A 144,179-nucleotide genomic window follows, 5' to 3' on the forward strand; every position below is an offset into this window, starting at 1 on the left:
AGTAACATGTAAGAAAACAATAGTTGCAGTCCTATTAAATGTTTTAGGACATATTATAGCAATACTTTTGATGCTTTATCTGCGAAGCATGTTAATTAAATAGACGTGATGGAAATAATCAGCTTTTTTCCTCCGAGATCCTCGTATGTCCTACCCTGGAAGCCTGAGAAGCTACTTTAGCTTAGTTTATTGTATAACAAGCTGCACATCCCCTCTGTTTTTGCTCCCTCCCTTTCAGTCTTCCTTACAGGCTTTCCTTGCACTTGCACTGAGAGAGGCATTTATCTGGTTGTTATCTAAGCTTTGGCTTGTAAACAAATAGGCAGTGGCATTAGATCATTGGGAGTGGACAGATTCCACAGCTCATGGCCAGGTCCCATCCCCTTTTTTGAAAGAAATAAAGAAGCCCATAGCTTTCATCTCTGACTGAGTGGGAGATACTTCAGCACAGCAGAGTTGCAGAGAAAAGCATGGAATCACAAACAAAGTGTGGATGAGACTGGCAGAGACAGTGACAAAAGTGTAAGAGACCAGTTGTCTTATTACTATCATGTTCTGAAGCCACAAGGTAGTTCTCATCCAACTCAGAATCCATTTTTGTAACTAATTTCACAGAAAAAGTAAGTGGTTGTTGATCCTCTAATTTCTTTATTTCAGGTACCTGGAGGCATGGACTGTTATCATCACTAGTAATCTATGGCATCTTCCAAACATACCTGCTTCCCTAAATAGCTGTTTTCTTTTGTGCCTGCATTTTATTTACACACGTTTTGTCCCGTGCACTAATTCTATGGCTCTAAGCTGGATAACGGGCCTTGTGACAGGCTTGGCAGCTCTTCATTTTCTGCAGAAGCTTTTTTTTCCGTACTTCTGGTTTGATCTGAGATACCTGTTGAAAGTAATCCGTTATGGCCTTCAAATTGAGAAGTATAAGAGGACAGGACATGTAGTGAGCGTTGTAGATCGCTTTGTACAGCAAGCCCAGCGCATCCCCGATAAGGCTTTTCTAATATTCCATGGACAGATTCACACATATCGTGAAATGGATAGAAGAAGCAATCGAGTGGCCAACGTTTTCATGAAGTACACAACACTGAAGAAGGGTGACACTGTGGCTATGCTTATGAATAATGAACCAGACTTTATTAATGTTTGGTTTGGTTTGGCAAAACTTGGATGCCTGGTGGCGTTTCTTAACTACAACATCCGTTCCAGATCCTTGTTGCATTGCTTTCATAGCTGCGGAGCCAAGATCCTTATTGTGGGAGCAGGTAATACCGTTAACATGCGACTAAATGTCAGACTATATGGATTAACTGATTGGTGCTAAAATAAATCATAAAAATATTCAATGTATAGAGACTGATTGCAGAACGCAGTACACATACCATACCTTGGTGCACAATGAAGCGCACAAAGATTTTAAAAACATGAGCCCAGATTCATCAAGACTGGCATTTCGAATGCTAGTCTCGAAGAAGGGTTCATGGAGTACAAATGGGCCAGATTTATTAAGCTCCATTTTATTGAATTTGGCATATCTATCATCTACCATGCACCACCATAAGAAATTCACTCCAAGGACTGGGGTACATTTCCGTTGTAATTTATGCCAATTTTAAAGTATGATGAATTTCCCAGTTGCCCTCCCTCTTTTCTTCTCCATGCTAAGTTATGCCACCTTTTCAAAATGCTGTAGGAGCATGACAGAGGTGGCATAAAAAGGTCAAAAATTCTCTACATTTTTTTACAACAATTTTGCAACATTTCAAACAGTGTTTTTCCTGAAATCTGGTGAAAACTTTGATAAATTGTAGACTTAGTGGGGAATTCATCAAGATTGGCGATTCTCTCTCGGATCTTGATCAAGCAGCATGTTGGAGCGAATGCTCCTGATTCATTTAGAGATGTACACTTCTTAATGAATCAGATGAGGTGCGTAGTGACTTGCGCTGCTATGTGCGCCTCAACACAAATCTTACTCAAGCCTCTGCTGGAATAAAATTTGTGGCATAGCAAATGTTGCTGTCAGTCATGAATTTTATGTGCAAGGGTTGCCACATCCCCATTCCACCCCAGCTTCACCCACCTTCTCGGAGCAGGGGCAAGAAAGATGTGAAAACTTTAGAAGCCCAATTTTTTTGCGCAACCTCCTGTCTTTGAAGCAGAGGACTGTATCCGTTGTACTGTCCTTAAAGGGAATCTATAATAGGATAATAAGGGCGGTATCTGCTTTGCCAATTTAGGACTTAAGAGACCAAGGGCAATAGGGAAGTTTGACCTGCAGTTTGTTCTCTACGCATTTCGAAGTTAGATCAAATTTTTCATCAGGAGAACCACAATATTGTAGTTCTCCTGATGAAGAAGTTGAAAACACACGGTCCGTGTGAAAAACAATGAGACATGTCAGTGTTCGTGGGAGCGCACGGTCCGCAAAAATGCTGAACATGTGCACACAGCGAACAGTTCACACTGTCCTCCGTGCTCACGGATGGCCGCCGGGAAGAAGCTCTACTGTAAGCGCCGTTCCCGGTGGCTGGTGCTGACCGCGGCTGACATTCTGCTCTCCCGGCCATAGCGAGCAGGAAAGCAGAATGAATAAAAACCCAATGTGGGGTCTCCCTCTGTTTGTGAACCAACCAGATGAAACTTACAGCTGGGGGCTGCAGCCCTCAGCTTAATCAAGGTTGGTTCTCAAGAATATAGGGGTCCCCACACTGTTTTGTTAATTATTTAAATAAATAATTTTAAAAAACAGAGTGGGGTCCCTCCTATTTTTGACAACCAACCTGACTAAAGCTGACAGTTGAGGGCTGATATTCTCAGGCTGGTAAGGGGTCATTGATCTTGGCCCCTCACAGCCTAAAATCAGCAGCCCCCAGATGCCCAGAAAAGGTGCACCTATTTGATGCGCCTATTCTGGAGCTTTGCCCAGTTCTTCCCACTTGCCCTGTAGTGGTGGCAAGTGGGGTAATAAGGGGTTAATGCCACCTTTCTATTGTAAGGGACATTAAGCCCAGATTAGTAATGGAGAGGTGTCAATAAGACACCTATCCATTACTAATGCTAGAGTAAATAAAGGGTTAAATAAACACACATACAATAAGAATAAAGTATTTTAATGAAAGAAGACAACACACACATTGTTTAAATCTTTATTACACGGCTAATTCCTATTCAAAGCCTCATTCTCCTGTATAAAAAGGTGAAAATAATAAAGCAACAAGATACATTACCTGTCCTGCATTCAGTCACGTCCCACGGCATAAATCCATCTCGGGGGTTAATACATTTACAGGCGGAGTACTGCTAACACAGCTGCTCCCAACTGTAAACCACTGTAGAATGAATGGAAGCAGCCGGAGCATGCTCAGTAACTAGCGATGACGTCATCACAGAGTCTGTGCTCTGCTTCCATTCATTCCCCAGTCGTTTACAGTTGGGAGCAGCTGTGTTAGCAATGGCCCCTTACCAGCGTGAAAATATCAGCCCTCAGCTGTCAGTTTTAGTCAGGTTGGATGTCAAAAATAGGGGGGACCCCACGCCGTTTTTTTAAATTATTTATTTAAATAAAAAAAACAGTGTGGGGACCCCTCTATTCTTGAGAACCAACCTTGATGAAGCCAAGCAAAAGTAAACTTGGCACTCTGATTGATGAAAGATGAGGAAATTTCATTTATTTTGCATCCAGACAAAACAGAATAAATATATTTCTTCTGTTTTGTCTGGATGCAAAATAAATGAAATTTCCTCATCTTTCATCAATTTGAGTGCCAAGTTTATTTTTGCTTAGATTACGGGTTAGATACCCTACTTAAGCACCATCTACAAGTCTTTTTTTTTGTTCAGTGCCTTGTTGATTTCTATTTTTCGAACCTTGTTGAAGCTGACAGCTGAGGGCTGCAGCCCCCAGCTGTAAGTTTTCATCTGGTTGGTTCATAAACTGACCCCACGTTGGGTTTCATTCATTCTTATCTCCTGCCTGCTGTTGCCGGCAGAACAGGAGAGAATCACAGCAGCAATCAGCACCAGCCGCCGGGAACTGCGCTTTTACAGTAGTGCTTCTTCCCGGTGCCGTCCGTGTGGTTCTGGTGTGGCTCACGTGCGGCACACGGTTGACAAACGTATGCCACACGGAGGTACCACGTGTCCACACGGACACATGGACACGGATAGCTCCGGTACCGGTTTTTCTGGTACCGGAATTATATGGACGTGTGAGACTGGCCTTACCTTTGCTGGTTTCATAAAATTGTTGGTCCCCCACATCATTTTTTTAATTAATTTATTTATTAGGTTAGACGAGCATAAAAAGCTGTAGAATAAACTCCATATGAAAGGCACTGAAGGGTACAATTTTAAAATATTTAGGGGGTTTGTGAAATTATATATGTGTAGAATATCTCTCTATCTATTATATATCTAATATCTTTCTATCATCTATCTATATATTTACATAAGTTGTTTTTTTTCTTGGGTGCCAGGAGAGTTCTGGCTGTGAAATTCCACTGTTTGGTCAATGCAGTTTCCTAATTCCTTTGAGATGTGTGCTTAATAGTGATGAGCGAGTGTACTCACTGCTCGGGTTTTCCCGAGCATTCTCGGATGTCCTCCGAGTATTTTGGTGTGCTTGGAGATCTAGTTTGTGTCGATGCAGCTGCATGATTTGCGGCTGCTGGGCAGGCTGAATACTTGTAAGGAATGCCTGTTTGTTAAAAATTCCACATGTTTTCAGGCTGTCTAGCAGCCGCAAATCATGCAGCTGTGTCGACAAACACTAAATCTCCGAGCATGCTAAAATACTCGGAAGACACCCAAGCATGCTCGGGAAAACCCGAGCAACGACTATACTCGCTCATCACTAGTGCTTAAAAATCGGACGCCATGGTCCGTGTGCCGTTCATTTTTTTCTCGTACCCATAGACTTGCATTGGCTAGTATCATTCGATTAACACATTAATTCACAGCAAACTGCAATTTTTTTTCTCATGCCGAATACAGCTGAGAAAAATTTGCAGATCTGCACTGCCTCATTGAGTGACATTGGTCCGAGTGCAATCTGAATTTTTATCGGATTGCACTTGTCCATTTTATACGCAAGTGTGAATGAGCCCTTAACCTCATGACCTGTCTGCACTCATTCCCATTACAGTGTCAGAGCCTTTGCCACATGTGGAAACTCTGGTCCTCTGATAGACCTTTCCAGTACTGGACTTTAGTTTTACATAACTCAAATGGATACTGATGCAGAATATACTGCAAGGAAATTCACTATAAGTATTTGACTTCAAGAACAATACATGCAACCCGTGCAGAGATTAAACAGGTCTGCAAACAAATGACTGAATATAAGAGGACTCCTGCTGTAGAGTGCAGCCCACCGGTGCGAGGCAGAGACAACCCCTCAATGTGAGACTGGTACCGCTCGGTGAAGAAGACCGCCCACATGCTACAACTGTGGAGTACTCAGCCGAATGAAGAAGAGATGACATGGACCCGTGATTCACAGCTGAAAATAAGAAGTATTTGGGAAAAAAAAAAATCGAGTCTGGGGGAAGCCCTTACTGCTGTCTTGGGGACCAGCGACATACCCCTAGGTAACACATGGAAACAGAATGAGGAAGATAGAGGAGAGGTGCAGAGCATGAAGAAGGCTTCAGTGGCAGCTCCAGAGAGTAACCCTGTATCCTGGAGTGAAGAGCAACCGCAGAGGGGAGATACTTCCCGCCGAGGTCGATGACTCAGACCAAAGTGCCCACAAGACAGACACAGATGTGAATGCTGGGCATGCAGAAGAGCAGCCCTACCTGGGAAAAGCAATGGCAAAGGCCCGCTCACCCCTCTGAAGGTCCTGCTAATTGGAGGGAACATCGCCCCTAGAGGGAGTGGTACGGCGGGAGAACTCCACACAGAGCAAGACAATGTCACGGCGTCAGGTGCCAAGAAGAGATAGAGAGGGTGTCAACTGTCCACGGTCAAACGTCCATGCTGTCCCGACACGTGGAGGCGGGTTTAGCAGAACTCCAACCTGGGTCTAGAGGTCCCGACGGTGAGATTCGACCTGAAGAGAAGGAAGGGATGACTGCCCATCAAAGTAAGTTACCACCAGGCTCACCACGAGCTACCGACAAAGGAGAAGAGGTGACAAGAGCTCTCGTGATGCACGCTCCTACAGTTCTCATCAACGAGAGGGAAGAGCCGCTAGTGTTGTACCCTGAGGTGGAGAGTGTGTCGGTTGTCAGCTCACGAGATCCTGACCGGACGGAAGAGATGGAGCAGCTGTGTGAGACAGGGAGTGTAGCTGAGGAGCCATGGAAAGTGACGCTCGCAGAACCCGCCGTGGATGATGAAGGTTCCGGCTTGCATGGTGTTAATCCAACCGGTTCTAGTTTTGACAAGAGTACTCCTGTCAAAGAGGGGGGAGCTATGGAGAAGAGTTACCTTTACTAAGCTCCCAGACTGAGGAACCCGAGCAAGGAACCCCCGAAATTGTCGATGACGACAGAGGAAAGGACGAATTGTCTACTCAAGCGTCTGCTAACGGCAAAGCAAAAAGAAAGAAGAAAAATAAGAAGACAAAGCCAAGTTCATCCAAAGTATTTTCTTCTGCAGCTGATGAACATGAGAATGAAGATTGGAGTATCTTCGATCAGCCTTACTGAAAGAATTTGGAGCCAGAAAGACAAGAGTTGCAAACGTTGTTGGCAGCTGTCGGTCCTCAGGAGTACATAGCGGACAAACCCTTGCCCATGGAATGGCGAGCATTAAGAGAGGGGGAATGTAAGTAGGTGACGAGCCAAAAGGAGGCTACCTTCCCTACTCCTTACCCAGAACCACATAGCCAGACAGCAGGCTTGCCGGGGGGAAGACTTTCTGCCCTGGACCATTTGACTGCAAGGGGCAGAGAGGAAGGAGAAGGGACAGTAGACCGGAAGGTGTGCAGGAAGAGGGCGTGAAAGGAGAGCGCGCCAGGCACAGAGGAAAGCGAGCCAGAAACAGGGGGAGCTGTTGTGAGTTCATTTTCCCCTCCGTCACTGAGGCCTGGTGAACTCCCTATTCTAGTGAAGGAAGGTAGTGAGCCTGATTATCAGGCACCTGGGACTAATGAAGACGATTGGCTGAGTGGAGTCACTGACTGGATTTAAGGCAGCCTACGCCCTTTCTGCCCTGCGGGTGATTTCTCTGTGGACTCTTGGACACCAGTCTGATTCCTGCTCTCCTAAAGCTAAGTTTTCTGTTTTGCCTTTTTGCATCTAAGATTTGTTTTTGTTTTTCTTGCTTTTTGGATTCTGCCACTCCCTGCTGGAGTGTGCAGTGTTCCGTGAGCTCTGTCTTCTGAAAGTACCTGAGTGCTGATTTAGTTTTGAAGCTTAGTTGCTTCAGGGCCATTTTTATATCAGCTTGTTGGCTTTTGTCTCTGATAGGGTTTTGGCAGATTGCAGACAGCAGCCTTCCTATCCATTCCTATCTAGGTAGTTTTTGGGCCCCGTCTTTGCTCAGCCTGTCTTTCTGTCTGTGTAAGTGTTTTCATCTTGCTTCACCGTCATTATATGTGGGGGGCTGCTTGTTGCTTTGGGGTCTGCTCTGGGGCAGTTAGATTTCCCCTTTCCTTCTTTAGGCCTATGTATCTCTCCGGCTGTGATCGAGGGGTCTAGGTCATCGTAGGAACCCCCCACGGCTACTGCTAGTTGTGTTGATAGGTTCAGGGGTCTGCAATCTGATAGTTGCCAACTTCTCTGGTTTTCAGGACTTAGCTAGCATTTCTGTTTTTGCCTCCTACGGTGACTCAATCATAACAGGGAGCACGCCAGAGAGAAAGCAGGCGGCAGCACCGCACTCCCAGAGAGAGAGGACTCCCCGTCAGAGCACGAGATACGAGCCATAGTGAGAGCTGTATGTGAGTATTTGGACTCGGGAGCGTCCTAGACCAAAGGAGACTTCCCTCCTGACAGTGCAGAGACAGTGACCCGAGCACGCAGCTCGATGCACCGTTTGGCACAGGTCACCACACCATCAAAACAACACATGTGGAGGCATCCGCATACATCTGCATGGCCTGCGTACCTATTGCAAAAGATAGGGTACGCAGGCCGCATGCTGACGGAGGCGGAGCTGACCGGAGGAGGTGTAGCCGGGGGCGGAGCTTCACTGAGGAAGTCTGCATCCTTCCGCAGCTCCTCCATACGCTAGTGTGAAACTAGCCTTACATTTCCAGCAAAGTGGATGGGATTTATAGAAGTCTCCTGCTCACTGTGCTTTCCTTTTACTCAGCATAAACTGACCTGCGGTGTATGTTTGAAATTCACATGTCAGTTTCTATTGTAATTAGTGTTGAGCATTCCGATACCGCAAGTATCGGGTATCGGCCGATACTTGCTGTATCGGAATTCCGATACCGACATCCGATATTTTTTCAATATCGGATGTCGGTATCGGAATCGGAAGTTCAAAGTTGATTGACAGCCTGACGTCATCATGATGCGCGGTGTGTGCGCATCATGATGCGCCGTCATTTCGGTCCTTCCGGGGGTCTCTGCCGGCCTGCCGGGGGGCTGTGCAGGCTCCGGTGGTCTGTGCCGGCCTGCCGGGGGGCTGTGCCGGCCTGCCGGTGGTCTGTGCAGGCTCCGGGGGGCTGTGCCGGCCTGCCGGGGGGCTGTGCCGGCCTGCCGGTGGTCTGTGCAGGCTCCGGTGGTCTGTGCCGGCCTGCCGGGGGGCTGTGCCGGCCTGCCGGTGGTCTGTGCAGGCTTCGGGGGTCTGTGCAGGCATCGTCCGATGGGACTACAAGTCCCATCGGGCGATGCCTGCTACCATGACAGTGATTGACACATTAGCCAATGATGGGACAGTAGTAGTCCCATCATCCGGCTAATGTGTTGAATGTAAAAAAAAAAAAAAAAAATTACATGCTTCATACATGCTACATACATACAACATGCATACTACATATATACTACATGTAACATACATACTACATATATACTACATGCAACATGCATACTACATGCATGCTACATACATGCTACATACTACATACATGCTACATTCATACTACATATATACTACATGCATGCAACATACATACTACATATATACTACATGCATGCAACATACATACTACATATATACTACATGCATGCAACATGCATACTACATATATACTACATGTAACATACATACTACATATATACTACATGCATGCTACATACTACATGCATGCTACATGCATGCTACATACATACTACATGCATGCTACATACATACTACATACATACTACATGCATGCTACATACATACTACATGCTACATACATACTACATACATACTACATATATACTACATGCATGCTACATACATACTACATGCTACATACATACTACATATATACTACATATATACTACATACATACTACATGCTACATACATACTACATATATACTACATGTATGCTACATACAATACATTCATACAATACATACATAGACATACAGTACATATAACATAGAGTAACATACTTACCAATACTTGTCACATTGTTCCCCGAAGCCATTGTCGTGTACGGAATAAATATTAACATAACAAACCACAAAAATACTCACCCATGATCCGAAGCAGTCCACGAGTGTGTCCCACGACGATCTTGGGTAGAGAACTGCAGCATCAGCTGATGCTGCCGCTCTCTACGGGCTGCAGGAATCCAATGACGGAAGGTAGGTATCCTTCCGCACTGTATTCCTCCGCCACTTAAAAAAAAAAAAGTCCCTAGTCTCACTTTATGCCATTGCTGCGTGGGAAATTCCCACGCAGCAATGGCATAAAGTGAGACTAGGGAATTTTTTTTAAATGGCGGAGGAATACGGTGCGGAAGGATACCTACCTTCCGTCATTGGATTCCTGCAGCCCGTAGACAGCGGCAGCATCAGCTGATGCTGCAGTTCTCTACCCAAGATCGTCGTGGGACACACTCGTGGACTGCTTCGGATCATGGGTGAGTATTTTTGTGGTTTGTTATGTTAATATTTATTCCGTACACGACAATGGCTTCGGGGAACAATGTGACAAGTATTGGTAAGTATGTTACTCTATGTTATATGTACTGTATGTCTATGTATGTATTGTATGAATGTATTGTATGTAGCATGCATGTAGTATATATGTAGTATGTATGTAGCATGTAGTATGTATGTAGTATATATGTAGTATGTATGTAGCATGTAGTATGTATGTAGCATGCATGTAGTATATATGTAGTATGTATGTAGTATGTATGTAGCATGTAGTATGTATGTAGCATGTAGTATGTATGTAGCATGCATGTAGTATGTATGTACTATGTATGTAGCATGTAGTATGTATGTAGCATGCATGTAGTATGTATGTAGCATGCATGTAGTATGTATGTAGTATATATGTAGTATGTATGTTACATGTAGTATATATGTAGTATGTATGTAGCATGCATGTAGTATATATGTAGTATGTATGTTACATGTAGTATATATGTAGTATGTATGTAGCATGCATGTAGTATATATGTAGTATGTATGTTACATGTAGTATATATGTAGTATGCATGTTGCATGCATGTAGTATATATGTAGTATGTATGTTGCATGCATGTAGTATATATGTAGTATGAATGTAGCATGTATGTAGTATGTAGCATGTATGTAGCATGCATGTAGTATGCATGTTGCATGTAGTATATATGTAGTATGTATGTTACATGTAGTATATATGTAGTATGCATGTTGTATGTATGTAGCATGTATGTAGCATGTAATTTTTTTTTATTTTTTTTTTTACATTCAACACATTAGGCGGATGATGGGACTACTACTGTCCCATCATTGGCTAATGTGTCAATCACTGTCATGGTAGCAGGCATCGCCCGATGGGACTTGTAGTCCCATCGGACGATGCCTGCACAGACCCCCGAAGCCTGCACAGACCACCGGCAGGCCGGCACAGCCCCCCGGCAGGCCGGCACAGCCCCCCGGAGCCTGCACAGACCACCGGCAGGCCGGCACAGCCCCCCGGCAGGCCGGCACAGACCACCGGAGCCTGCACAGCCCCCCCGGCAGGCCGTCACAGCCCCCCGGGAGGCCGGCACAGACCACCGGAGCCTGCACAGACCCCCTGGCAGGCCGGCACAGCCCCCCGAAAGGCCCGTACAGACCCCAGAGAGGCTGTACAAGGCAAAAATAGGGTTTTTCTTATTCCGATACCGGAAGTCCCATAGACTTGAATGGGACTTCCGGTATCGGAATCGGCGATACCGATACTTTTTTTTAAGATCGGACGATCCATTCCGATCCGATACTTTGAAGTATCGGACGGTATCGCTCAACTCTAATTGTAATCAAACAAATTACAAATTATTTTCTCCATAGACTTGCATTATATGTGGAAAATCCACAGGTAAAAAAAAAAAAACCAAGTGTTTTTAGTGGGTTTACTCTGCTGAAATTCACTAAAAACTCAAGTGATCTCCACATGACTATCAATAAAGTTGTCAAAGCCAAATACCAGGAAGTGTCAAAAACACAGCAGCGTTATTTAAACCATAAAATGCTAAAAAGAGACAGAAAGTGAAGCATCAAATATGCAGTAAAAAAAAACATACTAAAAGAAAAAGTCACTTAATTTACCTAATAGGTGCACCAATACTCCAGAAAATTTGCAACATCAAAGATTCACCAAATATTAAATCATGCGAACGTAGCCTTAAACTAAAACCACGATTGATACTTCTTGGACAAGTTATTCTATGAAGAAATTTCCTTAATAGCAGTTTGTAATATATACTATAGACAGCATATTGGACAGGAATAAACTTTTTTGTGTAAAAAATGATACTCTTCAGATGTAGCTTTTTTAAGCATCATTTACAGCATGAAAAATGCAAGCTGTGGCAAGAAAAACACAGCAGAAATTATGCTAGTTTTTGGTGAATTTTTGCTGCAATTTTTTTTGTGCAAATTTTTGTATGTGTTTTTTTATTTTTTGGTGCCAAGACATTTTGATTTCAATTGGGAAAAATTGCAGTTACAACACTGAAAGAATTAGCATGCTGCGTTATTTAAAACATGCACCACAGGTGATAAATGTCAGGAAAAAAGATACACTATGTGAATGGTTTTAGAAACATGATTCATTTTGCTGTTATTGTGAAATCTGCATTTTTTTTCCTCACGTAAAGATCTATAGAAAAAAATTGCATCAAAAATGTTAAATGTGAACACAGTCTTAAGCTTAATACTTTTGCAAAGAAGCTTTTTTATATTTATTTCACTTGAAATAGCTTGCTCTGGGATGAAGTGGTTAATGCATAGTAGCTCAGGGCCTCAGTTAAGGGTAGCCATTCCTGTTCTCACTGGTGTGTGTTCTTCTCATGCATTTTATAATAGAATTGGGCCAAAACTACAAACACAAAGATGCACAGATGTAGTCATCTAGTCTGATAATGTATTATGGGACAAAGCTCATAGGTGACATCAATATCCACAATCATATTCATGGCCCCTTACCAGCCTGAGAATAGCAGCCCGCACCTGTATAGTTTTGCCGGGTGGGACAAAAAAAAAAGGGGGACCCCACGTCGGTTTGTTTTCATTCATCCTTCCCTGCTCAATCTGTTGCTGGCAGAGCAGGGAAGAATGACAGCCGAGTTCAGTACCACATGCAGGGGAACAGCGCTTACAGTAGCGCTTCTTCCCCGGCGGCCGACCGTGCTCACGGAGGACAGTGTACAGTGTGCAGCACGTGTTGCGGGCCATGTGTCTGTTAAAACGGATATGTCTATGTGTTTTGCACACGGACACAAGGTCCGTGAAAATAACGCTGACATCTGCAAAGACAATGTGTCTACGTGTGTCAGTACCTCCGATACGTGAGAAAAAGGCCTCAGACAGCATCAGCAAGCCTACCAAGTGGGAAGATTGTGTACCCTGAAAGAAAATGTATTGTTTCAAAGTGGCTTCGCCAGCTTGACTAGAGATTGCCAGAAATGACCACTGTGTGGCATAAATCGCAACCATTATGAATTGTGTCCCATCCAGTTTGTTTGAGCAGAAAGGATTATGTTGGAGTCACAGATGTTATGGACCACCAAGTGAGATTGATTCTCTTAAGCCGCAAGTTAGTGCGAATAGCAAGGAACGGAGACGATGACAAACCACTACACTCATCTCTAGAATTAGCGATGTCAGCACTGGCTATCCCGGGGCTCACGTGACATTGTTATGTTACGTGAGCCCTGCAGCTAATTATTGACCATTTCACTCTTCCCTTCTTCGGACAAATCAGATATCTGGAGGAATTGAGATAGAAGCCGCAGCTCTGACTTCCTTCGGATGTCAGTTACATCCAATGGAGGAGAGTGAAGCAATGATTGTCTGCAGCGCTTTGATATGTCACATGAGCCCTGGGAGACCCAGTGCCGACACCGTTGTAATGGCGTTTGCATCGCAGGTGAGTATAGCAGTTATCTTATATAAGGGGACCATAATGATTGAGAAGGGGTTGTCAGAGGAGTGGACAACTCATTTAAATAAAACAAAAGGTTTTACCTCTACCTACACAGAAAGTGCCATAGATTCGATTTTCTTCTGCTTGTTCTGCTAAACAATGTCCACTTTTGTGAAACTGGTAAGGCCAGAACAAAACTAACAAAGTTGCAAAGTTTTTAACCACTTAACTGGTTAATTTTTTGTTTAAAGAATTGCATTCAGTGTGGTCATGAATCATTCCCTAATGTCTGTCCTTTTCCCTCATCATGGAGTAATGGCTGCAATTTATATGCATGGCACATGGTAAAAAGAGTAAGGGAAAAAGGCATGGGAGTGCTCCCCTCATGAATACAGCAGATGCCGATGACTCTTCTGTATTCCTCCGTAGGTCATGGAAGTAATAATTGCGGTAGGACAGCAGACCTATAAACTTATTGCTCTTAATGAAAGCAGCATATTATGGTGACAAACAAAAAAAGCCTCATGCACAATAAAACAAGCATCAAAAACATAACAACAAATGTGCAAGAGGCTAATTTTTTTATCATTTTGAATTGCCGGTATTTATTTTTTTAATAGATTTTTATATCTCTCAATGTTTTATTTGTGCAGATATGCCAACTGCACATGATAGTTAAAACTGCCCAATACGGATACGTTTGGATTATGGAAAGATGGTAACTCAACCTTTCAGAATAAAAAAGGGAAAAAATAAACATTGGGCGATCACTATGATGTGTTGGGTGTGGAGGACAATGCATAAACCCTTATCCCCAGTAAACCTGATGGTTTGTTCTGTGAGTATCTGATAATGAAATAATTGCTCTTGCACTTATTATGGTCCTGGTTTATTTTACAAGATATGCTTGAGTCTTTGGAAGAAGTTTTGCCAAGTCTACAAGAAGACAATATTTCAGTTTGGGTAATGGATGCAGGAACTACACTTCCAGGTGTGAATACCATCCTAGATAAACTGGAAACTGTAAAAGATGAACCTGTGCCCCCAAATCTGCGATTTGTCAGCAGTGTAAAAGCCGCAACACTCTTCATTTTCACCTCAGGGACTACAGGTAAGAACATAATGTGGTCACGAATGGCTTGCCGATTAATTTCCATTCATCATATTCAGGAACTTTTATAAGTTGAGCAAAGTATTATGATACTTTGAATACAATGAATATTACAGATGAAATGTCTGCAGTTTCTCTTACAAATCCAGTTAACTAAATGTTAAATGTCAGCAGGTCTCTTACATTATTATGTTCTATGAACATTTAGGCTATGTGCACCTGTGCAGAAATGCTGCGGAAATTTCCGCACTCCCGTCGCGGGTAAAAAGCATGCGAATTCACATGCATTTTTCCAGTGAAAAACAAGCCTTTTACAAGCATTTTCCGCTTGCAGAATGCTTGTGCATTCCAAGCAATTAACATCGCTTAGAAAAGTGATAGATAGGATGTTAAAATAATAAAAAAATAAAAATATATTGTTATTCTCACCTTCTGACGGCCCCCGATCTGCTCTGCGGCGCTCCCGGCATCTTCCGGTCCCAGTAATGCTTTGCGCGAAGGACCTGAGATGACATCACGCTCGCAAGAGCGCAACGTCATCAGCGGTCATTTGCGCAAAGCATCACTGGGCCCGGAAGATGTCGGTAGCGTGGTGAGAGGCGGGAAGGACTCTGGGGGCCATCAGAGGGTGATTATCTCTATTTTTTATTTTTATTATATTTTTTAAAGGATTATGGTACCCAGGGCCTGGAGGAGAGTCTCCTCTCCTCCAGGCCCTGGGTACCATCCGCACATGATCCGCTTACTTTGCGCATGGTGGCCATAGCTACATGCGAAAAGTAAGCAGATCAATGTATTTCTATGTATGCGGAATCGCCGCAATTCCGCAAAAAGAATGGGCATGCTGCGAATTTTTCCACTATGCGATTCCGTAGCGGAAAAATCCGCAGCATTAGCACAGCATTGCGGAAACCCATAGGATTGCATGGGATGCGTTTTCTTTGCATTTTTGTGGCGATTTCGCAGCAGAAAAACGCCATGAAAACGCATAAAAAAAACGCAACGTGTGCACACAGCCTTAGGGTGAATTCACATTTTCCAGATTTCATTGTGGTAATTTCTAAGACGGAAAATCTGTTTTTATTTATCTGAATGGGATTGTCTCAGATATACAGGACAAATGCTGAATTTTGTGTAACAAAATGTGCAACATACAAATTCACTCTCATGGTAAATGCACTCGGCATAGTCTGTGTGGATTTGCTGCCTGGATTTTGAATTCCGGATTATATCAATTCTTTCTCCAGATTTTCATTGCAAATTTTATCCTTTTTAAAGTACAGCTTTACATCCATGACAAATCCACATGTGAGGCTGGTTTCACATTTGCGTTTTTTAGCGCTGGAAAAAAACGCACACCTGCGCATGCGTTTTTTCCCCTATATTTAACATGGGTGCGCATACCTGCACGCTGGTAAGCGCATGTATGCGATTTTCATGCGCTGCGTTTTTTTGGGGTGTGCGTTGGGATTTTCCAGACGCAGCATGTTGCATTTTTTGGCCCTGCAAAAAAGCGCATGCGCACATATGCGCACGTTTTGCGCTAAAAATGGCCATTATAGCCTATGGATGCGCATATGTGCGCACTGGCATGCTCATGTATGCGTTTTTTTGCATATGCGTTTTTTTTTTTAAACCATGGAATTTAGGGGTTTGGGTTAGAGTTAGGGTTAGTTAAGGGGGTTTAGGGTTAGGGTTATGGTCAGGGTCAGGGTTAGGGTTGGGGTTTGGGTCAGGGTTAGGGTTAAGTATGGTTTTGTTAAGGATTAGGGTCATGGTTAGGGTCAGGATTAGGGTTAAGTATGGTTTTGTTAAGGGTTAGGGTTAGGGTTAGGGTCAGGGTTAGGGTTAGGGTTAGGGTCAGGGTTAGGGTCAGGATTAGGGTTAAGTATGGTTTTGTTAAGGATTAGGGTCATGGTTAGGGTCAGGATTAGGGTTAAGTATGGTTTTGTTAAGGGTTAGGGTCAGGGTTAGGGTTAGGGTTAGGGTCAGGGTTAGGGTTAGGGTCAGGGTTAGGGTCAGGATTAGGGTTAAGTATGGTTTTGTTAAGGATTAGGGTCATGGTTAGGGTCAGGATTAGGGTTAAGTATGGTTTTGTTAAGGGTTAGGGTCAGGGTTAGGGTTAGGGTTAGGGTTAGGGTCAGGGTTAGGGTTAGGGTCAGGGTTAGGGTCAGGATTAGGGTTAAGTATGGTTTTGTTAAGGATTAGGGTCAGGGTTAGGGTCAGGATTAGGGTTAGTATGGTTTTGTTAAGGGTTAGGGTCAGGGTTAGGGTTAGGGTTAGGGTCAGGGTTAGGGTCAGGATTAGGGTTAAGTATGGTTTGGTTAAGGGTTAGGGTCAGGGTCAGGGTTAGGGTTAGGGTTAGGGTCAGGGTTAGGGTTAAGTATGGTTTTGTTAAGGGTTAGGGTCAGGGTTAGGGTTAGGGTTAGGGTCAGGGTTAGGGTTAGGGTTAGGGTTAGGGTCAGGGTTAGGGTTAGGGTTAGTTAGGGTTTAGGGTTTGGGTTAGGGTTAAGTATGATTTGGTTAAGGGTTAGGGTCAGGGTTAGGGTTAGGGTCAGGGTTAGGGTTAGGGTTAGGGTCAGGGTTAGTAAAGTCATGGTTTGGGTAGTGTGAGGGGCCACCTAAAAATGTTGGAAAAAAACGCAAACGCGGTAAAAACGCGCTAAAAACGCATACAAACGCATAAAAACGCTGCGTTTTTTTCATGCATGCTCATAAAAATGCTTGAAAAAAACGCAGCAGTTGTATGCTTATGTATGCGTTTTTTCAATGCGTTTTTTTGCGGGAAAAACGCGCTGCAAAAAAAAGCAAGTGTGAAACTAGCCTGACATATGCTTATTTTTGCAGTTGATGTTATTAGATTTTCTCTCAAAAATCCAAAGAAAACCTATTTGGCCTCATTCACACCTGAATATTTTTCCACTTATGAGAAAAACAAGACTGATTTTTTTATCACACTTTGGTCAGAGTGTGGTCCGAATGTCATAAGTTTTTCTCATATGTGGTGAAAAAAAGTGTTTTTCCATCTTTTCCTATGTGACAGTCAGTGATTCGAGTGTGGTCCAAGTTTTTCACGAACCCATAGACTTGCATTGCCAATTTTGACCCGATGCTGGGATCACAATCAGCCATGTCGCCTCGATTTTCCCCAGACTGCCCTGCACTGCCCTGATGACTGGAAGTGAGCGACTGCTCTTGAGAATTGGGTCACATTCACACCTTCTGTATTTGCTCAGTATTTTACCTCAGTTTTTGGAAGCCAAATTCAGGAGAGGAACAATCAGAGGAAAAGTATAATAGAAACACGTCACCACTTCTGTATTTTTCACCCACTCCTGGTTTTCTGGCTTACAAATACTGAGGTAAATTACTGACCAAATACTGAATATGTAAACATGGCCTAAAACTTAATTCTGTCTCTGTATCTGCTCTTCCAGTTACATGGCCTAACGTGATTACCTGCAGACTACCACTATATATGCAGGTAAATAGCATTTTGTAGGTATAGTACAGTATCAGTATACATGTTTCATGCCTGCATACATGTTAAGGTACTGTCACACTTAGCGATGCACCAGCGATCCCGACCAGCGATATGACGCGGTCAGGATCGCTGGTACATCGCTAAGTGGTCGCTAGTGAGCTGCCACACAGGCAGATCTCACCAGAAACATCGCTGGGGACGGGGGTCGCTACTTACCTGTCACACCAGGCGATCCTGACGTCCTCCCGCCCGGCTCCACGCTCGTCGCTCGTCTCTCCGCAGGAAGCTGACGACGAGAAACAGTCCTGGATGTTCTCGCGCGATCAGCGATAACCAGCGGGGGAGCGGGTCGTAGGGTTAGGGTTAGGGTTAGGGTTAGGGTTAGGGTCAGGGTTAGGGTTAGGGTTAGGGTCAGGGTTAGGGTCAGGATTAGGGTTAAGTATGGTTTTGTTAAGGATTAGGGTCAGGGTTAGGGTCAGGATTAGGGTTAGTATGGTTTTGTTAAGGGTTAGGGTCAGGGTTAGGGTTAGGGTTAGGGTCAGGGTTAGGGTCAGGATTAGGGTTAAGTATGGTTTGGTTAAGGGTTAGGGTCAGGGTCAGGGTTAGGGTTAGGGTTAGGGTTAGGGTCAGGGTTAGGGTTAAGTATGGTTTTGTTAAGGGTTAGGGTCAGGGTTAGGGTTAGGGTTAGGGTCAGGGTTAGGGTTAGGGTTAGGGTTAGGGTCAGGGTTAGGGTTAGGGTTAGGGTTAGTTAGGGTTTAGGGTTTGGGTTAGGGTTAAGTATGATTTGGTTAAGGGTTAGGGTCAGGGTTAGGGTTAGGGTCAGGGTTAGGGTTAGGGTTAGGGTCAGGGTTAGGGTTAGTAAAGTCATGGTTTGGGTAGTGTGAGGGGCCACCTAAAAATGTTGGAAAAAAACGCAAACGCGGTAAAAACGCGCTAAAAACGCATACAAACGCATAAAAACGCTGCGTTTTTTTCATGCATGCTCATAAAAATGCTTGAAAAAAACGCAGCAGTTGTATGCTTATGTATGCGTTTTTTCAATGCGTTTTTTTGTGGGAAAAACGCGCTGCAAAAAAAAGCAAGTGTGAAACTAGCCTGACATAGGCTTATTTTTGCAGTTGATGTTATTAGATTTTCTCTCAAAAATCCAAAGAAAACCTATTTGGCCTCATTCACACCTGAATATTTTTCCACTTATGAGAAAAACAAGACTGATTTTTTTATCACACTTTGGTCAGAGTGTGGTCCGAATGTCATAAGTTTTTCTCATATGTGGTGAAAAAAAGTGTTTTTCCATCTTTTCCTATGTGACAGTCAGTGATTCGAGTGTGGTCCAAGTTTTTCACGAACCCATAGACTTGCATTGCCAATTTTGACCCGATGCTGGGATCACAATCAGCCATGTCGCCTCGATTTTCCCCAGACTGCCCTGCACTGCCCTGATGACTGGAAGTGAGCGACTGCTCTTGAGAATTGGGTCACATTCACACCTTCTGTATTTGCTCAGTATTTTACCTCAGTTTTTGGAAGCCAAATTCAGGAGAGGAACAATCAGAGGAAAAGTATAATAGAAACACGTCACCACTTCTGTATTTTTCACCCACTCCTGGTTTTCTGGCTTACAAATACTGAGGTAAATTACTGACCAAATACTGAATATGTAAACATGGCCTAAAACTTAATTCTGTCTCTGTATCTGCTCTTCCAGTTACATGGCCTAACGTGATTACCTGCAGACTACCACTATATATGCAGGTAAATAGCATTTTGTAGGTATAGTACAGTATCAGTATACATGTTTCATGCCTGCATACATGTTAAGGTACTGTCACACTTAGCGATGCACCAGCGATCCCGACCAGCGATATGACGCGGTCAGGATCGCTGGTACATCGCTAAGTGGTCGCTAGTGAGCTGCCACACAGGCAGATCTCACCAGAAACATCGCTGGGGATGGGGGTCGCTACTTACCTGTCACACCAGGCGATCCTGACGTCCTCCCGCCCGGCTCCACGCTCGTCGCTCGTCTCTCCGCAGGAAGCTGACGACGAGAAACAGTCCTGGATGATCTCGCGCGATCAGTGATAACCAGCGGGGGAGCGGGTCGTAGGTAAGTATCAGACACAGCGATATCGCTAGCAATATCGCTATAACATCACAAGTTATAGCGATATTGCTCGCGATGTCGCTAAGTGTGACAGTACCTTTAGATTGCTAAATAAACCCTTTCTGCATTCTAAATAGCAGTACATAACAGAAATATCCTTTTCCTTCTCACAGGTCTCCCTAAGGCAGCTGTTATCAGTCAGCTACAAACATTGCGAGGGGCAGCTGGCATATGGGGATTTGGAGGCACCCCGGATGACATTGTATACATTACTCTACCTTTGTATCATAGTGCTGCTTCTCTTATTGGGATCGGTGGATGTGTTTATCTAGGTATGTCTGTAGTTTCAGATTAACAGCACAAATCTATTTTTGTAAAAAAAAATATAGAGGTGCGATTATGCTGTGTAGTTGCCAATTGACAGAGTTAAGGGTGATGTCAGGTACATTTTTTATATGTATAGCTTTCCTATGCTTTAAGATATATGGATATATGGATAAATCCATAGATATATCCATAGATATATCCATATCTATAGATATATCCATAGATATAGCCATAGATATATGGATATATCTATGGATTTATGTATAGATATATCTATAGATACATCTATGGATAGATATATCTATGGAAATATCCATATATCTATAGATATATCTATAGATACATCCATAGATATGTCTATCTTTTGATATATCTATGGATAGAGATAGATAGATAGATAGATAGATAGATAGATAGATAGATAGATAGATAGATAGATAGATAGAGATAGATAGATAATAGCAAGGCCGATTAACAATGTTTCATTTTGAAAAAATTAACAGGAAAAAAAATGGCGTGAGCTCCCGCACAATTTTCTGCACCAGAGAGGGAAAGCTGACGGCTAGGGGCCAATATTTGTAGCCTCGGAAGGGGGTAATATCCATGGATCTTCGCAGGCTATGAATATCAGCCCGCAGCTGTCTGCGTAGCCTTTTCTGGCTATTAAAATAGGGGGACCCCCCAAAAAATGAGCACAACCCCCATCTGTGGACATCGGGCAGTCAGACCATCCTCATGGAAGTCGGTTTCTAACCGTTTGTGCAGACACATGCACATTTGTGGCCTGCTGGACATCATTTTGCAGGGCTCTGGCAGTGTTCCTCCTGTTCCTCCTTGCACAAAGGCTGAGGTAGCGGTCCTGCTGCTGGGTTGTTGCCCTCCTACTACCCCCTCCACGTCTCCTAGCATACTGGCCTGTCTCCTGGTAGCACCTCCAACCTCTGGACACTACGCTGACAGACACAGCAAACCTTCTTGCCACAGCTCGCATTGATGTGCCATTCTGGATGAGCTGCACTACCTGAGCCACTTGTGTGGGTTGTAGAGTCTGTCTCATGCTACCACGAGTGTGAAAGCACAACCAACATTCAAAAGTGACCAAAACATCAGCCAGAAAGCATTGGTACTGAGATGTGGTCTGTGAGGATGTCTTGATAATTGCCAATAATTTCCATCTGTTGTCTATTCCATTTGCACAACAGCATGTGAAATTGATTGTCAATCAGTGTTGCTTCCTAAGTGGACAGTTTGATTTCACAGAAGTTTGATTTACTTGGAGTTATATTCTGTTGTTTGTGTTCCCTTTATTTTTTTGAGCAGTGTATATATATGCAGCAACTCCTTTAACATGGCCATGCACATTAGATAAATGGCCACTGAATCCACAAATATCAGGGTAATTGGGCAGCCCTCAAGGCCAGATGCAGAGGGGAGAGAATAAAGGCCCCGTCACACATAGCGACTTACCAGCGATCCCGACAACGATATCAACGTGTCAGGATCGCTGGTGAATCGCTATGTGATCGCTGGTGAGCTGTCAAACAGACAGCTTCACCAGCGATTAGCACAGCGACGCCGCGCATGCGGCATCGCTGTGTTCAGCGCTGATTCATGTCAAAAATAGAATTAAAATAAAAAATATTGTTATTCTCACCTTCCGATGTCCCGTTCAGCATTCCCGCCTCTCTCCACGCTCCGGTCCCAGTAATCCTTTGCGAGAATTACCGCGATGACGTCCGTTCTCGCGGGATCGAGAAGTCTCGCGGTCATTCTTGCAAAGGATTACTGGGACCGGAGCGTGGAGAGAGGCGGGAATGCTGCGCGGGACGTCGGAAGGTGAGAATAGTAATTTTTTTTTTTATTATTATTTTATCGCTGATCGCTGGTCTCCCGCTGTCACAGCGATGCATGCTGGCCAGCGGGAGATCAGCGATGAAAGAAATGTCCAGAGATTTCCCAGAGCGATCAGCGATACCGGCAGGGGGGCCAGTCGCTGATCGCTGTCACACACAGCGATCTCGCTGGTGAGATCGCTGTTGTGTCACAAAACTTGTGACTCAGCAGCGATCTCGCTAGCGAGATCGCTATGTGTGACGGGGCCTTTAGGCATGTTGGATTTCAATATGATTGCTCATCTGTACTTAACTGATTCTCTGCACCTAGGCTGCTGTCAAATGCAAAACTTAAAGCTCATGGGCCCCAATGAAAAAAATCTGCAACAGGACCCCCTATAACCATAGATCTTTAATTGTATTGTTTCTCATATATCGGCCAGAGGGACGTTGTACAAAATAAGAAGTGAAAAATGCATCAAAATCAGTATCCAATGTTCTTGCAAAACCAATCAAAAATCCCAATTTTTAGATTTTTTTTATGTGAAATTTTCAACTGGAAAAATCCACATAAAAACCCTCTGTGTGAACATATACCCTTGACAGGTATGTTTATGATGACTTGTTGATGTGGATTTTGCAGCAGAATCCTCCATAATACTCATGGAATAGGCCTTTTATTCATTTCAGTGGGAAAACATATCCAAATTTGACAACAGAATCAAATAGAGCATAAAAAAACACAATGTAGAAATACAGCGTGTAAAAATATGCTCCCAAAAATGAATTTTTCAGACAGAAGATCAGTAAAATAACTCAGTGTGAACAGTAGAATATGTTGACAAGATGTTCTTTGATATGTATGTTTCTGGCTGAAAAAGTGTGTTAAAAGTCTTTAAAAAACACGCCAACATTTAGGCTATGTGCACACGTATGCAGAAAATTTCTGCATAAAATCCTGAATCCTTCCCAGAAAACGTGCGTTTTTTTCTGCACGTTTTTTGAGCAAAAAAAACGCGCGGGGTTTTTTGTGGTTTATTTCCGTGCGGTTCCAGACCCATAGAAAATAGCTAAAAATGCTGAATTTTCCGCGAATTAATGAGCATGTTGCGTTTTTTACCGCGAAGCGGTTTTTTCGCAGTAAAAAACGCATACATCTGCACAAAAATTGCGGAATTCATTTAAATGAATGGAGAGCTTGTTTTAAGCGTTTTTTACGCTGTTTATTTGGTAAAACCGCGAAAAAAATGCTACGTGTGAACACAGCCTTATTTTTTCAATTTGTTATAATTTTGTATGTGATTTTTGGGGGGCATGCAACTTTTTTTTCTTCTTCTATTAATTCTGTAGCCAGATTTGGATCTTTTTCGGGCAAAAATATAATATTGAAATGCTGCTTCTTTTTCACGGTTAAATCAAAAACAAGATCTAAAGATTAATTTGAAGTGCCACAATACAATACCTCAACCCGTCTGTCCCCCTGGTAGTGTACGGTAAATTACCCAGAAACAGAAATAGCACTAAACAGTTTCAAGATAAAAACATAAATTTTATTGTTAACGTAATAATGCTTTTTTTTAACTCTATATTGTATAATGCACTCCCCATAGGCAGACTGTATAGTATAATGAATTCCACATAGGCAGCCTCTGTAGTGTAATGCACTCCCCATAGACAGCCTCTGTAGTGTAATGCACCCCCATAGGCAGCCACTATAATGTAATGCACCCCCTTAGCCACCCTCTGTAGTATAATGCACCCCCATAGCCACCCTCTGTAGTATAATGCACCCCCATAGCCACCCTCTGTAGTATAATGTACCCCCATAGCCACCCTCTGTAGTATATGCAACCCCATAGTCACCCTCTGTATATGCAGCCTTATAGCCACCCTCTGTATATGCACCCTCATAGTCACCCTCTGTATATGCACCTCATAGTCACCCTCTGTATATGCACCCCCCATAGCCACCCTCTGTATATGCATCCCAATAACCACCCTCTGTATATGCACCCCCATAGCCACCCTCTGTATATGCACCGCCATAGCCACCCTCTGTCTATGCACCCCCATAGCCACCCTCTGTATATGCACCACCATAGCCACCCTCTGTATATGCACCCCCATAGCCACCCTCTGTATATGCACCGCCATAGCCACCCTCTGTCTATACACCCCCATAGCCACCCTCTGTTTATGCACCGCCATAGCCACCCTCTGTATATGCACCCCCATAGCCACCCTCTGTATATGCACCCCCATAGCCACCCTCTGTATATGCACCGCCATAGCCACCCTCTGTATATGCACCCCCATAGCCACCCTCTGTATATGCACCCCCATAGCCACCCTCTGTATGTGCACCGCCATAGCCACCCTCTGTATATGCACCCCCATAGCCACTCTCTGTGTATGCAGCCTTATAGCCACCGTCTGTATATGCACCCCCATAGCCACTCTCTGTATATGCAACCCCATAGCCACCCTCTGTATATGCACCTCCATAGCTACCCTATGCATATGCACCCCCCATAGCGATCCTCTGTATATGCACCCCCCATAGCGATCCTCTGTATATGCACCCCCATAACCACCCTCTGTATTGCACCACCATAGCCATCCTCTGTATATGCACCGCCATAGCCACCCTCTGTATATGCACCCCCATAGCCACCCTCTGTATATGCACCCCCATAGCCACCCTCTGTATATGCACCGCCATAGCCACCCTCTGTATATGCACCCCCATAGCCACCCTCTGTATATGCACCCCCATAGCCACCCTCTGTATGTGCACCGCCATAGCCACCCTCTGTATATGCACCCCCATAGCCACCCTCTGTAGTATAATGCACCCCCATAGCCACCCTCTGTAGTATAATGCACCCCCATAGCCACCCTCTGTAGTATAATGTACCCCCATAGCCACCCTCTGTAGTATATGCAACCCCATAGTCACCCTCTGTATATGCAGCCTTATAGCCACCCTCTGTATATGCACCCTCATAGTCACCCTCTGTATATGCACCTCATAGTCACCCTCTGTATATGCACCCCCCATAGCCACCCTCTGTATATGCATCCCAATAACCACCCTCTGTATATGCACCCCCATAGCCACCCTCTGTATATGCACCGCCATAGCCACCCTCTGTCTATGCACCCCCATAGCCACCCTCTGTATATGCACCACCATAGCCACCCTCTGTATATGCACCCCCATAGCCACCCTCTGTATATGCACCGCCATAGCCACCCTCTGTCTATACACCCCCATAGCCACCCTCTGTATATGCACCGCCATAGCCACCCTCTGTATATGCACCCCCATAGCCACCCTCTGTATATGCACCCCCATAGCCACCCTCTGTATATGCACCGCCATAGCCACCCTCTGTATATGCACCCCCATAGCCACCCTCTGTATGTGCACCGCCATAGCCACCCTCTGTATATGCACCCCCATAGCCACCCTCTGTGTATGCAGCCTTATAGCCACCGTCTGTATATGCACCCCCATAGCCACTCTCTGTATATGCAACCCCATAGCCACCCTCTGTATATGCACCTCCATAGCTACCCTATGCATATGCACCCCCCATAGCGATCCTCTGTATATGCACCCCCCATAGCGATCCTCTGTATATGCACCCCCATAACCACCCTCTGTATTGCACCACCATAGCCATCCTCTGTATATGCACCCTAGCTACCCTATGCATATGCACCCCCATAGCCACCCTCTGTAGGATAATGCACCACTCCCCCATAAACTAAATACTCACCTATCTTCCTCCTGGTTCCTGCGTTGATCCCGCTCATCTCCGACTGCAGGCGCCGGGTACTGACTTCATAGCGCTTGCTCCTTCTGTCATCAATGCGGTCAGTTGTGTCGGCATGTAGCCGACACCGCTTAATCTGCGATGACGGGCGGGGGGCCCACTGCTGGCACCGGGCCCCCCCGCCTGCTCAGGGGCCCATAGCGGCCAGACTCTCCCTGCTCTGCCGCAAAGTGCATCTGTAGCGTAGCGCCGGGTGGGCCCCCTGAGAGCGCGGGGCCCGGGGCCACCACCCCCTCTGCCCCCCCCTGTAGCTACGCTACTGATGAGGCGATTACCTGGGGTGCTAAAGCCTATGTTGGCACAAAATTCACCCCTTCCCTATACTGGTAAATGAATGATGATTGCAAGCACCACTTACGGTATTCTTAGAGCATTGCAGAGGGTGACCACTTCCGTGTGCTGCCTATGCAGAGCACAGCAGACAAGATGAGATTGTCATCAGCTGTTCTATTCTGCATAGGCAGCAATTAGGATGAAAAACTCTAAGCATAATGAAATGAGCTTTGTCATCTTGGACGCTGTTTGTGCAGAATGCAGCAGTTGATGAAAAACTCGACAGCTACATGCTGCATAGGCAGCAACCGAGATGAAAAGCTGAGCGGATTGTGAATAAAGACCATATGGAATCATGTGAAATGTAAGAGCTAGGGTAAGGAATAGGGTTAGGGTTAGACATAGGGCTAGGCTGATGGCTAGGTGTAGTGTTGGAGATAGGATTAGTGTAATAAAATACCTACTATAAAAAATGTAATAAAAAAGAATATTGTAACAGTGTATAGCTTATTATTTTTTAATGCGTGTCAGTTTTCATCAAAAAGCAGAAAAAAACAACAGGGTCAAAGGTCAAACTATAATGACTTCATTATTTTTTTACAATACAATACTTAAGCCTGGAGGATTTGGGACTGGTGGAAGGGAAAGGCTAAAAGTGAAAGGTTTAGGGGGCACAAAACACTTGTCATGCCCTGGTCTCTGGCAACCCTCGCCATACCACTGTTTGCAGAACAAACTCAGCGAGGTGCACTTAGTACTTGGAGTGTTCTGCACATTTTATGTTGTCCTTTACATAGGTCAAATACTTAAATATAATTATAATAAAAGCAAAATAGCTTTGTTAGGAATAGACAAGTTTTAACGGATAACTGTCAGAGTTATAATTCATTAATGCCTTAAGATATAAATTCCATAATTTAATTTCTCATATAAACGGCAATAAATTGCAAAAGAGCTCTAGTCAACTAAAGCTTCAAAGGTGGAGAAATGATCTTACAGCCAATATTTTCATGTTTCCTTAGAATTAAAGTGTAGATTTATTCACCGATGTAAAATTTATAACTATTATTTTATCTTGAGATTCCTTAACTTTAAAGGGTTATATTAACCCCCAAAAACTATCCCATATACATGAAATGTAGGATAACTTGCTGATTGCTGGGTGTTCGACAGCTGGGAACCCCAGCAATCCCAAGATTAGGGCTTTGGAATCCCTAGAATGGGTCTTTGAAGCCCCTTCCTGAATTTAGGGAAGACATAGATGCATGTGCGGCCTCCATTCACTGGCTATGGGACTAGTCGAGCATGGCACTTGGCAGTCCCATAGTCATTTAATGGACATTACATAGAGCATTTGGGCACCAAGGGATCAGCAAGATATCTTCTATCCTATACCTTGTATTTTGGGGAATAACACTTTAAGTATGCAGCCAAATGTCTCAATGTTTTTCTGATGGACTTATTTTTATATGAAATGTACAGGAACAACCTGTGTATTGAGGAAAAGGTTTTCAGCGAGCCAGTTCTGGATTGATTGCAAAAAGTACAATGTGACAGTGTTTCAATACATTGGAGAGCTGTGTCGCTATCTATGTAATCAGCCTGTGGTAAGTCTTAAATTTTACAATTTACCCTTTATGACCTTTAAATGTATTGTCCTAGTGTATATTATCTTATGTTTCAGTTATGTACTTGTCGAAGTTTAGGCCTCGTTGACATGGCACAGCCTTTTGAACGGAGCCTGCGACACAGCACATGATCCTTACGGTTTTATAATATGTATCTGTTTGCAATATGGTGATTCTTACAATGCTCCTACCAGAAAATACTTCCGAAATACAACATACAGTGGAACTGTTTAAGAATTTGTAAGAAACAATATGTTTGCCTCAAATAAAAGTAGTTAGGTATGCAAAGGTATAGTATGGGCCTATATATATTTATTGGTGTTGGATTACCACATGAATCCATAATATTGCCATATGAATAAACCTGACTTTTGGATATGGGACGGAACCTCACTCCATTTTAAAACAATCATAACTACAGTAAACCTAAACACTGGAATAAATACGCAGAACACATTATTTTGTTGGTCAATATGGCCACAGCTTTAGGCTGGTTTCACATTAGCGTACCGGGGCTCTGCGAAGGGCTGTCTACTTCCTCCCTGAAGCTCTGCCCACTTCCGCACTTCTTCCATTTAGGCTGCCTAGTTCTGCATGTTTCCTGCATGCCTATCTTTAACATTAGGTACGCAGGACATGCGGATATATGCTGATGTGCGATTTTGACGCACCCGCCGTCTGCGCAAAACGCAACTTATTGCGTTCCCGTGCGGTCGGCGGGCGGGTCAAAACAATGCATCCGCATACATCCGTATGTCCTGGGTACCTAATGTTAAAGATAGGTACTCAGGACGCATGCAGAAGTAAAGGGCCTATACAGAAGAAGTACAGAAATGGGCGGAGCTTCAGGGAGGAAGTACGCAGCCCTTCGCAGAGCCCCGGTACACTAATGTGAACCTAGTCTTACTTAAATCACAGGATTAAAACAAATAGTTGGAGTCAGGTGACATGCTTATACATTGGGATTCCCAAGTACTGTGATCTCCCCAGCTGTCTGACATACAGCACCCAGACATACAGCCATATAGGGGCGGCACGCACTGGGGGCCATTCAAGCAGAGCCAGTAAACTTTCATGCACCAATGATCCTATTATCTTCACTCTTTTGCTCAACCACCGCGCCCGCCCCTGATTGGCATCCTTGTGGCTGGCCACCAAAGCTAAGCCTGTTCACCACCATGAGGTTTTACATCCTCTCTTAGCTAAAATGAGTCCACCTTAACTTGTCTGCAACTTCCACCTGACTCCTAAACCGCAAAGCTGTAACGGGTTATAAATTCCAAGCCACATATGAAACTTTTATACATTTTTTTATTTTTTGTAATAAATAACCTCCGACTCACAAACGTGTCATCCTACAGCGCTCAGGAGAGGAAAAAACCCCTGTGGAGGAGACCTCTAGGGAACCATGGCTGAAGGATGGCCCTTCCCTTGGGCTTAGAGGTTAATGCTAATGTTAACTCTTTATAGCCATGATAAAATTGGACCTGGTACAAGATATACAATGGCTAATTAACAAATACAATAAATCATTCATTATGAATAATTAAAGAAAACGTTTTAGGACAGTGATTATAACAGGGTGGGAGGGCGGGTGATATTTCCTCCAGTTCATCCGATGAGAGAAAGTGGGATAGAGACAGAGAGTTACCTCTTCTATATAAGCCCACCCTCCTCACAGTAACACACCAGGCACAGACACAATGTGCTCCTTCCTGTTAAAGCAACATCGCTCTTGCTTAAAATCTACACCACTATACAAACAAAGCTACAGGAGTTAAAGGTCCTCCCCTCCCAAAGTCATGTCCCCCTCTGCCTAGTGCTCTGGTGGTTTATGTAACATTGATAAGTGTAGAGGATAGGAGTAATATAAACTGGCTTACGCCTGTATTGCAATGTCATGATTTGCAAACGTCATTACGTACTTGAAAATAGTCTTTACTTGTTATCAGCTGAGAAAAGTACATATGGGGCAAATACATGTTTAGATTATTTTCCATGCATATATTAATAAAATAAAGATAGGAGAAACATGGTATTGGGGTAAATTTTCAATTTTTGGTCAGCTCAAAATGCAATAAACTATTATACAGCTCCTATGAATCACTGCTATACACACTTAATGCACACATGAATTATTTGACTAGAGATAATAATGGCGTAATGTGGAAAAGTTGCCCATATAGTTTTAGAACACTTAGATAGTAAGCAGTGTGAAACCATGGTATATGGTACCATTAATACGTGATTGACAAAAGAGTGTCTTTTTAGCACAATCTAGACCGTATGGGTTGGCATTCTTTTTTTTAGCTCTATGGAATAATGTATGTGGCTGCACCATCCCTTGCAGAGTCATACGGTAACAAATTTACCATACAGTATTAACTCTGGGCTTCGCCCCAGTGACTGACTTGACTATAGAGTGACATACATTAGAGCCTTTCATCAGAGTTAAGTATCAGGAAATCCTTCCACGATATAAAACTGGTGGAGAGTAAAAAAATACAGATTAATAAATACTAATTTTAAGGAGCTTGACTTGTCAAGGACTCGTACAGCGATGGCCTATCTATAGGATAGTTAATATACATCAGATTAATGGGAGTTTGATAACCAACATCCTACCAATTAGGTCCTGCGGGTGGAAGGAAGTAAATAGTCCCCAAAACATCACAGGTCCATTCTGTAAAAGTTATCCATTTGGTGAAGCCTAGCAGATCTTAGAAGGGATCTCATGTACAAACTTTGTGCAAGCCACTCTACTTAGCAGGTCCCAAAGGTACCCAGTGGCAGATATTAAACAAAATCAGAACGCAGGGATGAAGTCAAGAGGAAGCACACAAGCAGAATGATCAGACAAATGGGTAAGCAATAGGTATCAAACTCGCAGTCAGATAGCAGGGAATAACAGAAGAAACAATTGGGATTGGTACATATTAGTGATGAACGAGTATGCTCGTTGCTCGGGAGGTCTCCGAGTATTTGGAAGTGCTCGGAGATTTAGTTTCTGTCCCTGCAGCTGCATGATTTGCGGCTACTCGACAGCCTGAATACATGTGGAGATTGCCATCACTAGTACATATACCTATTTCTGGCAATTCCCAACAGTTTAACCCCTTACTGACTAAGCATAATTGATCAAATCTAACACTTTATGTGATAACTCTGGAATGCTTCCATATATCCCAGTGATTCTGAGATTGGTTTTCATGACACATTGTACTTTATGTTAAGTTTTGTTAGTTTTTGTTATCGTACTTACAGTATAAGCCAATATGTTTTGCATTTATTCATGAAAATATTGGAAATTTGATAAAATTTTAGAGCAATTTATAATTTTCAAGCGTTTAATGTTTATATCCTTAAACCAGATATTCATATCACAAAAACAGTTAATAAATAACATTTACCATATGATTTCTTTGTTGAGATATTAGAAAGGTTAAAAGTTTAGTGATTTAGTGACTTTGAGCGGACCTATATATAGTTTAAAATCCACCAAAATGATAGCATTTTAAAAATAGCAACACTCAGGGTACGTTCCCACATTCAGGAATTGCTGTGGTTTTGACTCTGCATATTTATGCAGCATCAAAAACACAGTGGCCACATGTTACAGCCTAGTGGATGGGATTTCGAGAAATCTCATGTCCAATATGCGCAAATGTGCAGTTGTGGATCACTCATGGAAACTGATATGCGGTGCGTCTTTCAAGACCGCAGCATGTCAATTATTTCTCTTGCGGAACCATGAAAAAAGGATGCATCATCATGTAGCACAACAACAATAGCAAAGGAGAGATACGCTAATGATGCGCACACCTCAATAAAACCAACAATAAAAATAGAAACTTTATTAAACAACATACATAAACCAAGTACACAACCTGCATACTAAAGCATACATAATATTATCCCTGACAATCATGAACAAAGTGGATGATATTAGTTTCTACAAGGAAATCAGTCCCGACTATGCAATATACAGTAGCTATACAGAATATGACATAACAAATGTATACGCAGTTTGACAACAACATAGCCAAGGAAGAAAATGTACTCCCTGGCAGTGATGTATAGTAATAGCAATCATATATACAGTGTGTAACACCTACATAGCAATAACATCATAGAGTATTAGCAGTAATACTGTACAGGACAGTCAATTGGGGCTGCACACTGTAACTGTCAATCATGTAGGAATAGTAAATCTGTATGCGGTTTAGTCAGTGATCCAGCTGAGTCACAAGTATAAATGGCATTTCATTTAGTAGAAGAAGAAGAAAACTAGCTGGTTCAAATTATAAGCTATAGCTCTATATATAGGGCAGGTTCACCCAAGAGAGGCCATGGTACAGGTTATCCCAGACACCCTACGTGTATCGCTGTGAAACACAGCTTCATCAGGGAAAGAGCACTTTCTCCAAGATCCTGTCCCAATATGTAGTATGTATAATAATAATATTAGCAAATGCCTCCAATTATAAATGTAGTCTAGTTTTTCTGATTCGCTTTGTCTCTTTCCTCATGTGCAGGCATTGCAGGACCTTAGGTATCCATGGTTATGACCACTGATATAGTGACAGTTAGCTAGCAAGTAGTTGTAACCTTGGATGTCTAAGGTCCTGAAATGCCTGCACATGAGGAAAAAGACATAGCGAGTCAAAGAAACTGTACTACATTTCTAATTGGAGTAATGTGCTAATATTATTATTATTAGACCTAATACATACTAGGATAGGATCTTGGAGATGGGAATACCCCTTTAAGAGTGGTGCCCTATAGGTAAAGGTACTGTCAAACTTAGCTATGCACCAGCGATCCCGACCAGTGATATGACGCGTCGCTCGTCGGCGCCACAGGAAGCCCAGCAGGAAGCTGACGACGAGAAACGTCCCAGCGGGGAGCCGGTCGGAGGTAAGTACCAGACATAGCGATATCGCTAGCAATATCGCTGCTACGTCACTAAAAACAGTGACATTATAGCGATATTGCTAGCGATATCGCTTAGTGTGACAGGCCCTTAACAGCAAGGAGGTAATTAGACCTGCTGACTAACAAGTTTTTGTAAACACAATCACTATCCCTGTCTGGACAGCACCACAAATCATAGCCACACCGGTACACTTTGCTTGCCCATGTCGCCAATTCATATTGGTATTGCCACCTCCTCCATTGTCAGTGTGGCCCACATATTAAGTGTGATGCCACCTGGCGACAAAGGCAGACCATACCGGAGCAGGACCAGATAAGGATGTAATATGTACAATGTGTAGCGTGTACATAGGTGGTTTCCATGTACTGCAGCTCTGTTCCTATTCACTTCATTAGGAGCTGATCTTCATTACCCATGAACAACTCCTACACAAAGGATGTAGCAAAGTCCTGGACAAGCCCTTTAAATATATATCATACATTCTAATGTTTTACTTATATAGTTGAACATTTAAATAAGCTCCTGCTCTGTGAATGGAGACGGTAAAGTTGTCCTTTCTGTAGAATTTAATAAGGGGAAAGAGATACGATGTAAGAAGAATTTTATGAGGGTGTGTGCCTTCTTTGCCGACTTAAAAGTTGTGTTGAGATTACTAAGTAAGGTGTGGAACTTGAGAAAATCTCACGCTGTATCGTTTGCGACAGTGACAGCTTTTGCTTCATTTGTTATTATTGTCAAAATACAGGACATCTCTGTTTCTTAACAAGGCATGATAGATTTATGGAGAGTCTGTCATTCATTCTGAGAAATCAAAGCGTCTGTGCTACTTCTTTTTATTCAAAGTGAGTTTCTAAGAAGCATTTAAGAAATTTTTAGCTAAAAATTAATGGCGAATCTCTCATTGATTCTGAGAAATCAAAGCATCTGTGCTGTTTCTTTTTATTCAAAGTGGGTTTCCAAGAAGCGTTTAAGAAATTTTTAGCTAAAACTCTCACACCCACAAACTGGCTTGAAAATTACCTATTTCCTAAACTCCTTAGGGGCTTTTCTGAAAATCTACATTTTTAACTTCTTAAAAGGAATCTTTCAACAGGTATAGCAGATGGTTTAAATCCAATTTGGGATAAGTCAGAGAACAGCTGATTGGACTTCTTGAAAAAATATTTAAAAGTAATATACTTTATTCAAATAACCATTAAAAAACGTCATTAAAAATGCAAGTGCAAAAATCACCAACACAAAACAGACACAAACACATATATACAATTAGAGCTGAAAAACTGTTTGTTTTTTTATATAAATCCTTAGACATACATGTCTTACAATTTCTAGAAAGAGTGCAAAAACCTCATATCATTCGAGGAGAAAACCACCATATAGTCCATATAGCATACAGTAAAGTATATGAATCAATATTTAACACACCACAAAGGGAATATATTGCCCCGTTTTTCACCGTCCAAACACTTATTGATACCGCTATAATAATGCCAGTGTATATTAAAGCTTAGTGCCCGAAGATGCGTTTTTTTCAAAAATGCTGGTATTATCTTCCAACCATCAAACGAACACTAAATATAGCATTAGCCTCGAAATAATAAACTCATATGCTGACTAAATAAACACCTGGCCATAAACACAGACTTTCAGCATTCATAATAATGGTGGGGAAAATAGTGTGCATTCACATAGGCACATAATGCATTTTGCCCTTTCATCACGACAAATATTAGAAAAGGAACGGTCTCACCAAATAGGCATATCAATTGTGGACCCCATCCTTCTTGCACGTCCCGTCTCCCGACGCGTTTCATTATAGACTTATCAAGGGAGTGAGCAGGGAACAGAGGTAATGTGCATGCCGCTTAGAGTATAAACAGTGTAAAGACTGCTTTATATTGTTTCAAAAGACGCGCACTTTAATTGCCTGCTTCTGGTTCATGTTCATGACCCGTCATTGCCTTAGCCACAGACGTCCGACTTCTGTTTGTTGAACCGCATTTGGAACACAAGCGCCATCTTACGCAGGGGCACTGTTGTTACAATGAATATCAGGTATGTGGAACGCACATTGAAACGCAGCACAGTCATACTGTGCATGCGCGTTGTGATATTCTTGAATAAATTGTTTTATTCTGAGAGCTCTGGAATTCTGTCTTGTGAACAATGTATTTCTATTTGATGGCAGGTTCTTCCACTAGCTCAGGGACACCGCAATGGGTAGCCCTTGCGCGCCCACTTATGCTCCTGGGCTGGTGGGAGGAAACAGTGGTTTTTAGTGATATCTACCATCCACATGAAGAAAGAATAGCCCTTTGTCTTCGTTATATTGACAATGTCTTTATGATATGAAGGGGCACTGAGGCCTTATTTGGGGAGTTTGTTGAAGGACTTAATATTATGTAGAGTTATGCTATACCTAAACCACAATCACTCAAGATGCTCCCAGACTCCAGAAAGGGGAAGGATTAGGCGAGGCACAGCAAATAGGTAATGAACAATCACCCAAACAAACTTCTCAACAGATATCTCCAGAGATAACTTCTAGACGATTTGTCTTCACAAAGCTCACGCCTCCAGCTCCAAACCAGGTTATAGCAAGCCATCACTGGCAGCAACTACTCGAACAAAGAAGTGAGCATTTATAACAGACTAGAGGTGTGCCCAAGGCTATCGCATTGGGAGGGAAGTGTGTGTGTGAGTACATGCGTGTGTGTGTGACTACATATGTGTGTGTACAGTCACAGCCGGCAGGAAAGAGGGTGGTTTGCGGCCTGTGCGGGAGATGTGAGTACGTGTGTGTGAGTACATGTGTTTGTGTATGTGAGTACGTGTGTGTATGTGAGTACGTGTGAGTGTGTGTGTATGTGAGTACGTGTGTGTGCATGTGAGTACGTGTGTGTGCATATGTGAGTACATGTGTGTATGTATGTGTGTGTGTGTATATGTGAGTACGTGTGTGTATGTGAGTATGTGTGTGTGTGTGTACATATGTGTGTGTGTATATATGTGTGTGTGTGTGTGTACGTACATGTGTGTGTACATGTCTGTGTGTCCTGTAGCTGCCTGCCCACACACCTCAGTGCAATCACAGCCGGCAGGAAAGAGGGTGGTTTGCGGCCTGTGCTGGAGATGTGAGTACGTGTGTGTGTGAGTACATGTGTGTGTATGTGAGTACGTGTATGTGAGTACGTGTGTGTGTGAGTACATATGTGTGTGTACAGTCACAGCTGGCAAGAAAGAGGATGGTTTGCAGCCTGTGCTGGAGATGTGAGTACGTGTGTGTGTATGTGAGTACGTGTGTGTGTGTGTGTGTGTATGTGAGTACGTGTGTGCATATGTGAGTACGTGTGAGTACGTGTGTGTGAGTTCGTGTGTGTGTATGTGAGAACGTGTGTGTGTATGTGAGTACATGTGTGTGTGTGTGAGTACATATGTGTGTGTACAGTCACAGCCGGCAAGAAAGAGGATGGTTTGCAGCCTGTGCTGGAGTTGTGAGTACGTGTGTGTGTGTGTGTATGTGAGTACGTGTGTGTATGTGAGTACGTGTGTGTGTATGTGAGTACGTGTGTGTGTGTATGTGAGTACGTGTGTGTATATGTGAGTACGTGTGTATGTGTATATGTGAGTACGTGTATGTGAGTACGTGTATGTGAGTACGTGTGTGAGTACGTGTATGTATGTGAGTATGTGTGTGTTTGTGAGTACGTGTGTGTATATGTGAGTACGTGTGTATGTGTATATGTGAGTACGTGTATGTGAGTACGTGTATGTGAGTACGTGTGTGAGTACGTGTATGTATGTGAGTATGTGTGTGTTTGTGAGTACGTGTGTGTATATGTGAGTACGTGTGTGTGTGTATATGTGAGTACGTGTGTGTGTGTATATGTGAGTACGTTTGTGTGTACAGTATATGAGTACACGTGTGTGTGTATATGTGGGTACGTGTGTGTATGTGAGTACGTGTGTGTGTATTTGAATATGTGTGTGTGTATGTGAATACGTACGTGTGTGTGTGACTACGTGTGTGTGACTACGTGTGTGTGTGACTACGTGTGTGTGTATGTGAGTACGTGTGTGTATGTGAGTACGTGTGTGTATGTGAATACGTGTGTGTGTATGTATGTGAGTACGTGTGTGTGAGTATGTGTGTGTGTGTATATGTGTTGTATATGTGAGTACGTGTGTGTATATGTGAGTACGTGTGTGTGTATGTGAGTACGTGTGTGTGTGTGTGTGAGTACGTGTGTATGTGATTACGTGTGTGTATGTGAGTATGTGTGTGTGAGTACATATGTGTGTTTGTGTGTGTGTACGTACATGTGTGTGTACATGTCTGTGTGTCCTGCAGCTGCCTGCCCACCTCAGTGCAATCACAGCGGCCAGTGCTGGAGATGTGAGTACATGTGTGTGTGTGTGAGTACATGTGGGTGTATGTGAGTACGTGTATGTGAGTATGTGTGTGTGTGTGAGTACATATGTGTGTGTACAGTCACAGCTGGCAGGAAAGAGGATGGTTTGCAGCCTGTGCTGGAGATGTGAGTACGTGTGTGTGTATGTGAGTATATGTGAGTATGTGTGTGTATGTGAGTATGTGTGTGTGTGTGTGTGAGTACATATGTGTGTGTACAGTCACAGCTGGCAGGAAAGAGGATGGTTTGCAGCCTGTGCTGGAGATGTGAGTACGTGTGTGTATGTTAGTACGTGTGTGTGTGTGCATGTGAGTATGTGTGTGTGTGTATGTGAGTACGTGTGTGCATATGTGAGTTTGTGTGTGTATGTGAGTATGTGTGTGTGTGTGTGAGTACATATGTGTGTGTACAGTCACAGCCGGCAGGAAAGAGGATGGTTTACAGCCTGTGCTGGAGATGTGAGTACGTGTGTGTGTATGTGAGTACGTGTGTGTATATGTGAGTACGTGTGTGAGTACGCGTGTATGTGTATATGTGAGTATGTGTGTGTGAGTACGTGTGTGTGTGTATGTGAGTATGTGTGTATTTGTGAGTACGTGTGTGTATATGTGAGTGTGTGTGTATGTATATGTGAGTACGTGTGTGTGTATATGTGAGTACGTGTGTGTGTACAGTATATGTGAGTACGCGTGTGTGTGTATATGTGGGTATGTGTGTGAGTACGTGTGTGTGTATGTGAGTACGTGTGTGTGTGTAAGTGAATATGTGTGTGTGTATGTGAGCACGTGTGTGTGTGTACGTACGTGTGTGTGTGTATATACATGTGTGTACATGTGTGTATGTACATGGTGGGCAGGCAGCGGCGGGTCCGGTGGTGGGGGGGTTCAGCGGCGGCAGATCCAGCAGTGGGTGGGGTCCTGGTGGCGGCCCACTGGCAGGAAAGACTGTGGCCTGTGCACATGTACGTGTGTGAGTGTGTGTGTACGTATGTGTGTGTGTGTACGTACGTGTGTGTATGTACATGTGTGTGTACGTACGTGTGTGTATGTACATACATGTGTGTGTGTACGTGTGTGTGTGTGTGTGTGTACATGTACGTGTGTGTGTGTATGTACATGGTGGGTGGGCAGGCAGCGGCAGGTCCGGCGGCGTGGCCAGCAGCGGTGGGTCCAGCTGCGTCAGTGGGTGGGTTCAGCGGCGGCAGGTCCAGCGGCGGGGGGGTCCTGGCGGCGGCCAACTGGCAGGAAAGACCACGGCTTGCAGCCTGTGCACAGGCCGCAAGCCGCGGTCTTTCCTGCTGGCTGTGATGGAGGTGGGTAGGCAGTGATGGGTCCGGCGGTGGTGGGTCCGGCAGCGGCGGGGGGTCCCGGCGGTGTTCTGCTGGTGGTACTGTGGAAGGGCCTGATACCACCAGCGGGTGCCATATTGAAATACCCATCACTTGGGTATTTCAGTATGGTGGTCGGCGTACTTCCGGTCGGCGCGGTGGATTGTGGGATTCGGGGACATCCAGACGGAAGTGGATGACGGATAATTTAAGGCAATTATATATATAGATGGGAGTGGCACACTCAGAGCAGCTGAGATAACCAGAGCTCATGCCCTTTTACTTTGTGCATTTTACTCATTCAAATGGTAACTGTACTTTTAATAAGCTTTGTATAAATCATTAATACAAGTGAATATAGCAAACTTTCTAATATATAGTATCTTTTCAGAGAAATATGCTTTTTCACTTATGAGCCTTGTCTCTCCTTCCCCTTTCTTCCTGAACCTGTTATTCATTATGAACAGCTGAAATCCATCTTGTTTTGCACAGGACAGACTTTCACCACCGCGAGCTGTCAGGTTACATGGCATATTAAAGTTTGCACATGATATGGGGGGGAGAAATAGTGAGAGGTGGACAAAATGATCATTCAGATGCTAACAAGCTTATCCCAGTAATGGATTCACATCTACACTGCTCAGTATTGCTGTGTAATTTTCTCCTTGCTGTTGCTGTGTATATGTGCTACACTGCCTAGCTCAGTCAAATGACAATAATTATTAAACCTGTAAACAGGAAAACTAGTGAAAAATGCAGTATGCAAGTCATACAATGGTCAGAAATGCTGCTTTTACTCATAAATACACCAACTGCATTTTCTGAAATGTTACTTGAAAGTGTAGTTTTATTTTAGTCTAGTTATTGTTTTTATATTTCTTAAAGAAGCACTCCCCTCAAATTGTTATCCTCTTATGGTGGCTTGTGAAAGTATTCACCCCATTGGCACTTTTTGTATTTAGCTACTTCACAACCTGGAATTACACTGTTTTTTGAGGGCTTCCATCAGTTCATGTAAAGACCATTCCTACACCTGAGAACATTTGTTTTTTTTTTTGTTTTTTACTGTGGAGCAAACAACAAATAGGACAAAATAACTGAAAACTTCAGAATGAACTATTCCACCTCCCTTCCTTTAACAGAACCAACAATTTTCACTACACAGAAGAAATAACAATCTATTCCTGTCTCATACTGTCATTTAATTTATGAGTGAGGGTATATAAAAATCAGTGTTTGAGTAGCTGCTCATTGCAGTTAATCTTGTTATAGATGTATTTTTTCTATGAGACATTAAGAAATGGGAGCTGTGATTAGTTACAGTAGGCAGTATCTTCATATGTTTTAGCTGCCCTGATATACTGTATATTGTATGTGAGCATTGCTTTTGTGCTGTTGAGTTTCCAGTGGATTGGAGCGTTATTATGCCTAACAGGCTCTTGTAGTGTACACAGCAGCACGTAGGTGTTTGTGTGAAAGCCTTTCTTTGTCATCTACTGCAAGGAGAATTCAATTATCCAGTGAATCAAGAACTGGAATGTGTTCCCTCCCAGAGAGCCATGTCTTTGCCTCTATAGTGGGCTCTGACTACTCTTTGAAAAAGACTCTTGTTTAAGGGGAACCTGTCAGCAGGATTGTGCACAGTAACCTACACACAGTGTCAGGTCATCACCATTATACTGATTACAATGATACCTCCTTGGTTGATGAAATCCATCTTGTGATAGTTGTTTAATCTTTATTTTCAGTTTTATGTGCTCCGGGGCAGCCTGTGGGGGTCTTCATGTGGTGCTCTGATTAGCTATTCATAATGCAGCCTGCTGACAGGTCACTGATCCCTCACTGACCTGCCCCCTAGTTTACATAATGAATATCTGCACACACTGCAAAAAAAAAAAAATTTCTGCAGGCAGGTGCATGTTTAATGTGCAGTTAATAAATGTGCTTGATGTTTTCCTGAGCAGTATAAAAAAATCCATTCCAAAATGGCGCCCGCCGTGCCTGCGCAGTAGCAGCTATCTGTGTATATAGAGATGATACGATAGCTGCTACTGTGCAGGCACCGGTGGCGCCATCTTGCTGGGGAAAAAAAATTTTCCTCCTCCAAGATGGCACTGCTGGCGCATGCGCAGTAGCAGCTATCATATCACCTCCATATACACCAATAGCTGCTACTGCTCAGTATGTATATATAATATTCATTATGTAAACTAAGGGGCAGGTCAGTGAGGGATCAGTGACCTGTCAGCAGTCTGCATTATGAATACCTAATCAGAGCACCACATAAAGACCCCCCCCCTTAAAGGCTGCCCTGGAGCATGAGCATATCATTAACACATCACTGAAAATAAAGATTAAGCAACAATCACAAGATGGATTTCATCAGCCCTAGTATAATTGTAATCAGTATAATGACACCAACCAGACACTGTGTGTAAGTTACTGTGCACAATCCCGCTGACACGTCCCCTCTAACACATATATTAAATAAAGGTGATCTCTACTTTTGATAAACTTAAGTGGAAACTAAAACTTTAGACTTTTTTTTATATTTAGCTAAATGTATCCTGCAGGCCATTTAACATTCTGGTCCACCAATGCAAATTTTCAATGTGCAGGTAATTAATGACGAACTGTGGCAATCCTTACTTCAGAAATCTTACTCTAGTCCCTGACTGGAATAAGATTTGTGGCAAGGCACACGCAACCTGTCAAGCACTCCTGATCTCTAAGGCTATGTGCACACGTAGTTTTAGGTGCTGCGGATTTTTCCTCGCAGATTTGGAAAAATCCGCAGGTAACTTCTCAGGTCAAAAGACCTATGGTTTACCTGCGGATTAGCCTGCGGTTTCACACCTCTACAATCGAGAAGGTGTAAAACCGCTGCGGATTCCGCACAAAAATCCGCAGCATATGCACAGCGTTTTTCAGTTTACCATTGAAAACAATGGTACTGTACAACGCAGCTAAATCTGCTGCGGACCCGCAGAGCCTGAAACACTTCAGATCCGCAGCAGAATCCGCAACATGTGCACATGTTCCTATAAATGAATTAGGAGCGTTGAATTCCAACACAGCCCTCATCAGGATCGATGTTATACACACCAGTCTTGATGAAATCAAGCCATTGGTTCTGATTAAACACAAAAATAACAAAATGACCATGACTGCATATTATTACAGCACATGAAGATGACAAACTGATACTCCCTATGTTGTTTCTTAATTGCCCAAATATGTACTGTAGTAGCCAAATTATTGTCTTTTAATATCCCACATAATATTGTTATTGCTTGTTCCTACATAAATCAGCTAGCCAATGTTGCTGCAGTGCTTAACATTGTTATCAGTAACACAGTATACGATTATGGTATGTGCACACGATCACTGTTTGTTTAGGCCTTGACGTAGGTGAATTTCACTTGCGTTTTTATGCGTTTTTGTAAAGTATGGATAGATATGAGATAGATGGATACAGTATGTGATAGATGGATAGATAGATATTCGTGAGATTAATTAGTGTTTGTTTACTTGTATTAACCTAATAAATAAATTATTTAAAAAACAACTTAGGGTCCCCCCTATTTTTGATAACCAGCCAAGGTAAAGCAGACAGTTGCGGGCTTATATTTTCAGGCTGGCAAGATCCATGGTTATTTTACCTAAAAAAAAATCCTGCAGCATAACCAGAAATGGAGCATCCATTACATGTGCCAATTCGCGCAATTTGCACAGCTTTTCCAATTGCCCTGATGCGGTGGCAAGCAAGGTAATATTTTTTGGAGTTGATGTTAGTTTTGTAATGTCAGCTGGCATCAAGACCATGGCTTAGTAATAGAGAGGTGTCTATCAGACACCCCCATTACTAGCTCAGTAATAAAAAACACACAAAGAATAAATAGTTTATTTAAAAAAAACACTCCCCCACACCTTGTTCACCTACAGTCATGGCCAAAAGTATTGACACCCCTGCAATTCTGTCAGATAATATTCAGTTTCTTCCTGAAAATGATTGCAAACACAAATTCTTTGGTATTATTATCTTCATTTAATTTGTCTAAAATGAAAAAACACAAAAGAGAATGAAGCAAAAAGCAAAACATTGATCATTTCACACAAAACTCCAAAAATGGGCCGGACAAAAGTATTGGCACCCTCAGCCTAATACTTGGTTGCACAACCTTTAGCCAAAATAATTGCGACCAACTGCTTCTGGTAACCATCAATGAGTTTCTTACAATGCTCTGCTGGAATTTTAGACCATTCTTCTTTGGTAAACTACTCCAGGTCCCTGATATTTGAAGGGTGCTTTCTCCAAACTGCCATTTTTAGATCTCTCCACAGGTGTTCTATGGGATTCATGTCTGGACTCATTGCTGGCCACCTTAGAAGTCTCCAGTGCTTTCTCTCAAACCATTTTCTAGTGCTTTTTGAAGTGTGTTTTGGGTTATTGTCCTGCTGGAAGACCCATGACCTCTGAGGTAGACCCAGCTTTCTCACACTGGGCCCTAAATTATGCTGCAAAATTTGTTGGTAGTCTTCTGACTTCATAATGCCATGCACACGGTCAAGCAGTCCAGTGCCAGAGGCAGCAAAGCAACCCCAAAACATCAGGGAACCTCCGCCATGTTTGACTGTAGGGACCGTGTACTTTTCTTTGAATGCCTCTTTTTTCTCCTGTAAACTCTATGTTGATGCTTTTGCCCTAAAAGCTCTACTTTTGTCTCATCTGACCAAAGAACATTCTTCCAAAATGTTTTAGGCTTTTTCAGGTAAGTTTTGGCAAACTCCAGCCTGGCTTTTTTATGTCTCGGGGTAAGAAGTGGAGTCTTCCTGGGTCTCCTACCATACAGTCCCTTTTCATTCAGATGCCGACGGATAGTACGGGTTGACACCGTTGTACCCTCGGACTGCAGGGCAGCTTGAACTTGTTTGGATGTTAGTGGAGGTTCTTTATCCAACATCCGCACAATCTTGCGTTGAAATCTCTTGTCAATTTTTCTTTTCCGGCCACATCTAGGGAGGTTAGCCACAGTGCCATGGGCTTTAAACTTCTTGATGACACTGCGCACGGTAGACACAGGAACATTCAGGTCTTTGGAGATGGACTTGTAGCCTTGAGATTGCTCATGCTTCCTCACAATTTGGTTTCTCAAGTCCTCAGACAGTTCTTTGGTCTTCTTTCTTTTCTCCATGCTCAATGTGGTGCACACAAGGACACAGGACAGAGGTTGAGTCAACTTTAATCCATGTCAACTGGCTGCAAGTGTGATTTAGTTATTGCCAACACCTGTTAGGTGCCACAGGTAAGTTACAGGTGCTGTTAATTACACAAATTAGAGAAGCATCACATGATTTTTCGCACAGTGCCAATACTTTTGTCCACCCTCTTTTTTATGTTTGGTGTGGAATTATATCCAATTTGGCTTTAGGACAATTCTTTTTGTGTTTTTTCATTTAAGACAAATTAAATGAAGATAATAATACCAAAGAATTTGTGTTTGCAATCATTTTCAGTAAGAAACTGAGTATTATCTGACAGAATTGCAGGGGTGTCAATACTTTTGGCCATGACTGTATTTATTACAAAGTTTAAAAAAAAAACCATGAAGATCCTATGTAATTCACTGAATCAGATGCAGTCCAAAAATGGGAACCTGAAAGACATAAAAAGAGAACGTTTAAGAATTAAAAACAAGAGACAGTCTCTCATTCACCAATTTATTTTTATTATTATTATGTGTGACTGCTCACTGGGTGCTGCGGGTATTTGATTTGCTGGTTTCTGAGTTTTTCACAGGGTCGAAAATAGGGGTAGGCAGTCTAAGCACTTGCCTAGGGCCCCCACTAGCCCAGGAGCCCGAAGCCAGTGGCGTGTCACTAATAGCATCATACCATGCGGACACTATGAGTCCCGTGAGTCAGAGGGCCCGGTGCCAGTGCCTCCCACTGCATTGCGCATTCAACTGTATTGGCACTACAGATGCCGACACGGTTGAAAACAATAATGGTGGAGACAGCGTCATGTGTCGCCCCCTCTCCCATCATCCCCCCTCTGCCTCTGACTCAGTGGACACGCAATGACGTCACTTTCATTGCGCACTACACTGTGCCAGGCAGTGGAGCTGCTGAGGTGAAGAGATGCGCTGCAGCAGGGAACAAGGAAAGTACTTGGTGGCCATAATACTGAACGACTATGGTGCTGCATTATACTCCTAAGGGGCTGCGTTAAACTCTTATGGGGCTGCATTATACTCTGTGGAGCTGCATTACACTCCTATGGAGCTGCATTAAATCCCTATGGGGTTGAATTATACTCCTGCGGGGCTGAATTATATTCTATGGGGCTACATTATTATCTATAGGGGCTGCGTTATACTCCTGTGGGGGCTGCATTATACTCATGTGGGAGCTGCATTATACTCCTATGGGGCTGCATTAAACTCCTATGGAGCTGCATTATATTCATATTGGGCTGCGTTATATTCCCATGGGGCCTGCATTTTACTCCTGTGGGGGCTACATTATACTCCTATGGGACTGCATTAAACACCTATAGAGCTGCATTATATTCCCAATGGAGTGCATTATACGCCTATGAGGGCCTGCATTATACTCCTGTGGGGGCTGCATTATACTCCTGTGGGGGATGCATTGTACTATATGGAGGACTATGGGGTGCATTGTACTGTATGGAGAACTATGGGGTGTATATTATACTGTATGGAGCTGCATTATACTCCTGTGGGGGCTGCATTATACTCCTATGGGGTTGCATTATATTCCTGTGGGAACTGCAATATACTCCTATGAGGTCTGCATTACACTTCTATCAGGGCTGCATTACACTCCTATGGAGCAGCATTATATTCTATGGAACTGCATTATATTCTACAGAGCGGCATCATACTTATAAGGGGCTGCATTATATTCCTGGGGGGCTGCATTATACTTCTTTGGAGGACTATGGTGTGCATTGTACTATATGGAGCGCTATGGGGTGTGCATTATACTATATTGAGCACTATGGGATGTGTATTATACTGTATGGGGGACTATGGGTGTGCATTATACTATGTGGAGGACTATGGGATGTGCATTATACAATATGGAGGACTATGGTGTACATAATACTATATGGAGGACTGTGGGGTGCATTATACTATGTGGAGGACTATGGAATGTATTATATTAAATGAGCAAGGGGTGTATTATACTAAATGAGCAAAATGCTGCTTATTCATGGAGTGATTGGATTATTTGTCAGAACAGAAATCATTGTTCTCAGCAGTACTTCACCCGGTGAAAACTGCAGATAACATGATACTGTATGGGGACAGATTTATCTTTTAATGATCGTTCTGTGTCCGTCATTCTTCCTCAGCCAGTGTTAAGAGGCCAGGAAACAAGCGTTGAATGACTTCAATATTGATGAACACGCTTGTTTAGCCCCTTTACCTCAAGGGTGGTTTGCATGTTAATGACCAGGCCAATTTTTACAATTCTGACCACTGTCCCTTTATGAGGTAATAACTCTGGAATGCTTCCATGGATCCCGGTGATTCTGACATTGTTTTCTCGTGACATATTGTACTTCATGATAATGGTAATAGTTCTTTGATATGACATGCGTTTATTTGTGAAAAAAATGGAAATTTGGCAAAAATTTAGAAAATTTCGCAGTTTTCCAACTTTGAGTTTTCATGTCCTTAAATCATAGAGAAAAGTCACACAAAATACTTAAAAAGTAACATTTCCCACACATCTACTTTACATCAGCACAATTTTGTAACCAAATTTTTTTTTTGTTAGGAAGTTATAAGGGTTAAAATTTGACCGGAGATTTCTCATTTTTACAACACCATTTTTTTAGTGACTACATCGCATTTGAAGTCACTTTGAGGGGTCTATATGATAGAAAATACCCAAAAGTGACACCATTCTAAAAACTGCACCCCTCAAGGTGCTCAAAACCACATTCAAGAAGTTTATTTACCCTTCAGGTGCTTCACAGGAATTTTTGGAATGTTTAAAAAAATGAACATTTAAATTTTTTTTCACAAAAAATTTACTTCAAATCCAATTTTTTTATTTTGCCAAGGGTAACAAGAGAAATTGGACTCCAAAAGTTGTTGTACAATTTGTCCTGAGTATGCTGATACCCCATATGTGGGGGTAAACCACTGTTTGGGCGCATGGCACAGCTCGGAAGGGATGGAGCGCTGTTATGAATGGGTCACCGAGGAGGAAAAAACAACACAAGCCAAGTCTCAGAAAACCAGAGAGGTTGGTAACTATGCAGATTGCAGATCCCTGATCTTACCACACAATTAGCAGCAGTCGTGGAGCATACCTACGATGATCCTAGACGCCTCGTCACAACCGGAGAGCTACATAAGCCTAAAGCAGGAAAAGAGGAAAACTAACTGCCCCAGAGCAGACCCCAAAGGAAAGACAGCCCCCCACATGTATCGACGGTGAAATAAGATGAAAACAAACAAAGGCAGAAAAATAGGCTGAGCAAACGATGGGGCCCGACTAACTAGAAAGGACAGGAAAGGAAAGACACTGTCTGCAATCTGCCAAAAACCCTACCAAAATAATGTCCAACACTTCTGATATCAAAATTAACCCTGAAGTCACTAGACATCTCCCACTATATCAGCACTCTGAGATATTCTGAGACAGAGCAAAAAGAGGACAATCTAATAAGGGACCAAAAGGCAAATACAGATAAATAGGAGTGGAAATTCAGCACAACCCCAGCAGGGGCTGGCTGACCACAAAAAAACTGAATTGACCAACAAGAGCAAGTGTGGACAATAGCAAAAACAAACTTAACTTGAGAAGACTGGAACAGAGCTGAAGTCCAAGACTTGAGAAGCAGACTGAATCACTAGCATAAGGATAGGGCGTCAGCTGTCTTATATCCAGTCTGATACTCCAGAGATCCAATCGTTATCCTCCTCATCAGGTGGCAGATCACTACCAATTAAACCAACCTCACTACCTCCTGTCACCACCAGAGGGGAATGGAAGGAGAACTCTCAACTGGTGGAGCAGAAAATGAGTTCACAGCAGAGCGCTGTTTGACTTTTCAATGCAAAATTGGCTGGAAGAGAGATCGGACGCGATGTTGCGTTTGGAGAACCCCTAGTGTGCCTAAACAGTGAAAAACCCCCACAAGTGACACCATTTTGGAAACTAGATCCCCCTAAGGAACTTAGATGTGTTGTGAGCACTTTGAACCCCCAAATGCTTCACAGAAGTTTATAATGTAGAGCCGTAAAAATAAAAAATATTTTTTTCACAAAAATGATCTTTTTGCCCCCAATTTTGTTATTTCCCAAGGGTAACAGGAGAAATTAGACCCCAAAAGTTGATATGCAATTTGTCCTGAGTATGCTTATACCCTATATGTGGGGGTATACCACTATTTGGGCGCATGGCAGAGCTTGAAAGGGAAGGAGTACCGTTTGACTTTTTCAACGCAGAATTGACTGGAATTGAGATCAGCTGCATGTCGCGTTTGGAGATCCCTTGATGTGCCTAAACAGTGGAAACCCCCCAGTTCTAACTCCAACCCTAACCCCAACACACCCCTAACCCTAATCCTAACCATAACCTTAACCACAAACCTAACACACCCCAACCCTAACCGTAACCCTAATCCTAACTTTAGCCCCAACCTTAACCCTAACTTTAGCCCCAACCCTGACCCTAACTTTAGCCCCATCCCTAACTTTAGCCCCAACCCTAACCCTAATGGAAAAATAAAAATAAATACATTTCTTTATTTTATTATTTTTCCCTAACTAAGGAGGTGATAAAGGTGGGTTTGATTTACTATTTATAGTGGGTTTTTATAGTGAGTTTTCATGTTTGGCAGCTGTCACACACTACAAGACGCTTTTTATTGCAAAAAATAGTTTTTGCATTTTGAGAGCTATAATTTTTTCCATATTTTGTCCCACAGAGTCATGTGAAGTCTTGTTTTTTGCAGGACGAGTTGACGTTTTTATTGGTACAATTTTTGAGCACATGACATTTTTTTTATTGCTTTTTATTACGACTTGTTGTGCAATTTCTCTTGAGTACACCGATACCCCACAAAGGAAGACCACTCTTTTGGCGCATGGCAGGGCTCGGAAGGGAAGGGAAGGAGTAAACCACTGTGATCGCCTTACTGCTATCTTTGGGAGGCAGAATGAGCAAATCCACAAAAGGTGAAGAATTGTTTTTTTTTTATGCCGTTCCTCGTGCGGTATTAGTGATTAGGCAACTTTATTCTTCGGGTCGGTGCGATTGCAGCAATACCAGATTTATATCCTTTTTTATATTTAGCTTCTGTCACACACTAAATGATGCTTTTATTTGTAAGAAGTTTTTGCATTGCCATATTTTGAAACCTATAATTTTTCCATATTTCAGCCGACAGTCATGTAAGGGCTTGTTCTTTGCGGGACAAGCTGACGTTTTTATTGGTACCATTTTCGGGCACATGACCTTTTTTGATCGCTTTCTATTCTGATTTTTGAGACGGTAGAATGAACAAAAACCAGCAATTCAGGAATTGTTTTTTTTTTCTCCATTCTGTGTGTGGTAAAATTGGTAAGGCAGCTTTATTCTTTGAGTCACTACTATTACAGTGATACCTCATTTATATCGTTTTGGTGTTTTTACACAATAAAAACTTTTATAGAAAAATGTATTATTTTAGCATTGCATAATTTTGAGAGCTATAACTTTTTTATTTTTCCACTGATGGAACTGTATGGCGGCTTGTTTTTTTGCGGGACAAGATGGCGTTTTCAGTTTTACTATTTTTATTTACATTCGTCTTTTTGATCGCGTTTTATTCCACTTCTTCCAAGGGGTATGATGATAAGGATAATTTGCTACCTTTTTTGTGCTGTTTTTTTTATGGCGCTCACTTAAGGGGTTAACTAATGTGACACTTTTATAGATCGCATTTTTATGGACGCGGCGATTCCAAACTTGTACGTTTTTTTGTTTGTTTAATTTTTTTTACATAAAAATGTGTATTTATTAGTGGATTTTTATTATTATGATTATTATTTTTTTTATCTTTTTTACATATTTTTATTTAAAAAGTTTTGTCTTTTACCTAGTCCCTTTATGTGACGTTCACTTTTTTTACTTTGATTGCAGGTATAATACATTGCCATGCTCCAGCATTGCAGTATACCTATATTGAAAGCTTATGACACCATGCTGTGAGCATGGTCTCAGATGCTTTCCGTAGCTTGATGACCCGGGGGTCGTCATTGCAATGATCGGGCCCCGCGATGACACCAATCCGAAGGCAGAGGGAGCCCTTGTCCCTCTGCCTCCCTCTGGAGTGCTGCGATCGTGCTCGATCACAGCTATTAGGGGGTTAACAGCCAGGGGAGCCACTCCTGGCTGTTAGTGCAGAAGCTCAGCCACTGGCAACGCTGAGCTTCTGCACTGACCGGGCGGGATGGTCCCCGCACCTCTCAGTACTGAACTACAACTCTCAGTATTGAACTACACTGTGTGCAGAATTATTATGCAAATGAGTATTTTGATCACATCATCCTTTTTACGCATGTTGTACTACTGCAAGCTGTATAGGCTTGAAAGCCAACTGCCAATTATGTAAATCAGGTGATTTGCATCTCTGTAATTAGGAGGGGTGTGGTCTAATGACATCAACACCATATATAAGGTGTGCTTAATTATTAGGCAGCTTCCTTTCCTTTGGTAAAATGGGTCAGAAGAAAGATTTGACGGACTCTGAAAAGTCAAAAATTGTGAGATGTCTTGCAGAGGGATGCAGAAGTCTTGAAATTGCCAAACTTTTGAAGTGTGATCACCGAACAATCAAGCGTTTCATGGCAAATAGCCAACAGGGTCGCAAGAAGCGTGTTGATAAAAAAGGCGCAAAATCACTGCCCATGAATTGATGAAAATCAAGCGTGAAGCTGCCAAGATGCCATTTGCCACCAGTTTTGCCATATTTCAGAGCTGCAACATTACTGGAGTATCAAAAAGCACAAGGTGTGCCACACTCAGGGACATGGCCAAGGTAAGGAAGGCTGAAAAATGACCACCTTGGAACAAGAAACAAGATAAAACGTCAAGACTGGGCCAAGGAATATCTTAAGACTGATTTTTCTAAGGTTTTATGGACTGATGAAATGAGAGTGACTCTTGATGGGCCAGATGGATGGGCCCGAGGCTGGATCAGTAAAGGACAGAGAGCTCCACTCCGACTCAGACGCCAGCAAGGTGGAGGTGGGATACTGGTATGGGTTGGTATCATCAAAGATGAACTTGTGGGACCTTTTCGGGTTGAGGATGGAGTGAAGCTCAACTCCCAGACCTACTGCCAGTTTCTGGAAGACACCTTCTTCAAGCAGTGGTACAGGAAGAAGTAGGTATCGTTCAACAAAAACATGATTTTCATGGAGGACAATGCTCCATCACATGCATCCAAATACTCCACAGCGTGGCTGGCCAGTAAAGGTCTAAAAGAAGAAAAATTAATGACATGGCCCCCTTGTTCACCTGATCTGAACCCCATAGAGAACCTGTGGTCCCTCATAAAATGTGAGATCTACAGGGAGGGAAAACAGTACACCTCTCGGGAACAGTGTCCGGGAGGCTGTGGTGGCTGCGGCACGCAATGTTGATCGTAAACAGATCAAGCAACTGACAGAATCTATAGATGGAAGGCTTTTGAGTGTCATTGTAAAGAAAGGTGGCTGTATTGGTCACTGATTTTTTTTTGTTTTTGAATGTCAGAAATGTTTATTTCTAAATTTTGTGTTTGCTCTATTGGTTTACCTGGTGAAAATAAACAAGTGAGATGGGTATATATTTGTTTTTTATTAAGTTGCCTAATAATTCTGCACAGCAATAGTTACCTGAAAAAACAGATATCCTCCTAAGATAGCCAAATCTAAAAAAAACACACTCCAACTTCCAAAAATATTAAGCTTTGATATTTATGAGTCTTTTGGGTTGATTGAGAACATAGTTGTTGTTCAATAATAAAAAGAATCCTCTCAAATACAACTTGCCTAATAATTCTGCATGCAGTGTAGTTTAAATGCACGATGGACACAGTCTATCATGGTGCGTACGTTAATGGACGTTAAGGGGTTAAGAACATTGGAAGAACTTAATATTGCACCACCTATTAGTCATGTCAAGATACAGTAGGTGTCTATTTGTGCCTTGATATCCTAGTGTTGTGTTATCTGAGTCAAGGTAACTTTTGACCTATCTGTATGTCAGCAATTCATTATTTTTATTTATTATGCTTTGCTTACATAGCACCATCATACTGCACAGCACTTTACAGACATTGTCATTCATCAATGTCCCAACTAGGGCTCACAATCTGAATTTCCTATCAGTATGTCTTTGGAGTGTAGAAGGAACATACAAGCTCATTGCAATTGTCCTTGATGGGATTTGAACCCAGGACCCCAGCACTGCAAAGCAACAGTGCTAACCACTGAGCCACCGTGTTGCCCATCCTGCACAACAGCCTGCAAGAAGGTGCAGCCTAATTTTATTCTTATGTATTCACAACATTTTTAATAATGCCACATTCTGGTTGCCATTTGCCTGGTTGCCCATCACAGTGATTTCATATGGATGGATGACTCGACTACTGAGGTCAGGTGATATTTTGTCAGTATGGGCAATAACTTGAGGTTCCTCATTGTGCTGTCTAGCTGATAAGTTGTTTCCTGGCTGGTTATGGTAATTTATACATAACAGTAATGATAAACATAGCATGCTGGTAACTAATATTTCTTATTAGCTGGCACTACTTTCTTCCTATCTTAATGAACAACATCTCATAAAGCATGGGACCTGGTGTTGAGTAATAGAGTATAATCTTGATTTCATGTTATTTTTTTGTGCCAACTCAGAGAGAAAATGAAAAGGATCACAAGGTGCGCATGGCTATTGGAAATGGTGTCCGCAGTGATGTGTGGAGAGAATTCATCACGAGATTTGGAGATTTAAAGATGTGCGAGCTGTACGGTGCCACAGAGGGTAACATTTGTTTTATGAACCATACTGGAAAAATTGGATCCGTTGGGCGCAGCAATTTCTTTTACAAGGTAAGGCAATTTAAGTTTTAAGCAAATAACTAGCCAAGATATATTCTGTATATTCTGCAATTTCCCATTACCGTACTTAAAGTTTCAATAATCTGTCAAGTCATATACATACTAAACAGTAAAAAACTCCCAAAATTCGACTATCGGTACTATATCAACAGACCTAGTCATAGCTCCTTTCTTAGGGTGCTTTCACACTGCCTTTTGCCACCCATTCATTGGCCTATCGGAACACCCACGCAAAACGGGATTAGGGTGTATGGGCCTGTAAGTGGAGGCACCAGGTGGAAACAACAATTTAATTATTTTGTTAACAATACAAACTAGAAACAGAGATACTGGAAATAACAAATCGCAAAAGGACTATATTTACAGTGTATTTGAGAAGCAATTATGTAACAGAGGTATATGGATTCATATACAACAGGAATCTTCAGTATCAGCTCGGAGTCTACAGTCCAATCTAATTCTGGTGGAGGGGAAAGCACAGTATTTTGCGGGAACAGTGTTTGGTAGTTTCTGCATCTTTCTGCGCCTTGATGAAGTCCGCAGCTCTATCTCACTAGCCGCACCTTTTTCTTACAAAGTCCACTCTATCATCATCTGGATGCCGTCTGGTTTGCAGCCCTCCCCCTAACGACGCTTGGTACCATAATTCTGTGCTGGAAGTGTCTCACACATTTCCTTCAATCATTGGCCCAGACTGGAGCCTCTGGCCAGGTATTCCTAGTGCCTCTTTGGTGCTTGACCACTGACTATTGTCTCCTCTGTATCGGCGAGGGCTGATCCTTGACTGTTGACAAACATTTTCTAGGTCTAGAACCTTGACCGGTGTTATTCAAGTCTTTGGTGCTTGACCATCGACGAGCGCAGTCTGGACCATGACCAGCGTAGCTCTGGTCTTCAGTGCTTGACCATCTTTGTCTCAGTCCAGTATGTAACTGGTACCCACGACTTCAGCCTACTATCTCAACTACAGGAGCTGAAGCTGCAGTGGGAGCATCTGCCACCTCTCTTGTAGCCAAATCCCCTCCCATTTTGGCACTTTCCCGGCACCAGATTCCCTCTTGTAACCTTTTATATTGGAGGCTGGTTTTGTCATGGTCACCTGTTCTGAGTAACTGCCTAATTCTGTCCCTTCTGCAACTCTTCTTCTTGACAATAGTTCTGCAGGGTTTTGTTCAAGTCTGGAGGCTGCACGGCTTTGCAACCCTTTGTCTCCTATGCTCCGTTCCCCTATACGCCGACGGGGTCATAAACTATAATGGTGCCGACAGAATCAATGTGCGCTCTGCTGTGCATCATTTTCGGCCGTATATGCCTACTGAAGGCAGACTGGGTGTCCATCTCCAGCAGGCGTACATTGCATGGAAATTATACACGACACAGTACGCGTTCACTCTGTTGGCACCATTATAGTCTATGGCCCTGTCGGCACATACGCCTGAATCCTGTTTTGCGTGCGAATTCCTTTGCACTTTTTTGTTTTGCTTTGTGAAGCTTTATAGAGTTTAACTTTAAAGGTTGGATTATTTAAAATACTGATAGATAAAACACAGAAATACTGAATATGTTTTATATATGTATTTTTATTTATTAAAGGTTGGGTGACTACAGTGTGTATATATCTATATCTATAGATATATGTATAGATAGATATATAAATATAATGTTTTTTTCACTTTTTCTATATTACAGTAAGGCAATCTTTTAAAGAGTAACTGTCTATCTAATTTTTCATATTTAGCAGGCACTTGAATCCCCCATGTAGTGCACCGGTATCCACACTGAGCAGTGATGAGGCACTGACCCAGCAAAGTTCCCAACAAGTCTCTTTAATGCTTACTTACAGCAAAGCACAGCACACGATATCCTCTGGATCGACTACACCGCCGTATACGCTGTGGGTGCCAGGCCTTTCAGCTCCCTTGGCTGTTTGGCTCCGCTTGCCTGCATTCCCTCACACAGGCGGAGCTCTGCAGAGCCCTCTCCTCTGCACTCCTGCAATCACCAGACTGACTCTGACCCTGACACACCCAAACCCTTTACTGCACAGCTTTTATCTGGAATCTGTGGCCATGGGCCACATGAAAAACCCGGGCCGGAAATTAAACAGACTGCACCCCTACCATCTGTAGTCTGTTTCAAAACACAAAAGTCCAGAGCATGTTTTCCCTAAATCTTCCTTGGACAACTAGCATGCTCAAGACCAATACTTACTTTTACCTTGCATTGCAATCACAGCTATGCCTGTGACTGCAATGCACACTCATAGCCTCAATACGCCTCTGTGCACATCCTGGGGGAAACACACAGCGACCCCTACATGTAACACCAGTCACTGCCTCACATCCCCCCCCGCCTGTTCAAACCTGTGTGATTTGAACACTTGTCACCCCACATGGGCGTGTGACAGGGCATCCGCATGACTCTGACACCCATGCCCGACACTGTACTGAGAAACCAAAGTAGGGACCGGAATTGTCGGTTGACGCAAGCATCCCTCCCATTCGTGTTTCTCCTCCATACTTTGTTACATGACCACCCACCTCCCCGTTCTCCATTGCAGAAAACACGCCCACTTTCCTGACTAACAGTAGACTTGGGACAGTTTTGGATGGTCTTGACCTTGTTTATTTGGGGTTCACTAACCCCGCAGCTCCTCCCGTAACCTAAGTACCTGCCTTCGGGCCCTTGGTACTGTTTCCTCTGAACCCTTACCCGTGACTCAGTGACTATGTCCTGCCGAAATGCCAAGGTCCGTCCCGGCAACTCTGAGCATACATCTGTACCACGCCGCACCTGAACTTGAGCCTTCCAACACTGCTGTCCAGCATGAGAGCTCTATCCATTTTACACTGACTCTGGCCACATCCTTGGCCGGTGCCAAAGAGTTCCTCATGTGTTCGTCCCTAGTCATCTCCATGACCACACACTCCCCGTTCCTCCAGACTTTTTTTTTATTAGCACGTTTCTGTGTGGGACCCTGGGACTCTGGAACTGAGCTGTCCCGAACTTACCAAGGGACATTTCCAGCTTGGGGTTTGGTGGGGTCTCCTCGAACTCTCCTGCCAATAACTCTAGGGGAAGCCTATCAGGATTACACACTGTCCCTAGGTTGGGGACCCCTATGGCAGGTATCCCTGACTTGGGATCTTCGGGTTCTGCACCCGGAAGAACATTCTTGACCTCTCCTGCCATTACCTCTAGGGGAAACCTATCTGGGTTACACTCCTTCCCTAGGTTGGCGACCCCTATGGTAGGTTTCCTTGACTTGGTATCTTTGGGTTCTGCACCCAGAATAGGATTTACCTAGGGAGGGTTAACCCTGATCTCTCACAGGAACAGGGGCAAGTCTCTTCCCAACACAGTCCCATATGGAAGGGTCTTCATGACTCCAATCACATGTTTAATGTCCCCACATGGTGTGGAAAAATTAACCTCTATAGTCAGGTACTCCCGGATTTCCCTATGGATACCCATCACCTCCATTTTCCATCATTTGGGGTTATCCCCAGCAACAAGTTACCTATGGACCAAAGTCACTAAGCTCCCTGATACCAAAGGAATGTCCGCTTGGTACCCGTTCACAAGTACCCAGCACAGCTGCAGTTTGCCGCCGGCAGTGCCTGTAGTGGCGGTATAGGCTGGCTGGGCATACATAGACATACAGCAAGTATACCCGCAATCCATGGGTTCAGACATCAGAGGGTAGTTGATAGCCACATGTCCGGACCTTTGACACCGCCAACACTTAATAAACACTCGCTGATCGGCCCTCACCTTAGGGGTCTCCTCTTTAAACCACTGATCGGCCCTCACCTTAGGGGTCTCCTCTCGCAGGGCCACAACTTGTTGCTGCCGCTGCAACTACAGCACCTCTTGCTGCTGATGAAACTGCAGCGCCTCTTGCTGCTGCCACTGGAACTGCTTGCTCACCGACATGCAGCACACTTTGGGGTATGCTTCAGTTCACACTGCCCACATTCTCCAACCATTTGTAGTGCAGCGGTATCCACACTGAGTAGTGATGAGGCAGTGACCCAGCAAAGTTCCAAACAAAAGTCTCTTTAATGCTTACTCACAGCAAAACACAGCACACGATATCCTCCAGATCGCAGTCAGGAAACAGGACAGCCCACCTCCGGATTCCAGCCAGACACAAGACAGTCCACCTCCGGTTTGCAGCCAGGCACATATCCTCCAGATTACAGTCACTAAACACACCAGTCCACTTCCATGACCAGTTGCCATAGGCGACTGCACCGCCATGTACGCTTGTTGGTGCCAGTGTTTTCAGCTCCCTTGGCTGTTTGGTGCCACTTGCCTGTGTTCCCTCACATAAGTGGAGCTCTGCAGAGCCCTCTGCTCTGCACTTCTGCAAATATCAGACTGACCCTGACACACCCAAACCCTTTACTGCAGGGCTTTTATCTGGAATCTGAGGCCATGGGCTACATGGAAAACCCGGGCTGGAAATGAAACGGACTGCACCACTACCATCTGTAGTCTGTTTCAAAACACAAAAGCCCAGAGCATGTTTTCTCTAAATCTTCCTTGGACAACTAAAATGTCCAAGACCAATACTTACTATTACCTTGCATTGCAATGACAGCTACACCTGTGACTGCAATACACTCTCATAGCCTCAATACGCCTCCGTGCGCATCCTGGGAGGAACACACAGTGACTCCTACATGTATCACCGGTCACTGCCTCACACACTGCATATCCGTTGGGATGCTGAAACCCAAAACCACGCAGTAGTCACCCAACAGGAGCCCGCAGCACACAGAAAGCACAGATTACAAACCTATGCTTTTTGTTGAATGCATATTCTGGGCTGTGTGCACACTCAGATAGGACCTGTACTCTCCTGACTGCTGAGCTGTATATATCTTGGGGTCTCTTTGGTAGGGTTCTCAGGACCTGTACCTGCACTGTTGTGTAGACAATTCAAGTGCCTGCTAAATATAAAATATCAGATAGAAAGTTTAATTATTCTTTAACCGCTTCCCGACCGCCAGCGGTGGATAAATATTGGTGCTTGCTGGTCTTTGTGCAGCGCTGACATTTATCTACTGTCGGCGGTTTTGTGCTCCCCGGGACCCCCACATGCCTTATAACGCGGGGATCCCAGCGCACAATGCATGCTGTGACCCCCGACCTCATCGAGACCTGATTGTTTCAGGTCCTGATGATGTCAGCGTCACAGCAGCCAATGAGAGAGATTTCTCAGCGATCTGACTCATAGTAATGCTGCTTCTCCTCTGATCTGTCAGTGCGAGATCAAAGGAGAAACGGTGTGACAAGCGCTGCTGACATCAGCTGTGCCAGGCAGCGATCTTGTCACAAAATAAAAAAGCAGGTACGCAGGTTAGGGCTAGTGATATAGTTAGGGTTAGGATTACTGTTAGGGTTAAGATTACTGTTAGGTTTAGGATTACTGTTAGGGTTAGTGCTATAGTTAGGGTTAGTGCTATAGTTAGGGTTACTGTTAGGGTTAGTACTATAGTTAGGGTTAGTGCTATAGTTAGGGTTACTGTTAGGGTTAGTACTATAGTTAGGGTTAGTACTATAGTTAGGGTTAGTGCTATAGTTAGGGTTAGTGCTATAGTTAGGGTTACTATTAGGGTCAGTACTATAATTATGGTTAGTGCTATAGTTAGGGTTAGGGCTATAGTTAGGTTTAGTGTTAGGGTAACTGTTAGAGTTAGTGCTATAGTTAGGGTTACTGTTAGGGTTAGGGTTCTGCATTGGAAAAAGTCAAATGGCGCTCCTTCCTTTCCGAGCTCTACTGTGCGCCCAAACAGTGGTTTACCCCCACATATGGGGTATCGGCGTACTCAGGACAAATTGCACAACCACTTTGGTGGTCTAATTTCTCCTGTTATCCTTGGGAAGATAAAAATTTTGGGGCGAAAATATCATTTTTGTGGAAAAAAAATGATTTTTTATTTTCATGGCTCTACGTTATAAACTTTTGTGAAGCATTGGGGGTTTAAAGTGCTCACCGCACATCTAGATAAGTTCATTGAGTGGTTTAGTTTCCAAAATGGTGTCACCTATGGGGGGTTTCCACTGTTTAGGCACATCAGGGGCTCTCCAAACGTGACATGGCATCCGATCTCAATTCCAGTCAATTCTGCATTGAAAAGGTCAAATGGCGCTCCTTCCTTTCCGAGGTCTGCTGTACGCCCAAACAGTTGTTTACCCCCAAATATGGGGTATCGGAGTATTCGGAAGAAAATGCATAAAAAATTTTGTGGTTGATTTTCTCTTTATAAACTTGTGAAAATAAAAAAAATGGTTCTGAAGTAAAATGTTTCTGAAAAAAGTTAAATGTTTATTTTTTCCTTCCACATACCATTCATTCATGTGAAGCAGCTGAAGGGTTAATAAACTTCTTGAATGTGGTTTTGAACACCTTGAGGGGTGAAGTTTTTAGAATGGTGTTACTTTTGTGTATTTTCTGCCATATTGACCCCCCCAACCTCGCTTCAAATGTGAGGTGGTCCCTAAAAAAACTGGTTTTGTAAATTTTGTTGTAAAAAAATTAGAAATCGCAGGTCAAATTTTAATCCTTATAACTTCCTAGTAGAAAAAAATGTTGTTTCCAAAATTGTGCAGAGGTAAAGTAGACATCTGGGAAATGTTATTTATTAACTATTTTGTGTGATATGACTCTCTGATTTAGGGGCATAAAAATTAAAAGTTTGAAAATTGCAACATTTTCAAAATTTTCGACAAATTTCCATTTTTTTTAACAAATAAGCGCAAGTCATTTAAAAAAACTTTTACCACTATCATGAAGTACAATATATCATGAGAAAACAATGTCAGAATCACCAGGATCCGTGAAGCGTTCTAGAGTTTTGACCTCATAAAGTGACACTGGTCAGAATTGAGAAAATTGGCCTGGTCACGAAGGCGAAAACAGGCTCTGGCGTGAAAGGGTTAATCACTTGTTCTACATACGCCAATACCACTGTATTGCAGTATTGTCATAATCCAGTCCGGGTTTTGAGTCCTGTCTGCCCTTTTCCCGGGCTGATCATGTCAAGAGTTAACTTTGCCTGTCCTCATTTTGGATTCAGGTTTGCTATTTCTTCCTGCTGCGTCCAGCAGGCCATGTCAGTTATATTTTCTGCCTACGATGTGAGGATCTGACTCTGGTAGTACCCTAATTTGTCCTCCTGCTGCTTCTGACTTTGCCCGTGTCTGTTTGTGCCACACCCCCTGTCCCGACTCATTGTTTCCCTTTCATGTTTAGGACTCCCTGGTATTTGACTCGGCTTGGACCCTGACCTGCTGTTTGTCTCTTGTCTTTGGCATATTTGCTCCTGACCGGTACTGGCTTGCTTTTGACTCTGTGTTTGTTTATTCCTTTGGCACTGCGCTACAGACTAATATCGACTTGGCTTGTTTGACTATTCTGCTTGCACCTGGTGGTAGCCTCGCTGCTGCACTGCAAATCTGCTCTTGCTGTGTGCAGTCCTCCCTCCACTCTATTGCCATCTAGTGGATCTTGCATCTACCTGCATAGCAGCAGCGTGATAAAATATATATTGAAGCTGAGTTTCACAGGAGAACCAAGAGAGATAGCGTCCATGGGGCCTTCAGGAGGCCTTCAACTGATATGTCAACCCATTAGCACCCTGCAAAATAATTGCAGGCTGCCGAACAGACACCGGCAGGATCATGTGCCTTATATGCCACTGTCAGAGACTGACGACCACATTTAAGGGATTAAACAGCAATGATCAGAGTTAGCTTTGCTCACTGCTGTCAGGGTAGGTGCCAGCAAATGCATCTGCCTCTATGTGGAGTGGCCTCTGCACCAGAGTCTGCGCTAAAGCCTGCTCCATACACCAGCACCTGACATGTTAGGATGGGGTTAAAATAAAAAAAATCAATAAAAAAATCAGTATATCCAAATTCCCAATCTGCTGCTTCCATGGGAATGATGGCTTGGTTACGCACCTGCTCCTGTTTCGGTAACGTTTGTTGGGGGCCAACAGGATCTTGGACATTGTGAATGCATAAACGAAAGTGAAAAATTGAAAACTGCAGCTTATTTGTTGTTAATTTCTGTTATTCCAGATAACTCATGATATATTAATAGGCATTAAAATATTAATTTGGAGGAAAAATCTTCCATAACGATGCAAAAAGCTAGAATCCTCCTCTAAAAATGCAAATCTGGAAATGTTTGGGAAAAAAATGACACAGAGCTGCCTTATTATTAAGAGGGTTCTCCACTTCTATACAAGTCAATGATAGTGGACCTAGGCTAAGTTCACACTTGCGTATGGCTGGTCTGCGTATGGCCGTGTACATCCTCCCTTAAGCTCTGCCTACACTCCGCCTGCTTCTGCATGCATCCTGCATAAATATCTTTAACTTTGGGTATGCAGGGACTTGTGTTGTATGCGGATGCGTCCGCATGCGGTGTTTTGATGTGCCCGCCGACCGCAAGGGAACGCAACATGTTTCATTTCTGTGCGTTTCGCTGGCACGACAAAACGCCGCATGCGGACGCATCTGCATACAACGCATGTCCCTGCGTACCCAAATGTTAGGTAGGCAGGACAACGCAGGATGCATGCAGAAGTAGCCGGAGCTTAAGGGAGGACGTACGCAGCCATTCGCAGACCAGCCATACGCAAGTGTGAACTTAGCCTTAGGGTGGAAAAGGTTGAATGTGCAGACTGCAGTGCAAGCTGATTGGTTACAGTGGCCTTGTGGACCCCACCCCCCCAATGTTGATATTAGGACTTTGGCGGGTAAAACAATAAAGAATTCAGAGGAACAGTGCAGATCTGGTAGGTGAGAATAGGTTTTTGCACATCGACTGAGACAATTGGGATTAACTTGTATTGTGGTGGAGATCACATGTAAAACATGATCTGCACTTTATAATTTACTGTATATCACAAGCTATTATCATGAACTTACAAATTTGTGTCAATAAGTCGATTTGTTTTAATTTCTGTTCCCAGCTTGTCTTTCCTTTTGAACTCATTAAATATGACATTCAAAAAGATGAACCAATAAAAAGCAAAGATGGCTGGTGTGAAAGAGTAAAAAAAGGTAAAGTGGTCTTTTCTATGGATATTTAGAAACTCACGTGATTTCCATGTTTTATAAAATATAGCCAATATTAATTATGCAAAGGAGTAAAAAGTGGAAAAGTAAAAAATATAGATCTCACCCAAAAAGATGGCCGACCACAATGTCTTGCTGACCGCAGATAGTGGCAGGGTTCTTTCACAATTGGCCATTTGCGAAATAGAAGTATTCCTGAACCCCTGATGTACCCCCAATGAATAGAAACGCATCGGATGAATACTGAAAGCCTATGATTAAACTTTCATTAATCACTCATTAATACCCTGATGTTTTTTGTCAGAGTGGTCGGCCATCTTTTTGGGTGACATCAATCCTTTTTACTTTTCCATTGGATACACCTAATTAATTTATTTGATGATATGAATTCATACATCTTATTGTTTGTTGATATAAAATATCCCACACACTGAATTCTAATTGGGGTGTTTTCATAAAAGGTGTAGCATCAGGTCCATTTGAGGTGGTATATAAGGGAGCGGTGACTTAACATTTGAGATAATTTTATGTACTTATCTCATTCTTTTTGCTCATTAATGAGTACTATGCACAGACTGGCATTGAGATAACTGAATTTACTACATATGTCACCCTGTCATTGATCGATGAGTGGTATTTATTGATTTGTTTTCATAGTGTCATAGTCTGTTTCTCATTGGGTGTCTCCTCAGACCCTTGTAAACTTGTTAATTAAAAGTTATATTTTAGTCCTTAGTGCTGGTTCCCATTTTATATTTTATAATTATAGCTATTTTAGTCATGGGGTGCATGCAACAATCTAAACACAAGTACGTTCTAAATGGTTAATTTCAGTAGCTGGACACATTTTCACATTTTGTATGCAATATAATTTATCCCCACACGTATGTCTCCTACCTGTTTTGACTTGGCTATACATCTATCCAGGAACCACACAATACATATTCCACCTGGACATGTTAAAGGAATGGCTTATGCCTCAGATAGCAGAAGATCTGCCAAACGTAATTATCAGCAGAGGTGTTCAGCTCCACCTTTTCCATTTGGATGTTCACTGATACTTGAATGAAACTCTACTGAAAAGTTGGATTGGCTGCATCAGAAACAATGTTTCACCAATGACCTCCACTAGACCTTAACAACTTGTAAACTTTGTGTGGCTACACCAACGACTCAATGTATCTGCCCGAGCCACAGGTTATCAATAATATGAGACAACGCATCACTGAAACAGTGGAGTCCATATCTGAGGATGTGTTGGCACACATCTGGACAGAACTGGACTACCGCTTAGACATCTGCCATGTCACCGATGGAAATCTCTTTGAACATCTGTAGTGTACTGTATATAAGTTGGAGAGATCGTGCGCCTTTTCATGATAATACATTTGTGTTATGTTCTCTTGATCATAAATACTGAGGCCATAATTTGCTACCATCCTTTCTGAATCACGCTGAATGCTTTGGGAACTTTTTTTTTTATAAATCACTATTTATTTTTTCTTTCTACTCCAAAGGTGAAACTGGACTTCTCATTTCCAATGTGAATCATGCTAATCCTTTCTTTGGTTACGCTGGAAATAAAAAACACACAGCCAAGAAATTGTTGTGTGATGTATTTAAGAAAGGAGATGTTTTTTTCAACACTGGAGATTTGATGGTTCAAGATTGCGATAATTTTCTCTACTTTCGTGACAGAATTGGAGATACGTTTAGGTCAGTAACAACATGTTGATGTTTCCCTGGCTTCTTTCGTTAGGGCCTCACTTCAATATCTGATGTTTGCTTAGAGGGAAAAAAATAGGCAAGTTAGATATTACCAAGAATTCTATTATGATTGGAATGTATGAAACCATCTGAAGTCACCAGCAACAATCTCATAGGGAAAGACTAAAGGCACACACTTGTGGTAATGATTGCATGAAATGTGTGTTTCATATCTGCCTACAGCGTCGGACTGGAACACCTTGGGCCCACCAGAGAAAATCATTCTTGGGGCCCACTATGTAGCTGCATAGAGTTAAATACCAGACCACCAATTGTGCGGTAAAACACACTAATATCCGGGTATAATATAAGGTTGTACATGTCTTAATTATGTAGCAGGAGTTGGGGTAGCCCCCTCATAGAATATAATGTAGACCCCTCATAGAATATAATGCAGCCATCTCATAGAATATAATACTGCCCCCCTCATAGGGTATAATGATAGGGTATAATGCACCCCCTCATAGGGTATAATGCACCCCTTCATAGTGTATAATACTGCCCCCCTCATAGGGTATAATACTGCCCCCCTCATAGGGAATAAGGCACCCCCTCATAGGGTATAATGCACCCCCTCATAGGGTATAATACTGCCCCCCTCATAGGGTATAATGCTGCCTCCTCATAGGGAATAATGCTGCCTCCTCATAGGGTATAATGCTGCCCCCTCATAGGGTATAATACTGCCCCCCTCATAGGGTATAATGCTGCCTCCTCATAGGGTATAATACTGCCCCCTCATAGGGTATAATGCACCCCCTCATAGGGTATAATACTGCCCCCCTCATAGGGTATAATACTGCCCCCCTCATAGGGTATAATGCTGCCCCCTCATAGGGTATAATACTGCCCCCCTCATAGGGTATAATGCTGCCTCCTCATAGGGTATAATGCTGCCCCCTCATAGGGTATAATGCTGCCCTCCTCATAGGGTATAATGCTGCCTCCTCATAGGGTATAATGCTGCCCCCCCTCATAGGGTATAATGCTGCCTCCTCATAGGGTATAATACTGCCCCCCTCATAGGGTATAATGCTGCCCCCCTCATAGGGTATAATGCTGCCTCCTCATAGGGTATAATGCTGCCCCCTCATAGGGTATAATGCTGCCCTCCTCATAGGGTATAATGCTGCCCCCTCATAGGGTATAATGCTGCCCCCTCATAGGGTATAATGCTGCCCCCATCATAGGGTATAATACTGCCCCCTCATAGGGTATAATGCTGCCCCCCTCATAGGGTATAATGCTGCCCCCCTCATAGGGTATAATGCTGCCCCCTCATAGGGTATAACGCTGCCCCGTCATAGGGTATAATGCTGCCTCCTCATAGGGTATAATGCTGCCCTCCTCATAGGGTATAATGCTGCCTCCTCATAGGGTATAATGCTGCCTCCTCATAGGGTATAATGCTGCCTCCTCATAGGGTATAATGCTGCCCCCCTTATAGGGTATAATGCTGCCCCCTCATAGGGTATAATACTGCCCCCCTCATACGGTATAATGCTGCCCCCTCATAGGGTATAATGCTATATAGATATATAGAGTTAGATAGATATAGATAGAAAGATAGATGTAGAAATAGATAGATATAGAGATAGATAGTAGATAATGGATAGATATAGATAGAAAGATTCATAGAGATAGATAGAGATAGATATAAAGATAGATATAGAAAGAAATATAGATAGATAGATAGATAGATAGATAGATAGATAGGTAGGTAGATAGATATAGAGATAGATAGAAAATAGATAATGGATAGATAGATAGATAGATAGATAGCTATAGATAGAAAGATATAGAGATATATAGATAGAGATAGATAATAGAGATAGATAATAGACAGAGATATACAGATATAATAATAATAATAATAATAATATAGACATATATAGATAGATATAGAGATAAATATTATAGATAGATGGCTATAAATAAAAATAGATATAGAGATATATAGAGATAATAGATATAGAGATAGATAGATAGATATAAAGACAGATAGATATAGAAAGATAGATATAGAGATATATATAGAGATAATAGCTAGATATAGAGATATGTATAGAGATAGATAGATATAGTTAGAAAGATAGATAGATATAGAGAGATATAGAGATAGATAGAGATAGCTAGATAGATAAATGGATAGATAGATAGAGATAATAGAGATAATAGATAGATATAGAGATAGATATAGAGATAGATGGATATATCAATAGATAGATAGATAAAGAGAGAGATAGAGATAGATAGATAATGAGATATAGAGATAGATATAGAGATATGGTGTTAGATAGAAAGATAGATATAGAGATAGATAGTTATAGAGATAGATATGGATATAGAGATAACAGATAGATATAGAGATAGATAGATAGATATAGAGATAGATAGATATAGAGATAATAGATAGATAGATATAGAGATAATATATAGAGAGATATAGAGATAGATATAGAGAGAAACAGATATAGAGATAGATATAGAGATAGATAGGTAGATAGATATAGAGATAATAGATAGATATAGAGATAGATATAGATATAAAGATAGATAGAGATAGAGAGAGCGGTAGATATAGAGAGAGATAGATATAGAGAGAGATAGATACAGAGATCGATAAATAGATAGAGAGATAGATATAGATATAGATAATAGAGATAGATAGATAAAGATAGATAATAAATATAGAGATAACAGATAGATATAGAGATAGAGTAAGACAGAAAGATATAGAGATAGGTAGATATAGATAATAGAGATAGCTAGATAGATAGACATAATAGATAGATATAGAGATAGATAGAAAGACAGATATAGAGATAGATGTAGAGATAGAAAGATAGATATAGATATAGAGCGATAGATAGAGATAGATATAGATAATAGATAGAGATAAATAGATAGATAGATAGATAGAGAAAGATAGATATAGAGATAGAAAGATAGATAGATATACAGAGAGATAGATATAGAGATAGAGATAAATAGATAGATAGATATAGAGAGAGATATAGAGAGAAATAGATATAGAGATAATAGATATATATAGAGATAGATACAGAGAAAAGATATAGAGATAAATAGATAGAGAAAGATAGATATATAGATATAGAGATAGAGCGATAGATAGATATACAGAGAGATAGATATAGAGATAGATAGAGATATATAGATAGATATAGAGAGAAATAGATATAGATATGGAGATAGATAGAGATAGATATATAAAGATAGATATAGAGATAGATATAGAGATAGAGCGATAGATAGCGAGAGAAATAGATATAGAGATAGATAGATACAGAGAAAAGATATAGAGATAGATAACGGATAGATAAATAGATAGGTATAGAGATAGATATAGATATTAGATAGAGATATATATAGATAAAGTTAGATAGATATAGATGGTAGCTAGATAGATAATAAATATAGAGATAATAGATATAGAGATAGATAGAGTAAGATAGATATAGAGATAGAAAGATAGATATAAAGATAGAGCGATAGATAGAGATAGATATAGAAATAGATAGATATAGATAATAGATAGAGATAGAAAGATAGATAGATATAAGAGAGATAGAGAGAGAGAGAGATATATAGAGATAGATAGAGAGAGAGACAGATAGAGAGAGCGAGAGAGATATAAAAAAAAACAAACCACAATACTCACCTCTCCTCCTCGCTCCCACGCTGATCCCGGCTTCAGTGTCAGGAGCTGCCCCCTCTGCCAGACACACAGCGGGTGCGCGATGTAGTGACGTCATCGCGCACTGGCTGTGAGCCAGGAGCAGAGAGGACTGAGGGCGGCGCCGGCCCTGATGCAGAGCGGCTTACTGGGCTGGGGGCGGGGCCTCTGGGGGGTGGAGACCTGAAATGAGATTCACTGCTTCGCAGTGAATATTCATTTCTCTTTAGCAGCGGGGACAGGGGCTCCTGCCTCCTGACACCCGCTGCTGCTCCGCTGGCAGGGGCCCCCATAGCAGCTGCATGGTGTGCGACACACCACTGGCTGGGGGCCCCTGGAGCAGCGGGGGCCCTAGGCAACTGCTGGCCCTGTATGCCTGCAGGTGCCAGGGCCCACCAGATGCCAGGGCCCACCGGGGAATCCACCGGTTCCCCGGTGGGCCAGTCCGACGCTGTCTGCCTAGGATGAAACTTGATGTGTTTTGTCACAGTACTTGGTCAAGGGCACAATTGGCCATCTTTCTACGGCCATGAGAGTTTTCTGGCTCTTTCAACCACAAGATTAGCAAAGTATACAGTACTTTTCTTGACATCAAATTATTGGAAACCTCAGCAAAATCTCAGTGGCTCCATAATAATTTATTAATGGTCTACCTAATGCTGTTTGCAACCATCATACCACATATCCCGCACTGCATCATGGTATCTACTGTAAATGAAACAGAGTTTAGATGCATTCTTGATCTTGGGCATTATTTTACTTGCAAGTCTCTACAGCAGCTCCCTGCCCTATCAGAAGAAAAAAAAATAGTATTTTTTAACGCATAAGAAATTTTGTGAAATGCCAAATAACACATTCCAATGGAATTAATGAAATGTCCACTTTACAGGATGCAACTTTTCATTTCTGAACATTCTTTTTATTATTTGATTTACAAATTCTTAGCCATTGAAAGATAGAAAAGTAATAATACATAATTACTTCATAACATTTGCCCTACAGAAGTAACGAGGAACAGTGTAATAATAAAGTCTTAAAAAACATATTGTGAAGTCTCCAACTTTCAGATCATTGTGCTACAGGGCTATCAACACTTGGATGACTAGGCTCATTGTGATGGCAAAGATGACACAGGGAGGCTGAGGGGGCTGGGGCTGAGTCAGAATGTATGCTATGTTAGAAGCCAACAGCTAAGATTTCACTGTCCAGGTCAATGACCTTGGAAAGCGTAAAAGGGAACAGGAAAGATGTATATCTTTGTACCGTGTTAGCCAGTAGATAGAAAAATATTCAGACTTGAGAGTCCTCAGTGGTTGATACCTTTTAGTGGCTAACTGAAAAGATGGTAACACATTGCAAGCTTTGAGACTACTCAGGTCTCTTCATCAGGCATAGACTAATACAAAATTTGAAGAGTCACATATTTATGCACAATACAGCACAGAAAAAATGCAATACATGAGACAAGTGACGTGAAGCAGAATTATGATTATGGTAGAGGGAGAAACATAAATATTGGACCAGTTCAAAGATAAGGAGTCCGGATGTTTTATTGTCCTCTGATTGGGGTCTCCTAATGTGTTGTGATGTCCCCACAAGGTCTTAGGAGCAAATTCCTTAATTGATGTAAAAAGACATAAATCCATGCGACACATTCATTCTAAAAGGGAACAAATATTCAACACGCACATTTGCTTACACGCAGAAGTATTTCGAAACTGCATACCCCTTCACCTATATTATACCAACAATAAACCACTCTCATTTCAAAGTCATGTTATTCTCCTAAAAACCTTTTCTAGTGCTTTTTTATTGGGTATGTTCACTTTTGAACAGAAGAGAATAGTTTACATTGAAAGTACCTTGCAGTCCTTATCATGTATTGATCCTGAGATGCACCCGTTATAGAATGGAGCCACCTACGCAGGCTGCAAGACTGAAATGTCCATCATTGCTTCATGTCTACACAGAGATTGTTCTGCCCATTTTCATTCATGGAATTGTACATTTACGCCAAATATTGCACAGTAATCTGTCTCTGCATTATATAGTGGAGTAGCTTGGGTTGCATCTGGAGCAAAGCAAGTATTGTTCTCCTTTACCCAAATAATAATGTCCACTGACTGGTCCCTTGTTAAGGATATGTATTTGATTAAAGAGATCCAAAATAAATGAACATATACAAAATGGACGCTGATATGAACATTATGAATCAAAGAGACTGGTTATGTGTCTACATGCTCAAAGCCATACCTGTCAGCAAGTTTTAGCACACTTATGTGGATTTTGATATGATAGTGTGTCCACTTTTTATAAATAAAGAATGAAGTAATGCTTAAGAAAAGTACCTAATTATAAAAGCTAATTGGTTAAAGTCCTCCCGAGGGAGGAGAAATTAGAAGGTTTTACCAATGATCAATATAATAAGTGATAATCCATGTAAGGATGTATCTTTTCTGTGAGAGAAAGCTCAGTTAAGCTACTAGAATAGGTTTTCTAATGATGCAGAGGTTGTTTCCCATAAGATTCTCCAGAGGATGTAATTCCACTCCCATATTTTTATGACGGCTAATGTTGCAGTTTATGTTCACACCATCATTTGGCTCCATCTACACATACAGCAATATGACAGGTGGTTGTATTGTCCTTTTTACTTACGGTAGATATTTTTTTTTTCCTACGAACCTTCTTCAAAAAGTGAGGACAATGTTCCTTTGACAAAAATTAAAAAGTGTGCTTAGTGGAAATGTGAAACATTTTTCATCAAATTATGGTTCCTCTTTCTAGATGGAAAGGTGAAAATGTTGCTACGACTGAAGTGTCTGATATAATTGGAATGCTTGACTTCATACAAGAAGCCAATGTCTATGGAGTGTGTATATCAGGTAATAAAACAAGTTACATAGATAATATAAGCTCCTGTACATAATCTAACCATAGTATAGGACAGAGGGAGATTCTGTGCTTAGATATACATCATTTTGATTAGTTTCTGTATTTACACATAAAAATGTGTATAAATGCTGTGAGGGCATAAAAAGGACCGCTGTAATACTTCAGATACAATATTAATTGTATTTATAGCTTTCACTCATGTCAGCCTTTTCTTCACCTCCTTGAAGCTACTCATGACAAGTTTCTTGAGTTTTTCCTCATATATTCTATGTCTTGAATCATGTATAATTTGCGTATCTTGTGCTATGCCTTGTTTTAGACCCCATTCAGAGAATCGTGTTTTTTCACATATGCAAAAATGGAAAAAGTGTTGTGAGCATTTTGGATCCATCAGTGTTTTTCACATATGCATAAATAAATAAATTGCAATGCTTCTCCGATTTTTTAGCATGTTAATCTCAAATTGCACTCGGATTGTACCCTGATGCCAATATATATATACACAGTAGGTCAGCACACTACGACTAATGATTACATGAACTCCAATATTCCTGCAAACGTTAAAACATAAATTGGTACCTTGCTAGCGGTTTTTGATCAAAGAGCACAAAAGCCATCCAACCACATCAAGGTGACCTTTTAATATGGATGGTCCCTAACCTCTAAATGTTTTACCTCTCTATGTGCCAAAACAGTTTTTTTGTGAATGGGAAGTGAAAAGAAAACAAGGTGTAGTAGACAATTAAAACTTTATGTGGGAAAGATTTACTGGATAAGTATTTTGGGCCCTAAGGGTGTGTGACCCCATGTCAGAGTTGATGGGAAGATAAATAGAGTTACTGTAAATTCAGGGCAATCCTTGAGGAATTAGAGACAGCAAAAGACTTGAGACTGGGACGTAGGTTCACCTTCCCGCAGGAAAACAGCCTTAAACATACTGCCAGATTTGCAATGGAGTTGTTTAAATCAGTATTTACCAATAACTCGTCCTCACAGCCCCACAACACATCATGTGTTCAGGATTTCCTTACTATTGCACAGGTGAGAGAATTTGAGGAAATATCTGTCTTAATAGTAATTCCATCATCTGTGCAATATTAAGGAAATCTGAAAACATGACGTGCTGGGTGGACTAGAGTTTGGGGGGGGACTGGAGTTTGGGAAACACTGGTTTAGATCAAAGCATGTTTGAATGGCCCAGTCACAGTTCAAACCTAAAGTCCATTCTGAATCTTTGGCAAGACTTGAAAATTGCTGTTCACTTACACTCTCCATCCAATCTCATGGAGCTAGTTTTTGAAATAAAAAGTGTCTTTTACTGTGTGACAGCAGCCTAAGACCTTACAGCTCACAGTGCATGTCAGACCAAATGAGAATCATGAGGTCAACGGAACTGGCCAAACCGATAGCTGCTACTGCGCAGGCTCGGCGGGTGCCATTTTCAAAATGACTTTTTTTTTCCTCACTCAAGTAAATCTGCAAAAGGGAGTAAGTGCACAGTAACCATGTGATTATGCTGCAGCGCAGGGGCCATGGCCGGCACCTGCCTACAGAAGCTTTTTTTTTTTATTCAGTATGTGATGGTATTCATTATGCAAACTAGGTGGCCGATCAGTGAGGGATCAGTGACCTGTCAGCAGTCTGCATTATGAATATCTAATTAGTGCACCATATACATGAACCCTGCCTTAGGACATGAGCATATCATTAGCACAAAACTGAAAATAAAGATTAAGTTGCAGCCACAAGATGGATTTCATCAACCAAGGTATCATTTTATTCAGTACTAGCTGAAGAGCCCGGCGCTGACGGTCATAGTAATTAACTACAGTTAGTTATAATAAATTCTAATGATTATATATATATATATATATATATATATATATACAGTACAGACCAAAAGTTTGGACACACCTTCTCATTCAAAGAGTTTTCTTTATTTTCATGACTATCAAAATTGTAGATTCACTCTGAAGGCATCAAAACTATGAATTAACACATGTGGAATTATATAACTAAGAAAAAAGTGTGAAACTGAAAATATGTCTTATATTTTAGGTTCTTCAAAGTAGCCACCTTTTGCTTTAATTACTGCTTTGCACACTCTTTGCAGTCTCTTGATGAGTTTCAAGAGGTAGTCACCGAAAATGGTCTTCCAACAGTCTTGAAGGAATTCCCAGAGATGCTTACCACTTGTTGGCCCTTTTGCCTTCACTCTGCATTCCAGCTCACCCCAAACCATCTCGAATGGGTTCAGGTCTGGTGACTGTGGAGGCCAGGTCATCTGGCATAGCACCCCATCACTCTCCTTCTTGGTCAAATAGCCCTTACACAGCCAGGAGGTGTGTTTGGGGTCATTGTCCCATTGAAAAATAAATGATGGCCCAACTAAATGCAAACCAGATGGAATAGCATGCCGCTGCAAGATGCTGTGGTAGCCATGCTGGTTCAGGATGCCTTCAATTTTGAATAAATCCCCAACAGTGTCACCAAAGCACCCCCACCATCATACCTTGTCCTCCATGCTTCACGGTGGGAACCAGGCATGTAGAGTCCATCCGTTCACCTTTTCTGCGTCGCACAAAGACACGGTGGTTGGAACCAAAGATCTCAAATTTGGACTCATCAGACCAAAGCACAGATTTCCACTGATCTAATGTCTATTCCTTGTGTTCTTTAGCCCAGACAAGTCTCTTCTGCTTGTTGCCTGTCCTTAGCAGTGGTTTCCTAGCAGCTATTTTACCATGAAGGCCTGCTGCACAAAGTCTCCTCTTAGCAGTTGTTGTAGAGATGTGTCTGCTGCAGAACTCTGTGTGGCATTGACCTTATCTCTAATCTGAGCTGCTGTTAACCTGCGATTTTTGAGGCTGGTGACCCGGATGAATTTATCCTCCGTAGCAGAGGTGACTCTTGGTCTTCCTTTCCTGGGGCGGTCCTCATGTGAGCCAGTTTCTTTGTAGAGCGCTTGATGGTTTTTGCCACTGCACTTGGGGACACTTTCAAAGTTTTCCCAATTTTTCGAACTGACTGACCTTCATTTCTTAAAGTAATGATGGCCACTCGTTTTTCTTTACTTAGCTACTTTTTTCTTGCCATAATACAAATTCTAACAGTCTATTCAGTAGGACTATCAGCTCTGTATCCACCAGACTTCTGCACAGCACAAATGATGGTCCCAACCCCATTTATAAGGCAAGAAATCCCACTTATTAAACCTGACAGGGCACACCTGTGAAGTGAAAACCATTTCCGGTGACTTCCTCTTGAAGTTCATCAAGAGAATGCCAAGAGTGTGCAAAGCAGTAATCAAAGCAAAAGGTGGCTACTTTGAAGAACCTAGAATATAAGACAGTATTTTGAGTTGTTTCACACTTTTTTGTTAACTATATAATTCCACATGTGTTAATTCATAGTTTTGAGGCCTTCAGAGTGAATCTACAATTGTGATAGTCATGAAAATAAAGAAAACTCTTTGAATGAGAAGATGTGTCCAAACTTTTGGTCTGTACTGTATATTTATAAAGCTGAGTGTACAGCCCCGCCCACTCCGCATAGCCACATTCACTATAATATCCCACATCATCCCGTCAGCCAGAGCCACCAGTCTACTACCCCTAATATCCCACATCGTCCCGTCAGCCAGAGCCACCGGACTACTACCCCTAATATCCCACATCATCCCATCAGCCACAGCCACCGGACTACTACCCCTAATATCCTCAGCAAAAGCCACCGGACTACTACCCCTAGTATCCCACATCATCCCGTCAGCCAGAGCCACCTGACTACTACCCCTAATAGCCCACATCATCCCGTCAGCCAGAGCCACTGGACTACTACCACTAATATCCCACATCATGCCGTCAGAGCCACCAGACTACTTCCCCTAATATCCCACATCATCCCGTCAGTGCCACCGGACTACTACCCCTAATATCCCACATCATCCCGTCAGAGCCACCGGACTACTACCCCTTATATACTACATCATCCCGTCACAGCCGCCGGACCACTACCCCTAATATCCCACATCATCCCGTTAGCCAAAGCCACCAGACTACTACCCCTAATATCCCACATGATCCCGTCAGCCAGAGCCATCGGACTACTACCCCTAATATCCCACATCATCCCATCAGCCAGAGCCATCAGACTACTACCCCTAATATCCCACATCCTAATTTCCATACCGGGGATCCCTTTAAGAGAGGCCTGGGGTCAAAACCAAAGCGCTGGATGGATTTGCCCTGACTTCCATAGCAATGATCCCTTTAAGATTGAAGATGTGCCTGTGGGATGGAGGATGTGTGATGGGTATATGGGCAGGGAGGGGGGGATTCATTTCTGTCTTGTGCTCTCTGCTCCTTTCTGGGGGCAGACAATGGCTGGAAGCTTATGTTCCTGGGGATGCTAGATTTCTCCCACCATGGCAGTGTCTGCTGAGGTGTTGTCGTAGAGTGAGAAAACTATTGCTCATAGCAACCAATCACAGCTCAGCTTCTATTCTTTAAAATATGTAAATATTTGCGCTAATAATATCCCATATAAGAATAAATCACTGCAAAACCAGTTGTTGACTAGCCGAAAGGAATAATTATCCCTCCCCCTCAGATTTCTGAAATCATGCAGGACTTTTAATACAGATGAATCACAATCATCCACCAAAAATTACCTTTGTTTAGTTGAGTCACTGTTCACACTATACGCGGTATTGCCGGTTCAAAGTGCAGCAAAGGATGATCCTTCTCCTGTTCTGCTTGTATGCGCTCAGATGGTTGTGCGCTTACTAATATCAATAGGAGCAGTGATGATAAGAGTCAGTGAAACAGGGCGGGTAATTAAAATGTTCACCTCTGATATAGGTAGCGGGCGATGTTCCGGCCGGTAACAATCGCCTTGCTAGCCGACGCTACACCGCCCGGGCGGTGAACAGTGACTCAACTAAACAAAGGTAATTTTGGGTGGATGATTGTGATTCATCTGTATTAAAAGTCCTGCATGATTTTAGAAATCTAAGGGGGAGGGATAATTATTCCTTTCGGCTAGTCAACAACTGGTTTTGCAGTGATTTATTCTTATATGGGATATTATTAGCGCAAATATTTACATATTTTAAATTGTTTTATTATTCAGACAAATAAGGTGGTGTTGTCTGTAGATTTGCAGCTGTTATATCCTTCACGCAGCGCCACTGGTTGTATATTATTTTCAGCTTCTATTTTTAGTGATTGGTTGCAAGGAAAACTGTTGCTCATAGCAACTAATCACAGCTTAGCTTCTTGTAAACAGCTTTGGTGAAATGAAAGATGCTTTGTGATTGGTTGGTGATACACACACACACGTACATACATGCATACATTCACTTTTATATATAGAGATAATGGCGCTGACCTGACGCTGTGTGTAGGTTACTATGCATAATCATGCTGACAGGTTTCCTTTAAGGTGCAAACCACCTTCGGGGGTAAAGGGTTTACTGTAAATATCTTTTTGCAATTGGATTGGATATTCACTCCTCATTATTGAAATTGCAACACCAAGAAAGAAAAGTCATGGAACTATGGTAATCATAGGACAGATAGGCATGTTAAATGGGTGCCCTGTCCAAATTGCAGTCACTCTATATGACTGCAGAGCTATGATCTCCTTCAGCGCACACACTCTGCATTGCGGGGTTCGCTGGTTTAACCGAGTTACTGAAGTACATTGGCAAACAAGAGGCATCATGGAGATGTAGACAGGTAGCAGACAAAATTTTGGAGTGACAACGTCTAATATCTTGGAAGCAGCAGATAGCCACAGGCAGGTTGATACTGGAAACCACAGACAAGTTGGTAGTGATACTTTTAACTGCAGTCTGGTGAGTAACTGTAACTGGAAGACGTAGCCGGACAGATGGCTATACTGGAACTAGCGATACTGAAAACCGCAGGCAGGTTAATTAATGATACTGTAAACCGTACGACATCAACCCTAACCCTATTGCCTCACTTGCAATCACCACAGGGAAATCTTGAAAAATGAATTTCTCAAAGCACAATTGTTAACAATTCCGAAAAGAGGGAAGAATAGGAAGCATTTAAGGAAACCAGGATGGATGAACACAGAACTTAAGCACATGCTAAAAGGGAAGAAAGAAATGTTTATAAAATGGAAAGAGGGAGGCATATCTAAAGAAGAAATTTAATGCTGTCTGCAGAACCTACAATATTCATGGCCCCTTTCCAGGCTATTAATATCAACCCACAACGGTTTGTTTAGCTTTGGATGTTTTTTGATTACAGTGGGACCCCACATCAATTTTTTGGGGGGATTGCCCCTATAATAACCAGTAAAGGGTAAACAAATAGCTGTGAGCTGATATTAATAGCTCGGGAACATTTATGGCTATTATTGACCCTTTTCTCAGAATATTAACATCAGCCCCCCAATGGTCGGCTTTCTCTCTGCTAGTTCACAAAATTGCTTCGGAGTCAACGCCATTTTTTTTAATACACGATGCACATAGCGGGTGCAGAATATAACTCCCATCATTGTCGTCTCAGAGGCGACAATGATGAGAGCTGCTTCAGTACCCACTGCCTGGGAACATCTAACTGTACCACCTTTTCCCAGGCTATCAGTGTGTCAAGAGTGGGAGAAGAGGGTTGCGTTGACAATCCAACACAAATGGCAACACTTTGAACACAATTTAGAAGTGGTCATAAACTTGTAAATAACTCATGAAAGAATAAAGCTACATTAAAACCAAGCACATCATTGTTTTTCTTGTGAAATTCTCAATGGGTTTTATGTGTCACATGACCCTCTTCTCATTGGAAAAAATAAAGTTGGATCCAAAATGGCCGACTTTAAAATGGCCGACTTCAAAATGGCCACCATGGTCACCACCCATCTTGAAAAGTTTCCCCCCTCCCATATACTAATGTGCCACAAACAGGAAGTTGATATCACCAACCATTCCCATTTTATTTAGGTGTATCCATATAAATGGCCCAACCTGTATAATCTGTATCCTACATTTGTTACATGGTTGTTACCCTTCTGCAGGCTCTCTCTGCTTTTCAATTGTCTCTAAACTAGTGGGTGGAGAGTAGCTGCTTTGATGCCTCCCACACACACAGAGATTTGAGGGATTCCTGTTATCCTGTCTCTATGTATCACATGTTTAGCAGCTACAGCATGGATGATATTATATAGCAGTACTCAGCAGTGTAGCTGGGAATTCAGCTCTAGGATGAGATAAAACACATACTAGAAAGCACCAGCAATGGTCTGCGCATGCCTCTCTGCTTCTATCTTTCACTCCCTCTTTCTTCAGTGAGCTGGCAGTCAGTTTATTTTATCAAATCAATAGCAAATACGTTAGCTTGCATTTGCTTTTGATTTCTGAAAAGTTTGCTGAAATGACAGTGATCATTTAAGCACCATATGTAATTTTTAGTAAGCATAACTTAAACTACAAGTGCTTTATGAATATCATACTTTCATTTGTGTTTTTTTTAAGGTCATGAGGGAAGAGTGGGAATGGCATCAATTATTCTGAAGACTGGAATGTCATTAAAATTAAAAAGTGTCTATGAGCATATTGTGAACTATCTACCCAGATATGCCTTTCCAAGATTCCTAAGACTGCAGGTACTCTTGCTTTTAAAAAATGTAGTTAAATGGATTTTTCACTACTATGGCAACCCTTTCTTAATTAATAAATTACCCTGTGTAAAATAAAAACACCCTATACTCACCTCCTGCACCTGCTTTGTTCCAGCTATGTCGATACCAAGTCTCCTGATCCTCACATGACATTGTTACATTGTTATGCCACATGAGCCCTGCAGCCAATCAGTGGTTGCTATTAGACTGCTACGCTCTCACTTGCTTTGAATGTCCAAGAGTCGTCCGAAAGAAGTCAAAACACAGCAGCCCGATAGCGGCCACTTATTGACTGCAGGGCTCTGGTCACATAATGTCACGCACGCATTGAGAGACCCAGTACTGATATTGCTACTTTAAGAATTAAAAAAAAACCAGGACCATATTCGAACCTTGAGGAACCCTATTATCTGTTAATAGAATCAGCCAAGTGTCATGGGATCCATCCAAAAACTTTCAAATATTTGTCTTAGCATGGCCAATGCCTTCTGATATAATTCCATCAGTTTTTCCATGTGAAGTCATCAGTTTAGAAAAGTACGTGGCAGCCCTGGATTAGTGCAAAGAGAAATCTCACGAGATCTTGCTCTTTAATGGCGAAGGGGGCCATGGACATATAAGAGATCCCGCTCTACACTGCAGTAGTCAGGCCTTTTTGGATGGCATTAGGGTTACTTTTGACCACTTTTTTTAATAGGGTGATATTTGGAAAAATCACCAATGTGTAGATGCTCACTATTTTATTTAATATGAAAGGCAGCCCCAGACTGATGATAGGTATTCTTTATGTGAATATCCAGGTGGGACATATATGTATTCACTGTCAACTTTTCTGCTGCAGAAAAGCTAAAACTAATCAGTGTCGATAAAATCCACTCATTCACGACAGATTTCACTTTATTCTTTGCCAAGTGTGGAATCCATGGTGAAAATCCGCAGCATAAATTGATATTCTGCAAATGTCATATTTACAGAGACAGTGAAATTGCATTGCCAATATTCTCTACAGTGTGAGGATGTGATTTTTCTGCAATGTCATCCTCATCACTGATGCTATAAGGCTGGAGTCACACTTAACGTATAAAAAAAGGTCCGATTTTGACGACCGAGAATCGCATAAATGTTCTCCGAACAGTGATCCGTATGTAATCCGTTTGCAATGCGATGATGCGATTTCCTCGCTTTTAATATCCATATGGCATCCGTATGCAATGCGATTTTAATATGAGCTTTTACATATTCTTCAAAACATATATATATACAGCACTGGCAAAAATTAAGAGACCATTACATCAAAATCCTGTCATGGGCAGCTCATTCTCCAGACCAGAACCCCATTGAAAACCTCTGTAATGTAATCAAGAGGAAGATGGATAGTCACATGCCATCAAACAAAGAAGAACTGATTACATTTTTGCGCCAGAATCAGTGTGAAAGACTGATGGCATGCATGCCAAGACGCATGAAAGTTGTTTTTAAAAATCATATTATTCCACACAATATTGATTTCAGTACTCTTCCTGAGTTGAAACGGTAGTATTGTTTCTAAATGATTTTGAACTTGTTTTCTTTGCATTATTTGAGTTCTGAAAGCACTGTTTTTTTTTAAATTTGACCATTTCTCCTTTTCAAAAAAAAAAAAAAAAATTATTGCTTGGAAATTCGGAGACATGTCATAAGTTTGTAGACTAAAAGAACAACTTACGTTTTACTCAAAAATATACCTATAAAGAGAAAAATCAGACAAACTGAACATTTGGAAGTGGTTTCTTAATTTTTGCCAGAGCTGTATATATATATATATATATGTATGTGTGTGTGTGTGTGTGTGTGTATATATATATATATATATATATATTATAGATAGCTATAATAGATAGATGAAAAATTGGCAAATGATCTACTGCGTACAGTAGAGAATAGAATAGGTTAGTTCACCGTGGGTCAAGCTGTGAGGCAGCGCAGCATCAGTGACGTCAGCGCTAGTACACTGAAGCAAGCACCAGCAGCTTCTCATTAATTCATCAGTGGTTTACAGCCGGGGTGGTCGCATTAGCAGCGCTCCTGTTTGTAAACTGTATAGCCCCCAGATATGGATTACGGCGTGGGACTGAACGCCGGACAGGTATGGTATATTGTTGGTTTATTATTTTTTTTATTACAGGAGAATGAGGGTATCACATGGATTAGCTGAATAATAAAAATGGCAAACTGTGTTTAGTGTTTTATTTCATTAAAAGACTTTATTCCGGCTGTGTCTTTATTTAACTCTTTAACAACTATAGGATTAGTAATGGAGAGGTGTCAAACTGACATCTCTCCATTACTAAGCTGAGCTTGATGTCACCTTACAATACAAAGGTGACATCAACACCCCAACTATTACCCCATATGCCACCCTCTACAGGGCAGTGGGGAGAGGCTAAGTGCTGGAATTGGTGCATCTTAGAGATGTGTCTTTTCTGGAGTGGCTCATGGCAGATGTTTTTAACCAGGGGGACCAGTAACCATGGTCCCTTCCTAGGCTATCAATATCTGCCTCCAGACACTGGCTTTCCCTCTCTGGCTTGGAAAATTGTGCGGGAGCCCACGCCATTTTTTCCCCTAATTTGCACACACACACTACCCACTACTAACTGTATTGGTCACTGACATGTATATATCAAACTATTACATGGATTTAATGTATGTAAACCATGTCTTCTATCCTGTCGGCTCCTGCATTGATTTAACAGAAGCCGACAAATGAATTAACGGCTATTCTTCTATGTATGTATATATATATATATATGTGTGTGTGTGTGTGTGTCACTGACATATATATATATATATATATATATATATATATATATATACACTGCTCAAAAAAATAAAGGGATCACAAGACAATATTACTCAGCAGACATATGGATGTTAGTGACCTTCCTATCATTTCTACCTGTTGTTTATTCCATTGGCACAACAGCGGGAGAAATTGAATCACAATTGGTGTTGATTTCACAGAAGTGTGACTGAATTGGAGTTACATTTTGTTGTTTAAGTATTCCCTTTATTTTTTGAGCAGTTTATATATATATATACCTATTTTATGTGTATATCTGTATTCTACCTATTCTTTTCTAACCTGTCAGTGTGATTTTACTGTACACCGCACGTGAATTGCTGGCTTTTCAAAGGACACTGGTGCGTATTTCTTGCAAGTCACATGGATGGTCCGTGTGGTGTGCGATTTTTTTTTTTTTCTTGCATCCATAGACTTGCATTGGCGATGGGAGCTGCCCCATAGATTAACAGTGGTCCGAGTGCTATACGATTTTTTTCTCGCATAGCGCTCGTCCGTATTCATCTTTTGTGTGACTCCAGCCTAAGCAGACTTTTAATCTGGAAAATAAGGAAAGAAAATCTAAGGCCTATCAAATCAGTGTGGGTTTACCCTTTTTAATGTCAGTTATAATATCTATTCGCCGTCTTATTGTGCCCATTCTTTTTTTACTCAAGAACACCAAAGGTAAACCTATATCAAAATGATCCTCTTGTAGCATATAATGATCTCATAGAAATCATGGGCAAGATAGGCTATTATTGGTGAAATCATCCTATGTAGAGAAAAGGGAGTTATTACACATCATTTTGCAGATCCATATGAAGAAATGTTCAGCTCAGTGACCTTGTAGTGGTGACATGTTTGGTATAATCAAAATTAGGCCACGTTCACACATTTAGTATTTGGTCAGTATTTTACATCAGTATTCATACATAGTAATATACATAGTTAGCAAGGCCGAAAAAAGACATTTGCCATCCAGTTCAGCCTATATTCCATCAGAATAAATCCCCAGATCTATGTCCTTCTAAAGAACCTAATAACTGTAAGATACAATATTGTTACGCTCCAGGAAGTCATCGAGGCCTCTCTTGAACCCCCTCAACTTTGTTTGCCGTCACCACCTCCTCAGGCAAGGAATTCCAGATTTTCACTGCCCTGACAGTAAAGAATCTTCTTCTATGTTAGTGGAAAAACCTCTCCTCCAGACTCAGAGAATGCCCCCTTGTGACCGCCACCTTCCTTGGTATAAACAGATCCTTGGAGAGATATTTGTATTGTCCCCTTATATACTTATCCATGGTTATTAGATCGCCCCCTCAGTCATCTTTTTTCTAGATTAAATAATCCTAATTTTGCTAATCTCTCTGGGTATTGTAGTTCCCCCATTCCCTTTATTAATTTTGTTGCCCTCCCTTGTACTCGCTCTAGTTCCATTATATCCTTCCTGAGCACCGGTGCCTAAAACTGTACAAAGTACTCCATGTGCGGTCTAAACAGGGATTTGTACAGAGACAGTATATTGTTCTCATCATGTGTATCTAGACCTCTTTTAATGCACCCATGATCCTGTTTGCCTTGGCAGCCGCTGCCTTGCACTGGCTGCTCCAGGTAAGTTTATAATTAACTAGGATCCCCAAGTCCTTCTCCATGTCAGATTTACCCAGTGGTTTTCTGTTCAGTGTGTAATGGTGATAATGATTCCTTCTCCCATGTGTACAACCTTACATTTATCATTGTTAAACCGCATCTGCCACCTTTCAGCCTAAGTTTCCAATTTATCCAGATCCATCTGTAGCAGAATACTATCTGCTTTACATAGTTTTGTATGATCTGCAAATATCAATATTTCACTGTGTAAACCTTCTACCAGATGGTTAATAAATATGGTGACAAGAATAGGTCCCAACACCTACCCCTGCGGTAGCCCACTGGTCATAGCGACCCAGTTAGAGAATATACCTTTTATAACCACCCTCTGCTTTCTATCACTAAGTGATAATGGCTCTGTGAATCTCCGCCCATGCTACACCTACTGCCGCATGCGTCCTGCATTTCCCTGCATACCTATCTTTAACATTGGGTACACAGGGACACGCGTTGTATGTGGATGCATCCGCATGTGGCGATTTGATGTGTGTGGCGACAGCATGGAAACGCTAAATTTTGCGTTTCCGTGCGGTCTCCGCACATGTCAAATCGCCGCATGCAGACGCATCTACATACAACGCTTGTCCCTGCGTACCCAATGTTAAAGATAGGTACACAGGGAAACGCAGGATGCATGCAGCAGTAGGTGGAGCGTGGGCGGAGCTTTACGGAGGAAGAAAGGAGGAAGTAGGCTGCCATCCGCAGCCCTCCTCAACACAAGTGTGAAACCAGCCTAAGCCAGTTACTTACCCATTTACACTCATTTTACCCCAGACCCAGCATTATCATTTTGTGTACCAACCTCTTGTGTGGCACGGTATCAAACGCTTTGGAAAAATCAAGATGTACCACGTCCAATGACTCACTTTGGTTCAGTCTATAGCTTACCTCTTCATAAAAACTGATTAGATTGATTTGACAGGAGCAATTCCTCATAAACCCTTGCTGATATGGAGTTAAACAGATATTGTCATTGAGATAATCCAGAATAACATCCCTCAGAAACCCCTCAAATATTTTACCTACAATAGAGGTTAGACTTACTGACCTATAATTTCCAGGTTCACTTTTAGAGCCCTTTTTGAATATTGGTACCTCATTTGCTATGCACCAGTCCTGTGGAACAGACCCCCGTCACTATAGATTTCCTAAATATAAGAAATAATGGCTTGTCTGTTACATTACTTAGTTCTCTTAGTACTCGTGGGTGTATGCCATCCGGACCCGGAGATTTATCTATTTTAATCTTATTTAGCTGGTTTTGCACCTCTTCTTGGGTTAGATTGGTGAACCTTAATATGGGGTTTTCTTTGTCTCTCGGCATTTCACCTAGCATTTTATTTTCCACCGCAAATACCGTGGAGAAGAAGGTGTTTAATATATTAGCTTTTTTCTCATCATCTACAGCTATTCTTTCCTCACAATTTTTTAATGGGCCTACACTTTCACTTTTGATTCTTTTACTATTGATATAGTTGAAGAACAGTTTGGGATTAGTTTTACTCTCCTTAGCAATGTGCTTCTCTGTTTCTCTTTTGGCAGCTTTAATTAGTTTTTTTAGATAAAACAGTTTTCTCCCTATAACTTTTTAGAGCTTCAACGGTGCCGTCCTGCTTTAGTAGTTTAAATGCTTTCTTTTTACTATTAATTGCCCCTCTTACCTCTTTGTTTAGCCACATTGGGCTTTTCCTATTTTTTGTCCTTTTATTCCCTGCAACGTATAAAACCAGGAGTGGGCAAAAAATACAGAATTGGTGATGTGTTTCTATTATACTTTTCCTCTGATTGTTCCACTCCTGGTTTTGGCTTACAAATACTGATGTAAAAAACTCACCAAATATTGATTATGTGCACGTGACCTTAAAGTGTGATTACCAGTTACCTTTTTTCAGTTCGGAGTGAATACTGATTGAATCCAGGGCTAGTATACATTACAAGAGGCAGATGACCTCAGCAGGCCATGGGGCATGTGAATTCTTGCTGTTCCTAAAGGCTCACTCATTTACTAGTATTACCAATACCCAAAACATTAGATTTCTGACACCAGTCATTTAGTAAATTAAGTGTTTTGTGTTTTTAATATTTTTATAGGAAAACATGGAAATCACCGGGACATTCAAACAACAGAAATTTCGTCTTGTGGAACAAGGATTTGATCCGTCCATAGTTTCAGATCCACTATACTTCTTAGACGAGTCTCAAAAATCTTATGTGGCAATGACCAAAGACATTTATGATAAAATTACAAGTGGTCTGTTAAAACTATAAATTTCCGTTAATTATCCGTGCAGTACAAAAATAACGTTTCCTCTGGTGGAAATATTGAAACTATGATGTTTTTAACCTGCTTCAAAAGTTTACCCAACAGCCCTGCCTCATTAATGGTTACTGCTAAAATACGGGGTAGGTATAGTGTCCCTATATGATAATTGTACATCTATAATAAAAAAAATTCTTGATAACTATACAGTGGCACTACTACTGCATCCTCCAAAACAGTGATCTACTAAACACACTTATGCCTTCATTTTATGTGTAATTTTAGAATACTGAATAATATGGACAATACTATGCACAACACTGTGCTTGTTTATATATTATTTCTATGTATTCATGTATTATAAATCTGTAGGAATGGGAGGAATGATATTCATCAATGGAAAGTCTTAATTAAAAAAAAAAAATTGGTAGGGACTATAGTATGTGAAGCTTTGCAAACTTCTGCTATGCCTAACAGCTGAAAAGTAACAGTCGCTATTCTGTAGATGAGTATGTAACACATTCTTTTTATTCTGGCTGTGCCATATAAGGTAAGCACAGGGGGCACAAACATTTAAGCAAGGTTCTGAGACCCAAATAACCTTCTGTCCCCATGAAGAGACTGGTACTATAGATTATAAATGGGGGGGGGTTGGGAATAACTTGTCGCAGATTTTAAACGGTCCCCAGTGCATCCCAGTCAAAACCATTAATGGCTAGCTATGCCCCATAGTTTATTGCTAGCTGAAAAAGATGCCGATAGTTTAAAAAAACATTCAAGTTGGCACAGACTAAATTCCAACAATAATATAATTGTGCTACCAGGAAACTGGTATAAATTATTGATTTGCTCTCACCATCCCCTAATGAAGTGCATTATCATCTTTGATGTGAACTGCATGTAAGATTTCAAATGTAAAAAAATTTAATTGCAGATCTAGTGTCACGCTGTCTTCCCAAAAAAGGTTAACAAAATTACATTAAGATCGGTAATAAAGTGTGAGCTGTCACTAATTTAAGAGCGCGTCACTAGAGATGGGCAGACTCCGGGATGTTCGGGTCTGGCGGGTTCAGCCGAACATTTACAAAAAGTTTTGGTTCGGGTACCTGAACAGTACCCGGAACCGAACCCGGACTCCATTCACTTGAATGGGGGGTCCGAACACCCAGTGTTTGCTTTCATGTGCATGCAAACACTGCTTCTGATCGGCGGAGAAATCATCCCCGCCGGTTAGAGAGCAGCAGTTCCCACGCTGTCAGAAGACAGCATGAGCGCTCAGCCGTGATCAGAGGTATAAAGTTTACCTCCGATCACTGGTGTCAGCTGATGGGACTACTGATCCCATCATCCGACACCTGCAGTTGCTAATAACAGTGAGAGCAGGAGCGGCGGATGGGGATATTCATCAGCCACTCCTGCGCTATAAATAAATAGTAAAAAAAAAACGGCGTTGGTCCCCCCCTGTCACAATGCTAGCGGAGATCTCACCGAGATCACTGCAGTTCAGCCCGGCTGGGAACGGAGCCTCAGTGACCAGAGGCAGCCAAACCCGAATAGTAACACAGACTTCCTGGTGAACTCCGTGTTTTGTGTCCGTGCCTGAACAGTAGGTGTTCGGTATGGATGCCGAACTTTACTGTTTGGGTTCACCCATCTCTACTTGTCACCAGTCTGGGGCTTCCTTTTTATTTAATAAAACAGTGGGAGGCCCCAGTCTGGTGATTTGTATACATATAACAAAACTATTATTAACAAATTGGAGAGAACCCCAAATAAACCTTCACTATAAAGCCTAAAAACTAACTTTTATTATTTAATATTAAAGGGAATCTGTCACCACATTTTTCGAGTATCAGCTGCCGGCATTGCCATCTGGGGCTTAGCTACAGCATTCTGTAATGCTGTAGATAAGCCCCTGATGTAACCTGAAAGATAAGAAAAATGAGTTATATTATACTCATCGGGAGGGGGGCGGTCCGGTCCGGGTCCGATGGGTGTTGCCATACAAGCCATCTATATGTAGCCTCTCATAAGTAGGCAGATTAGGGACATCTTTTTATACCCTTTCTTAATTTTAAAGGGGATCTGTCACCCCATTTTTCGAGTATCAGCTGCCGGCACCGTCATCAGGGGCTTAGCTACAGCATTCTGTAATGCTGTATATAAGCCCCTGATGTAACCTGAAAGATAAGAAAAATGAGTTATACTATACTCACCCAGGAGCGGTCCGGGTCCGATTTTGGTCCGATGGGTGTTGCGGTCCGGCGCCTCCCATCTTCTAACAGTGACGTCCTCTTCTTTGCTGCCTGTCGTGGCTCCTGCGCAGGCACACTGCTCTGCCCTGTTGAGAGCAGAATACTACAGTGCGCAGGCCCCAGACCTCTCCTGGCGCCTGCGGACTGCAGGACTCTGCTCTGCCCTCAACAGGGCAGAGCAGTGCACCTGCGCAGGAGCCACGACAGGCAGCAAACAAGAGGATGTCACCATTAGAAGATGGGAGGCGCTGGACCGGACCGCGACACCCATCGGACCAAAATCGGACCCGGACCGCCCCTGGGTGAGTATAATATAACTCATTTTTCTTATCTTTCAGGTTACATCGGGGGCTTATCTATAGCATTACAGAATGCTGTAGATAAGCCCCTGATGGCGGTGCCGGCAGCTGATACTCGAAAAATGGGGTGGCAGATCCCCTTTAAAATTAAGAAAGGGTATAAAAAGATGTCCCTAATCTGCCTACTTATGAGAGGCTATATATAGATGGCTTGTATGGCCGGTCGCCATTCTAGCCTATGTCCCAACCCCTGATGACGCTGCAGACGCGGTGAAACATGCTGGAGGGACGAGTGTGCTAAATATATGTCCTATTCTGCCAGATAGAGGTCAGCACTCCAGGGTGTTACCCACTTGCATAAAAGAGAGCAGCAATCTATACAATGATTAGTTTGAATAAGTAAGTAGATTAGGGACATCTTTTTATACCCTTTCTGAGGGTTTATTTGGGGTTCTCTACAGTTTGTTAATACTAATTTACGTATCCCTCCAAAGCCTGTATGTCTTCAAATTTTTTATTTAATGGTTATAACAAAACTACACAGAAGTACCCTAAAAGGGGTTGTCCGACCTTCTGATAAAAGTTTGCAGTCACTCAGTGTAACTGCAGACTCCCGAAATCTTACAGAAAGTGCACCACAGACTGACAGGATTCTCCAGTACTGCCACTGAAATAGACGGTCAGGTGACCACAAATATGGGGTTTGCACACTTCCGCCCACATTTCGAGTAAATTTTCTTTGCCTTGCTCAATGCAAGTGACTGCATACTTTTATCAGAAGTCCGGTCAACTACTTTAAAGTTCCAGGAAGTGACTCAACTTTTCTAGTAAAGTCAGACCTAACTTCAGGCTGTGGGATCCCGTCATTCAGAGTTTAATAATATCCCATGAATTGACATCTTCAACAATCATCAGAGTGGGGAATATCCACAAATTTTCCAGATCATCATTCACAAATCTTTCCCCGAGAATTACTGTGATGGAGGTTTTACTTTCATTTTACTAGAGTAAGGACCAAATCTGAGATTATTTTCCCTGGGATGTACCAACTGCGGGGAGCGGGAAGCAGAACTAGTGGATACTATACTAAATGATACAGTGGCATAATTTGGCCTGTCTTGTAGTTTTGTCGAGTCACGGGTCCAAAAACAATAATGGGTGATCCAATTTACCTATGCTTCCTCATAAAACCACCAAAAGAGAATCATAAACATGGTGGATCCAAGTGCATCCTAGTCAGCAAAACTCAAATCAGGAAAAACTCTGACATTTCTGCCAGGAATTTTAATTAATACTAAATATGGTTATGTAACAGCAATGTAAAAATATGTCTGTTTATTATGTAGCCAGATAAAGAAGGAGAATACAACTTGATCTTAAGGTTTAAAGGGGTTGTCTGGTCTAAATTGATCAATCTGCAGTTACTCTATATAACTTATGAATCCCCCCAGCGCACACATTATGTGCTGTGGGGATTTGCCGGTTTCTGAGCCGGGATTGGCAGGTACATATGCATTACGCATACTCCCTGCCAGAGCCCATCCAGTGTGCTTGTCTCTCTCCATACACTTGTATTGAGCGATGCCGCATCTACTAGTCGGGTTCACTACAGAGTGACTGCAGACTTATCAATTTCGACCGGACAACCCCTTACACCTGCAGGAATATGAGCTACAGTAGCTACTTATTAAGGGTTTATTTACAAAATAAAGAATCAGCTTGTTGTAAAGAGTTAATCTGAGTCTCTAACCTCATACGGTATACACAAAATAGGCTGTTACAGAATTTACCTCAGTTTTTGTTTGTAGCCTCATTCTCTCCCTTTTTCCACTATACATAGTAAATCTTTTATGAAGAAATACAGCCACACAGATCTGCTCTGTATTTCCATGTTGCACACTTCTAGTCTCCCTACACAGAATGGTATTCCAGCTCAAAAGCAGAAAGTCTCTGACAGCTGTCAAAATAGTGAGACAGCAGAGAGCCGACTTCACCTAGTTTGTTTCTTTCGTAAAATAAATTATATATATATATATATTTAAGAGTGGTTTTATATTTTGGTCTCCTTTTATTTCATGAAGTTTTCCTGGAGGTGATAGATCCTCTTTAATCATTTTCCATAACATATGAATTCTGTAGGACCTTTTCTTACAATTCGGCATTGAGACATTCATTTGATGATCCTCTTAGAATTGTATGAATAAGATAACAAAGGTATACTCACCTCCGCTTCCGGCACCATACCAGCGGTGTCGGCACTGGCTCTTCCGGAGCTCATGTGACATTGTTATGTCACCCGATCCCTCTGGCCAGTCAGCGCTGGCTTCACTTTCCCCTCCAACAGACGTAATTGATTGCTGATCTTTCCCTTCCTCAGGATGTCTAGATTTGTCTGAAGGAGGGGAGAGTGAAACCAGCACTGATTGGTTAAAGTGATCAGTGCCAACACCATTGGAAAGTCACCGGTACCGGATGTTTATAAAAGTGTTATTATTTTACTGGGGTGAAATATAGGGATTCAGAAGACGTTGTCTGAGTTGTGGAAATCCCCATAAAATTACTGACAACAATAAAAGAGGTTAAATTACATGTTTGCTACTATATCACACGACATTATTGTGAAATTTGTTGCCTTGAACATATGGATTTCACAGAGACCACTGACTCCCAGATTACAAGTTGTATCCTCTGTTTTCACTCTAAATAGAGTATTGATTATTAGTATTTTAGGGGCAGGGTCAATCTTTTAGAACAATGTTCTACAAACAACTTAATGAATAATTTGCCATCTTTTTGGTTTGCTAAGCAAAAATGTGTCACAATTACATTTCAGCACACTGCAAGTTTCGGTTGGCACCAGATGAGGTCAGAGTTCTCCTGCACCTCCTAGTATGTTTGGGGAATTTCTTATAGTTTAGTAAATGCTAACAATCTACTAATAATACATTTGTCTTATAATACATCACAGCATTGAAGATTTAGAACAGGTTCATGTGCATTTTAGACAGATAAAACCAATATATCATAAATTCTAAACTAGTGAATAGGCAGAGAATAGTATTTTTTAGTATTGTTTTCATATGTCGAATGAGTTTTTTTTAAGTCTTATTTTACTTGATACTGAGGATGCAATTGTGATAAATACTGTAACTGATGAGTCTAGTAATAAAAACCTTACAACAGTGAGGGCAGTCTGTCTTTATTTGTGCTCACATGAACTTCTCGTGGTGTGTTGGCACATAAGGTCTTATGATTGCGTAAGATGTTCAACATCACATGAAAATGATTGTCATACATCCATATGTATAAAGCTTCAACCCCAGGAGCTTCTTAGAACTGGAGCTTTTCAATAAACCTATAACAGACATCAAAAAGTTTTAACAGAAATGAGTACACTTCTTTTGGCAGCAAAAATACAAAAAGGATTTTAGGATTTTTTGTGTAAGTTACAAACAATTAATTTTACTTGAAGATAAACTAGGCATTATAATGCTGAATGAGACAATTAGCTATTCTCTGGACAGGCTGTAAAGTGGCCAAGGAACTAGGCGGTGACAGACATTGGATATTTCCTAACTCCTTCACTTTTTGCAGCCTATTCTCCCTTGCTTTATAGGCTTTTCTTATATTATAAAATAAGTGCCCATAATCCTACACACATTTTTTGTCTTGGAAAAAAAAAACTATATGCGACAACACCTAAAAATACTATATTTAGTGCTTGCTTTATAAAAAGAAAAAAAAAAACTTTTTTGATGCAAAAAATGTGGCAAAAGGGAAATGTTGAAACACTGGTTTACATTTCCCTTTAAATGTTTCTACTGTGTTCAATTGGTATGAATATCCTCTCCCCTATAATAGAGCTCACTGTTAATGGAATTACTTTTTTGTTACTTATTTCCTGTTCACGTCCTGGGTCCCATTAAATGCACCAGTAATCAGATCTGACTGTGAGACTGGTCTTATTTTACTGTTCGAGCTTTGAGCAGCCTGTATTCACCTAATGAAGCATGCTATACAGCCCAGCCAGCATACTAATTGTGCCCCTGCTGTGCCCCTGCTAAAAACAGCACTTTACACCAAAGGGAAGTCTTATTGTAGAATTGAGACATGTTTGTACTTCTTTTGCGAAGATTATTTTCTATTTTTTGGAAAATCAGGATATTTTGTGGCACAGCTTTTACAATATTATTTAAATTCAGTAAAATTCTTGTCTATTATTTGCTAACTGATCTCATTCTCTGCAAATAATGCAGAGAATCCCAGTGTGGGGGGAACTTGTTTTAAGTAAATCAATGGGATCAATATCACCTTCCTTGATCCAGAGAGAGACAATCTGGTTATATCAGGAGAGAAGCCCCTTCTAGAATCAACAGACTGTGTAAAATGCTGGTAGTTGTCAATAAGAGAACAGAACAAGGGTGAGAAAGTATGCTGCAACTCAATGAATGTGTCCAAACCTGTGCCCACTAAGATGCCCAATAGCCACAAAATTTGTTTTCAAAATCTTGTGGCCATTGGTCATAAAGGTGGGCAGAGTTTCGAATGAATGCAGCAGCCGCAATAATTAAGGTGACCAACACCTGGAGGACTAGAGCCAAAAGTCTATAGTCAAGTTTCTCTTGTAGCATTTCAGCTAAAATCAAGTTCAGTTTTTGCTGGAATCAGTGAATTTGTCCTTACTTAATGGTGCAAAGGCAGGCACAGTAATGCACACTAGGAGAATGCTTCCAGCTTTTACAGCCATCCGTTCAGGGGACGCCAACTCCCTCTTTATTGAAGCAATGAGATTGGGTTAAGTTTGAAAGGCTGAGGTGTAGGAATGGGTGATCCCGTGGATGTTCAGATCCATCGGATTCAGTAGATTTCTATAAAAAACTTGATCCCGAGTCCAGACAACATTCAAGTGGCGGTTCCTATGCTGTCCTCTGTGTGACAGCATGGTAAACACCGACTCTGACTGGCAGTAACCTTAATAAAGTAACCGCAGGTCACATCTGCTGGGTATCACAGACCGCTCTGGGTTCCCACGATGTCAAACAGAGGACAGAGCGTGAGCCAGCAGCTGTGACTGACATTGAACAGGCTACCACTTGACAGGCATCAGCTGATGACTACTACTTTCATCATCATGTGCCTGGTGAATACGCTGATGAGCGTATTCACCAGCAGAGGCCTGTGCATAAGAAGAAATATTTCAGTGAGTTGTATATTAGTGCAGTGAGTATGTAGCCAGCTTATGGTACATGTATTTAGCCAATAAATGAAGAAATAAAAGCAAAAAATGGTGTGGGGTCCCACTTATTTTTACCAGTTGAGGGAAAGCAGACAGCTGGGGTTGGTGTTATTATTCTAGGAAGGGAGCAATAAACAAGGAGCTTCCTAGGCTATTAATATCAGCTCACAGCAGTTTGCATAACCTATACTGGTTATTAAAAAGGAGAACCACCCAAAAAAAATGATGAGGCGTCCCCCCTAATTTTAATAACCAGCAAAGGCTAAACAGACAGCTGCAGGCTGGTCTTAATAGACTGTGAAGGGGCCATGGATATTGGCATCCTTCCAGATTAATAACACCAGCCCTCAGCTGCCCCAGAAATAGTGCATCCATCAGATGCACCAATTCTAGGGCTTAGTCTCGGCTCTTTTCACTTGACGTGGGGCGTTGGCAAGCAAGGTATTTGTTTTGGTGTTGATGTCAGCTGTGTAATGTCCACTAACATCAAGCCATTGGCTGTGAACTGCGATAAACATATAGATATCAGCACTTGCAGTGTGAGAAATTTCTCACACTGCAAGCAGTGAACGTCAGTAAGTTTACCGCAGTTTATTGTCAGCGTTCATCGCAGCAGCCAGTTTCACCCGCAACTGCCATTGTGTTCCGGCTGCCATGCTGAGTGCTCACAAAACTGAAGTCACAGCTCACCACTGCATCCGGATGTCTGATACATGCCTCTCCATTATTAACCATTGGTCTTAATGTCAGTGGACATTACACAGCTGACATCAAACCCAAAATATTACCTAACTTGCCAACACACTAGTGCAAGTGGGAAGAGACAGGCAAAGCACCAGAATTGGCTCATCTAATGGATGCACCTTTTCTGGGGTGGCTCTGGGTTGCTATTTTTATACTGAGGGTGGTCAAATATCCATGAACATTCCCAGCCTTGGAATACCAGTCCCCAGCTGTCTCCTTTACCTTAGCTGGTTATCAAAAATACAGGAGACAACATGCTTTTTTTGAGTATATATTTAAATATTTTTAAAAAAATGGTGTGGGGGCCATCTATTTTTGATAACCAGCTAAGATAAACCAGACAGCTGTCTGTTTTACCGGAGCTTGTAATAAAAAAATAAAGGGGACTCCACATCCTTTTTTTTTTAACATATTGCGCCGGCTAATCACAGCCAATACTTGGCATAGCTTTGATGGAGCCGAAAGTGTCCGCACCGTAAAAACTATTTGATTCTCTGCGTTGCTGCTTTTCAACAAGCTTTGTTCAGGCTGCCAATCCCAAACAGTAACACAGACTTCCAGAAGTCACTAGGTGTCCCATAAGGACTTCGAACTTTAACAATCGGGTTTGCCCATGTCTACTAAGGTGCAGAAGTAGCAAATCTGAATGCACTTATTTTTTCACTTTTTAAGCACTGTAGTGCGGTGCATACTGAATGTATTGGGGGACTCTCACTTAGCAGTGGGATTTATGGCACACAGGTACGATTTTTCCACTTAAACAGTCTACGCGGTTTATTATGCAAATCATAAACCACTGTAGGCCATGTTATACATCACAGACCTAGCATACAGTCTACTCTCAACTGCGATTATGTCCGCACAGTTCATTGACTGACTCTCGTCAGTGCACACAGTCTCCCATGATCCGGGTTACCTGCTTGGCAGCCTTGCAGGCTTCACAGGCTGGGTCCTCTTCCAGGAATGCTGCCTTACTGGGATCAGTGACCCGTACTATGACTTGCTTGACAAGCTCACATCCATCAGTTCCAGACCCAAAGAAGGATGGTAGTTTCCCCAACACAGATAGCCATCACAGACTCTGCAGATGCATGCCTCCTTCATGTGCCTTCCAGGAAACCTGTACTCTTGCCAGACCATCCAACACAGAAACCATGTGACCAAACCACAGTCTCATATCATATGAGACACACCCATTGATGGGAGGTGTGTGGTTAGCCAGACCCGCCCAGCTCTCCGACTAACCCTGCCAGCCCAGCCCTTATACACTAAGCAAGGCTCGTGGAATTACAAGTCCTAGAGAAACATTCCAGGCTTACAGCGCAGATGACCACCTCCTCTGCGACACATACCAACCATTCCCAACAACGCCGGTCACTGTCTCACAGCACACACCCTTATTCCAGGCCTTTTGGCTAGGATGGGGAATTTTTTAATTTTGTGGTGGAAGGTCTGGTCAGTATTTACTCTGTAAACACCTTCACTATATATTTTTGTTGTTTTTCACTGTGTCACACTTTTCATATATGTGTCCTTCACATGGGCTTCTTCAGGAATGCAGTTCCTGGCGGAAAGTCTGGTCAGTATTTACTCTGTAAACACCTTCACTATATATTTTTATTGTTTTTCACTGTGTGACACTTTTCCTATGTGAGTCCTTCACATGGGCTCCTTCAGGAATGCAGTTCCCTTACAGGTTTATCCTGATGTCTAGGGGGGTAGTGTGTCAACATAAGGTTTCATTCCCCACCTGCAGACCTTTGGCTTCTCTTTTGGGAGGAAAGACAACCTAGACAGAGCTCTTTGTTCCACTGGGGGTGCAGTCCAGAAGGAGGATGCAAGTATTGTGGATTATCTGCACATCGAATAGGTCAGGTATATGGTTGTTTATTATTTTTCTTTTTTTACAGGGAAAATGGGCATAAGCTGAGTATCGTGGTTTTTATTATTTTCTGTTTTTTTTACAGGGGATGAGGGCTTCAATGGAATGGGCATAAGGTGAGTAGAAATTTGTTTTTTATTTTTATTTCAAATAAAAAGAATCTGTGCCATTTATTTCAATTAAATGACTTTATTCTGGCCTTGTGTTTATTTCAAAACTGACTATGAGGTTAGTAATGGAAAGGCGTCTGTCTTATAGACGCCTCCCCATTACTAACCTGTGGGCTTGATGTCGGTGACATATAACAGATGAAATCAACCCCACAACTATTACCCCACTTGCTATCACACCAGAGCAAGAGGAAAGAACCAGGCAAAGTGCCGGAATAGGCCTATCAAATAAATGCACCTTTTGAGGGGCAGCTGCAGGCTGCTAAGTTTAGGCTGGGGAGTGGAATATTCATGGTGCCTTACCAGCCTGTCTATACCAGCCCCCAGTTTTCTGTTATAGATTGTCTGGTTGTCTAAAAGGAAGGCGATCCCACACAGTTTTGTTTATTTATTTAAATAGATTTTGAAAAAATGGTATGGGAATCGCTCTATTCTTGATAACCAGGCATGATAAAGCTGACAGCTGAGGGTTGCAGCTGGCAGTTTTGCCTGCACTGGTTATCAAAATTAGAACAGACACCATATCATTTTTTTATTGTTAAATTATAGCGCAGGCAATGGCTGAGGAATACTCCCATCAGTGCCGCCTGCTCTTGCTGTTATTAACGACTGCAGGTGTAGGCTGATCGGAGTAGTACACACATCAGTTGACACCTCTGTGACCAGCGGTAAACTTTACCATCAGTCACAGCTGCTAGTTCATGCTGTCATCTGATAGCATGGGAACCACAGCTCTCTGGCCAGCGGTAAAAACCGTACCACCGATCGGAGCTCATATTTGCCATGCTGTCATGAAGCTGACATCATTGCAAACAATGGCGATTGGGCCCCAGATGATGGGGGTTCGGGTTCGGATACTGTTCTGATTAATGAACTGAACTTTTGTTAAATGTTCAACCGATCCCAAACATCCAGGGGTTCGCCCATCACTACTCAAAACCAAATTTAAGAAGTTTATTAACCCTTTAGGTGGTTCACAAGAATTAAAGCAAAGTGAAATGAAGATATGAAAATTTTAATTTTGTTCTACGCAAATGTTGCTTTAGACCCAAATTTTTCACTTTCATAAGGGTAACATGAGAAAATGAATGACACAATTTGTTGTGCAATTTATCCTAAGTACACCAATACCCCATACAGCATGTGTTGAAAACTACTGTTTGGGTGCACGTCAGGGATCCGAAGGGAAAGAGCATTATTTAACTTTTGGAGTGCAATATTCGCTGGAATATATAGCAGACGCCATAATAACAATCTTTATTTATATAGCGCCAACATATTCCACAGTGATTTACAGTTTAAGGCTATGTGCACACGTTACGGAATTCCCACGGAAGTTACCGCGGGAATTCCGGATTTCCATTCCACGGGAAAACCGCATTTTAAATTACCGCAATTTTCCCACAGAAAAACTAGCGATTTGCAAGCATAATTAGCTTGCAGAACACTAGCGTTTTCCAAGCGATCTGTAGCATCGCTTGGAGAACTGATTAACAGGTTGGTCACACTCATCAAACACAGTGTTTGACGAGTGTGACCAACGTTTTACTTTTGAGGCTGCCTATGCAGCATCAGTAGTAAAAAGATCTAATGTTAAAAATAATAAAAAATGGTGTTTTTCTCACCTTCCGACGTCCCGCACAGCATTCCCGATCCTCGCAATGCTCCCAGCAAGTCCCGTTCGAAGTGATGCATTGCGGCAATGACCTTGGATGATGTCGCGGTCTCGTGAGACCGCGACATCATCAAAGGTCATTGGCGCAATGCATACCTGGAAACGGGACCTTCCGGGAGCATCGGTGAGGCCTGGGAACGCTGCGCAGGACATCGGAAGGTGAGAATATGATGGTTTTTATATTTTAATTCTATTTTTTACAGGGATATGGTACCCAGAGCCCAGAGGACTATCTCCTGTCCTCCGGATCGTGGGTACCATCCACAAATGTTCTGCTTACTTTTTGCATGGTGGGCACAGCCACATGCGGAAAGTAAGCCAAACAATGCAATCCTATGGGTGCAGAATCGCCGCGATTCTGCAAAATTAATGAGCATGCTGCGTATTTTTCCGTGATGCGATTCCGCCGCGGGAAAATCCGCAGCATTAGTATAGCATTGCAGAATCCCATGGGATTGCATGGGATGCTGTTTTTTGTGTTTAAAATTGCAGTGAAAATGCAAAAAACGCTACGTGTGAACACAGCCTAACAGTTTCAAAGTTTCAAACACAAAAGTCATAAGTAGCAACATTAACAATATAGCAATTACAGCAAAATAAAACGACCCTGCTCATGAGAGTTTACAATCTACAATGAGGTGGGGGAGATACAAAGTCCAGGTGTGTATTTACAATGATGGTCCAGTCATCTTGAGGGAGTGTCGGATAGATAGAGATAGCGAATGGGCTACACACCCACGCTTAAATATAAAATGACTTTGATTAGGGAATGTGATAGGAATAAATGTGTTTTGAGGGAGCACCTAAAACTGTGCAAATTGTGGATAGTCCTATTTTCTTGGGGTAGAGCATTCCAGAGGAATGGCGCAGCGCGGGAGAAGTCTTGGAGTCCGGAGTGGGAGGTACGGGTTAGTGCAGAGGTTAGTCAAAAGTGGTTTGCAGAGCACAGCGATTGGCTTGGCCGATAGACAGAAATTAGGGAGGAGATGTAAGGGGGTGCCACACTGTGGAGAGCTTTGTGGGTAAAAACAAGTGCTTTGAATTGGATCCTGTTATGAATGGGCAGCCAGTGTAACTACTGACGAAGAGTAGAGATGAACGACTTTGCCTTTTTAGGGTCGAGTCGGGTTTCATGAAACGAAGTCGAGTTGAACGAAATCGGCCGACTATCGGGAAAAGTCGGAGGTCCAACTGAAACCTGAAACCCAATGCAAGTCAATGGGGAAGCAAAGTTGGCAGGTAGCGGAGGACAGTAAACACACCTACATGCCGGACCGCCTTTTTAAAGTGCGCAAAAACTCTCTCTCTCTCCCCAGATGCTGCACATGTCATCTCGTTGCATCCTTGATCATTGGCTGAGAAAAGGCGCTTGCAAGCATTATGGGAAACGCGACTTTGGCGCTCGGGTCGACGACCACATGGCCGACGTCACGCTATGGTCGGGTTTTGCTCGGCGAATCCCAACTTTGTCGAAAGTCGGCGATTTTTGAATCTGACTGACCTGTTTCGCTCAACTCTAGTGAAGAGTGGACACCAGATTACCCAGATGGATGACCCTGGCTGCTGCATTAAGGATGGACTGGAGAGAGGAAAGTCGAGTGAAGGGGAGGCCAATTAATAGAGCATTGTAGTAGTTCAGGCAGGAGTGGATTAGGATGACAGTGAGGGTTTTGTTGTCTCCATGGTCTCCAAGGTGAAAAAAGGGCAGATTCTAGAGATGTTCTTTAGATGTAAGCAGCAAGAGCAGGCAAAACATTATATATGGGAGGTGAAGGAGAGATTTGTGTCAAACATACCACCCAGACAGTGCGCCTGCTGCCGGGGTGTAATTATGGTGCCACCCATGGAGAGAGAAATGTCAGATTTAGGGAGGTTAGTAGACGGCGGGAGCAGAAGAAGTTCAGTTTTGGAGAGGTTGAGTTTCAGATAGATGGCGGACATGATGCTGGAGACTGCGGACAGACAGTCACTGGTGTTCTATATTACAGCGGAGGGGTAAGGTCAGGGGATGACATGTATAGTTGTGTGTCAGCCTAAAGATGGTACTGAAAGCCAAATCTGCTGATGGTCTGTCCAGTTGGGGCCGTGTAGAGAGAGAAGAGAAGGGAGCCAAGGATTGAGCCCTGATGCACCCCAACAGTGAGGGGAAGAGGAGATGAAATGGAACCAGCGAACAAAACACTGAAGGAGCCATCAGAAAGATAGGAAGAGAACCAGGAGAGGGCAGTGTCCTTAATGCCTAGCGACTGGAGCCTAGAGACTAGAAGACAGTGGTCAACAGTGTTGAAAGCTGCAGAAAAGATGAGAAGAATAAGCAGAGTGGTCACCGTTACATTTTTGCAATGTAGAGGGCGGAAGACGGAATGTGAAGGGTCTAGGAGTGAAAGAGTGGAGAGGTTACGGGTAAGGCGGGAGTAGACAAGGCACTCCAAGAGTTTAGAGAGGAAAGGGAGATTGGAGACTGATCTGTAGTTATTTGTGCAGGATGGGTTGAGAGCGAGTTTCTTTAATAATGGAGTAATGATAGTGTTTGAAGGAGGATGGGAAAATGACCAAGGAGAAGGAGAGATTAAAGATTGTAGTAAGGTGAGTAGTGACGACTGGAGAGAGAGACTGGAGGAGATGTGAGGGAATGGGGTCAGTAGTGCATGTAGTCAGACAAGAAGATGAGAGGAGCCTGGAGACTTCTTATGTGATGGGATCAAATGTGGAGAGGGAGCCAGGGGAAATGCAGGGAGGGATGGGAGTCACAGCACCTGGTGGCTGGGAGAGGATTCCCTGATGGATATTATCTATTTTCTCTATAAAGTGGGAGGCCAGGTCATCAGCACAAATGTCTGTGATAGGGGCTTGTGCTTTTGGCCTGTGGAGGGAGTGAAAGATGTCAAAAAGTTTCTTGAGATTGTTGGATAGTGAGGAAATCATGGTGGTGAAGTAGGTCTGTTTGGTGAGGGCAGAGTTATAGGTTCTTAACATAAATTTGAAGTGTATGAAGTCTTCTGGTGTGCGAGTTTTATTCCATAAGCTTTCAGCACTCCTAGAGCAACGCTGAAGAAATAGAGTTTGTGATGTGAGCCAGGGCTGTTTCACTCTGTGCTTGGAGGTTCTGAGGGTGAGGGGTGAGGGGCTACTTGGTCAAGAGTGCTTTTGAGAGTGTCATTGTAGTGGTGTACAGCCAGATCAGGACAAGAAAAAGAGGAGGTTGGGGACAGTGATGAGTGTAGGGAGTCTGAAAGTGTATGAGGGTTAATGGTTTGTAGATTTCTGAATGTGTGGTAGGTAGGAGTGTGCTGCGGTGGGCGAGGATTTGTGAGTGTGAAGGAGAGAATGTTGTGGAACGACTTTGCCTTTTTAGGGTCGAGTCGGGTTTCATGAAACGAAGTCGAGTTGAACGAAATCGGCCGACTATCGGGAAAAGTCGGAGGTCCAACTGAAACCTGAAACCCAATGCAAGTCAATGGGGAAGCAAAGTTGGCAGGTAGCGGAGGACAGTAAACACACCTACATGCCGGACCGCCTTTTTAAAGTGCGCAAAAACTCTCTCTCTCTCCCCAGATGCTGCACATGTCATCTCGTTGCATCCTTGATCATTGGCTGAGAAAAGGCGCTTGCAAGCATTATGGGAAACGCGACTTTGGCGCTCGGGTCGACGACCACATGGCCGACGTCACGCTATGGTCGGGTTTCGCTCGGCGAAACCCAACTTTGTCGAAAGTCGGCGATTTTTGAATCTGACTGACCTGTTTCGCTCAACTCTAGTGAAGAGTGGACACCAGATTACCCAGATGGATGACCCTGGCTGCTGCATTAAGGATGGACTGGAGAGAGGAAAGTCGAGTGAAGGGGAGGCCAATTAATAGAGCATTGTAGTAGTTCAGGCAGGAGTGGATTAGGATGACAGTGAGGGTTTTGTTGTCTCCATGGTCTCCAAGGTGAAAAAAGGGCAGATTCTAGAGATGTTCTTTAGATGTAAGCAGCAAGAGCAGGCAAAACATTATATATGGGAGGTGAAGGAGAGATTTGTGTCAAACATACCACCCAGACAGTGCGCCTGCTGCCGGGGTGTAATTATGGTGCCACCCATGGAGAGAGAAGTGTCAGATTTAGGGAGGTTAGTAGACGGCGGGAGCAGAAGAAGTTCAGTTTTGGAGAGGTTGAGTTTCAGATAGATGGCGGACATGATGCTGGAGACTGCGAACAGACAGTCACTGGTGTTCTATATTACAGCGGGGAGGTAAGGTCAGGGGATGACATGTATAGTTGTGTGTCAGTCTAAAGATGGTACTGAAAGCCAAATCTGCTGATGGTCTGTCCAATTGGGGCCGTGTAGAGAGAGAAGAGAAGGGAGCCAAGGATTGAGCCCTGATGCACCCCAACAGTGAGAGGAAGAGGAGATGAAATGGAACCAGTGAACAAAACACTGAAGGAGCCATCAGAAAGATAGGAAGAGAACCAGGAGAGGGCAGTGTCCTTAATGCCTAGCGACTGGAGCCTAGAGACTAGAAGACAGTGGTCAACAGTGTTGAAAGCTGCAGAAAAGATGAGAAGAATAAGCAGAGTGGTCACCGTTACATTTTTGCAATGTAGAGGGCGGAAGACGGAATGTGAAGGGTCTAGGAGTGAAAGAGTGGAGAGGTTACGGGTAAGGCGGGAGTAGACAAGGCACTCCAAGAGTTTAGAGAGGAAAGGGAGATTGGAGACTGATCTGTAGTTATTTGTGCAGGATGGGTTGAGAGCGAGTTTCTTCAATAATGGAGTAATGATAGTGTTTGAAGGAGGATGGGAAAATGACCAAGGAGAAGGAGAGATTAAAGAGTGTAGTAAGGTGAGTAGTGACGACTGGAGAGAGAGACTGGAGGAGATGTGAGGGAATGGGGTCAGTAGTGCATGTAGTCAGACAAGAAGATGAGAGGAGCCTGGAGACTTCTTATGTGATGGGATCAAATGTGGAGAGGGAGCCAGGGGTAATGCAGGGAGGGATGGGAGTCACAGCACCTGGTGGCTGGGAGAGGATTCCCTGATGGATATTATCTATTTTCTCTATAAAGTGGGAGGCCAGGTCATCAGCACAAATGTCTGTGATAGGGGCTTGTGCTTTTGGCCTGTGGAGGGAGTGAAAGATGTCAAAAAGTTTCTTGAGATTGTTGGATAGTGAGGAAATCATGGTGGTGAAGTAGGTCTGTTTGGTGAGGGCAGAGTTATAGGTTCTTAACATAAATTTGAAGTGTATGAAGTCTTCTGGTGTGCGAGTTTTATTCCTTAAGCTTTCAGCACTCCTAGAGCAACGCTGAAGAAATAGAGTTTGTGATGTGAGCCAGGGCTGTTTCACTCTGTGCTTGGAGGTTCTGAGGGTGAGGGGTGAGGGGCTACTTGGTCAAGAGTGCTTTTGAGAGTGTCATTGTAGTGGTGTACAGCCAGATCAGGACAAGAAAAAGAGGAGGTTGGGGACAGTGATGAGTGTAGGGAGTCTGAAAGTGTATGAGGGTTAATGGTTTGTAGATTTCTGAATGTGTGGTAGGTAGGAGTGTGCTGTGGTGGGCGAGGATTTGTGAGTGTGAAGGAGAGAATGTTGTGGTCAGAGAGGGCAAACAGTGAGTTATCTAGGTAGGGGATTGAACAGAGCTGGATAAAGACCAGGTCAAGGGTGTTACTGTCTTTGTGTGTCTCAAAGGTTGAGAGTTGTGAGAGGCATAGAGAAGTGGTTAGTGATAGAAGCTGGGATGCATAAGTGGAAGTGGGGCTGCTAATGGGGATGATGAAGTCTCCCAGGATAAGGGTTGGTAGTTCTGTGGACATGAAGTGCAGCAGCCAGGCTGAGAAATGGTCAAGGAAGTGGGTGGGTGACCCTGGGGGGGTTGACAGATTACAACTACTCTGAGGGAGAGGGGACAGAAGAGTCTGATGGTGTGGACCTCAAAAGAAGGGAATGAGAGTGATGGAACTGGGGAGATGACCTGGAAAGTGCATTGTGGGGACAGGAGTATGCCGACTCCACCATCAAGTCTGTTTGTGGGTCTCAAGGAATGGGAGAATTGTAAGCCACCATGGGAAATAGCATCAGGGGTGACAGTGTCAGAATCCTGAATCCAGGTTTTAGTGAGAGCCAACAGATTAAGTGTTGTTCAGAAAGTAATTTTGCAGGAAAGGAAGTTTGTTACATACAGACCATGATTTCCAGAGGGCGCAATTAAAAGAAGGAGATGAGGTAGTGCAACTAATATTATTAAGGTTAGTAAGGTTTCTCTGTGAGGTAGGGTAGTGGCTGAGGTTGGCGGATGGTGGACCAGGGTTGGAGGAGATGTGTTATGAATGGGTCACCGAGGAGAAAAAAGCAACACACGCTAAGTCTCAGAAAACCATAGAGGTTGGTAACTATGCAGATTACAGAGCCCTGATCTTAACACACAACTAGAAGCAGTCGTGGAGCGTGCCTACGATGGTCCTGGTCGCCTCATCACAACCGGAGAGCTAAATAAGCCTAAAGTAAGAAAAGAGGAAAACTAACTCCCCAGAGCAGACCCCAAAGGAAAGACAGCCCCCCACATGTATTGACGGTGAAGCAAGATGAAAACACAAACAAAGGCAGAAAAATAGGCTGAGCAAACGATGGGGCCAAACTAACTTGAAAGGATAGGAAAGGAAAGATACTGTCTGCAATCTGCCAAAAAACCCTACCAAAAATAATGTCCAACGCTTCTGATAACAAAATTAACCCTGAAGTCACTAGACTTCTCCCACTATATCAGCACTCTGGAATATTCTGAGACAGAGCAAAAAGAGGCCAATCTAATAAAGGACAAAAAGGCAAATTGGCAAATACAGATAAATAAGAGTTGAAATTCAGCACAGCCCAGCCGGGCTGGCTGACCACACAAAACCTGAGTTGGCCAACAAGAGCAAGTGTGAACATTAGCAAAAAAACAAACTTAACTTGAGAAGACTGGAGCAGAGCTGAAGTCCAAGACCTGAGAAGCAGACTGAATCACCAGCAACAGGATAGGACGTTGGCTGTCTTATATCCAGGCTGATACTCCAGAGATCCAATCATTATCCTCCTCGTCAGGTGGCAGACCATTACCAATTAAACTAACCTGACTACCTCCTGTCACCACCAGAGGGAGAACAGAAGGAGAACTCCCAGCTGGTGGAGCAGAAAATGAGCTCATAACAGAGATGTCCCCTGAGATCAGTAGAAGTAGGAAGATAAAGAGCAAGTAGTTATTGGAATTGTCAGAAGTTTTTTGTGCGATGTGTTTGGGCAAGATGGCTGAGATTTTTCAGGAAGGTGAGAAGTGCTTGGGAGCTATTCATGGGAGAGGGAAGTATAGAGGGGCTGATGTGTATGAGTTGTGATGGAGGGGGGATAGGGCAGTGAATGTGGATGGCAAGGAAACACAGGAGGATAGAAATAAAGCACCTGGCTAAAATGGAGAGCAAAGTGTGGGTTACCTGTCTCCTGCCCTGACTAACTGCCATGGATTAACTGCCTTTTCTAGTGCTTTCCTGAGGGGAAGTGTGCACTCCACACTGCGTACACCCCTTAGAATGTTTCTAAATTTATAGGCCATACTACAGTGTGAGGAGAGAGGGATTGTGGGAGCTGGTTTGGGATAAATTAGCAGCAGCTGCTCTACACATCCTGGTATGGTTAGATGATCAAAGACATTAGTCCTGGCTCCATCTCTATGCTATAACACCTTTACCAAGATAATATCTACAGTAACTCCTCAACCATGGATATACAGCAGTGAGTACTGACTACAATGCAACAGCAATTATAGCAAATATTCAGTAAGCAGAGTTCATTAAGATATATTGCAGGGTGATAGTCAGCAGATGAGACAGCAAGCAGAGGTGTGGAATTGTACCATTAAGATATATTGCAGGGTGATAGCAGATGAGACAGCAAGCAGAGGTGTGTAGTTATACATATATAATGTGACATTATGTGACAATTAATGTGACATTAATGTGGCAATTATCCACATCTAATACAACAGATTATTTTCCGTCCTATTCACATATTATTCATAGATTACGGCATTAGACTGAGCGTTCTGTCTCCTCCACCGCACGTCATGTCTCATTTGCAGTGCTCCATATACCTAAACAATGAAAACCCCCATAAGTGACCCATTTTGGAAGCTACATCCCTTAAAGAACTTATTTTGAGGTGTTGGGTGGACCTTGAACGCACAAGCACGTAAAAATGAAAAAAAAATTCAGCAAAAATGTTGATTTAACCTCAACATTTTCATTTTCACAATGGTAACAAGAGAAAATTGACCCAACAGTTAACTGTTAAATTTCTCCTGAGTACATTGATGCCCCATATGTGGTAGAAAACTACTGTTTGGGCACTCAGCAGGGCTCAAAAGGGAAGGAGCGTCAATTGAATTCCGAAGCGTAATTCTGGGTGGAAAAAATTATGGGTGCAATTTCACATTTGAAGAGCCCCTGACATGCCAAAACAGCAGAAACCTCCATATATGACCTCATTTTGGAAACTTCAACTCTTGAGGAATACATATAGGGGCTATACTGAGGATTTTTAATCCTCAGGTGATTCACAGGATAATATAACATTGGGTTGAGTAAATGGAAAATTACAATTTTCTCCACAGAAAAAGTTGCTATGGCCCCAAGTTTTTAATTTTCAAAAGGTGTAATAGGATAAAATGAAAGGTTACACAAAGTCTTCTGAGTACACTAATACCCAATATGTGGTCAAAATCTACTTTTGAGGCACTGTTGTTTTCTAAATCTGAGACCAACCAAGAACATGACTACATCATGGTATGAAGCATAGAAGTGATATGTATCTAAAATTAATCTTTATTAGTAAATATTATAAAAACAATTTAAAACTCAGTACAAGGTTCAAGATTGAAAGAAGGACTAGAGTTCAAAATATCAATGTAAGCACACAATTTTAATTTTTGGAATATTTATCTATGTCACAAAAAACAAGGTTTGGATACAAACTGAGAGAAACAAGAAATTACATTTGACTAAGATGGGCTGTGCCTAGCAAAGCCAAGTTGAGGTGTTCTGTTTGTATAATGATAAAAGTGCAATGTGCAACTACTCGATTAGAATGCAAATGATCATCCATACTACACTCAAAGTTCATATGTAACTAGTTGAGAACAGCTAGCAGACCATCTTATGGTGGGTGTCCAGCTTGATTTTCCATCACCAATCAGCAATGTGTGGTGTTTTTATCTTTGCATGGAGTACTCATGCGCCCGCCAGCAGTTATCCGCTGACTGCTTCGATCGTCAACTCAGGCTGTTGAACTGACCCTCACTACATAAGAATGTGGTGTTCCTTTCTTTATAAGGGAATGCGCATGTGACCACTACAGGCTCATATAGATTCAGAGATAGTGGTCTTAAGGTACTGTCACACTTAGCGATACACCAGCGATCCCGACAATGATATGACCCGATCAGGATCGCTGGTACATCGCTAAGTGGTCGCTAGTGAGCTGCCAAACAGGCAGATCTCACCAGCGACATCGCAGGGGTCGGGGGTCGCTACTTACCTGTCAGACGAGGCAAAGAAGACGTCCTCCCACCCGCGTCCACGTGTCGCTCGTCGCCACAGCAGGAAGCTGACGACGAGAAACGGCCCAGGCCGTTCTCGCGCGATCAGCGATCACCAGCGGGGGTGCCGGTCGGAGGTAAGTATCACACATAGCGATATTACTAGCAATATCACTGCTGCGTCACAAAACCAGTGACGTTATAGTGATATTGCTAGCGATATCGCTTAGTGGGACGGGGCCTTTATGTTGCAACCATACCATCACTGCCACCCTTCTGAATCATTCATGACTATTCATGAGCCGAGTTCAACTGACGCATGCGCTGATTTACCCAGCAACAGATGAGGTCACCAGCTTGATCTTTTCTCATTGGTAGTTAGGGATAGTTAAACGACTACACCCCCAGCCCTGACACCCCCCAAGATGCAGGTCAAAACATGGTTAATTTTAGTAGTTTCATAGTTGTTATTTGCCTATTAGTTGTTTTTATTTACAATAGGTAAAACAATATTCTGTAACACAGTTAATGCCTCATGTACTGACAACACAATGTTCCGATGTTTATCTGTAATTTTTAAGATATACTAAATATCAATATTGACATTAGGTTTGTTTATTTTAATTTTTCTACACTCCCATTAACACAATCTATATACAATATTGTAGTTCACTTACCACTAAATTAAGACACATTGTTTTTCACAATACTGCACATCACACTTTTTATTTAGTAGTTTCACTTTTGCACCCATTCTAGTCACCTCAATAGGCCTACAGGCATATTCTAAATATTCATCAGATGCTGTATATTCTTCCCAGTGCACAATACTTGCAATCACATAGATATTAATGATGACAATCGTTTATTGATATATTCCCATCACATATTGTATTGTCGGTCATAACAATTTCACCAAGACATTTTCCTTTTAGCTCTCACATCTAGTGTTATATTTGCATTCCCCTCTTTCATTTTTGAAGGGGAACAGACACAATTGTAAATTACATGTACACATCTTTGATTAACCCCATTACATATTAGAGAAGTGTTTTTCTCTTTGCATGGGAGTACACATGCGCCCGTCGCCAGCTGTTATCCGCTGAGTGCTTAGACCAGAGGTCCCCAACCTTTCTGACCTTGAGAGCCACATTCAGCTTAGAGAGACGGTCATGAGCCACAGTCAGCACTGAGAGAGGAGCACGAGCCACATCCAACTCCCACCCCCTTCAGAGTAGTGTCAACCAAAGCCCCCATTACAGGAATAATGATAACCAAAGCTTTTCCACAGAAATCAATCCGAAGCAGTACACTGAGATTCAGGGGTTCCCACTATACCCCATTCAGTATTCTCCCATCAAGGACTCCCAACACATGGTCACATCCAGCTTTGAGCACCTCCTTTAACAGGTAGTACCATCCTTCAGCATACCATAGCTAAAACATCTCTAAACCCCTAAGACCAGTAAATGTGCATCCAGATCTGCTCTTCTGTGCAGGGCTACTCACAGAATTCACCATTTTGAGATGTGCTCCTCATACCTGTTTCCTTGACCTGGACCTAATACACCAAGCTAGCTGACAGTCATGAACCACAATTCATGGGACCGCGAGCCACATGTGACTCCTGAGCTACAAGTGGGGGACCCCTGGCTTAGACCATCAAGGCAGGCTGTTAAAGTGACCCTCACTACATAAGAATGCGGTGTTCCTCTCTTTCCAAGGGAGTGCACATGTGCCTGCTGCTGGCTCATTTTGATTCCGAGATAGTGGTCTTAAGTTGCCATTGTGCCATCACTACCACCCTACTTGGCAGAGTGAACGGGCACCGAGGCACACATGACCACGACGCTGAATCATGACTATTCATGAGCTGAGTTGAGCTGGCGCATGCACTGATTTACCCGGCTTCAGATGAGGTCACCAGCTTAGTCTTTTCTCATTGGCAGTTAGCAATATTTAAACGACTATATACAGCTGGACACCCACCATAAGATGGTCTGTTAGCTGTTTTTAACTAGTTACATATAGACTTTGAGTCTAGGTAAAGCTATGATCATTTGCATTCTAATTGAATACACTGCGTTCCAAATTATTATGCAAATTGGATTTAAGTGTCATAAAGATGTAATTTTTTGTTTTTCAAATAAACGCATAGATGGTATTGTGTATCAGGGCTCTTTGGATCACTGAAATCAATCTCAAATTCCTGTGATAATTAGTTTACCAGGTGAGCCCAATTAACCCCTTCATGACCCAGCCTATTTTGACCTTAATGACCTGGCCATTTTTTGCAATTCTGACCAGTGTCCCTTTATGAGGTAATAACTCTGGAATGCTTCAACGCATCCTAGCAATTCTGAGATTGTTTTTTCGTGACATATTGGGCTTCATGTTAGTGGTAAATTTAGATCGATAATTTTTGCGTTTATTTGAGAAAAAATCAGAAATTTGGCGAAAATTTTGAAAATTTCGCAATTTTCAAATTTTGAATTTTTATTCTGTTAAACTAGTGAGTTATGTGACACAAAATAGTTACTAAATAACATTTCCCACATGTCTACTTTACATCAGCACAATTTTGGAAGCAAAATATTTTTTTGTTAGGAAGTTATAAGGGTTAAAAGTTGACCAGTGATTTCTCATTTTTACAACAAAATTTACAAAACCATTTTTTTTAGGGACCACCTCACATTTGAAGTCACTTTGAGGGGTCTATACGGCAGAAAATACCCAAAAGTGACACCATTCTAAAAACTGCACCCCTCAAGCTACTCAAAACTACATTCAAGAAGATTATTAACCCTTTAGGTGTTTCACAGGAACTAAAGCAACATGGAAGGAAAAAAAGGACATTTTAATTTTTCCAGCAAAAATTTTCTTTCAGCATCAATTTTTTCATTTTCACATGGGCAACAGGATAAAATGGATCCTAAAATTTGTTGGGCAATTTCCCCTGAGTACACCGATACCTCATATGTGGTCAAAAACCACTGTTTGGGCACACGGCAGGGCTCAGAAGGGAAGGAGCGCCATTTGACTTTTTGAATGGAAAATATGCTGGAATATTTAACGCTTGCCATGTCGCGTTTGGAGAGTCGCTGTGTGCCTAAACACTGGCACTCCCCCACAAGTGACCCCATTTTGGAAACTAGACCCCCCAAGGAACTTATCTAGATGCATAGTGATCACTTTGAACCCCCAGGTGCTTCTCAAATTGATCCATAAAAAAAAAAAAAGTACTTTTTTTCACAAAAATTATCTTTTAGCCTCAGTTTTTTCATTTTCACATGGGCAACAGGATAAAATGGATCCTAAAATTTGTTGGGCAATTTCTCCTGAGTACACTGATACCTCATATGTGGTCATAAACCACTGTTTGGGTGCACGGCAGGGCCCGGAAGGGAAGGAGCGCCATTTGACTTTTTGAATGGAAAATTAGCTCCAATCGTTATCGGACACCATGTCGTGTTTGGAGAGCCCCTGTGTGCCTAAACATTGGAGCTCCCCCACAAGTGACACCATTTTGGAAACTAGACCCCTTAAGGAACTTATCTAGTTGTGTAGTGAGCAATTTGAACCCCCAAGTGCTTCACAAAAGTTTATAACATAGAGCAGTGAAAATAAAAAATCATTTTTTTTCCTCAAAAATGATTTTTTAGCACGCTATTTTTTATTTTCACAAGGCTAACAGGAGAAATTGGACCACAAAAGTTGTTGTCCAGATTGTCCTGAGTATGCTGGTACCCCATATGTGGGGGGGCACTGTTTGGGTGCACGGCAGGGCGCAGAAGGGAATGAGCGCCATTTGACTTTTTGAAATGAAAATTAGCTCCAATCGTTAGCGGACACCATGTCGTGTTTGGAGAGCCCCTGTGTGCCTAAACTTTGGAGCTCCCCCACAAATGACCCCATTTTGGAAACTAGACCCCCTAAGGAACTTATCTAGATGCATAGTGAGCACTTTGAACCCCAGGTGATTCACAGAAGTTTATAATGCAGAGCAGTGAAAATAAAAAATCTTTTTTTTAACTAAAAAAAATTTTTTTAGTTGGCAATTTTTTATTTTCACAAGGGTACTAGGATAAATTGGACCCCAAAAGTTGTTGTCCAGTTTGTCCTGAGTACGCTGGTACCCCATATGTGGGGGGGAACCACTGTTTGGGCACACGTTGGGGCTCAGCAGGGAAGTAGTGACATTTTGAAATGCTGACTTTGATGGAATGGTCTGCGGGCGTCATGTTACATTTGCTGAGCCCCTGTGTGCCTAAACAGTAGAAACCCCCCACAAGTGACCCCATTTTGGAAACTAGACCCCCCAAGGAACTTATCTAGATGTGTGGTGAGCACCTTGAACCCCCAAGTGCTTCACAGAAATTTATAATGCAGAGCCGTGAAAATAAAAAATCATTTTTTTTCCCTCAAAAAATGAATTTTAGCACGCAATTTTTTTTTCACAAGGGTAACAGGAGAAATTGGACCCCAAATGTTATTGTCCAGTTTGTCCTGAGTACGCTGATACCCCATATGTGGGGGATGACCACTGTATGGGCACACGTCAGGGCTCGGAAGGGAAGTAGTGACGTTTTGGTATGCAGACTTTGATGGAATGGTCTGCGGGTATCATGTTTCATTTGCAGAGCCCTTGATGTACCTAAACTGTGGAAACCCCCCACAAGTGACCCCATTTTGGAAATTAGACTCCCCAAGGAACTTATCTAGATGTGTAGTGAGCACCTTGAACCCCGAAGTGCTTCACAGAAGATTGTAACGCAGAGCCATGAAAATAAAAAATCTTTTTTTTTCCTCAAAAAATGAATTTTTAGCTCGCAATTTTTTATTTTTACAAGGGTAACAGGAGAAATTGGACCCCAAAAGTTGTTGACCAGTTTGTCCTGAGTACGCTGATACCCCATATGTGGGGAGGGACCATTGTTTGGGCACACGTCGGGGCTCGGAAGGGAAGTAGTGACGTTTTGAAATACCGACTTGATCGAATGGTCTGCGGGCATCATGTTACGTTTGCAGAGCCTCTGATGTGCCTAAACAGTGGAAACCCCCCACAAGTGACCCCATTTTGGAAACTAGACCACCAAGGAACTTATCTAGATGTGTGGTGAGCAGCACTTTGAACCCCCAAGTGCTTCACAGAAGTTTATAACGCAGAACCGTGAAAATAAAAAATATTTTTTTTCCTCAAAAAATGATTTTTTAGCCCGCAATTTTTTATTTTCACAAGGGTAACAGTAGAAATTGAACCCCAAAAGTTGTTGTCCAGTTTGTCCTGAGTACACTGGTACCCCATATGTGGGGGGGAACCATTGTTTGGGCACACGTCAAGGCTCGGAATGGAAGTAGTGACGTTTTGAAATGCAGACTTTGATGGAATAGTCTGCAGTCGTCATTACGTTTGCAGAGCACCTGATGTGCCTAAACAGTGGAAACCCCCCACAAGTGACCCCGTTTTGGAAACTAGACCTTCCAAGGAACGTATGTAAGATGTGTTGTGAGCACTTTGAACCCCCAAGTGCTTCACAGAAGTTTATAATGCAGAGACGTGAAAATGAAAAAATCATTTTTTTCCACAAAAATAATTTTTTAGCCCCCAATTTTTTATTTTTCCAAGGGTAACACGAGAAATTAGTCCCCAAAAGTTGTTGTGCAATTTTTCCTGAGTACGCTGATACCTCATATGTTGGGGTAAACCACTGTTTGGGCACACGGCAGGGCTTGGAAGGGAGGGAGCACCGTTTGACTTTTTGAACGCAAAATTGGCTGGAATCAATGGTTGCACCATGTCGCGTTTGGCGACCCCCTGATGTGCCTAAACAGTGGAAACCCCTCAATTCTAACTCCAACCCTATCCCCAACACACCCCTAACCACAAGCCTAACCCTAATTCCAACGCTAACCCTAATTCCAACCCTAACCCTAATTCCAACCCTAATTCCAACCCTAACCCTAAGGCCTCTTTCACACATCAGGTTTTCGGCGTCAGGCGCGATCCGGCGCTTTTGACTAAAACCGGATCCGGCGAAATGCAATGCCGGATCCGGTTTCCCCCCCATTGACTTGCATTAGAGCCGGATCGAGCCGGATGGCCATGCGTTTCATCCGATTTTCGCCGGATCCGGCAATGTGACGCGATCCGGTGTCTGGAAAAAACGGCTACTGTAACGTTTTTTGTCTCCGGCGAAAAAGCCGGACACGACGGATCCGGCGTGTCCAGCTTTTTCATACAATGAAAGCCTATGAGCGCCGCAATGCGCCTGATCCGGCGACAGCCGGATCCGGCGGCCGGATCCGGTTTCTTTGGTCTGAGCATGCTCAGTAGCTCTGCCCACAAGACATATATAAAAGCAAGACAGTGGGACCCTCAGCCACACCCAACATGCCACCCAAGCCAAGAACCAGGAGCAGGAGAAGGCAGCAGACATCTGCAGCAGCAGCACCATCAGCACCACCCCAAATGGAGCAGCATGCTGAACAACGGGAGGGGAGTCCAGCAGCAGATGAGAGACGGTAATTATCAAATCCCCCATTCCTCCAAACTAGGGCTATGGAATATCAAGATATTCATTGGCCCTTTGTTTCTCTTTATTCAACAGCCGCCCAATAGATGCAGCAGCAGCAGCAATGGCAGCAGCAGAAACACCACCCACAGCCATGGAGTCTGGCCATGAGGAAGACAGCACATCTTCTTCTGGGAGCCCTCCCTCGCATCGTCAGCGTTTGACGGTAAGTTTTTATTTCCAAAATCCATCATCTCTGTAATATATGTGTATTCATTGCCTTTTATTTCAAAACAGGAATCACAAGATGAAGAGGAGCTCCCAGAAGAAGAAGGAAGGGGTGGACAGACACTTGGAGTGGGCTCACAATTGGTAAGTTTTTTGCATCAAACGCAGAAACACAACATCACACTACACACAACACATAGAAAACAATGTTCTGCAGGCCACACACAGCAAACAAATGCCTACATCCAAAGACATAACATTTTTTGTTTTCTTCTCTAGTCTTCCCAATCTGGTGCTCGGCCAAGAGGTCCTCGCAGTGCCTCCCAGGGTCGTCGGCGACAGCAACGCGGCGGTCACCAGCGTGTAAGTATAAATATTTTTGCTTTGTTTTTTTTGCACTTTTTATTTCATTTCTTTTGTGGAGGCTAATTATGTTATTTTTGTCTTTTTCTTTAACAGCCTTCAGAGCGTGCTCCCGACTCTGACAGTGAGGATGGAGGGATTGATGTGGACCGCCTCATCGATCTCGTCAGAGAAAGGGAGCCGCTCTGGAATATGGCTGACCGCCGCCACGCTGACCTGATCGTTACCCGACGACTCTGGGAGGAAATCTGTTCGCTCCTTGTGGACCGCTGGGAGGACCTCGAAGCTCGGGCCCAGATTAAAGAGCGTAAGTATATACAGTACCGGTTGCTTGATTTAAACCAGTGTTTCCCGAACTCCAGTCCTCGTGGTCCCCACGGATCATGTGTTCAGGATTTCTATTTACTTTGGAAATCCTGAAAACATGACCCCTGGGGACCATGAGGACTGGAGTTTGGGAAACACTGATGTTGTATACTAACCACTTTGTCCTTTCTCGTTTCAGGGGAGAGAATTGTGAAGCGGTGGCGGTCTGTGAGGGATCGTTTCAAGAAGGAGTTCAATAAAGAGATGCGGGCCCCGAGTGGATCTGGAGGACGCAGGAGCAAGTACAAGTACGCACAAGCCCTGTCGTTCCTCCGGGAGACAATGCTCACCAGAAGGTAAATATTACACACCACATGTGACAAAAAAATGTTTAGATGTAACTTTTTTTTTTCAGCCAGGGCCATACCATGTCACTATTTTAATTGTTTTTTTTTCTCTTTATTCCACAGCACGGTGAGCAGCACTCGGGAGCCTGCACGATTGGACCCTTCTGAGGCGATCCCTGAGGAGACCGGCACCGAGGGACACTTCGACCGCCCCGGTACATCTGCACCTTCCCAGCCTTCCCACACATTCGACCCATCTGTCCCATCCACCAGCACAGGAGCATCGTGGCCGCCTACATTACATGAAGCTGCTGGTGAGGAGATCGCTTTCCCTTTACCCCACCTTTCTGCCCCTGCCACCTCTAGTACACCTGCGGGTACTGGGCGGCAGCGGCAGAGGGGTCAGGAAAAGAGTTATGCGCCAGAGTTCTTGCATCTGAATGCATCTTTCCAGAACTGTCTAAAAGTCTTGTCAGAGCAAATCTCCGCAGGCTTTCAGCAGATCAACTCCAGCATTCTGGAGGTGAAGACACTTCTGCAAACCATGCATTCAGAAGCAAGATCTTCGCCAAACCACACCTTTTTCAGGTCTGTTGTGGAGCGCATGGCAACACTATCTCCTACCCAGCAGATGCATGTAATGCATTCGTGCCACAGTGCTCTACAGCAGGTTACCTCCCAACCTCCACCTCCCACCACTGTAGTTCCTCCATCTGCACCCCCTCCAGCCACTTTCCATCCTCCCCCTCCTATTACATCTGCACCCCCTCCAGCCACTTTCCATCCTCCCCCTCCTATTACATCTGCACCCCCTCCAGCCACTTTCCATCCTCCCCCTCCTATTACATCTGCACCCCCTCCAGCCACTTTCCATCCTCCCCCTCCTATTACATACCAGCAACCTCCCCAGTACCAGCAACCTCCCCAGTACCAGACATCTCCCCACTTCCAGCAACCTGCCCCGTACCAAACTCCTTCCCCGTACCAAACTCCTTCCCCGTACCAAACTCCTTCCCCATACAACTTTCCATCAACACCATCTGCTCCTACAGTCCCTGCCCAACCCTCCACTCCACCGCCCACCACCTCTTCTGCCTCCCACATGTCCACCCATTCTGTAGCTTTTTCCACACCATCACCTCTAACTGTTCCTTCCCCACCACGATCCCAATCCTCTCTCCACACTCCCAGTGTCGAAGTGTCCCGCAGCCCCTCCAGCAGTATTTCCACCCCACACTACACAGATTTATGATGTGTTTTGTAATAAAAATGCCCAGTTTTTTTTCAAACCTTTATTAAAAAAGTTTTTTTAACTTTAAAAACAGTTTACAAAGAAAAAAATATTTTAAATAAAAGTTAAATTATTGTTTACACTGGTTGTCTGTCATTTCTTTCTGCGGCGAAATATGTTTGAAAAAAAGGTTAAATAAAGGGTATTTAAAAGGTAAAAAGGTATTCAAAACCAGGTATATAACTGTGGGTAAATTTTAGCTTTTTGCCACAGTTGTGTTCCTGGTTGTGTTTGAAGCAAAGTATTTCACCTAAAAAGTTGTGTTTATTGTTGGTGATTTCATAACAATGTACACAACTTTTGTTAAAAGGTGAAATACTTTGCATAAAACACAACCAGGTACACACCTGTGGCCTAAAGCTAAAAATAGAGACCATGACAAGATAGTCAACTTTAGTTGGCAAAGGTATATACTGTTGGTACAGAAGGTACACAAGTTTGGTTAGGGCACAAATCTTTCACACTCTGTCATCCTGCCAGTGTACTCTGCCTTGAGGTGACATAAAGTATAGTGCAAAATTGTCCCTCATTACTGAAACCGTCACAGAACTTCTAGTGGTAATGTCATGGTAATCTTGCAAGGTGGTTTCTTCAGAGGTGTCCTCAATGGAAATGGGTTCCTTGCAGATAACAAAATTGTGGAGTACCACGCAAGCTTTGATCACCTCGTCAACAGTTTCTGTCTTGAGGTTGATCGCAGTCAATAGGACCCGCCATTTGGCTGTCAGAATACCAAATTCAACCATTCTTCTTGCTCTTGTGAGGCGGTAATTAAAAATGCATTTTGGTCTTGTCAATCCTCTGCTAGAGTATGGTTTCAAAAGGTGTTCTGACAGCTGGAAGGCTTCATCCCCTACACAGACAAATGGCATAGGTGGACCAGATGTTTGCGGCAGCGGTCTAGGGGGTGGGAACTGGAAGGTGTTTCCATACAGTTTACGCCCCATGGCAGACAGTTTGAAAACTTGAGAGTCATTGGAGCGGCCATAGGCCCCAATATCCACAGCAATAAATTTGTATTCCGCGTCAGCGATGGCCATGAGGACAATTGAAAAATATTTCTTGGAATTGAAATATTCCGATCCCGCTGGCTTTACAATGCGGATATGTTTCCCGTCCACAGCGCCCAAGCAGTTGGGAAACTGACATATCTGTTGAAACTTGTCAGCAATTTCAATCCACCTCTCTGTTGTGGGCTCTGGTAAAAACTCTTCAGCTAAGGAGTCCCACAGTGCACGGCATGTGTACTTCACTATTCCAGATATGGTGGAAATCCCGAGTCTCTACTGGTAATGCAGTGACGAAAGGGATTCTCCAGTTGCAAGAAATCTGTGGGGAATTAAAAAACAATCAATTAGTTTAAAATCACAGCATTACATACCAAAACTCAGCTATAACACTTGGAGATACAAACTACCACCAACAAGATTGCAGTGAAAGTGTGCTCTGATGCGATCACATCCAATAAATGTGGCTTACCTTAAAGTCACCATCAGATGCTCTGCGGGTGAAACAGAGAAGCGGCAATAGGTGTCTGCTTTTCTTATGAGGTGTGCAATGCGCTCCACCAAGTAATAAAAATTCTCCATTTTCATCCGAACATATCCAAAAAATTTATCCGGGTTTCGTCGAAGGTCCATGCAGAGTGTAGAATAGACCCCACGCGTCATTCTCTTGGCTGTGATGGGGTGGATCCACAAACGTCGTCTACGATGCCTGATGCGCTGCTGTCTCGCTCTCTCCTTCTCCAGAACAATCACCCTCAAACGATTCGCCTCCGCTATAAAATCCGCCAAATTCTTCAAAATATTTCCAATCACAACATCCATCTTCGCCAGTAACTTGCTTTTCTCTCCAACCTGCACTTTCTCCTCGACAACCTGTCAAAGAAGGGCTGTAGGAACACTCTATATATAGTTTTCCAGTAGCCAATCCCGTTCGGAAGGCCACAAGGGTCAATTTTAAAAACCGGATCCGGCGTAATCCGTCGAAAAACGGATAGAAAAACGGATGAACCGGATGAGACGGATCCGGTTTTGTCTGTCAAGAACAAGACGGATCCGGCAGAAAACCGGATCCGTCACATCCGGTTTTACTAAACATTTGCCGGATCCGGCGTTCCGGCACGACGCCGGATCGCGCCTGACGCCGAAAACCTGATGTGTGAAAGTAGCCTAATTCCAACCCTAACCCTAACCCTCTTTCCAACCCTAACCCTCTTTCCAATCCTAACCCTTACCCTCTTTCCAACCCTAACCCTCTTTCCAACCCTAACCCTCTTTCCAACCCTAACCCTAACCCTCTTTCCAACCCTAACCCTCTTTCCAACCCTAACCCTAACCCTCTTTCCAACCCTAACCCTAACCCTCTTTTCAACCCTAACCCTAACCCTCTTTTCAACCCTAACCCTCTTTTCAACCCTAACCCTAACCCTAATGGAAAAATAAAAATAAAAATATTTTCTTTATTTTATTAGTTGTGCCTACCTATGGGGGTGATAATCGGGGGGTTTATTTACTTTTTCTTTCATTTTGATCACTGTGAGAGTGATCAAAATGAAAGAATAGAATCTGCAGCCGGCAGATTCGGGCGGGCGCACTGCGCATGCGCCCGGCATTTTCTAAGATGGCGGCGCCCATGAACCGGACCCGCCGGACGCCGGGAGCGACAGGGGGACGTAGAAGGTGCCGGGGGAGGTGAGATGGGGTGAGGGGGTTATCGGAATCTGGCGGGGAGCAGAGGGAATGGGAGGGGGGCAGATGATGACAGCGGCGGCAGATCGCCGCTGTCATTCAGTTGCGGGGGGGGGCGATCGCCGGGGGGTGTGGAATCGGTGTCTCCAGCCATGTCCGATGCTACAGCAGCATCGGCCATGGCTGGATTGTAATATTTCATCAATTTTCATTGATGAAATATTACTATCGCTCTGATTGGCTGTTTCACTTTTAACAGCCAATCAGAGAGATCGTAGCCACGTGGGGGCGAAGCCACGCCCCCTGTGGCGAAAAACAAAGCCCCCTGTATCTGCGGGTCGGGTGACCTTTCAGTGACCTAGGTCACCCGACCCGCAGGGGGGCTTTAAAGTCATGACGCCACATAGGCGTCATGGGTCGTTCTGGCACGACTTTTCATGACACCTACGTGGCGTCAAAGGTCGTGAAGGGGTTAAAGGAAAACTACTTAAGAACGATGTTCCACATTATTAAGCAGGGCACAGGTTTCAAGGAATTTAGGAAAGAAAAAGGACCTCTCTTCTGCTGAAAAGCATAAAAAAAAAACCCAGGGGACGAGTCTTGAGGAGATCATTTGCATATTCCCAGTGCCTTCTGGGATAAGTGAAGAGTCTCCGCGAGCTCAACGATCACTGGGTTTTGGCCGTTGCAGCTGAAAAGAGGAAATCGGAAAACCAGGGGACGAGTCTTGAGGAGATCATTTGCATATTCCCAGTGCCTTCTGGGATAAGTGAAGAGTCTCCGCGAGCTCAACGATCACTGGGTTTTGGCCGTTGCAGCTGAAAAGAGGAAATCGGAAAACCAGGGGACGAGTCTTGAGGAGATCATTTGCATATTCCCAGTGCCTTCTGGGATAAGTGAAGAGTCTCCGCGAGCTCAACGATCACTGGGTTTTGGCCGTTGCAGCTGAAAAGAGGAAATCGGAAAACCAGGGGACGAGTCTTGAGGAGATCATTTGCATATTCCCAGTGCCTTCTGGGATAAGTGAAGAGTCTCCGCGAGCTCAACGATCACTGGGTTTTGGCCGTTGCAGCTGAAAAGAGGAAATCGGAAAACCAGGGGACGAGTCTTGAGGAGATCATTTGCATATTCCCAGTGCCTTCTGGGATAAGTGAAGAGTCTCCGCGAGCTCAACGATCACTGGGTTTTGGCCGTTCGGCGCGCGAATTTGGGCTCATCTTTCATCGTTTTTAAGAAATCTCAAGATGGAAGAGGCCAGGAGCCATTTGGTGAGCTGCATTTCTTGCTACATGTTCACAGACTTACCAGTGGAAAAGCCAAACTTCACATGCCACAAATGCAAGCTTGTGTCCCTGTTGGAGGAAAAGTTGCAAAATCTCGAAGAGAGGTTAGCTACGTTGAAGATCATTAAGGAAGGTGAAGAGTTCTTGGACAGAGCAGAATTATCTCTTCATGTTACAGAAAGAGAAGAAATTCGAAGTGCACCTGAAGAAACAGAGGAATGGAGACATGTGACCCAGAGAAGCAGGAGGATCAGGAGGCAGTCAGCACCCATACTGCTCAGAAACCAGTACCAGGCTCTCACGCAGGAAAACAATGAAGAAATACATCAGGATAAGACTTTACCAACAAGCAGCAACCTTGTACGCCTTCAGAGTCCTCCTGGATGGAGAAAGAAAAATGTTGTGAAGAAGAAACGGAGAGTGGTGGTCATGGGGGATTCCCTGTTGAGAGGAACTGAGGCCGCTATCTGCAGACCGGATATTACTTCAAGAGAAATGTGTTGTCTTCCAGGTGCAAAAATTAAAGATGTGTCTGACAGGATATCAGGACTCTTCAGACCTACAGATGACTACCCATTCCTGCTACTACATGTGGGGACAAATGACACTGCAAGAAACGACCTGGAAACCATCTGCAGAGACTTTGAAGACTTAGGCAAGAAAGTGAAAGAACTGGGAGCGCAGGTGGTCTTCTCTTCCATCCTCCCAGTGGATGGCCATGGAACAAGGAGGTGGAATAAGATTCTGCAGGTGAACAACTGGCTACGTCGATGGTGCCGTCAGCAACGATTTGGATTTCTGGATCACGGAGTGAACTACTTATACGATGGACTACTTGCTAGAGATGGGGTGCACCTTACGAAGACTGGTAAGCATGTATTTGGAAGTCGCCTTGCTACACTTGTAAGGAGAGCTTTAAACTAGAACAACATGGGAAGGGAAGCAAAAGACCAGAAAAAGCCATACACCTGACAAATGCTATTGAGAACTCTGCTATTAGAAGTGGAAAGGAAGAACAAAGACGAAAGAATCTAATTAATAAAAATATTGGAGAAAGAGAAACCAATCACAAACTAAAATGTTTCTATACTAATGCACAAAGCATGGGCAACAAACAAGGAGAATTGGAACTACTAACACAGGAAAAGAAATATGATGTCATTGGAATCACTGAAACTTGGTGGGACAATACACATGATTGGAATACAAGACTAGAAGGATACAACTTATTTGCAAGAAGCAGACTTGATAAACGAGGAGGGGATGTCGCATTGTATGTTAGAAACGCGTATATCTGCACAGAGATTGAAGCTTCAGAGACTGGGAGTTCTGTGGAAACTGTTTGGGTAAGAATACAAGGACAGAACAATGGAAAGGACACCATTGTAGGCATTTACTACAGGCCGCCTGTGCAAGCTGAAGCTATGGATGAACTCTTTATGCATCAAATGGCCAAGTTCTCCAAAAAATATGACATAGTTGTCATGGGAGATTTCAACTATCCAGACATTTGTTGGGAATCTCTCTCAGGCAAAACTAACAGGTCAAGGAAATTCTTATCCTCTCTTGCTGACAACTTTATCTTCCAAAAGGTAAGGGAGAAAACAAGGGGAACTGCTACCTTGGATCTAATCCTTATAAACAGGGAGGAAATGGTTGAGGAGGTAAAAGTGGCTGGGACCCTAGGAGGTAGCGACCATGCTATTTTAGAATTTTGGATAACTAGAGGCGGAAGACCTGTGAAGACTCAGACGTCAAGGTTAGATTTCAGAAAGGCAGATTTTAAGGGATTCAGAAAGAGAATTGGAGGAATCCAATGGCTGGATATCCTTAAAGACAAAAATGTCCAGGAAGGATGGGAAATCTTGAAAAATGAAATTCTCAAAGCACAGTTGTTAACAATTCCGAAAAGAGGGAAGAATAGGAAGCAGTTAAGGAAACCAGGATGGATGAACACAGAACTTAAGCACATGCTAAAAAGGAAGAAAAAAATGTTTATAAAATGGAAAGAGGGAGGCATATCTAAAGAAGAATATAATGCTGTCTGCAGAACCTGCAGGGCACAAATCAGATTATCTAAAGCTGAAAATGAATTGAGGCTTGCAAGAGATGTCAAAAGCAATAATAAAGGATTTTGGGGATATGTCAAAAGTAAAAGAAAAGTCAAAGATGCTATAGGATTTTTACAGGATGAAAATGATGAAATGGTAAGACAGGATGTTGAGAAGGCTGAACTTTTAAATTCCTATTTTGCATCTGTTTTCTCTCAGAAAGGAAATGTAACATCAACTGTTATTCACTGTCCTATTAAGGGAATAGAAGAATCCAGGATATCTATAAACAGAAAGATAGTGAGGAAACACTTAGCTAGCCTAAATGAATTCAAGTCTCCAGGTCCAGATGAATTACACCCCAAAGTACTGAAGGAGATAGCAGAAGAAATTTTTGAACCCCTCTCTATAATCTTTGAAAATTCTTGGAGAACAGGAGAAGTGCCAGAAGACTGGAGAAGAGCAAATGTTGTTCCTATCTTCAAAAAGGGGAAGAAGGTGGACCCAGGTAACTATAGGCCGGTGAGTCTGACTTCTATACCAGGAAAGATCTTTGAACAAATTATTAAACAACATGTATGTCAATACCTGGATAAGAATGAAGTGATTAAACAGAGTCAGCATGGGTTTGTAACTAATAAGTCATGTCAGACTAACTTAATTTCCTTCTATGACGGTATCACTGATTGGGTGGATCAAGGAAATGCTGTAGATATAGTATATCTTGACTTCAGCAAAGCATTTGACAAAGTCTCTCATACAATCCTTATTGAAAAAATGATTAAGTATGGAATGGACAAGACAACTGTTAGGTGGATTCATAACTGGCTTAGTGATCGGACCCAAAGAGTGGTCGTAAATGGCTGCACATCCAGTTGGAAGAATGTCTCAAGTGGGGTACCACAGGGCTCTGTCCTGGGCCCTGTATTGTTCAACATCTTTATCAACGATTTAGATGAAGGAATTGAGGGTAAACTGATTAAATTTGCTGATGACACAAAGCTAGGAGGGATAGCTAATACTAGAGAAGAGAGAGAGAGGATTCATAAAGATTTAAATAAACTGGAGAAGTGGGCAGCAACTAACAGAATGGTTTTTAACAGGGAGAAATGCAAAGTACCACATCTGGGCAATAAAAATGAAAAAAGCATATATAGAATGGGAGGAATAGGGCTAAGTGACAGCACATGTGAAAAAGACTTGGGTATACTAATAGATCACAGACTGAATATGAGTCAACAGTGTGATGCAGCAGCAAAAAAGGCAAATGCAATTCTAGGATGTATTAACAGAAGCATACAGTCTAGATCACGTGAAGTCATTATTTCCCTCTACTCCTCTTTGGTCAGACCTCATCTGGAATATTGTGTCCAGTTTTGGGCACCACATTTTAAAAAAGACATCAACAAACTGGAGCAAGTTCAGAAAAGAGCGACCAGAATGGTGACCGGTCTGCAAACCCTGTCTTATGAGGAAAGGTTGCAGGATTTGGGAATGTTTAGTTTGCAAAAGAGAAGACTGAGAGGAGACTTAATAGCTGTCTACAAATATCTAAAGGGCTGTCACATTGTAGAAGGATCAACTTTATTCTCATTTGCACAAGGAAAGACTAGAAGCAATGGGATGAAACTGAATGGGAGGAGACACAGATTAGATATTAGAAAAAACTTTTTGACAGTTAGAGTGATCAATGAGTGGAACAGGCTGCCACGAGAAGTGGTGAGTTCTCCTTCAATGGAAGTCTTCAAACAGAGGCTGGACAGACATCTGACTGGGATGATTTAGCGAATCCTGCTTTGAGCAGGGGGTTGGACCAGATGGCCCAGGAGGTCCCTTCCAACTCTACGATTCTATGATTCTATGATTCTATGATTAAATAGTGCAATGCCTTGGTCAAGAGATGAAAACATTAGATATTTCCCAAAAATTTAAACGTGACCATCGTACTGTTAAGAGATTTGTGGTTGATTCTGAGCACAGACATGTTTGTGCTGATAAAGGCAGAATGAGGAAGGTTTCTGCCAGGCAAGTTCATCGGATTAAGAGAGCAGCTGCGAAAAAGCCATTACAAACCAGCAAACAGATATTTAAAGCTGCTGGTGCCTCTGGAGTCCCTCGAACCTCATGGTGTAGGATCCTTCAAAGGCTTGCTGTGGTGCATAAACCTACTATTCGGCCACCCCTAAACAGTGTTCACAAGCAGAAATTGTAGCAGTGGGTCCAGACATACATGAAGACTATTTTTCATACAGTCTTGTTTACTGATGAGTGTCGAGCAACCCTGCATGGTCCAGATGGATTGTTGGTGGATGGCCACTATGTCCCAACAAGGCTGCAACTTCAGCAAGGAGGAGGAGTCATGTTTTGGGCCGGAATCATGGGGAAACAGCTGGAAGGGCTCTTTAAGGCTCCTGAAGGTGTGAAAATGACCTCTGCAAAGTACTGTATATAGAGTTTCTGACTGACAGCTGTCGACAATGGTATAAAAAGCAGAAATGTGCCTTCAGGAGCAAAATCCTCTTCATGCATGACAATGCACCATCTCATGCTGCAAAGAATACCTCTGAGTCATTGACTGCTATAGGCATAAAAGGAGATAAACTCATGGTGTGGCCACCATCTTCCCCTGACCTCATCCCTGTAGAGAACCTTTGCAGTATCATCAAGCAAAAGATCTATGAGGGTGGGAGGCAGTTCACATCAAAACAGCAACTCTGGGAGGCTATTCCGACTTCATGCAAAGAAATCCAAGCAGAAACTCTCCAAAAACTCCCAAGTTCAATGGATGCAAGAATTGTGAAGGTGATGTCACAGAAGGGTTCCAATGATAGCATGTAACTTGGCCTGTTAGGATGTTTTGGAGTTAAATAGCTTTTTTGTTCAGTGAATGTGACCTCCTAATGCTGCAAATTCCACAAATGAACATTTTCAGTTCTTTAAAACATATCAAATGTTTAGAAATTCTACTGTGCCTAATAATTTGGAACAGTGCAATTTGAGTTTTTATTCATTTTGGAGATTATACTGCTATCATTGGGAGGTTTCTTCAATAAAATTTGATGTATACTCTAACGGGTGATGACTTTTATTAGAATGACTGTCATTTGTACTGACTATTTAGGAAAATCATAGAAAAATATAATTTGCATAATAATTTGGAACACAGTGTAGTTAGACATTGCACTTTCATCATTATGCAAACAAAACACCTCAACTTAGCTCTGTTAGGCACTGCCGCACTGGACATCCTACTCAAATGTAATTTCTCATCTCTCATGCTGTATTCATACCTTGTTTTTGTGACATATAATATTAATTATTGGAATGTTTACCTATGTGCTTACATTGATATTTTGAGTTCCAGTTCTTTTTTCAATTTTGCATATTGTACTGAGTTTTAAATTGTTTTCATATTATTTACTAATAAAGATTGGTTTTCGAAACATATCTCTTCTATGTTTTCATACCACGGAGTAATCATGCACATGGTTGGGCTCAGGTTTAAAATTATTTAGCAAGAAGTGAACGCCCAATAAAAATAGGGACTTTTGGAAATAATGACAAAATTTTGATTACATTTTTGAGGCACAGTGCAAAGCGCAGAAGGGAAGAAACACCATATTGGAGTTCAGATTTTGCTGGAATGGTTTGAGAGTGCCACGTCACATTGGTAGAGCCCCTGACATGCCAGAACAGCAGAAACCCTCCAGAACTGACCTCATTTTACAAACTGAACCTCCCAATGAATTCATCTAGGGGTGTAGTGGGCATGTTGACACCACATGGGCCTCACATAATTTTATACCATTGGACAGTGAAGAAGGAATAATTAGAGTTGAGCTTCAAAGTATCGGATCGGAATGGATCGGCCGATCTTTAAAAAAAGTATCGGTATCGCTGATTCCGATACCGGAAGTCCCATTCAAGTCTATGGGACTTCCGGTATCGGAATAAGAAAAACCCTGTTTTTGCCTTGTACAGCCTCTCTGGGGTCTGTACGGGCCTTGGGGGGGGCTGTGCCGGCCTGCCAGGGGGTCTGTGCAGGCTCCGGTGGTCTGTGCCGGCCTGCCGCGGGGCTGTGCCGGCCTGCCGGTGGTCTGTGCAGGCTCCGATGGGCTGTGCCGGCCTGCCGGGGGGCTGTGCCGGCCTGCCGGTGGTCTGTGCAGGCTCCGGGGGGCTGTGCCGGCCTGCCGGGGGGCTGTGCCGGCCTGCCGGTGGTCTGTGCAGGCTCCGGGGGGCTGTGCCGGCCTGCCGGGGGGCTGTGCCGGCCTGCCGGTGGTCTGTGCAGGCTTCGGGGGTCTGTGCAGGCATCGTCCGATGGGACTACAAGTCCCATCGGGCGATGCCTGCTACCATGACAGTGATTGACACATTAGCCAATGATGGGACAGTAGTAGTCCCATCATCCGGCTAATGTGTTAAATGTTAAAAAAAAAAAAAAAATACTACATACATACTACATGCATGCTACATACATACTACATGCTACATACATACTACATATATACTACATGCATGCTACATACATACTACATGCTACATACATACTACATACATACTACATATATACTACATACATACTACATACATACTGCATACTACATACATACTACATACATACTACATGCATGCTACATGCATGCTACATACATACTGTGTCCACGAGTGTGTCCCACGACGATCTTGGGTAGAGAACTGCAGCATCAGATGATGCTGCCGTTCTCTACGGGCTGCAGGAATCCAATGACGGAAGGTAGGTATCCTTCCGCACTGTATTCCTCCGCCACTTAAAAAAAAAAAAAAGTCCCTAGTCTCACTCTATGCCATTGCTGCGTGGGACACACTCGTGGACTGCTTTGGATCGTGGGTGAGTATTTTTGTGGTTTGTTATGTTAATATTTATTCCGGAAAAGACAATGGCTTCGGGGAACAATGTGACAAGTATTGGTAAGTATGTTACTCTATGTTATATGTACTGTATGTCTATGTATGTATTGTATGAATGTATTGTATGTATGTAGTATATATGTGGTATGTATGTAGCATGTAGTATGTATGTAGTATGTATGCAGCATGCATGTAGTATGTATGTAGCATGCATGTAGTATGTATGTAGTATGTATGTAGCATGCATGTAGTATGTATGTAGTATGTATGTAGTATGTATGTAGCATGTATGTAGTATGTATGTGGTATGTATGTAGCATGTAGTATGTATGTAGCATGCATGTAGTATATATGTAGTATGTATGTAGCATGTAGTATGTATGTAGCATGCATGTAGTATGTATGTAGTATTTTTTTTTTTTTTTGTGGTTTGTTATGTTAATATTTATTCCGGAAAAGACAATGGCTTCGGGGAACAATGTGACAAGTATTGGTAAGTATGTTACTCTATGTTATATGTACTGTATGTCTATGTATGTATTGTATGAATGTATTGTATGTATGTAGTATATATGTGGTATGTATGTAGCATGTAGTATGTATGTAGTATGTATGCAGCATGCATGTAGTATGTATGTAGCATGCATGTAGTATGTATGTAGTATGTATGTAGAATGCATGTAGTATGTATGTAGTATGTATGTAGTATGTATGTAGCATGTATGTAGTATGTATGTGGTATGTATGTAGCATGTAGTATGTATGTAGCATGCATGTAGTATATATGTAGTATGTATGTAGCATGTAGTATGTATGTAGCATGCATGTAGTATGTATGTAGTATTTTTTTTTTTTTTTTTTAACATTTAACACATTAGCCGGATGATGGGACTACTACTGTCCCATCATTGGCTAATGTGTCAATCACTGTCATGGTAGCAGGCATCGCCAGATGGGACTTGTAGTCCCATCGGACGATGCTTGCACAGACCCCCGGACATCAGCACAGCCCCCCGGCAGGCCGGCACAGCCCCCCGGCAGGCCGGTACAGACCCCCACAGGGTGCACAGACCACCGGCAAGCCGGCACAGCCCCCCGGCAGGCCGGTACAGACCCCCACAGGGTGCACAGACCACCGGCAGGCCGGCACAGCCCCCCGGCAGGCCGGTACAGACCCCCACAGGGTGCACAGACCACCGGCAGGCCGGCACAGCCCCCCGGCAGGCCGGTACCGACCCCGGGCAGTCCACACAGCACCCCGGCAGGCCGGCAGAGACCCCCGGAAGGCCCGAAATGACGGCGCATCATGATGCGCACACACCGCGCATCATGATGACGTCAGGCCGTCAATCAACTTTGAACTTCCGATTCCGATGCCGAATTCCGATATTGAAAAAATATCGGAAGTCGGTATCGGAATTCCGATACAGCAAGTATCGGCCGATACCCGATACTTGCGGTATCGGAATGCTCAACACTAGGAATAATTAAATATTTAACACTAAAATGTTATTTATCCCCAAGTTTTTAATTTTTATAAGGGCTGATAGGAAAAAATGGACTGCATAGTTTGTTGTGCAATTTTTCCTGAGTGCGCTAATACTCTACATGTAATTGGGAACTGTAAATTAAGTGAATGCTAAATGTGGTTCAGGCACCGAGGGGCCCAGAAGGGAGAGGAGCATTTGGATTTGGGAGTGCAGAATTTGCTGGATTTCTTTTGGGGGGTGAGGAGCCATAATGTGGAAGCCCCCGATATATCCATTGACAGATGACGGACCTGAGTTGAGACTTGCTTTTTCTGTGGATTAATTTGAAGCTTTTATTGGAAACATTTTACATAATATATTGGATCACATTTATCGAGGACTCTATCCTGTGCTTTAATTGGTGTTTCCATGTATTTCTTCGAATGACATGATTCAGTTGAAGTCCCTGAGGGATCCATTCACTATAATGAAGCAGCAGAGTTCCTCTGGATGGCACCTGGTGTCTAGTCAGTGGTGTCCTTTTCTTCAGAGGTGCAAGTAAGTAAGCGCTCAGTATAGAGTGCAGGCTAAATGTACGCCAAGCCTTACTATGATGTTTAGGAGGCAGAATGAATAAGTCAGCAGCAGGTCGAGATCTGGTTTCATTTTCTACATCATTTCTCATGCGGCAAAAGTGATCAGACACCTTTATTCTTCAGGTCAGTGTGATTACTGCGATACCAGTCTTATATCAGCTTTTCTTGTTTAGCTACTATCACACACTAAAAAATGCTTTTTTACAAAAAAGGTTTTTGCATTTCTATATTTTGAGAACTATAATTTTTCTATCTTTCTGCTAACAGTGTTATGTAACAGAGGCTTGTTTTTTGCGGAACAAGTTGACATTTTTAATAGTGCCATTTTTGGGTACATACTTTTTTATCTCTTTGTATTCCAATTTTTGGGAGGCAGAATAAACAAAAAACACGCAGTTAAGGAATTGTTTTTTTTGGGAAGGGGTTTATGCTGCTCTCCATGTGGTAATAGTGATATGTCAAGTTTATTGCTCAGGTCAATATGAATACAGCTATACTCCACTTAATATATATATATATGTATGTATATTTAGCTTTTTTATTTTTCTGCTGATGAAGCTATATGGCAGCTTGTTTTTTTGTGGGACAAGATGGCGCTTTCAGTGGTACTATTTTTATTTACATTTCATTTTTTGATCACTTTTTATTCCATTTTTTGTTCATTTTTTTAATTAAAAAAAGCATAGATGTGACAACACAGCATTTAAAGGGACAAAACAAGCAAAAACCAGAACCGACCAAAAGTCCATGCTGATAACAAAATTTATTAGTGTTACAGGAAATTAATAATGAAAAAAAGAATCAATGTACAGAGTAAAAAAAGATAAAGGGCACTACTATCCAGAATATACAATCACAGTGAAAAGATGTGCTAAAAAAACCTATTATCTCAGTGATATATGACAAAAATAATCACATATGAGTTACACATATGATGTAAACAATGATTGGATAAAAAATTGAATGATTAAATAATATGTGCATGTATAAATAGAAATTACAATGTAATCACTAACCATGTGAATGTTCAGGGTAAAGTAATTACTTACAATGTGATATGCTACTGGTCACCAGGATATTTGGCGAATATCCAGGTGATCAGGAGCATATCACACTGTAAGTAATTACTTTACCCTGAACATTCAAAATTATATGTCTTTTACTCTTATTATACGCTTTCTTGCTCTGGTCCAGATGTGCATGTTGCATATTTGCTGACACACACTGGTGTCTCTTGTTTAGATGTGCATGCTGTACACTTGCTGACACCTACTGGTATCTTTTGCTCTCGCATTTTACTTTTTTCACATGGTTAGTGATTACATTGTAATTTCTATTTATACATGCACATTTAATTATTTAATCATGCAATTTTTTATCCACTCATTGTTTACATCATATGTGTAACTCATATGTGATTTTTTTGTCATATATCACTGAGATATTAAGCTTTTTAGCACATCTTTTTACTGTGATTGTATATTCTGGATAGTAGTGCCCTTTATCTTTTTTACTCTGTACATTGATTCTTTTTTTCATTATTAATTTCCTGTAACACTAATAAATTTTGTTATCAGCATGGACTTTAAGTCGGTTCTGGTTTTTGCTTGTTTTGTTGGTTAATTTCCCGACTGTCCAGTTGCCCTTTATTTGTCCTTTTAAGTCAGCCAGCGTACTGTATATACCACTTGGTTTTTGACTTATTGTGATACATAATTAATTTGCTATGTTCTGACTTTTTATTCCCTTTGGTGGTTTGTTTAGCATTTAAAGGGAACCTGTCAGCACTTTTGGCCGATATAAGATACGGCCAGTGCCTTTCAGGGCTTATCTACAGCATTCTATAATGCTATAGATACGCCCCCGATCTGACCTGAAAGATAAGAAAAATAACTTTTATTATACTCTACCAGGTCTGATGGGTGTCGCAGGTCCGGGTCCAGCGACGCTAATCTTCTTGCGATGCCGCCTTCCTGCCTGGTTCATGGCTCCCCAGCATCACGCTCCTGCGTAGGCGTACTTCTCTGCCCTGTGTATAGGGCAGAGCAAAGTACAGCAGTGGGGGGAGCCATGAACCAAGCAGGAAGATGGCATCGCAAGAAGATGGGAGGCGCCGGCCCCACGACACCCATCGGACTGGATCGCACTGGATCCCCCCCGGGTGAGTGTAATAAAAATTATTTTTCTAATTTTTCAAGTCAGATCGGGGGCTTATTTACAGCATTATAGAATACTGTAGATAAGCCCTGAAAGGCACTGGCCGTATCTTATATGGGCCAAAAGTGCTGACTGGTTCATTTTAATCTTACTTATCCAGATGTCGATTTTCAGTAAACCAGGAGTCATAGACTGATATCTTTCTGTTGACTCTTCTTGTAAGTTTTATTAGTATTGGTAAATTGCTGAATGGTTGTTATTTACTTTTTATATCAGCTCCTATAGCTGATTGTTCTGTTATCTTTGAAAAACAGGGAGGCAGGGTCACTGAACAATGATGTTTGCTAATATGTTGATTATACATTATACCAAGCCATGCAGTTTGTTGACTTATAAACATTGAAGGATAAACTATAAATAATCAAACAATGTGGGTTAACCTCATCACACCTTCCCCTTGAGCTTTGGATAATTGTTTAAAGGACAACAGTTGTGAACTAGAAAAAGGGATATGTCTTTGTAACAAGACATCCAAAGATCCAAAGAGCCAGTAGCTCTTTACAAAAAAACAGCCATAAACACTCTACAGGATAGTTGTCAGATCATGGTTCTATAATGAGGGACACAGATTTGACATTCCACAGGATGCCAGCTTAGGGGACCATGGCCCCGGGTGAAAGAATACACATGGAAGCATTTGGACGCATCAGTCACCTGAGCCCCATGGATATGTTTGGGAAAGCCAGGATTGGGACCCTACTGGTCACCTGGCTCCATAAAAATGTACATAGAAGCCAGGTTGTGACCGTCCAGTCACCTGGCTTTGTACTTTAATGGACTGTCAGCTTCCTAAGCTTGTTGTTACCTCCTCTCTATGAATGCCATAGTTGGCCCTGGAAATTCTGAAGTGACAGCTTATCCAGGAGAGTCAAAGGAAGGGTGAGACTCTGTAATTTTGCACCATCTTGAGTATTTTACTGGGTTTGTTCAAAGTGTTGTTTACTGTTTTGTGGTTCAATAAAGTATCGACACACTGTTTTACCCTCACCCTGTGTTGTCTGAATAGTATTAGGCCCACGGTAAAAAGAAGAGCAGGCATTCGGCAGGATGAGCCCTGGTCCATGCAGTTTCAGCCAGCGGACTAGAGTACCCACTGACACCCCATGTCTCCACAATAGGTTTTTGCCACTTTTTATATTAATTAGTTTAATGAAGGGGTTAACTAATGTCACAGTTTTATAGATCTGGTCATTCCAGACATGACAATACCAAATACAATGGGTACGGAAAGTATTCAGACCCCTTTAAATTTTTCACTCTTTGTTTCATTGCAGCCATTGGGTAAATTCAAAAAAGTTCATTTTTTTCTCATTAATGTACACTCTGCACCCCATCTTGACTGAAAAAAAAACAGAAATGTAGAAGTTTTTGCAAATTTATTAAAAAGAAAAACTGAAATATCATATGGTCATAAGTATTCAGTCCCTTTGCTCATTATCGAGTAGAAGCACCCTTTTGAGGTAGTACAGTCATGAGTCTTCTTAGGAATGATGCCACAAGTTTTTCACATCTGGATTTGGGGATCCTCTGCCATTCTTCCTTGCAGATCCTCTCCAGTTCCGTCAGGTTGGATGGTGAACATTGGTGGACAGCCATTTTGAGGTCTCTCCAGAGATGCTCAATAGGGTTTAGGTCAGGGCTCTGGCTGGGCCAGTCATGAATGGTCACAGAGTTGTTCTGAAGCCTCGCCTTTGTTATATTTGCTTTGTGCTCAGGGTTATTGTCTTGTTTGAAGGTGAACCTTCGGCCAAGTCTGAGGTCCAGAGCACTCTAGAAGAGGTTTTCATCCAGGATATCTCTGTACTTGGCTGCATTCATGTTTCCTTCAATGGCAACTACTCGTCCTATTCCTGCAGCTAAAAAACACCCCCATAGCATGATGCTGGCACCACCATGTTTCACTGTTGGGATTGTATTGGGCAGGTGATGAGCAGTGCCTGGTTTTCTCCACACATACCATTTTAGAATTATCACCAAAAGGGTCTATCTTCATCTTATCAGTCCAGAGAATCTTATTTCTTATAGTATGGGAGTCCTTCACGTGTTTTTTAGCAAAATATATATGGGCTTTCATAGTCTTGCACTGAGGAGAGGCTTCCGTCGGGTCACTCTGTCCTAAAGGCCGACTGGTGGAGGGCTGCAGTGATAGTTGACTTAGTGGAAACTTTCTCCCATCTCCCTTCTGCATCTCTGGAGCTCAGCCACAGTTATCTTGGGGTTCTTCTTTACCTCTCTCACCAAGGCTCTTCTCCCACGATTGTTCTGTTTGGCAGGACGCGCCAGGTCTAGGAAGACTTCTGGTGGTCTCAAACTTCTTCCATTTAAGGATTATGAAGGCAATTGAGCTCTTAGGAACCTTGAGTACTGCAGAAATTATTTTGTAACCTTGGCCAGATCTGTACCTTGACAGAATTCTGTCTCTGAGCTCCTTGGCCAGTTCCTTTGACGTCATGATTCTCATTTGGTCTGACATGCACTGTGAGCTGTGAGGTCTTATATAGACAGGTGCGTGCCTTAACAAATCAAGTCTTATCAGTTTAATTAAACACAGCTGGACTCCAATGAAGAAATAGAACCATCTCAAGGAGGATCATAAGGAAATGGACAGCATGTGACTGAAATATGAGTGTCTATGCAAAAGGTCTGAATACTTATGACCATGTGATATTTTGGCTTTTCTTTTTTAGTAAATTTGCTAAAATGTCTACATTTCTGTTTTTTTCCGTGAAGAAAAGAGTACGCTAATGAGAAATTTTTTTTTTGAATTTACCAAATGGCTGCAATGAAACAAAGAGTGAAAAATGTAAACGGGTCTGAATAATTTACACAGTATGTGTACTTTTATTGTTTATATAGGCCATTGTAGCTGACAGATCAGGAGGACTTCATTGACCTCCTTCTGTCATGGCAACCATCAGTCCCCCACAATAACATTGTAACGACGTCACAGACTGGTCAAAAAGGAGAGCGAGCGCAGTCCCCTCTCCTAGCCTTCTAAATGTTGTGATCACTAATAATTGCAGCATTTAGAGAGCTAAACAGCTGGGCACTTTGCGGGCACCATCCCTGGCTGTGACAGCCCGGTCTCGGCTATCAATTAAGCTGAGCTCCCTGTGGCCATTGTGACCACACAATCTCCAGGATAACTGTATGTCTAACATCGGAAAGTCACTGGCAGATAGGATGTACAGACGGTACTTCCAATCTCTGGAAGGGGTTAAAACATTATTGGTCTTGCATACTATTAACATGAAGATTTTTTTTCACTACTAAAATAAAAGATATGCAGATTTGGTACAACCATAATTGTATTGGTCTTGAGAATCATATTTCAGGTCATTTTACGCCACAAAAGACACAATAAAAATTAACACACCTCCCTAAAAAAAGTTGCTACATTTATTTTTCTCACAAACTCAAAACACTTGGAATTTTTTTTCCTGTTTCCCAGTATACTGCATGGTAAATTGAATGGTGTCATTCAAAATTACAAATTGATCACAAAAAGCAAGACCTCACTCATGGTATGTGCACAAGACATCTTTCTCAGGTGGATTCCGCCTGGAACTTGTCTGAAAAAGCGCTAAAAAAACACTACAAAGAAAGAACATAATACACAGTAATGTGAAAATGGCTTCCTGTACATATGTTCCATCTTTCCGCTGATTTTAAAGGGAATCTGTCACCCTTTTTTTCGGTTTGCAGCTGCTGGCATAGACAACGGGGGCTTATCTACAGCATTCTGTAATGCTGTAGATAAGCCTCCGATGTAACCTGAAAGATAAGAAAAACACGTTATATTATACTCACCGGGGTGGGCGGTCCGGTCCGGTGGGCGTTGCGGTCTGGTCCGACGCCTCCCTTCTTCAAGCAATGACGTCCTCTTCTCCCATCCTGTAATGGCTGCGGCGCAAGCACACTGCTCTGCCCTGTTGAGGGCAGAGTAGAGTCCTGCAGTGCACAGGCGTCTGGAGAGGTCCGGCACCTGCGCACTGCAGAATTCTGCTCTGCCCTCAACAGAGCAGAGCAGTGCGCTTGCGCCACAGCCATTACAGGACGGGAGAAGAGGACGTCATTGCTTGAAGAAGGGAGGCGTCGGACCAGACCGCAACGCCCACCGGACCGCCCACCCCGGTGAGTATAATATAATGTGCTTTTCTTATCTTTCAGGTTACATCGGAGGCTTATCTACAGCATTACAGAATGCTGTAGATAAGCCCCCGATGTCTGCTGGCAGCTGCTAGCCGAAAAAAAGGGTGACAGATTCCCTTTAACTGCTTCAGGATTCAGAAGCTGAGAAACTATTAAACAAAGTAGCATGCTCATTCTTTGAATGACTTCTGCCTAGAAGTCACTCTCTAGTTAAAGGGAATCTGTCACCTATTTTTTTGTATATAAGCTACAGCCACCGCCATCAGGGGCTTAAATACAGCATTCTATAATGCTGTAGATAAGCCCCCAATGTAACCTGAAAGCGCAGGTGCTGGGCCTCTTTGACCTTTCCCGGCGCCTGCACACTGCAGTACTTTGCTTTGCCCTCAACAGGGCAGATAAAGTACGCCTGCGCATGAGCTGCGACAATCAGCAAGGAAGAGGACGTCATCGCATGAAGATGAGAGACGCCGGACCGCGACACCCATCGGACCAGACTGGACCCCGGGTGAGTATAATATAACTCATTTTTCTTATCCTTCAGGTTATATCGGGGGCTTATCTACAGCATTCTAGAATTCTGTAGATAAGCCCCTGATGGCTGTGGCTGCATCTTATATTGGAAAAAATAGGTGACAGATACCCTTTAAAGTTTGAATAACAAAAAAATGGCAACAAAAATGCTTCTGTAAAAACATCACCATTGTTTTCTTGAAAGACGCAAAGAGAAGAAATGCAATAAAAAATGATGAAAACATTGTATGCACCCCAAAGTGGTATAAAAACATAAGCCCACCTTGCAAAATTCAAGCCCTATAACACCTCCATAAGCAGAAAAATAAAAATATTACAAGTCCAGGAAAATAGTGTCACAGACCATTTTTTATGTTTGTATTATTTCCTCACTGTTAAAACTTGTAAAAAAATTACGCAAGTTTGGTATCATCGTGATCATACTTACCTGGAGAATTATTTTTTTAGGTTATTTTTAATATGCAATGAACTCTAAACAAAACCCAACTAAAAATGGAAGAACTACACTTTTTCACTGCAGTATATTGCACTGGGGAGAAGAGGCACCATTTTGATTTTCACCTCAATAGGAAAGCAGGAATGGTTGAATTTTCTGGTACTTAGCCTCTCTATTCCCAATGCCTTTAGCAGTGGCTCATGGGATAATAAGGGGTTAATGTAACCTTGCTATTAAAAGGTGAAATTAAGCCGGGTTAATAATGGAGAGGTGTCAATAAGACACCTCTCCATTATTAATCCTATAGTAGTAAAGGGTTAAAAAAGACACACATTCATTACAAATTATTTTAGTGAAATAATTACACAAAGTTTATGACCAAATTTATTAGATGAAGGAATTGAGGGTAAACTGATTAAATTTGCTGATGACACAAAGCTAGGAGGGATAGCTAATACTAGAGAAGAGAGAGAGGATTCAAAAAGATTTAAATAAACTGGAGAAGTGGGCAGCAACTAACAGAATGGTTTTTAACAGGGAGAAATGCAAAGTACTACATCTGGGCAATAAAAATGAAAAAAGCAGATATAGAATGGGAGGAATAGGGCTAAGTGACAGCACATGTGAAAAAGACTTGGGTATACTAATAGATCACAGACTGAATATGAGTCAACAGTGTGATGCAGCAGCAAAAAAGGCAAATGCAATTCTAGGATGTATTAACAGAAGCATACAGTCTAGATCACGTGAAGTCATTATTTCCCTCTACTCCTCTTTGGTCAGACCTCATCTGGAATATTGTGTCCAGTTTTGGGCACCACATTTTAAAAAAGACATCAACAAACTGGAGCAAGTTCAGAAAAGAGCGACCAGAATGGTGACCGGTCTGCAAACCCTGTCTTATGAGGAAAGGTTGCAGGATTTGGGAATGTTTAGTTTGCAAAAGAGAAGACTGAGAGGAGACTTAATAGCTGTCTACAAATATCTAAAGGGCTGTCACATTTTAGAAGGATCAACTTTATTCTCATTTGCACGAGGAAAGACTAGAAGCAATGGGATGAAACTGAATGGGAGGAGGCACAGATTAGATATTAGAAAAAACTTTTTGACAGTTAGAGTGATCAATGAGTGGAACAGGCTGCCACGAGAAGTGGTGAGTTCTCCTTCAATGGAAGTCTTCAAACAGAGGCTGGACAGACATCTGACTGGGATGATTTAGCGAATCCTGCTTTGAGCAGGGGGTTGGACCAGATGGCCCAGGAGGTCCCTTCCAACTCTACGATTCTATGATTCTATGATTCTATGATTCTATTATGCTGCCAATCCAACTGAATCCCTTGTTCTCCTGTAAAAAAAATAAAGTAAAAAGCCAACAATATCATACCTCTCCGTCATTCAGTCAGGTCCCCCGCTGCAATCCCATCACAAAGGGTTAACTAGTTTACAACAGGGACTGGAGCTAATGCTACCGGCTCAGCTGTAAACCACTGCAGAATGAATGAAATCATGTCTGCGCAGGTGCCCTGGCTGACCGGAGATGAACTGATTAGCGTGGTAAAGTTTCTGAATTTTTTCAGAACTCTTTGTGACTACCGCTGACGTCACTGAGGCTGCGCGGAGTCCCCTGCTGACCTGAGGTGAACTCAGGAGTGTGGGAAAAAGTTCAGAAACTTTCCCACGCTAATCAGTTCATCCCCGGTCAGCCGGGGCGCCTGCGCAGACATAATTTAATTCTTTCTGCAGTGGTTTACAGCCAGGCCGGTAGCATTAGCTCCGGTCCCTGTAGTAAACTAATTAACCCCTTGTGAAGGATTGCAGTGGGTGACCTGACTGAACTGCGGAGAGGTATGGATATTGTTGTTTTTTTATTTTTTTTTGTTACAGGAGAACAAGGGATTCAGTTGGATTGGCAGCAAAATAAATTTGTTAACCTACTCAAATTATGAACAGACCAAACAAAGTCCAATTAGATGAAGACTTAAAAATATTTTTATTTAATTACACAATAAAAGGGAAAGACTCCTTGAGAAAGCTACTACAGGCAAAACGTACATTGGAAGGAGTTGGAGACACATTGAGCCACTTATCATGGGTATTTATGATCTTTTTACATATCCTATGCACTTTATTTGGGTATACAGACTGCTAGTCTGTCTATTATATGCACTTTATATTGTCAATGGATTTTTTATGATCACAGTTACTTATGGCCCATGCGTTAATCATGTTATTATCTTCTTATTATGATTAATTATGGTATTATATTATGTCCATTTGTTTGGTTTCCCTTTTATTGTGTAATTAAATAAAAATATTTTTAAGTCTTCATCTAATTGGACTTTGTTTGGTCTGTTCATAATTTGAGTAGGTTAACAATATCTTTCATGAACATCCCTATATGTTATATGATAAGTGAATGTTTCTCACTAAGTTGTTGCTGTAGCATAATAAATTTGGTCAAAAACTTTGTGCCATTATTTCATTAAAATAATTTTTAATTAATGTCCTGTGTATTTTTTTAAGCCTTTACTACTATAGGATTAATAATGGAGAGGTGTCTTATTGACAACTCATCATTATTAACCAGACTTAATGTCACCTTTCAATAGCAAGGTGACATTAACCCCTTACTAACCCATGAGCCACCACTAAAGGCAATGGGAATAAAGAGGCTAAGTGCCAGAAAAGGCGCATCTTATAGATGCGCCTCTTCTGGGGTGGCTGGGGGCACTCTCTAGGCTATTAATATCTACCCTCAGTCACTGGCTTTCCCTCTCTGGTGGAGAAAATACAGCGGGAACCCACATAATTTTTTTCAACGAATTTACCCGTTAATTTAACACCTACATGTCCCATATTTTACACACACACACTAATGTAATTATTAGTCAAAGACATATAAAAAACTAAATGAAATGAAATGATTTACTGTATGTAAACCATGTGTCATTTCATGTCAGGTTCTGTAATGATTTTACAGAAGCTGGCTATTGATTTAGCAGCTATTTTACTATCTAGAACTCTATATATATGTATATATATGTATTCTATGTGTATATATCTATCCTTTCTTTTGTGTTTTAACCTGTCATTGGGATCCATTATGTGTCCATTTTGCAAGCCGACGAGAAAATCTCACCATATGGATGTCACACGGATGCTTAGATGTGAGAAAATCGCATCCTGGCAGTACAATCGGATGAAATATGGATCACTGTTCATGAAACATTTGTGCGATTCTGGTCTGTGAAAAACAGACCTTTTTTTATACTTTGTGTGTGACTCCAGCCTTCTTCCAGTTACAATCCCCAGCAGGGATGCTGTGTTTTCCAGGTCGGTGGCCCAGCCAGCTCTCAGGTAATTTGGGGTACACTTTGCCAGAACCTCCTTCTGATGTTCCTTTCCTGGCTGTCTCACTGTGCTGGCTCCCACCTCTCCTGCCCTGGGCCTTCACACAGTGTCCCAAGTTAGCAGCCTCGGATCCTGTCGGGCGATGTCCTCTTGATCCCCTTGTTCCTATCTGGCTGCCTTTTCAGCGATTGTATGCGGATGTGGCTACAGCACATGCAGATACTGCAGCCTCCGGTTAGTTAGCTGAGTCTTCAGTTTCTCCACAAGTCTGGGGCCGGTCCCCTACTGCTACCTGGTCCCTCCACCCAACTACAGTCGGCGTGGATTCGGGTGCTACTGGTTGATTCCTCACTTCCTTTGCCCCTAGATTCCCTTCTTTCTCTCCTATTTTCTCTCATGCTGTGTTAGTCTAGGGACGTGCTCCTCCCTCCTTCAGTCCCCAGCACCAACTGTCTACTTCCCTCCAACTGTCTTCTATTTCCCGGGCCCTGATAGGTACAGTGTGTGATATAAGTGTGTGGGTTCTGGGTAGTGCCACCTCCTTATCTGAAAGTGGAGTACCACACCTCTAGCTGAGGTGCAGTACCTCTGTGGCGACTGAAACCTCAGAGGTGCCACATATGGGCCCCATATAATGCCCCCATTTAGAAAGGGCCCCAATGCCCTTTATAATGCTCCATACAGAATGTCTCCTTTAATTAGACCTGTTTCACACATCAGTTTTTTTGTGTCAGTTAAAATCCGCCAAAATGTCGGACAGCGGATCCATTGGTAACTGAAGTGAACGGATGCCACCGGACCGTTTTTTTGACGGATCCGCCGACTAAAGAATTTTAAAGGAACCGCTGCCCGGGAAGAGAAGAGAGAGAGAGAGAATTTTTTGTGGCCGCCAGAAATGATTTCAGGGTTAAATTTCCGCCTGACTTCAATCCTCCGGGCATGCGCACTATAAAAATGCGGATCCTGCAGCACAAAAAACGTTGCATGGTCCGACCAGGCATCTCGGCGGACGCAAAAAAATTGACGGATCCGCAAAAAAAAATGGTGGATCCGTTTTTTTGCAAAAACGGCGGATTTTGACTGATGGTCAAAAACGGAAGTGTGAAATAGGCCTTAGCAGTTATTTGGTAACCCACAACACATTCGTACAACAGTTGTTTTTGTACAAATTTTCAATTGTATTGCTCTTTATCTTTTTCTGAAAATTGGATCTTCATAAAGCACAACAAAAATCACATGAGCCCAGACTGTTGTATAGTAGAGATGGTTTCTATTGTATTGAAATAAATTTAAAGTTACAATAACCCATGATGATCTCTCAGTGGCTTCAGTTATTTCTCCTGTAATTCTTTCTTACCTATATTGTCATAGTGACTGTAACTCCAGATAAGGTTTTAGTTTCTAAAACTCCAGCTTTTGACCACTAGGTGGCGGTCTTGCATTCCGCAAATGCTGCTTGATTATAATATTTTTTGTTCTGAAGTTAACACATCATTTCATTTTGTTCTTATCAGAGAAAAAATAAAACGTAAAATTGCTGTTTACAACGCTTCAGTGCTGATGAGTTCCAGATACAAGATATATTGTGTTTTGATTCAAGGTCTGAGACTTTTTCAGGTTTGAATCAAATAAAGCTGGAGAGGCAGAAAGTGTAAATAGTGTCTTATCTGAAAAAACAAATTAAATAAAATAGTGTAGGTATGGTCACCTGATAGGGTTGTGACAGTCACAACGCCTTAAAAGCATGTAAAGGCTGCTGCCAGAACACCAATAAAAAATGCCATGCATGAAATGAGGAATAGGGTGGTTCAGTGTCCGCGCTGCCCAAGGTTCAAACACATGGTTAAAGCATGAATGCGGTTTATTGTGTCAATGCGTTTCAAGGTTTCCAAACCTCTTCGACAGGACCAAACCACTCTTTAATGAGCAGAGCAGTATTTGATTCACACTATATAAATGTACTATCCACTTTTCCCAGTGCTGCTACCCTTAGCTACCAGCCTTGGGCATGTTTGAACTGCACATGGGTCCCCTTTTCTGATGATTCTAATGCACTTTATGTCATAATTAAGCAGAAGACACTTTTGTGAGTTAGATTTTTTCTTATTCCTGATTATTATTATTATGATTATTATTATTACTAAACCAGGGACTCAAGCTTGAGTAGGACATTCTGCATATTCCAGGAAAAGCGAAGAGTCTTCCTCAGCAAGAAGATCGTTGGGTACAGCTAGGACCAGCTGCTTGGAAAGCATCGCCAAACCGCACGCCAAATTTTTGCCTCTAGGACATTAGTGCAAGAAAGCTTGGCTGATTGAGTAGATTACACAAGAAGGAAGATACACAGCAAGTCAGCAGGATCTAGGAGCAACATGGCAGATGTGACCACCTACATGGTGAAAAAGGGGAAGTATACACCACTTTATAGAAAAATCATTTTATTTATTTAAATAGCACTCATTATAAAAGTCATGAACAGAGATACAAAATGCAAATTGATAGCTACCAGCAGCTAGGTCACTTACAAAAAAATCCTGGATTGAAATATCTTAGTGCACCAAATTTAAGTCCTTAATATTTAAACAGGGTTAAACCTAACTCCTATGTACTGTCCTAAGAAGTTGTGCACAGAGAGAAATGTTATTAATGGTTAGCAAACCTCCTAAAAAATGTCAATTCAATCCCAATAGAATGCCAAAGGGCTAACTGAAAAAAGGCTGCTGCAGTATGACATAATCACCTTCTCTATTGAATATCCAAAGTGCACATATGCAAAATCCACAGGGCTTATTATAAAATAGAAAGTGTATTGGTTCAAAATTGAGAGCTCTAAAGTGCAAAGTGCATAAATAATATTTCAGGCATAAATATATCTCTTACTAGCCAAACAAAGACTCAAAAATGTCAAGTAAATATAACCATGTGGCAACAGACAAATACTGTAGAGCTGGGAGTAGGAGAATAAAAAAACGCCCAAATTTAGTTGGTAAATCTCTTAAGTAATCTGGCCATGTGCTAGAAGTGCAACAAAGGATCTATTGAATGAGGAGAGATAGCATGGGTTTAAGCTTACCGTTACACTCAGCGATGCACCAGCGATCCCGACAACGATATGGATCGCTGGTGCATCGCTAGGTGGTCGCTAGTGAGCTGCCACACAGGCAGATGTCACCAGCGACATAGCAGCGGTCGGGGATCACTACTTACCTGTCAGACGTGGTGATCCTGACGTCCTCCCGCCCGCATCCACAAGTCGCTCGTCGGCGCCACAGGAAGCCCAGCAGGAAGCGCCCAATGAGAAATGGTCCAGGACGTTCTCATGCGACCAGCAATGAGCAGCGGGGGAGCCGGTCGGAGGTAAGTATCAGACATAGCAATATCGCTGCTACGTCACAAAATTGGTGATGTTACAGCGATATTGCTAGCGATATCGCTATGTGTAACGGGGGCTTAAGTATGCATAGCAGCTGAAACAAAGTACCTGACCTGCTAGTGGCAGTGGCCTCCCGACGCGTTTCGCATGATCTTTTTCTATTTTGCCAACTAAATTTGGGCATTTTTTATTCTCCTACACCCAGCTCTATTTGTCTGTTGCCACATGGTTATATTTACTTGACATTTTTGAGTCTTTGCTTGGCTAGTAGGAGATATATTTATAAGGTAAATCAAAAAAGAAAAAAATAGAATGGCACTAAGAAACAGTCTACTTACTGGTGGAGTGGGTGGACTCTGAGTCAGCAACACTTTGCAGGGTGAAAGCACGGTAGTGAAGGTGCTTGCTTGAAGGAACACACATGAAGCAATCCAAAAAAATAAGGAAAAAAGCAGCACACTGCGTTTACCGTATCATAAAAAACCTAAGTCCTTTATTTCAGAAAAGCACACATGGACAAGGTTTGTGAGGGCAGGATAAGTGCAGGCATGCAGGCAAGAAGCAGGACTATGGCCGTTTCGTGTTAAACACGCTTCAAGCCCCTTAAAAAATTGTGAGGAAAGAATGGTTGTAAATGACGAGGAAAAAGCTAATTTATGAAACACCTTCTTCTCCACTTTATTCACGGTGGAAAATTAAATGCTAGGTGAAATGCTGAGAGACAAAGAAAACCCTATATTAAGGGTCACCAATCTAACCCAAGGAGAGGTGCGAAAGCGGCTAAATAAGATTAAAATAGATAAATCTCCGGGTCCAGATGGCATACACCCACGAGTACTAAGAGAACTAAGTAAGGTAACAGACAAGCCATTATTTCTTATATTTAGGGACTCTTTAGCTATGGGGTCTGTTCCTCAGGACTGGCACATAGCAAATGTGGTACCAATATTCAAAAAGGGCTCTAAAAGTGAACCTGGAAATTATAGGCCAGTAAGTCTAACCTCTATTGTTTGTAAAAATATTTGAGGGGTTTTTGAGGGATGTTATTCTGGATTATCTCAATGAGAATATCTGTTTAACTACATATCAGCATGGGTTTATGAGAAATCCCTCCTGTCAAACCAATCTAATCGGTTTTTATGAAGAGGACCAAGGTGATTAAATGGACGTGGTATATCTTGATTTTTCCAAAGCATTTGATACCCTGCCACACAATGAGAATGCTGGGTCTGGGGGGAAATGTGTGTAAATGGGTAAGTAACTGGCTTAGTGATAAAAAGCAGAGGGTGGTTATAAATGGTATATTCTCTAATTAGGTCGCTGTGACCAATGGGGTACCACAGGGGTCGGTGATGGGACCTTTTCTCTTCAACATATTTATTAACGATCTGGTAGAACGTTTACACAGTAAAATATCGATGTTTGCAGATGATACAAAACTATGTAAAGCAGTCAATACAAGAGAAGATAGCATTCTGCTACAGAAGGATCTGGATAAGTTGGAAACCTGGTCCGAAAGGTGGCAGATGCGGTTTAACAATGATAAATGTAAGGT

The 144,179-nt window shown here is 42.4% G+C and overlaps 1 protein-coding gene across 2 annotated transcripts; it reads left to right on the forward strand.

Moving 5' to 3' along the window:
- Positions 1-394: 394 nt before the first annotated feature.
- On the forward strand, positions 395-85,184 carry SLC27A6 (solute carrier family 27 member 6). Of its 2 annotated transcripts, none has more exons than XM_073557741.1 (11): positions 395-522; positions 658-1,271; positions 14,369-14,578; positions 20,343-20,501; positions 27,926-28,050; positions 52,678-52,872; positions 61,875-61,965; positions 63,498-63,696; positions 70,232-70,329; positions 77,847-77,977; positions 84,558-85,184. In XM_073557741.1, exons 1-11 carry the CDS (start codon positions 494-496, stop codon positions 84,732-84,734), a joined length of 2,028 nt encoding a protein of 675 aa, XP_073413842.1. In that variant the 5' UTR covers positions 395-493; the 3' UTR covers positions 84,735-85,184. The 2 variants fall into 2 exon arrangements, with proteins under 2 accessions (XP_073413842.1, XP_073413843.1); XM_073557742.1 differs by having other exon boundaries at positions 403-568.
- The last annotated feature ends 58,995 nt before the right edge of the window (positions 85,185-144,179 follow it).

This window comes from Dendrobates tinctorius, unplaced genomic scaffold (genome assembly GCF_039654945.1).
Source record: "Dendrobates tinctorius isolate UK_male_01 unplaced genomic scaffold, ASM3965494v1 ptg000003l, whole genome shotgun sequence".
Classification (NCBI taxonomy): Eukaryota; Metazoa; Chordata; class Amphibia; order Anura; family Dendrobatidae; genus Dendrobates; species Dendrobates tinctorius.

What these genes read in the sequence shown, in the direction of transcription:
- SLC27A6 (XM_073557741.1), top strand. Translation starts at nt 494, where the DNA reads ATGAGACTGGCAGAGACAGTGACAAAAGT. An exon ending in GATCCTTATTGTGGGAGCAG is followed by an intron (nt 1,272 to 14,368) that starts GTAATACCGTTA and finishes TTATTTTACAAG; the next exon opens with ATATGCTTGAGTCTTTGGAA. An exon ending in ATCTATGTAATCAGCCTGTG is followed by an intron (nt 28,051 to 52,677) that starts GTAAGTCTTAAA and finishes GTGCCAACTCAG; the next exon opens with AGAGAAAATGAAAAGGATCA.